At 36.2% G+C, this 144,179-nt stretch overlaps 1 protein-coding gene and 1 pseudogene across 11 annotated transcripts; both read left to right on the plus strand.

The window, feature by feature from the left end:
* The first annotated feature begins 24,120 nt into the window (after window positions 1–24,120).
* GPR174 (G protein-coupled receptor 174) lies at window positions 24,121–120,317 on the plus strand. Of its 11 annotated transcripts, XM_047844241.1 has the most exons (5): window positions 24,121–24,260; window positions 30,817–30,848; window positions 95,706–95,828; window positions 96,632–96,661; window positions 114,907–120,317. In XM_047844241.1, exon 5 carries the CDS (start codon window positions 117,862–117,864, stop codon window positions 118,819–118,821), a length of 960 nt encoding a protein of 319 aa, XP_047700197.1. In that variant the 5' UTR covers window positions 24,121–24,260; window positions 30,817–30,848; window positions 95,706–95,828; window positions 96,632–96,661; window positions 114,907–117,861; the 3' UTR covers window positions 118,822–120,317. The 11 variants fall into 11 exon arrangements, with proteins under 11 accessions (XP_047700197.1, XP_047700205.1, XP_047700206.1 ...); XM_047844249.1 differs by lacking the exons at window positions 95,706–95,828; window positions 96,632–96,661 and adding an exon at window positions 52,231–52,345 and having other exon boundaries at window positions 117,307–120,317; XM_047844243.1 differs by lacking the exons at window positions 24,121–24,260; window positions 30,817–30,848 and having other exon boundaries at window positions 95,603–95,828; window positions 114,907–116,307; window positions 117,307–120,317.
* Window positions 120,318–129,017: 8,700 nt separating this feature from the next.
* LOC125157485 (calmodulin-like) lies at window positions 129,018–129,637 on the plus strand (annotated as a pseudogene).
* The last annotated feature ends 14,542 nt before the right edge of the window (window positions 129,638–144,179 follow it).

A 144,179-nucleotide genomic window follows, 5' to 3' on the forward strand; every position in this document is an offset into this window, starting at 1 on the left:
TTGGAGAAAATGTTGGACCTGAAAAAATAAGTCAGACAATTCTGACCCATATGAATAAATATTAATGGTTTCTAAATTTTCAATCATTTGTTTAGAATAGGCTGAATTCATTAAGATATTGATGGAGGAGGGAACATCCTTAAGCAATAAAAACATGGCAAAGGGTTCAGCCTTTTGTACTGAGGCATGTGGGTATTTTACATATTTAGAAGTAGAGCCATAATATGCAGAATAAACAGATGTGTTGGCATCTGTGAAATAATTAGGTTCATTTACAGGTACCAATTGTACAATTCGAGGCATAATGAAAGAGGTGGTTTTGATAAATTCAATTAATTTGGATTTAGGATAATGGTTGTCTATGTGACCTATATAATCTTCAACTCCAAGTTGCCATGAAATGCATTGCTGATATGCCATGGATATTTGTGCATGAGACAGAGGTACTATAATTGTCTCAGGGTCTTGGGTTGTTATTTTCTTAAGTCTCTCCTGGCCCTTAAAAATTAACATTCCTATTTTGTCTAAGTATGTAGATAACTTTTTAAAGGCTTTGTTGGAAAGAAATATCCATTCTATGATTCCATTAGCCTGCCAGAATACTCCTGTAGGAGAATGAGGTGATGGTAAAATTAACAAGGAAACAGGTAGCAAGGGGTTAATTTGAGTAAGCTGACTGGAAGCAATTTTTTGCTCAATCCATTGTAATTCTTGGGATGCTTCTGGAATTAATTTTCTAGGGCTATTTAAATTGGAATCCCATTTAAGTACATCAAAAAGATGAGTCAGTTGAGAAACAGGTATTCCTAGAGTAAGACGTAGCCAGTTAATGTCTCCTAATAACTTCTGGAAATCATTTAATGTATGCAAGGTATTTCTAAGAATTTGAATATTTTGAAGCTTTATTGAATTTTGTACTAATTTTTGACCTAAATACAATAAAGAATCTTCACATTCAATTTTTTCTTCTTCAATAAGGCCATATTCTGAGAAGGTTGTCTGAGTTGCTAAAAAGGGTGCATGTAAATCATGTCATATGGGTAAAGTTAATAGGATGCCATCCATGTAATGGATGATCTTAGCATGAGGAAAATGAGATTGCAAATATCGGAGAGGTTCTGCAACAAAAAGCTGACAAAGAGTGGGCCTATTTAACATTCCTTAGGGTAAAAGTTTCCATTGAAATCTGCTTATGAGCTTATCATGATTAATTACAGGATCAGAGAACACAAATCTCTCTGAATCTTTACGGTTTAAGGGAATGGAGAAAAAAATCCTTAAGATCAATAATTATAATTTTCCAGTCTCAAGGGATAGCAGCAGGCATTGGAAGGCCAATGTGTAGAGCCCCCATGAGTTGTATGATTTTATTTATGGCTCGGAGATCAGTCAGCATTCTCCATTTTCCAGGTTTCTTTTTTATGACAAAAACCAGAGAATTCCAGGGACTAGTTGAAGGCTCATTATGTCCCTCTTCTAATGTTCAGAAACTACAGATTTTAAAGATGTTTTTCTTGAGAAAGCAGCTACTGCTCTATCTATATGTGCTCATCAATAAGCCATTTTAAAGGCAGCACATATTTTTTTTTTGTTCTCTGGCAGTGACCGCTAGGATAAATTTGGATATCCTAGCCTTGTGGCTTTATGTTTGGGGAAAATATCGAGGGGGTGTTTTATTGTCTTGTTGATTTTTATCTAATCCCTTCAATGGGTCGTATCCCACGGCACATATTATATTTTTATTTTGAGTAGATACAGATGGTATATTATTATATGTACCCCATTGTTGAAGTAAATCTCTATCCCATAGATTAATTGCAATGTTAGCCACATAGGGTTTAAGAGTTGCTATCTGATACTCCTGTCCTTCACATCTCATAATCTGTTGACTTCTTTTTATTCCCCCTAAGGAGACAAGTCCTGTAAAAATTACAGGCCTGTTTTCAACAGGCCAAGATGAAGGCCAAAACTTTTCAGATATGATGGTAATGTCAGCTCCAGTGTCTAGTAATCCTACAAAAGTTTTATTATTAATTTTAAGATGTATTTTGGGGCAAGGATCTTTCAAAAAAGTTTGCCAAAATAATTGTTTTCCAGTACTGCCAAAACCTCGAGGTCTGATAACAGTATTGCTTTGGCCCTCTATATAAGGAAGAATAAATAATTTAGAAATTTTATCTCCTGGTTGAGTAGTATAAGGGTTATCAGCCAATATCATAAGTTGAATTTCATTTTCATAATCACAATCAATAACATCAGGATGCACATGAATACCTTTAAGTGTAAGACTACCCCATCCAAAAATAAGGCCTACTGTGCACTTTTCCAAAAGCTCATAAATTCTTGTTCTAACTTTAATGACACCTAAAGAAGGCTGTAAAACAACTGGGTGTATAGCAGGGAGATCTAAGGCAGCACTCCCAGTTGCTGCATGACAGAGGTCTGTGACCCGTTGATGTTGTGATGTTGAAACCCATGGCTGGCTGGATAAAGGCTTTTGTTTGTTGGGCCCTGAGCTAGGCCCCGTGAGAAATTTCCCTGATTTTGATCAATCTTAGGAGATGGAAGAGGATGCCCATCTTTGTGATATTTGGAATGGCACCAATTGGCCCAATGATATCCTTTTTCACAATGAGGGCATAAAGCAGTTGTAGATATTAATTTAGATAGATTATTAGTACTGGTATTATTATCATTATGCCTGTCTTTTTAAAATTTGTCCTTTATTCTTCGACAGTCTTTTTTCATATGGCTAATTTTTCCACAACCAAAGAATTTGGTGTTAGATTTAATTTTTTTTAATGTTTATTTATTTCTGAGACAGAGAGAGACAGAGACACAGAATCTGAAGCAGGCTCCAGGCTCCAAGCTGTCAGCACAGAGCCCGATGCAGGGCTGGAACTCACAGACTGTGAGATCATGACCTGAGCGGAAGTTAGTTGCTCAACTGACTGAGCCACCCAGGTGCCCCGAATTTGGTGTTAGATTTAAAAGGCCCTATCCCTCTTATAGTGACAGCAAGTAGGTTCATATTGTAAAGTGGGGTACCAATATCAGCACATGCTTTCACATAGTCAGCCATGGACCCAGCAGCTGCTCTTATAGGACAAAAAGCTCACTGGCATTCTGAATTAGCATTATCATAAACCACAGTAGGAAGGAACAAATCCCTTAGGCCCACTTGAGGAATTGTTTTAGCCAAAACATCTCTTAATCTCGCTATAAAGTCAACATAAGGTTCAATATTTCCCTGTTTAACACTTACATATGAGGGGGCAACCTCCCCTGGAGTAGCTATACATTGCCAAGCCATCTTACAATTTCGTACTTGTATTGCTTGATTACTCATACCACGTTGATCTCTTAGTTGAGAATATTCTCCTTGTCCGAAAAGTTGTTCTTTGTCAATAGGAATATTATCATGAATGTTTCTTTCCTCTTGAATCTTAGCCTGATCTTCCCACCAAGTCATAGATTATAAATATTCAGCATGGGATAAAACAGTTCTAGCCAATATTTCCCAATCTTTAGGAATCAAGCATTCAGTGTCAGCAAATGCTGAAAGTAAGCCCTGCATATAAGGAGAGTTAGTGCCATATTGGGCACAAGCCATTTTAAGATCTTTCAAAAATTTTACAGGGATCTGAGGGTATTCAGCATTATAGCCTCCATTAGGATATTGTGCATTTGGTGGAACAGCATTCAGAGTAACTGGAAATATTTCTGATACCAGTTGTATCAATTCCAAATCTCCTTCCTCTTTAGTCTTAACCCTTGTATCAGAGGTGTAATGATAGGGCCTCCATGTTCCTTGGAAAGAACTATTATTTGAGGCTGGTCATTAGAAAAAGGATTGGAAGTGACTGGATAGTCAGTCTTTCATTTAACATGAGTAGTAATTTTTATATTTTCAGGTAAAGGAGAGGGTATACTTTATTATAAGGGGGGGGGCAGTAGTCTCCAAGTTATAATTTGTGGGTGGAGGCAGAGGCAATTCTGGTAAAGTATCTTCCTCAGGCGCTATAGCTTTGATTTCTTCAGAAGAAGATTCATCCTCAAAACTATCAGATGTAAAATCTGACTCATCTCCTTCTTCTCGATGAGTTTTTAATTTAGGTGAACTTATGTTTTGTTCTGAGTCAGTCTGTAAAGGCTAGAAAACCATCTCAATTAAAGAGCATAAATACCAAACTTTTAAAGAAATGATATCTCCATTTTGATGAGCATGTCTAAGTGTTTTCATAATTAATCTCCATTGTTTAAATTCTAAAAGATTTTTTCCAGAAGGGTTAAACTGATAGCAATCTTTTCTAACCAAGTACCAGAGCTCATCAACATTTCCACTTTTCACTTTTACTCTTGAACTTCGAATATAGTACAAAGTAATTTAGAGTAAGCTTCATGATCATGATACTGGGAATTTCCCATACTTCACTAGCCCAAAGCTGGACTGACCTCTCCTACTGCTCCACTTTGGTCCTTTGCCACTGTAAACTGAAGTAGTCTCGAAGACTGTTGGCTGGGCCGTGTGGTATCCTGCTGACTACGCCAAATGTTGCAGGAGTATGGCCGGAGTCGCAAAAGATGAGTCTGGAAACAAAGTGCAGTTAAGTGAAGGTCCTCATACTCGAGTCAAAATGAGGCCCTGACTCCAGAATGAAGTTTCTTTTTATTAGGATAATTGCTAAAGACTATATGCAAAAAATCAGCTAAGCAAGTGTGTTAATCAATCTAATGGTTTAACTTTTCAAGGTTGAATTCCAACTTAATTGGTTTCTATAACACTAGGAAGGGTTGGGTGTGAAGGAGGATCTGGCCCTGGTCAATGTTAATGGCTCTAGGCTTTCCTTAGGAGCCCCAGTTGTGTTCAGCTGTGTAAACATGTCCTAAGGCCTTGCACATTCTCCAGCCCTTCCCTTTTGAAGTCTTTTCCTTTGATGCTTCTCTCTTGCATCTCCCACACTGTATGACACCTATTTTGCCTATTCAGGACTATTTTACTTCCTTCTTGGTTCTGTCAGCTGTGTTTGGACAGTTGAGGTTGCAAGTTATTTGGGTTCCAGATCACTGAGGTGTGACTTGCTGTTTATGGCACCTAAAATTTCTTGGGATATTGGGGCATCTGGGTGGCTCAGTCAGTTAAGGGTTCAACTCTTTATTTCAGCTCAGATCATGATCTCATGGCTTGTGAGATTGAGTCTGCATTGGGTTCTATGCTGACAGTGTGGAGACTGCTTGGTATTCTCTTTCTCCCTCTCTGCCCCTCCCAAACTTGGGCACACATTCATATTCTCTCTCTCTCTCTCTCTCTCTCTCTCTCTCTAAATAAATAAATAAATAAGTAAGTAAACATTTAAAAATTTTTCTTGGAGTATAAATATTGTCAGATATTTTCAAATCATTTCTTTAACATAAATTTTCAAAATCATTACTTGTTATGGGGCACCTGGGTGGTTCAGTCAGTTGAGTGTCTAACTTCAGCTCAGATCATGATCTCATGGTTTGGTTCATAAGTTCAACCACAACATGAGGCTTGCTGTTATTGTGGAACATGCTTTAGATCTTCTGTCCCCTCTCCCTGACCCTTCCCTATTGGTGCTCTCTCTCTCTCTCTCAAAAATAAACATTAAAAAAATTATTACTTGTTTCATTAAGAAATAGTTTATTTAAAACTGTTTTATTGCTGTTGGGAAGCTAGTTTTCATTTCCCAATGCTCTTTGGCCTTTGCTCTTTTCCTCTTTAAGGACACCTGGTAGAAATCCTCCTATGTATTTGGAGTCCTATTTGAGATACATTAATTCTTTCTTCTGAAGTTGGCCTATTGTTTTCATGAGTAATGAACATTATCCAGAAGACTTGGAGAAGCACAGAAAAGACTGGCTTACCAACACCTTTGAAATTATCAAACTTCCCCAGACGGTTCCAATTTACTCTTACTTCTAGAAAAAAGTCTACATGTAATTACCTTATTCCTCTATTTCTAGGGCCAGGCAAATATTCAACCCTGTCCCCCGACTCACTATTTCCCAAAATACTGGCGTGCAGGAACTCTAAGAATGGCAATCTTAAATCTAGAGCTGTAACTGACAATAATTAGATTAAGTTGGGTTCTAGTACTCTCTCTGTTCTTTCTTAACTTTGTGATCTTGAGAGCAAGACACTTTGCACTCTGAAGTTGTTTCCTCATCCAATGCGGTAATAATAACCTATGCTTTTTCTGCTTCCCAATCCTCTTATAAAGATCGAATAAGAAATGTAGATGATAGGGGAGCCTGGGTGGCTCCGTTGGTTAAGCATCCAACATCAGCTCAGGTCATGATCTCCCAGTTTGTGGGTTCGAGTCTGGCATGGGGCTCTGTACTGACAGCTCAGAGCCTGGAGCCTGCTTCAGATTTTGTGCCTCTCTGTCCCTCCTCTGCTCATGCTCGGCCTCTGTCTCTCTCAAGAATAAATTTAAACATTTTTAAATAAAAAAATAGATGAAAATTATTTTTAAATTATAGTGATTAAACATAAAGACACAGGGGGAGGTAGTATTAAGAAAGGAATCAGGGAAAGCAGATAGTGCCCCTCTTAAACTATAAAACACACAGGATATTATTAAATATCCGAAAGGATGTATTAGTACAGAAGAGATGAAGATTTGAAGTAGTGTCCAGGGTCGAGGCAATACTGGCTGAGGCTTCTGAGAGTAACAGAAAGAACCATTTACCTGTCCCCTACCATTAGTTAGTTAGGTCCAGCCATTCAGAGGAGAAAGTTATGATTAGGATTACATATCTCTGAAGAAATCAATATCAGACACTGACCATAGCCATAGGGAAACAATGAGGATACAATAGGACACAGTCAATATCTCCTATGGATGAATTATGTAGATAGAATTCAAAGTCTCCAAAAATTTTTTCAGGAATGGATTTGAAACAAATCCACTACAGTTGTATATAGGAGAGCCTGAGGGGAGAATAGGTTACTTAGAAATATTGTTTGGACAAGGATACTTTTGTTGAGAGGCATATAAATAAGGTTTAAAGAACAATCTTAATTCAGTACAGTTGTACAATATCTGATCTGGTTAAATATATCAGATAATCAAATCTAAATAAAGATTAAATATGCTAAAACAATCTACTAAGAAAACATTGAATATACACATTTTTGTCCTTGCTCACACTGTTTCTATGTCAAGTATGTCCTTATTTCTCCTGTCTATCCAGTCTTAAAAATTATTGAAGATTCAGCTTAAATTTTACTTCACTGTAGACCCACATAATCTTTTCTATACAGTAAAGTCCATGAAGGTACCTATCAAGGACAATACAGTAAGTTTTACTCTATAACATATTGAAATTGAACCCAATTTCTTATAGAGATATTAAGACTTTCATAGTTAATTTATATTGGTAGATTAAGACTTGCATATTTCTTTCTTTATGGGAAACTGAATTCTGGGTATAAACTAGACAGAATATTGGTGTATGTTGATCATATAATTAATCTATATTTCTCAGTATCATGAAAACAGTAGGAGGTCAATAAAGGCCTTTTTAATGATTTAAAGAAAAAAGAACCTATCTATCTATCTATATATCTATCTACATATATATATATATATATATATATATATAGTCACTGCATCTTGGTAGATTGGTTGAACTTGGAGAATACAAATACAAACGGAGCCAAAGTTAGAGATACAACATGGCAGAGGAGTAGTGGGACCCAATGTTCCCTTGTCCCTCAAACACAGCAGTGTTGAGGCCAAAGGACTTTGAATTTCAAGAGTCTAGGCTGCAGAGTAACAAAGATATCTCTAGAGACCCATGGGGGCAACCTGGCAAGCCATAGGTGCATGATTGTGAACTGGGAAAGAGAAAATGAGCTGCATAGGCACTGAGGGGATGGATTCCCTTCTGCAGAGAGACAAAGGGAAGAGAGAGAGGCTGAGGAAGCATAGGACTATATCGGGACCAGAAAAAAAAAAAACATGGACCTGGATGGTGAAAGACCAAATCTATAACTGCGGGGCTTCCTCTGGACTGGAGCCAGCTGTACATTTCACGCACTGAGGAAGCTGCAAGCCAGCCCCAGTCTCAGTAACTAGTTCAGAGGTGCAGTCCTCAGTGGGAGAAAGCAATTCTCTCCCTGGAGTACTGTGGGAAGAAGGTATATAACCTTTCAAAGGACAAAGACTGCCTTCACCTGCCAACCAGAGAACATATATCGGCTGCACAGAATGGCAGTCCCCCAGTACCGAGGCACATGGAGTGGGACATTTTAAGATATCAGGGGTTTAAATCCAAGCCAAGAACCACGGAGGCATGAGAGTCAGCAGAGCAGGACAAACAGCCTCAATAATGCCACTGCACTGGTAGGAGAGCCTGAACACAGTGGTTTGGGACACCCGGTCTGTGGAGGAGAGACAAGGGTGTCACCATTTTTCTCCCCATCACCAACAAGGTGGGGCCTAGGGAATGAAGAGCAGGCCCACATTGGAGGGAGGACCCACGTACCCTTCCATGCCTGGTAACTGTGTATCTACTGGAGCAGGATTGACACTGATGAACCAGACAGCCCCTCCTACAGACCACACTGCCACCCATTCCAAGGCAACCAGTAGTTTTCCATTTTCTGACTTAATTCTTGGATATTTATATATTCTTTCTTGGATATATATATATTCTTTCTTCCTTTTCTCCTTCTTATTTCTTCCCTCCTCTAGTCTGGTTATTATGGTTGTTGGTTTGTTTAAACATACATATTTAATCTATATTCTTTATACTAGTACTGTATCTCCTTCTTTATTTTCCCCTTTCTCTCTCTGGATTAAGCCATAGTGTTTCTCTGCCTAGTAAATTTTCTTTTCTTTTCCTTTTTCCCTGCCCCTGTCATATCTCTCTTTTTATGGGATAAGGCCTCTTCCATCAACAATGCTACCACCTCATTGTTTTTGCAGTAGGGGGTGTTTTTTTCTGTTTTTCTTTTTTTTGTTGTTGTTATCTTTTCCAGGGCCACTTCAACAAATAAATCAAAGCACACTTGGTGGAGGGTACAAAACATCACTAGGAGTAGGAAGATAAAGCAACCAGAGTCACAACAACAGAGGGCAAGTAAAACATCAAAAAACATCTCTTGAAGGGCCAGGCCCTGGACAGTGTATGACTCCTCTTTAATATAAGAGTGCTCTCAAGTGCAGGACACATAACAAATTATTAAAACATATAAGGGACATAAAATTAGCCAAAATGAGAAAACAGAAGAATTCACCACAAAAGAAGTACCAGTAAGAAGTGACAGCTAAATAATTGATCAAAACAGATATGAACAATATATCTGAACAAAAATTTAGAATAATAGTCATAATATTAATCTCTGGGCTACAAAAAAGCATAGAAGACAGGAGTGAATCTATTGCTGCAGAGACCAAGGAACTAAAAAATAGTCATGATGAAATAAAAAATGATGCAAATGAGGTGCAAAATAAACTAGAGGCAGTTACAGAGAGGATTGAAAAGGTAAAAGGAAGAATAGGTGAATTAGAAGATAAAATTATGGAAGAAGATGAAGCTGAGAAAAAGAGAAATAAAAAATTCTGGACCACGAGGGGAGAATTAGAGAACTAAGTGAATCAATGAAATGGAATAATATCCGTATCATAGGAGTTCCAGAAGAAGAAAAGAGAGGGAAATGGGTGGAAGGTGTATTTGAACAAATCATAGTTGAGAACTTGCCCAATCTGGAGAAGGAAACAGACATGAAATCCAGGAGGCACAGAGAACTCCTTTCAGATGTAACCTAAATCAACCTTCTGCATGATATATCATTGTGAAACTGGCAAAAACACAAAGATAAAGAGAGAATTCTGAAAGCAGCTAGGGACAAAAGAGCCTAAACCTACAAGGGTGGACACATAAGGGTAGTAACATACCTATCTGCTGAAAGTTAGGCCAGAAAGGAGTGGCAGGAAATTTTTAATGTGATGAACAGGAAAAATATGCAGGCAAAATCCTTTAGCCAGCAAACCTGTCATTCAGAATAAAAGGAGAGATAAAGGTTTTCCAAGACAAGCAAAAACTGAAGGAATTCATCACCACTAAACCAGCTCTACAAGAGATCCTAAGGGGTACTCGGTGAGTGGAATGAGGCAAAGACCACAAAGGACCAGAGACATCACTACAAGCATGAAACCGACAGATAACACAATGAATCTAAACCCATATCTTTCACTAGTAACACTGAATGTAAATGGACTAAATGCTCCAATCAAAAGACATAGGGTATCAGAATGTATATAAAAAAACAAGACCCATCTATTTGCTGTCTACAAGAGACCCATTTTAGACCTGAGGACACCTTCAGATTGAATGTGAGGTGATGGAGAACCATCTATCATGCTACTGCAAGTCAAAAGAAAGCTGGAGTAGCCATGTTTATATCAGACAAACTCAATTTTAAACTAAAGGCTGTACTAAGAGATGAACAAGGGCATTGTATCATAATTATGGGGTCTATCCATCAAAAAGATATAATGTCTATGTACCGAATTCGGAAGCACCCAAACATATAAAACAATCACAAACATAAGCAATCTTATTGGTAAGAATGTGGTAATGCAGGGGACTTTAATACTCCACCTACAACAATGTACAGATCATCCATATACAAAGTCAATAAAGAATCAATGGCCCTGAATGATACACTGGACAGGATGGACTTGACAGATATATTCAGAACTTTTCATCCAAAAGCAGCAGAATACACATTCTTCTTGAGTAAACACAGAACATTTTCCAACATAGATCACATACTGGATCACAAAACAGCCCTCAATAAATATAAAAGAATTGAGATCACATCATGCATATTTTCACATCACAATGCCATAAACTTGAAATCAACCACAGGAAAAAGTTTGAAAAACCTCCAAATGCATGGAGGTTAAAGAGCATCCTACCAAAGAATGAATGGGTCAGCCAAGAAATTAAAGAGGAAATTTAAAAATATATGGAAACAAATGAAAATGAAAACACAACCGTCCAAACCCTTTGGGATGCAGCAAAGGCAGTCCTAAGAGGAAAATACATTGCAATCTAAGCCTATTACAAGAAACAAGAAAAATCCCAGATACAAAATCTAATAGCACACCTAAAGGAACTAGAAGAAGAAAAATAAAGAAACCCCAAAGCCAGCAGAAGAAGAGAAATAATAATAAATCAGAGCATAAATAAACAATGCAGGATCCAAAAAACCAGTAGAACAGACCAATGAAATCAAGAGTTGGTTTTTTGAAAAAAATAAACAAAATTGAAAAACCTCTAGCCAGGTTTCTCAAAAAGAAAAGAGAGAGGACCCAAATGGATAAAATCATGAATGAAAAAGGATTCATTACAGCCAATTCCTCAGACATACAAGAAATTATCAGGGAATACTATGAAAAATTGTATGCCAACAAACTGGAAAACCTGGAAGAAATGGACACATTCCTAGTCACCCAGACACTACCAAAATTCAAACGGGAAGAAATATAAACTTTGAACAGATCCATAACTAATGATGAAATTGAATCAGTTATCAAAAAACTCCAAAAAATTGAGAGTCCTGGGCCAGATGGCTTCCCAGGGGAATTCTACCAGACATTTAAAGCAGAGTTAACACCTATCCTTCTCAAGCTGTTCCAAAAAATAAAATGGAAGGAACGTTTCTGGACTCATTCTTATAAGGCAGAATTACTCTGATTCCCAAACCAGACAGAGATCCCCCCCCAAAAAATTACAGGACAATATCCTTGATGAATATGGATGCAAAAATTCTGAACAAGATACTAGCAAATTATACTTAACACCATATAAAAAGAATTATTTACCATGATCAAGTGGGATTCATTCCTGGGCTGCAGAGCTGGTTCAATATTCACAAATCAATCAATGTGACACATCACATTAATAAAAGAAAGGATAAGAATCATATGATCCTGTCAATCAATGCAGAGAAAGCATTTGACAAAATATAGTATCCTTTCTCAATAAAACCCTCAGGAAAGTTGGGACAGAAGGAACATACCTAAACATCATAAATTCCATATATGAAAAGCCCACAGCTAATACCCTCAATGTAGAAAAACAGAGCTTTCCACATGAGATCAGGAACACGACAGGGATGTCCACTCTCACCATTGTTGTTTACCATAGTATTGGAAGTCCTAGCCTCAGCAATCAGACAACAAAATGAAATAAAATTCATCAAAATTGGCAAAGAAGAAGTCAAACTTTCAGTTTTCACAGATGACATGGTACTCTACATGGGAAAGCCGAAAGATTCCACCAAAAGGCTCATAGAACTGATACATGAATTCAGCAAAGTGTCAGGGTACAAAATCAATGTACAGAAATTGGTTGCATTTCTACACACCAATAGTGAAACAACAGAAACAAATCAAGAAATTGATCCATTCACAATTGCACCAAGAACCATAAAATCCCTAGGAATAAACCTAACCAAAGATGTAAAATGTCTGTATGCTGAAAACTATAGAAAACTTATGAAGGTAATTGAAGAAGACATAAAGAAATGGAAAAACATTCTGTGCTCATGGATTGGAAGAATAAATATTGTTAAAATGTCAATACTACCCAAAGCTATCTACACATTCAACGCAATACCAATCAAAATTGCACCAGCATTCTTCTCAAAGCTAGAACATCAATCCTAAAATTTGTATGGAACCACAAAAGTCCCCGAATAGCCAAAGCAATTTTGAAAAAGAAAACCCAAGCAGGAGGCATCACAATCCCGGACTTTAGCCTCTACCTCAAATCTGTAATCATCAAGACAGTATGGTATTGGCAGAAAGACAGACACATAGACCAATGAAATAGAATAGAGACCCCAGAATTGGACCCACAAATGTATTGCCAACTAATCTTTGACAAAGCAGGAAAGAGTATCCTATGGACAAAAGACAGTCTCTTTAGCCAATGGTGCTGGGAGAACTTGACAGCAACATGCAGAAGAATGAAACTAGACCACTTTCTTACACCATACACAAAAATAAACTCAAGATACATGAAAGACCTAAGTGTGAGACAGGAAACCATCAAAACCCTAGAGGAGAAAGAAGGCAACAACTTCTTTGACCTCAGCTGCAGCAATTTCTTGGTCAACACATTTCCAAAGGCAAGGAAATTCAAAGCAAACATGAACTATTGGGACCTCATGAAGATAAAAAAAACTTCTGCACTTCAAAGGAATCAGTCAACAAAACTAAAGGCAACTGACGAAATGTGAAAAAAATATTTGCAAATGACATATCAGATAAAGGGTTAGTGTCCAAAATCTGTAAAGAACGTACCAAATTCAACACCTGAGAAACAAACAATCCAGTGAAGAAATGGTCAGAAGACATGAATAGACACTTCTTCAGAGACTTCAAGATGGCCAACAGACACATGAAAAGATGCTTAACATCACTCATCATCAAGGAAATACAAATAAAAAACACACTGAGATACCACCTCACACCAGTCAGAGTGCCTAAAATTAATTCAGGAAACAACAGATATTGGCGGGGATATGGAGAAAAGGGAACCCTCTTGCACTGTTGGTGGGAATGCAAACTAGTGCAGCCACTCTGGAAAACAGTGTGGAGGTTCCTCAAAGAATTAAAAATAGAACTACCCTACAACCCATTAATAGTACTTCTAGGAATTTATCCAAAGGTTACAGGAGGGCTGATTCATAGAGGCACATGTACCTCAATGTTTATAGCAGTGCTTTCAACAATAGCCAAATTATGGAAATTGCCTACATGTCTATCAACTGATGAATGGATAAATATGATGTGGTTTATATATACAATGGAATACTACATGGCAATGAGAAAGAATGAAATCATGCCATTTGCAGCAATGTAGATGGAAGTGGAAGGTATTATGCCGAATGAAATAATTCAGTCAGAGAAAGATAGATATCATGTTTTCACTCATGTGGATCTTGAGAAACTTAACACAAGACCATGGGGGAAGGGAAGGGGAAACAAACAAACATAGTTAAACACAGAGAAGGAGAGAGGCAAAACATAAGATATTCTTAAATATAGAGAACAATCTGAGTGTTGGGGTTTAGGGAAGAGGGGAAAATGGGTGATGGGCATTGAGGAGGGTACTTCTTGCTATGAGTACTGGGTGTTGTAGGTAAGCAATGAACCACGGAAATCTACCCCAGAAACAAAGAACACACTCTACATACTGTATGTTAGCCATTTTGACAATAAATTATATTTAAAAACAAAAACAAAACCAAAAAATAAATGGAGCCAAATTCTACCTTGATCTCCATTAATTGTTTTACCATATTACAGTATACTCTGTCTTTTGTAGTTTTGTAAAATGTGTTTATAAGCTGTTAACTATTAAAACATTAAAAATGTTTCTTGAATGTTGTTTTCTTTTTGCCTTGATGTCATATTTGTTTCTATTAAGAAAAAAAGGATACTTTATGCCTCCTTTCCTCAGTAGGGAAGCAGAGGTGTGAAGGACTGGATGTTGAAGAAAGATAATACTTCACAAGATTAGTTACTCTTTCCTTCCTTCATCTATATTCCCAGTTCGTTATTTTATTTCCAATAAATTAAATAAAGTATTGATAAAATAAATGTGTGATTTCCATCCAAATTATTTAAAGTGCCACTTTCTTGTGCTTTTTACAGTACCCAAGAATCTGCTCCTGCTCTTGTTTCTACTCCACCTCCAGGTCTAGCTTGCCATTTTGTGGTTCCTCTGTCTCCTCTGGGCCATTCTTCTTTTGCAGTGGTGGCTTAATTTTACATTTCAACGTATGTGAGACTGGTAAATGAAAGAGCAACTATGGGAGGAAGAAGACCACAGAAGAACCAAATATAGATTAGGACAAAAACGGGAGAAGGCTTATAAGGAAAACGTAAACTTTGTTATTTGTTATTGGTAGCTTATAGGCTGGTTGCATATGGACCTCAAATTCTGTTTAGTATTACCTCTTAGTACCCTACTTCAGCATATATCCCTTGGTATCCACTGCCAATGGAATAAAACCCCCAATTTATTGGCCTGGCATCTAATGTAGCCTCAGTCTCCTTTATTCAGTCACACCATCATCCATTGCTCCACTCCAGCCAAATTAGTGCTTTCACTCTCTCATGCTTTTTTATCTGTGCCTCCTGACACCTCTTCCTGGAATATACCCTCTACTGTTCAGTCCATTAAAATCCCACAATCCTTAACCCTGATGGTTTACCTTGATCCTTAACCCACCTGATTCAGGAATATTTCTACATTCTTATCACATTCAGTGACGTCTCTTTCTTTTGTGTTCCTATAGTACCAATTAGCTGGACCACACTTATTATACTTAGCATATATTCTTAGCATACCTGGTATAGAATCTAAATCAGATAGGACATTTAAAGATTGCCACTGTGTAACAAGAGTTTAAGAGGGCAATCCAGGTGAAAAGAGTCAGAGAATAGGAGGCAGTTCTTTAGGAGACCTGAATTGATTCTGTAATTGCAGGATTGAGAAAATATTATTTATCAATAATATAGAATGAAGGAGTATGACCTGATGGAAAGTAAGAGAATTAAAAACCCTTTCCTCCCCCAACTCCATATGATTCCTTGATGTAGTCACTGTCAAATGCTCTCATTTCAGGGGAAGAAATAGTGAGAGTCAAAGCATTGCCAGAGTTCTATAGTGAGTAATCCCTTTGTAAGTGGTGTTGGAATAGGGACTCATATCTAGATATCCTTTCCCAATCCTCTTATTTTTTCACTATCTTATGCTATCTTTTGAGTTACTTATTTAACTCATACATGTTATTTTTATTTTATTCTCTAAACTCCCTAAAGGTGGGGACTGAGATGTATTCATCTATATTTCTTACAGTACAGTTTAGCATAGTTCTTGGGCACCAGTTTAAAAATCTATAAATAGTTGCTAATTGACAGATTTGTTTTTTTAGTTTCTTAAATAGTTTATGTTTTCACTTTATAATTTTTCAACTTCTACTAATTTAAATAATAATAAATTCCCAGCAGGTAAGCTGCAGTGTTCTCCAATATATCTATGCCAGCACTGTGAAGCAGAGATTGCTAATTACCATCCTTGTAATCTTGAGTACGTCACTGTCTCTCTCTGGGCTTGATTTCTTCATTTCTGAAGCCATGGGCTTGTAATGCTTTCTAAGTTCCCTTTCAGTTCTCATATTGAAATAATGCTAATTTCTCATTTTTAAATTGTTTTTAAAACTCTCAGTGCAAGAGTTTAATACTTTACATTAGCAAGATATGACATAATAATTATCATCTTGGGGTGCCTGTGTGGCTCAGTTGGTTAAGCATTCAACTCTTGATATTGGCTGAAGTCACGATCTCACAGTTTCATAGGATCAAGCTCTGCTTTGGCTCTGTGCTGACAGAACAGAACCTGCTTGGGATTCTATCTCTCCCTCTCTCTCTGCCCCTCCCCTGCTCTCTCTCTCTTTCTTTCAAAATAAATAAATAAACATTTAAGAAATAACTACTATCTTAACAAGATGCAAAAACCGAAAATTCACCTCATATCAGTTTTTGCTGATTGAACACTAGAATGGTGAGTTCATTCTACCAAACAGATTTATTTCACTTTATCTCTGTTACTTTGGGTTCTAACAGTGAGGAAGTATTCATTTCTACCCTTCCCTTGGACATTAAAGTTGGGCAATCCTGGGCTGAAATGTCAGCTTCACCATTAACTATTTGACTTTGAGTGAGTTACTCAATCTCTCTATGATTGGTTTCCTCACTGGGAATCGAAGCTAAAAATTCTCAACTTTGCAGGAATTTCATGAGGATAAAGAGAAAATATACATGGAAGTTCTTAGTACAATGGTGTCTAGTAGATGTGAAACATCCTAATGATGACGATCTATATCATGTATGATTGGTTTTACTAAGAGGTTGGCTTTTTGTTACATAGTTTTAATGGAATGCTAATACTTGATGAGGATTTAATCACTCTTCAATTAAGCTTGAGGTTTGAGAGATTGGAATGCTGAAAGAACATGGAATAACCTCTCCTGACATCCCTCTCAGCACATAGCTTATCAGTTCAGATTTAGGATTTACATGAGACAAAGGAGAAGGAATTAAAAATAGTAGATGGCTGGAGAGGTGTTTATAAATGGCTTAAATGAAATAGAAGCATGTGAGAAAAGTTCACGCAGTCAAAAGAATTTGTATGAGATGGCTTTCAACACATATAGCCATTCTAGTCCTCTGCATAAAAATAGTATTCTCAATATTTAGTAACAGAGGCTGATTCAAGGATATAGCAAATATTTGTCATATACAAATAAGCTCTGGGTGAGATGACTGTTTTCATGAAAATTAAAACTTACTCTTATTTAAATCTCAGAAATATACTACCAGTAATTAGGTCTTCACATCTTCGTTTGACTCAGTTTACAAATTTGATGTTTAAGTCTCAAAAGTTGACTCAGGAAGGCCACAGATAAGAGAGGTGACATGAATCAGGTTCAAAAATAAGAATAAAAATGAATAAATGAAAGAAAGAAAAGAAAGAAAGAAAGAAAGAAAGAAAGAAAGAAAGAAAAGAAAGAAAAGAAAGTCACTTAAGAATAAGGTAAATAGGGGCACCTGGGTGGCTCCGTCAGTTAAGCGTCTGAATCTTGATCTCGGCTCAGGTTGTGACCTCATGTTTCATAAGATCCAGCCCAGTGTCAGGCTCTGCGCTGAGTAACCTTAAGCCAGAAAAATGACAATAATTGCTTTATGGAAAGTCAAATTGTTAAAAGTCTTTCAGGCCTGGGTTTTGTCATGTTTCTGCTACCTCTTTGGCCCTGACTGTTACTGATGCACATGTGCTGGAACCTAGAATTGCTGATAATTATGAGGAAATGCTGCTGCTGTAGGAAAAGATTGTGGCCTAGGACTTAGGAGACCTAAGGTCTAGGTCATGCTGTGCTGCTCATTTTCTGTGACCTGTCACAAATCACTAGCCCTTTCTGGGTCTCAATTTCCTCTCCTCTCAAAAAAGAGGGTTGGAATTTATGGTATCCGGGGCCCTATCTAGATTCAGCCATTCAGTGGCTTTAACAAGGAATGTCAGACTTTCTCAAAAGAGCACAGGCACATTGATTCAAGTGCATGAGGTATGGTAATTTGTAAGGCACAAAGTCTCTGAGATAGAGGAATAAAGACTACATGAGTTTACAGTTTTAAAGAAAAAAACCTAAATGATAATATATTTTATGGCTGCTGATACTACAGCCAGGTCTTCTTATCAATCTTCTGCTTACCTGGAACCAGGTGGACCATAATGAGTGGTACTATCATCAGGGGACAGCTAGTAGGATGCAAATAGGGACCAGACCCAAGTCCAGTTAAACAGGGAAGTAGGAAATGTCTATCCTTTTCCTTTTCTCCTTCCAGAAAGTTCTATTAAAAATCACATTTGAGGGGCGCCTAGGTGGCTCAGTCGGTTAAGAGTCCGACTCTTGGTTTCGGCTCAGGTCATGATCTCACATTGTGTGAGTTCGAGCCCCGCGTCAGGCTCCGTGCTGACAGCACAAAGCCTGCTTGGGATTCTCTCTCTCTCCCTCTCTCTGCCCCTCCCCCACTCGCTCTCTCTGTCTCTCTCTCAAAAATAAATAAATAAAAATTAAAAAAAATAAATAAAAATCACATTTGTGGCACACTTGAATATCGTAGTCAATTGAGCATTCAACTCTTGATTTCAGCTCAGGTCATGATCCCAGGGTCATAGGATGGAGCCCCATGTTGGACTCTGCACTGAGCGTTGAGCCTGTTTAAGATTCTCTCTCTCCCTCTGCTTCTCTCCCCTGCTTGTGCTCTCTCTCTCTCTTAAAGAAATCTTATTTGTGGGGCATCTGGATGGCTCAGTTGGTTGAGCGTCCGACTTCAGCCCAGGTCATGATCTCACAGTTCCTGGGTTCGATCCCCATGTTGGGCTCTGTGCCAATAGCTCAGAGCCTGGAGCCTGCTTCAGATTCTTTGTCTTCCTCTATCTCTGCCCTTCCCCCACTCGTGCTCTGTCTCTCAAAAATAAATAAGCATTAAGAAAAATTAAGAAATCTTATTTGTGATGTTTACAAAATTTAAAACAATGGCTTCAAAACATTAATGAAAAAGGTAGGTTGTAAAACAATGTACACATTACAATTTCATTTTTGTTTATATAAGTAATAGGAAGGAAAGACACCAAAGTCATAATAATGGTTACCTCAAGGCAAAAATAATATTCTGTGTTTTTATACATTTTCCAAATTGGTTTACTCTTACCTTTTTAATGGACTTCTCACTCTACTTTTGATCCCTAGAATGCATTCTTCATTGAGACCTCAGAAAATATTTTTCTAAAATATGAATCAAGTCATGTAAATCTGTTGCTTAGAAGCCACCAGTTGATACCTATCAAACTTGTATTACAAACCAAGCTCTTTACTACAGTCAAAAGACTCTCCATTATTTGATCCCCGACCTCTCCTAGGAACTAACTTCCTATTACTTTCCCTTCACGGACTACTCTATTTGAGCAGTTCTTTGAACATTTGAAGACCACCCCTACCTCAAAATCTTTGCCTGAAATGTTATTCCTGAAAAATTCATTTTCATTTTCATTCTCAGTTTCAAAGTCACTGAAACAGAGGGCTCCTTTAACTCCCCAGTTTAAATTAATTTCCCATGTTCTACTCCTTCACAGCACTTTTGACTCTTTCTGTATTACATTTGCATAATTTGTAATTACAATCAAATATAAATTTATTTTATTCCTCTATACTTTACTAATCTGTAAGCCTCTTGAGGGTAGGGGCCATCTCTTTTGCTCACCACTGTATCTCCAGGATCTAGCACTATGCATGGAACATATTAGGCAGTCAATAATGTTCTATAAATGAATAACTGAATGAATGACTCAATTAATGCATACTACTTGTGTAAGTAAGAGGGAAAATGGAAGACACAATTGTGGTGGGTATTTTACTTCTTCAGGAAATCTTTGGTGGTTTGTGTCTCCAGTATAAAGGATAATATCAGGGTGCCTGAGTGGCTTAGTTAAGCAAACGACTCTTGATTTTGGCTCAGGTCATGATCTCACGGTTCATGAGATCAAGCCCTGCCTTGGCCTCTAAGCTGACATCTGGGGCTTTCTTGGAATTCTTTCTCTCCTTCTCTCTCTGTCCCTTCCCCACACCCACTCTCTCTTTCTCTCTCAAATAATTTTTTTTTAAATGGATAAGATCATTTCTGATGAGGATCTAGAGATCACATTTCTTTCCTTAACAGTGTGTTTGCCATCTTTGTTCTAAGCTTTAACTTAAGGGAAAAGCCATTCAAAAGTCAATGAATAAACTGCATTTCCCTTTAGTTTCTTACAAAAATGAATAAATTGGATAGGAAGAAATGAGTCTGTGAACACTGTGGCCTAGGCTTATATGTTATCTTCTGTTATAACAAATGGCAGAGAGGTTTAATTCCAGCAAGTTTGTTTAAAAATAACCAAAATGATTCACATATGAGTGAAAACATGTTGTCTGTCTTTCCCTGCCTGCCTTATTTCACTTCACATAATACCTTCCAGTTCCATCCACGTTGCCACAAATGGCCAAGTTTCATTCTTTCTCATTGCTAAGTAGTACCCCATTGTATATATAAACCACATCTTCTTTATCCATTCATCAGTTGATGGACATTTAGGTTATTTCCATAATTTGGCTATTGAAATTGCTGTATAAACATTGGGGTACAAGTGCCCCTGTGCATCATTCACTCATATGTGGATCCTGAGAAACTTAACAGAAGACCATGGAGAGGGGAAAGGGGAAAAAAGTTACAGAGAGGGAGAGAGGCAAACCGTAAGAGACTCTTAGATACTGAAAACAAACTGAGGGTTGATGGGAGTGGGGGAGAGGGGAAAGTGGGTGATGAGCATTGAGGAGGGCACCTGTTGGGATGAGCACTGGGTATTGTATGGAAACCAATTTGACAATAAGTTATATTTAATATAAATAAATAAATAAATAAATAAATAAATAAAATAAAAAGAACCAAAAGATTTTATTATTTCACTGCATTACTCTACACTCAAAGCCATACTGGAAAGAAAAGTGATTGGGTTTGATGGTAAGAAAATATCTCTTAAGAAAGTCTCTCTGATAGACAATGCATCCATTAATATTTACTCACTTGAGGAGAGGGAAATGTATTTTTGAGAGACTGGAGTCAATATGGATAAGGTATACAATCAACTGACACTTGTGGAAAGCACAGATATTTTGATCCATGAGAGGGAGAGCTCTCATTTTGATCCATGAGAGGAGAGTATGACTCCTAGAAAGGGAAATTTGTTTCTATTAAGGACAGAAGTAATTCTTTGGAGGCTTTCCACACAAGATTCACTACCACTGGAAAGAGCAGGCCTAGTATCAGAAATATATACTAATAGGTAATGTGGGTTTTTTGGACAGCATACCCTACTGTCCTTGCAATTCTGCACAGCTAATGCTGTGTCCTCCTCCTGGAGGTAATTCCATTTTAATTTCGTTTTGAGATAGAGAGGGAGAGAGAGAGAGAGAGAGAGAGAGAGAGAGAGAAGGGGCAGATAGATGGAGACACAGAATCCAAAGCAGGCTCCAGGCTCTGAGCTCTCAGCACAGAGCCCGACGCAGCGCTCGAACTCATGAACTGCAAGGTCATGACCTGAGCGGAAGTCAGATGCTTAACCTACTGAGCCACCCAGGTGCCCCGGTAATTCCATTTTAATATAAATCAATGATCTCCAAGTTGTAGGGATAGTCATTTTAGGCATAAATATCAAAGGAAGGTAGATTGGGGGTTATAAACTGTTACTTTTTTTATAGTTAATTTTACTATTTAATGTGGTGGCATGTACTCTGGGAGGTTTTTTTTTTTTTTTTTTAATTTTCCCTCAGTATTCTTTTAACATACAGGTTTTTTAAAATTAGTTCCAGGTGTACAATATAGTGATTCAACACGCCCATGCAACACCTGTTGCTCATCACAATAAGTGCAATAATTAATCCCCATCACCTATTTAACCCATCCCCCTACCCACCTCCTCTCAGGTAACTATCAATTTGTCCTCTATCACAAAATACCTATTTCTTGATTTCTCTATCTCTTTTTTCCTTTGCAATTTGTTTTGTTTCTTAAATTCCACATATGAGTGACATCTATGATATTTGTTTTTCTCTCACTTATTTCCTTTACCATTATACTCTCCATCCATGTTCTTGTACATTACAAGATTTCATTCTTTTTTATGGCCAAATAATACTCCATTGTGTGTGTGTGTGTGTGTGTGTGTGTGTGTGTGTGTATTTTCTTTATCCTCTCAAAAATCAATGAACACTTGGGCTGCTTCCACAAACTGGCTATTGTAAATATTACTTCTATAAACATAAAGGTGCATGTGTCCCTTTGAATTAGTGTTTTTTGTATTCTTTGTGTAAATACTTGTAAGTGCAATTGCTGAATCATAGGGTAGTTTTATTTATAAGTTTTGAGGAAACTCCATACTATTTTCCACAGTGGCTGCATAAGTTTCCATCCCCACCAACAGTGCATGAGGGTTCCTTTTTCTCAACATCCTTGCCAATGCTTATTCCTTCTTGTGTTGTCGGTTTTAGTTATTCTGACAGCTGTGAGGTGATGTCTCATAGTTTTAGTTTGCATTTCCCTGATAGTCATGTGATGAGGAACACCTATCATGTGCCTGTTGGTCATCTGTATGCTTCCCCTGGAGAAATGTCTGTTCACGATTTCTGTTTCTTTTTTAATTTGATTATTTGTATTTTGGGTGCTTTAACAAATTCTTTATATATTTTGGATTCAAACCCTTTCTTGGATATGTCATTTGAAAATATTCTTTCCTATTCTGTATTGCCTTTTAGTTTTGCTGATTGTTTCTTGTGCTATGCAGAAGCTTTTATTTCGATGAAAGTCCAAATAGTTTATTTCTGCTTTTGTTTCTCTTGACTCAGGAGACATATCTAGAAAGAAGTTGCAACTACCAATGTCAAAGAGGTTACTGCCTGTGTTCTCCTCCAGAAGTTTTATGATTTCAAGTCTTATATTTATGTCTTTCATACATTCTGAATTTCCTTTGGTATAAGGTATAAGAAAGTGGTTAAGTTTCATTTTTCTGCATTTATCTGTCCAGTTTTCCAACACCATTTTTTGAAAAGACTATTTCCCATTGGATATTCTTTCCTACTTTGTCAACGATTAATTGACCATAGAATTGTAGGTTCATTTCTGGATTTTTTATTCTATTCTATTGATCTATGTATCTATTATTGTGCCAGTACCGTGCTGTTTTAATAAACACAGCTTTTAATATAACTTCAAGTCTGGAATTGTGATGCCTCCAGCTTTGATTTCTTTTTCAATATTGCTGAGCTATTCAGTGTTTGGAGTCCTTTGTGGTACCATGCTAATTTTAGGACTATTTGTTCTAGCTCTGTGAAAAATGTTGGTGGGTATTTTGATAGGGATTGCATTAAATGCATAGATTGCTTTCAATAGTATATACATTTTAACAATATTTATTCTTCTAATTCATGAAAATGGAATGCCTTTACATTTCTTTTTTCTGGCTATTTTACTATTTATTTATGTTTCTTTGTTTTTTTTTCTTTTCCTTTTTTTCAATTTAAATATCACTTTAATTTTACTTAACATTTCTTTGTCTCATCTTTAATTTCTTTCATCAGTGTTTTATAGTTCTCAGAGCACAAATCTTTTACCTCTTCAGTTAGTTTTATTCCTAGGTATCTTATTATTTTGGTATGATTGTAAATGGAACTGTTTACCTAATTTTTCTTTATGTTGCTTTATTATTGGTGTATAAAATGCAACAGATTACTGTACATTTATATCCTGAAATTTTACTGAATTAATTTATCAGTTCTAGCAGTTTTGGGGTGGAGTCTTTCTGGCTTTCTGTATATAGTATCATGTCATCTGTAAATAGTGAAAGTTTTACTTCCTCCTTAACCAGTTTGGATGCCTTTCATTTCTTTTGGTTGTCACTTGCTGTGGCTAGGACTTCCAGTACTATGTTAGATAGCAGAAGTGAGAGTGGACATTCCTGTCTTGTTCCTGACTGTAAAAGAAAACTCTCAGCTTTTCCACATTGAAGATGATATTAGCTGTGGGATTTTCAAAAATGGCCTTTATGATGTTGAGGTATGTTCCCTCTGAACCTACTTTACTAAGGGTTTTTACCATGAATGGATATTAGACTTTTCCAAGTGCTTTTTCTGTCTCTATTGAAATAATCGTATGGTTCTTATTCTTTCTTTTATTAATGTGGTGTATCCCATTGATTGACTTGCAAATATTGAACCACCCTTGCAACCTAGAAATAAATCCCGTTAGATTGTGGTGACTGATTTTTTAAATGTATTGTTGGCTTTGTATTGGTAGTATTTTATTGAGAAGTTTTGCATATTCATAATGGATATTGGCCTGTAGTTTTCTTTTTTAGTAGTCTTTATCTGGTTTTGGTATCACGCTAACACTGGCCACATAGAATGAATTTGGAAGGCTTCCTTACTCTTCCTTTTCTATTTTTTTTTGGAATAGTTTGAGAGGGATAGGTATTACTCTTCTTTAAATGCTTGTTAGAATTCGCCTGTGAAGCAATCTGATCCTAGAGTTTTGTTCATAGGAAGTTTTTTGATTACTGATTCAGTCTCCTTGCTGGTAATAGATTTATTTAAATGTCTTATTTCTTCCTGCTTCAGTTTATACATTATATCTTATATCCACTTTATATTTATATTTTATATATTCTTGTAGTTTATATGTTTCTAGAAATTTATTTATCTCTTCTAGGTTTTCCACTTTGTTGGCATATAAGATTGTAAAAAAGGAGGAGGGTAGAGAATGGGCTAGATGGTGTGTATTAAAGAGGGCATTTCTCATGATGAGCACTGGGTGTTGTGTGTAAGTAATAAATGACAGAATTCTACTCCACAAACCAACATTGTACTGTATGTTTACTAAAATTTAAATAATAAAATAAAATAAAATAAAATAAAATATTCTTTTATAATTTGTTGTATTTCTGTGGTGTTGGTTGTTATTTATTCTCTCTCATTTGTGATGTTTTTGAATCCTTTCTCTTTTTTTCTTGATTTCATGGCCAGAGGTCTATCAATTTTATTGAGTTTTTCAAAGGACCAGCTCCTGGTTTCATTTATCTGGTCCATTGTTTTGTTTTGTTTTGTTTTGTTTTGTTTTGTTTTGTTTTCTATATAATTTATTTCTGCTCTAAGCCTTCCTTCTGATGGCTTTAGGTATATTTGTTCTTTTTCTAGCTCCTTTGGATATAAATTTAGGTTTTTTATTTAAGATTTTTCTCACTTCTTGTGGTAGCCCTTCATTGCTGTAAACTTTCCTCTTAGAATTGCTTCTGTTTTGTGGTAGTCAAGGCATGAAATAAAGAGCAGATGCAGCAGCAGAAACAACAGCAAAGATATATGAGGCAAGGAAAGGAGCACAGTCAGTAAGACAAAGGGGAGTTTGCATCAGGGAGCTGGCAAACTGTGACCCAAGGACCAGGTGCCTGTTTTTGGGAACTGAAGTTTTCTTTTTAATTGTAGTAAAATATAGGTAACATAAAATTTACCATTTTAACCATTTTGAAGTATATAGCTCAGTGGCATTAAATATACATGTGATGTTCATTGCCACTATCCATTTCCAGAACTTTTCATTGTCCCAAACTGAAACTGTACCCATTAAGCACTAAGTCCCAATTCTTTATTCCTCAGAGCCCCTGGTAACCACTATTCTATCTTCTGTCTCTATGACTTTGCGTATTCTAGATACCTCATACAAGTGGATTCATATAATATTTGTTCTTCTGTGCCTGGCTTACTTACCATGTTGTCGTTTCATCCATGTTGTATCCTGTGTAAATAAAGTTTTATTTGAACTTCTGCTTTGAATTACTTCTGCTTTGTCCTATAGATGTTTTATTTTTTCATTTGTTTCCATATACATTTTTCGTTTCTTCTTTTATTTCTTGATTGACCCAATCATGGTTTAGTAGTGTATTATTTAACCTCCATATATTTGTGGTCTTTCTAGATTTTTTCTTGTGGTTGACTTCTAGTTTCATTGATTTGTGGTCAGAAAAGATGCATGGTATGATTTTGACCTTCTTGAATTTGTTGAAGCCTGTTTTGTTGTCTAATATGCGATGTATTGTGAAGAAATTTCCATGTACACTTGAAAACAATGTGGATACTGCTGTTTGGGGATGGAATGTTCTGAATATATCTGTTAAATCATTCTTTTTCAGTGTTTCATTCAAAGCATTGTTGCTTGTTGATATTCTGTTTAGATGATCTGTCCATTCATGTAAGTAGAGGGTTAAAGTCCCCTACTGTTACTGTATTTTTATTCATTACTTTCTTTATGTTTGGTATTGTTTTATGTGTTTGGGCTCCTATGTTGGGTGCAGAAATACTTATACTTGTTATATCTTCTTGTTTGATTGTCCCCTTTATTATTACATGGTGTCCTTCTTTGTCTCTGGTTACAGTCTTTGTTTTAAAGCCTATTTTGTATGAAACAAGGAGTGCTACTCTGGCTTTCTTTTTACATTCATCTGCATGATAGATGTTTCTCTATCCCCTCACTTTCAATTTGCAGCTGTTGTTATGTCTAAAATAAGTCTTTTGTATGAAGCATATAAATAGGCTTGTGTTTTTCATCCAATTTGTCATCCTATATATTTTGACTGGAGAATTTAATCCATTTACATTCAAAGTAATTATTTATAGGTATGTGTTTATTTTCATTTTATTACTTGGTTTGTGGTTGTTTCTGAAGATTTTCTCTGATACTCTTTAATCTTTCTCTTTTTAATGTTTTGCTGATTATTTTAGTAATATATTTGTATTTCTTTATCTTTATTCTTTGCATAAGTGTTAGTGGTTTTTTTTTGTTTTTTTTTTAATTTTTTTTTCCAACATTTATTTATTTATTTATTTATTTGGGACAGAGAGACAGAGCATGAACGGGGAAGGGGCAGAGAGAGAGGGAGACACAGAATCGGAAACAGGCTCCAGGCTCTGAGCCATCAGCCCAGAGCCCGACGCGGGGCTCAAACTCACGGACCGCGAGATTGTGACCTGGCCGAAGTCGGACGCCTAACCGACTGCGCCACCCAGGCGCCCCTAGTGGTTTTTGATATATGGTTACCATTAGGTTTATTTAGAACCTGTTATGCATAAGAAACTGTTCTATATTAAGTTGATTGTCATTTAAGTTTGAACCCATTCTTTACTCCTCTCCTCCCCATGTTTCAGTATATGTTGTCATATCTTACATTCTTTTATTTTGTGAGTTATTTGACTTATTTTTTACATAAATATTAATTTTAGTTCTTTTGTGTTTTTTACCTTCACAGTGTCACTTTTGGTCTCCCCTTTCCACTCAAACAGCCCCCTTTAATATTTCTTGCAGGGCTGCCTTTGTAGTCATGAACTCTTTTAGTTTTTGTCTGGGGAAATATTTCTCCTTACATTCTGAATGATAGCCTTGCTAGGTAGAGTATCCTTGCCTGCAGATTTTCCCCTTCCAACACTTTGAATATATCATGCCTCTCTCTTCTGGCTTGGAAAGTTTCTGCTGAAACATCCCCTGCTAGCCTTATGGGGTTTCCCAAGTATGTTACTGTCTTCATTTGCCTTGCTGTATTTTTTAATTTATTTTAATTAATTTTTTTAAAATTCATTTTGACAGACAGTGCAAGAGAAAGAGAGAGAACATACACACACAAGTAGGGGAGGGTCGGAGATAGAGGGAGAATGAAAATCCCAAGCAGGTTCTGCACTGTCGGCACAGAGCTCGATGGGGCTCAATCCCATGAATTGTGATATCATGACCTGAGCTGAAACCAAGAATCAGACACTTAACCAACTGAGCCACCCAGATTCCCCTGTATTGCTGTTTTATTTTTTTCTTTATCATAGCATTTGCAAATTTTATTACAATATGTGTTGGTGTGGATCAGCTTCTGTTGATTTTGTTGGGAGTTCTCTGTGACTCCTGGATTGGGTATCTCTGTCCTTTCCCCAGATTAAGGAAGTTGTCAGCTATTATTTCTTCAAATTAATTTTATGTCCCTTTTTTTCTATCTTCTTTTTCTAGGGCCCCTGTAATAGCAATGCTATTATTATTTCATGTAGTCACTGAGTTCCCTAAGTTTATTCTTGTTTTGCATAATTATTTTTCTCTTTTGTTAAGCTTGATTAATTCCCAGCCCTCTATCTCTTAGGTCTTAAATTCATTCCTCTGCTTCTTCCAGTCTGCTGTTCATTCCATCAAGTGTGTTCTTCATTTTGTTAACTGAGCCCTTTATTTCTGTTTTTATTCCTTATTTCTGTGTTCTTACTTGTGGCTTCCAATCTTTTCTCCAGTCATGTGAGTATCCTTATGATTATTGCTTAAATACTCTATCAATCATATTACTCATATTTGTTTGACTTAGATATATGGCTGTGCCCTTGTCCTGGTCTTTCTCTTTGAGACAAATTTCTCTGTCTTCTCATTTTTCTAAATATTGGTACCTGTTTATCTGTGTTTGGAAAGTCTGCTATATCTCCTGTCCTTGAGGGTAATGATGTTTTGAAGAAGAGGTCCTGTAGTGCACCCCCCTGTTTTCCAGGGTCTGGTATATCCAAGAGTGTGTCCAATGTGTCCTTCATGTACTGTGATCTTTTGTTCTGGTTACTTTATCCTTCAGGCCAGTCCTTTGCAGATGTTCTCTTTGCCTATTTTGGGCAGTATTTGCTCCCTTGCCTGAATGTGGTGCATTTTAACTAGGTGTGCTCTCATGTATCTGTGAAATGAAATCTGTCAACACCACCACTGGAACTGAGACACTACCAAACTCCCAAGTTAGGAGATTTGGTATGTGCAGGGCTTTGGACCATTCTTCGTGGGGAGGGGGCCCACCACACTGGGACTGAGACAAGCAAGACTGGGAAGTGTGGTTCCACTGGATCAAAGGAGGGCAGAGCTTGGTGTAAACAAGTTATGTAGCTATTGTTAGGGGCAGACTGGTTTGCAAAGGTGTCTCTGTGTTTACTCTGAGGGATGGGGTAGGGAAATGATGTTGGCCAGTTCCTTTGTCCTTGGAAATGTCTCTCCAAGAATGCTGACTCTGAGACATGCTCTGAAATAAGCAAATAACATCTGCAATGTGTTCCTCATGTGCTCTTCAGATTTATGTTTCCATACTATGTGTCCTCTGGTTGTTTGCCTGCCTTCTTTCCAAAAGCAGCCCCAAAGCCCTACAGCCTCTATCACAGCCAAGCTCACTGACCTTTAAAATTCCAGGATTTAAGCCCCACTGGTTGCCCAGAAGTCACACAATTTGGCCCCTCTGGCTTTCTAAGCCAATCACTGTAGAAATTTGTTTTCCCAATGCTCTCTCCTGTATGTTAGTCTGTCTCTTGCCCTTCTCCATGACCAGAGCTCCCTTCCTACTACAGCAGCCATGATCCATTTCCTTCCCAAACCACATCTCTGCACTTCATACCTTCTTTGATGTGGTTTCTTCATACCTTTAGTTGTGGAGTTTGTTCTTCCAGTCTTCAGGTCATTTGTGGGGGGGGGGGTATTTAGAATGATTTGATAGCTATCTATTTGTATTTGTGGGACAGTACAGGACTAGAGTCCTCTTATTCTGCTGTCATCTTCCAGTTCTGCCAGGTATTTTATTTTATTTTATTTTTTTTAAACTTATTAAAATGTTTATTTATTTTAAGAGAGAGAGAGCATGTGAAAGCAGGGTAGGGGCAGAGAGAGAGGGAGAGAGAGAATCCCAAGCAGGCTGTACACTGTAAATGAGAAACCTGATTCAGGGCTCAATATCACAAACTGTGAGATTATGACCTAACCCAAAATCAAAAGTTAGACACTTAACTGACTGAGCCTCCCAAGTGCCCCCTGCTAGGTATTTTAGAAATTTAATCTTATTTTGTTGATGAGGATGTGGAGAAAGAGGATTTCTTTTGCATTGTTGGTGGCACTGAAAGCTGGTGCATCCACTCTGGAAAATGGTATGGAGGTTCCTCAAAAAGCTAAAAATAGAACTACCCTATGACCCAGCAATTGAACTACTAGGCATTTATCCAAGGGATGCAGGTGTCCTGTTTCAAAGGCACGCATGCACCCCCATGTTTATAGCAGCACTATCAACAATAGCCAAAGTATGGAAAGAGCCCAAATGTCCATTGATGGATGAATGGATAAAAAGAGGTGGTATATATATGTGTATATACACAATAGAGTATCACTCGACAATCAAAAAGAATGAAATCTTGCCATTTGCAACTACGTGGATGGAACTAGAGGGTATTATGCTAAGTGAAATTAGCCAGTCAGAGAAAGGCAAAAATCATATGACTTCACTCATATGAGGACTTTAAGAGAAAAAACAGATGAACATAATGGAAGGGAAACAAAAATAATATAAAAATAGGGATGGGGACAAAACAGAAGAGACTCATAAATATGGAGAAAACCTGGGGGTTACTGGAGGGGTTGTGGGAGGGAGGATGGGCTAAATAGGTAAGAGACACTAAGGAATCTACTACTGAAATCATTGTTGCACTATATACTAACTAATTTGGATGTAAATTTTAAAAAATTAAAATTAAAAACAAATAAAAATAAAAACAAAACAAACAAAAGTAATCTTATTTTATCCTAACAACAGGTTTCAAGATAAGAAACCAGAGATCAGAGACGGTAAGTGACTTGCTTATTGTCACACAGAAAATAGTTGGTAAGCTGGGGTATGAAATTAAGCTTGCAGACTTTATAGCCTGTGGGCTCGGCCATTCAAATTATTCTGCTAAAAGGGCTACCAGGTTGGCCTGAAGTGAGCAATGAGAACCACATATGGGTCTGTCTCTGGTGCATTGTGTTTTTCATGAGTGAAATATAAATTCTTGTTGTAACTAGGAGGGAAAAAAGGTGGATATAAACCCTGCTCTACCTGTCCTTGACAGAAAAATTGAGTTGAAATGACTTTTTAATATTAACATGTCAGACAAATTAGTGCCTTGTAAAGTACTAATTATAGCATTTCTCTTTAATTCTATAACAAGCTATCATGTAAAATGCACACATTAACTCCCTTTGTATTTTCCAGAACAATTTATTTCTTCACTAGTAATGAAGGAGATTTTATGTTCATAGTGTTAAATTCAACAATGCCAAGTAGCACAAGTGTGTCTTTTATTGAGGTGAAATTGGTATAAACACTAGGTTTCAGGTGTACATTATAAATTAACATCTGTATTCATGACAAAGTAGTCACATCCAAATTCTAGTTACCATCCATCACCATCTATTTGACCACCTTCATCCATTTTTTGCACCTCCAAACTCCTTCCCTTCTGTAAACATCAATCTCTTTATGTCTATGAATTTTTTTCCCACTCACTTGTTTGGTTTGTTTCAGTTGTGGTGTTTTGTTTTGTTTTGTTTTGTTTTGTTTTGTTTTTAGATTCCATTTTTGAGTGAAATCATCCTGTTTTTGTCTTTCGCTTTCTGACTTATTTCACCTAACATACCCTGAAGGTCCATCTATGTTGCAAATGGCAAGATTTATTTCTTTATTATGGCTGAGTAGTATTTTATTGTGTGTTTATAACACATCTTCTTTATCTATTTATCTTAGGGACATTTAAGTGGTTTCCTTTTCTTGGCTATTATAAATAATGTTTCTATGAAAATTGGGGTGCATATATATTTTTAAATTAGTGTTTTCATAATTTTTTGGGTAAATACTCAGGAGTAGAATAGCTGCATCATATGGTATTTCTATTCTTAACTTCTTGAAAAATCTTCATACTGTATTCCATAGTAGCAGCACCAATTTGCATTCCCACCAATAGTGTATGAGGATTCTTTTGTGTCCAAATTCTCTCCAACACTTGGTATTTCTTGTATTTTTGATGATAGCCAATCTAACTGGTATGAGGTAATATCACATTGTAATCACAATTTATTTGCATTTTTGTAATAATTAGTGATGTTGAAGATAACTTTCATATGTCTGTTGGCTCTCTGTATGACTTCTTTGGAAAATGCCTATTCAGGTCCTATGTCCACTTTTTAATGAGGTTGTTTGTTTGTTTGTTTGGGGTTTTAAGTTTTATGAGCTCTTTACATATTTTGAATATTAACAACTTGTTGGATATGTGATTTATAAATATCTTCTCCTATCAGTAGGTTGCCATTGTGTTTTGGTGATGGTTTCCTGTGTTGTGCAAAATGAGTTTTAGTTTGTTGTAGACTCATTTGTTAATTTTTGCTTTTGTTTTCCTTGCTTTTGGAGTCAGATACATAAAAACATCACTAAGACTAATGTCAAGGAGGTTACTGCCTATATTTTCTTCTAGGGGTTGTATTGTTTCAGATCTTGTGTTCAAGTCTAATCCATTTTGACTTAATTTTTGTGTATGATGTAAAAGAGTGATCTAGTGTCATTATTTTTTATATGACTGACCAGTTTTCCCGCAACTATATATTGGTTTTCTTCTCCGTTGTATATTCTTAGTCCCTTTGTCATAAACAAATTGTCCACATATGTATGGATTTATTTCTAGGCTTTCAATTTTGTTCCATTGATCTGCATGTCTCCTTTTATGCCAGTACCATACTGCTTTGATTACTGTGGCTTTGTAATATAGTTTGAAGTCAGGGAGAGTGATACCTTCAGCTTTCCTTTTTTCAAGATCACTTTGGCTATTCAGAATTTTTTGTGATCCCATAAGCTGATAGCAAGTTAAATCTGAACACAATCCAAAACTTTACATTTTTACTTCACCCCCTTTTATGTTGTGCCTTCCTTAACTAATTATTGCAGCTTTAGTTAATTTTACTACTTTTGTTTTTTACTTCCTTTGTGTGATTGATACACTTCTTTCTTGTGTGTTTATTGTTTACAGTGAGATTTTTATTTATGGATGGTTTTGTTATTATTTAGGGCTATTTCAAGTCAAAGAAGTTTCTTTAACATTTCTTGTAAGACTGTTTTAATGGTGGTGAACTCCTTCAACCTTTACTTACCAGAGAAACCCTTGATCTCTCCTTCAATTCTGAGTGTTAACTCTGATGGGTAGAGAATTTTGGTTTGGAATTCTTTTCATTTCATCACTTTGAGTATATTGTGTTACTCTCTTCTGGCCTGCATAGTTTTTGTTGAGAAATTTGTTGATTTCCTTATGGAGTTTTATTTATTCATAAGAACTTGTTTTTCTCTTGATGCTTTTAAGATTCTCTTTTTATCTTTAACTTTTGCCATTTTAATTATAATTTGTCTTTGTGTGCATCTGTTTTGGTCATTTTATTTGGGATTCTCTGGGCTTCCTGGACCTGGATGCCTGTTTCTTTCCCCAGATTAAGAAAGTTTCAGCCATTATTTAGTCAATAAGTGTTCTGGCCCTTTTTCTCTCTTCTTCCAAGACCAATATGTTATTTCACTTGAGGTGACTCAGAGATCTCTTAAGGAGTCTTTACCTTTTTATTTATTTTTATTTATTTTTTCTTATTGCTGCACTGTCTGGGTGATTTCCCATTGCTTTCTCTTCCAGCTGACTGATCCGTTCTTCTGCTTCATCCAATCTGCTTTTGAACCCCTCTAGTATATTTTAACATTTGATTATTATATTTTGCAGCTCTCTAGGTTCTACTAGAGCTTTCTTGTATTAGGTATCTCTTTGTTGAAGATCTCACTGTGTTCATCCATTTTCCTCTCGAGTTTGGTGAGCATCTTTATAACATTACTTTGAAATCTTTATTAAGTAGATATCCTATCTCCATTCCATTAAGGACTTTTCCTAGTGTTTTTTTAAGTTTATTTATTTTGAGAGAGATAGAGCATGAGCAGGGGAGGGGCAGAGAGAGAGAGGGAGAGAGATAATCCCAAGCAGACTCCATGCTGTCAGTGAGGAGTCTGAAATGGGGTTTGATCTCACAACCATGAGATCATGACCTGAGCTGAATCAAGAGTTGGATGCTTAATAGACCGAACCACACAGACACCCCTTCTGAAGTTTTATCTTGTTATTTTATTTGAAATACATTACTTTTTCTCCTTTGTCCTGACTTTCTTTGTTTATATCTATGTGTTAGGTGAAGCATCTGTTTCTCCCAGTCTGGATGGAATGGTCAGTGTAAGGTTGAGGAGGTGTGCTTCCATCTGTGCAGTGCTGTGGTAGTGTTAGCCTGCCAAGCTCTGTTTCTCCAATTGTTTCAGTACAATGCAAACATTCTTGGCCAGATCAACCAGGCATTCACAGGAGGTCCTTTGTGTGAGTAGCATGCGCCCTCTGGGGCAGGGGAGAAAAGTGTCACAGTGGAGGAGCACTGGTTCAGGGAAGCCCAACCTTGTGTCTAGTGAGGCAGCATTGGTTATGGAGGAGTGCTGAATTGGAGCAAGCCTGTACACCAGGTTTTGTGGAGTGGGAGCCATGGTAAACAAGTCCAAACTAAGGCAACCCTGTGTGCCAGGTCTAGCAGTGTGGGGCTGCAGAGTATTTCTGGGGCAAGGGAGCAATAGTAGCAAGGAAGATTAAGAATGCAAAAAATGGCACAGACCAGGCTAGCAAGGAATAAGAAGACTTAAAAAATAATGGTGTCTGCCACTGTCTCTGTTCCTAGACAGATGTTCAACAGATCACTGCCCCTTTGGTGAGACTTGTTAACTAATTTCCCTCCCATACTGTCCAGGAATTTCTCAAGCTACTACCTGTGTTTTAGGTTTCCTAGCAAGTAAGACTGTGTGTAAGCCCTTCAAGCTGTACAACCCTCTGGGTTTCCCAGATGTTAGTCCCACTTGATTTCAAAACTAGTCATTTTGGGGGCTAGCCATTCTAGTAAAGGCCTAATCGTCTGGAGTGCCCAATGTGGAGCTTAAGCCCCTTGCTCCTTAGAGAGGAACTGTGCATGTATGATCTCCTTCATGCTTGTGGGTTGCTGCATTGAAAGTAGGGGTCCTGGCAAAACTGCTTCTCTGCCCTTCCTGCCCATCTCAATGTGGCTTATCTTCCCCATTGTTGTGGAACAACTTTTTTAGTCTTCAGGTCTCTTTTGTGGAGAATTGCTCAATGTGTAATTGTAACTTTGGTGTGTCTGTGGTAGGAGGTGAGCCCAAGATCTTCCTACACTATGCTCTTGAAGACTCTTCTAAGGAGAACACGTCTTAAAGTATTATTTTGTTTTTAACTTCCTGTATCACAAGGTTTGTTTTGATGTAATTTCTCCTTATTATGGAAAAAGATCCTGAGGTTGAGATGGTAAGCAATTAGTTACAGGTCAGCTTTACAATCACCTATGGCTGTCACCTAAAGATCCATTTTTTTTTTTTCCTCAGCTTTGTTAGTCAGAGTGGTTATTAACTATGGCTCTGCCTTTAGAATTATTTGGTAAACTATTTAGCTTTATTTTTTTAAAGTAAGATGTGGTCCAGGTGTTCTAACCGAAATAGCCTTTGGTGGAGTTCAATAATTATATTAATTGGTGTAAAAATTATTATATAAAATTAATTATTCTAATATGTATGATTCAACGGTATTTAGTATATTTGTGGCACCTAGGTGGCTCATCAGTCTTCTGACTTAGCTCAGGTCATCATCTCACAGTTTGTGAGTTTGAGCCCCGCGTGGGACTCTGCTGACAACTGTGCGCCTGGAGCCTGCTTCAGATTCTGTGTCTCCCTCTTTCTTTGTCCTTACTGAGCTCATGCTCTCTCTCTCTCTCTCTGTCTCAAAAATAAACTTAAAAAAAAAGTCATTTGGTATATTCAAATTGCTGTGCAACAATTACCTTTATCTAGTTCCAAACTAATTTTATCACCCAAAAGGAAAACTCATACCCATTAAAGCAGTGACTCCATTTCTCCCACTCCCTAGCCCTGGCAATCATTTAATCTACTTTCTGACTGTATGGATTTATCTATTCTGTATATATAATGTAAAGGGAATTATACAATATGTGCCTTTTGTGTCTGGAAGCATTCATTTGCCATAATATTTTCAAAGTTCATCTGTGTTGTAGCACTTCATTCATGGTCATGGCCAAATAATATTGCATTGTATGGGTATACCACATGTGTATCCATTCATCAGTCCATGGCATTCAGGTTGATTTTTAAAAATCTTTTGGCTATTACAAATGTGCTGCTATGGACACTCATATGTGGGTTTTTTCATATGTAATATTTTCCATCATTTTTTGTGTATATAATAAGAGTGGAATATCTGGGTCATATAGAATTCTATGTAAAAAATTTAGAGGAAAAAACTGTTTTCCATGACAGCTATGCCATTTTACATTTCCACCAGTGATCTATGAAGGTTTCATTTTTCCACATTTTCCTATTTTTAAATATAGCCAGCTAATGGATATAAACTAGCTTCTTATTATGTTTCTGATTTGCATTTCCCTGATGGCTAATGATGTTTAACATTACTTCATGTATTTATTGGCCATTTAACTTTTAAATTTAGGTCTTTGATTCATTTTTAATTGACTTTTATATATTATATAAGGTAGAAGTTTAATTTCATTCATTGATATTTTGCTAGTATAATCCCCAGTACAACTTGTTGAACAGACTTTTATCCTTATTGAATGGTCTTGGCACCCTTGTAAAATATAAATTGGTCATAGACGAAGAGTTTTATTTCTGAACTCTCAACTCCATGCCACTGATATATGTATATCTGTATGTCAACACCACACTTGTTTTGATTACTGTAGATTTGCAATAAATTTCCAATTTGGGAAGTATGAGTCCTCCAAATTCGTTCTTTTTCAAGACTTTTTGACTATCCAGTGTCTATTGCAATTCCATATTACTTTAGGCTCAGATTTTCCATTTCTGTAAAAAGGAACATTGAAATTTGGTAAGATTTTGATAAGATTTCATTTAATCTGTAGATGATTTAGGGCATAAGGGCATATTGCCATCTTAAAATCCATGAATATGGTATACCTTTCCATTTATTGGTATTTTAATATTTTAATGCTCTTGTAAATACATTTTTTCTTAATTTTAATTGCTTTTTGCTCATTGATGTATAGAAATGCAACTGATTTTTGCATGCTGGTTTTGTATTCTACAAACTTGGTCAATTACTTTATTAAATCTCGTCAGTTTTCTTGTGGATTCGTTAAGAATATATATATATATATATATGTATATATACATATGTGTATATATATGTACACATACATACATATATATATATATATTCTTAACGAATCCACAAGAAAACTGATTAGATTTAATATATATATTTAACATATAAATATGTTAAATATATAATATAAATATATATATATATATAATGGATTATGTCATGTGAGAATGGAGGTAATTTTATTTCTTTATTTCCAATTTGGATATTTTCTTACATAATTTGTCTGACTAAAACTTCAGTACAATTGTGAACAGAGTTGCTAAAAGCAGATATCCTTTTCCTTGTTTCTATCTTCAAGGGAAAGATTTCAGTTTTTTTCACAATTGAATTATAATATCAGGTGTGAGTTTTTCATAAATGCACATTTACAAGTTTAGGAAGTTTCCTTCTAGTCCTAATCTGCTGAGTGTTTTTATCATAAAAGACATGTTGGATTTTGTCAAATGCTTTTTCTGCATTGATTGTGATCATCACTTTAATTTTCCTTTATTCTATTACTGTGGTTTATTACATTAACTCTTTTTATTATACTAAAAAACCTTATATTCATGGGGTAAATCCTACTAATTATGGTGTATAATTCTCTTTATACACTGGTAGATTTGGTCATTCATAATTTTTGGTAATGATTTTTGCACTCATTTATTCACAACGGGTATTGGTCTATAGTTGGATAGTTGTCTTTTTTTAATGTTTTCTTTATTTGGCTTTTGTATCAGCATAGTGGTGGCCTCAGAAAATGAGTTAGGAAGTGTTCTTTCCACTCATATTTTTTGAAATAGGTTTACAATGATTAGTGTTCTTTTTGAAATGTTTGGTAGAATTCACCAGTGAAGCCATCTGGTCCTGTGTTTTTTGTTTTTTGTTTTGTTTTTTTTTGTTTTTTTTTTCCTTTCTTCCTTTATTTTTCTGGGAAGTTTTGATACTTGATTCTCTTTACTTTCAGTAAAGTTATTCAGTTAATATTTTCTCTTTCTTCTTGAGTAATTTTTGATTATTTGTAACTAAGAATTTGTGTTTTTAGTTTTCATTACTTAAATGATTTGGAATTATTCATAGTATTCTTTTATAACCCTTTTTATTTATGTAAGATCTGGCATAATGCCCCCACTTTTATTTTTGATTTTAGTGATTAGAGTCTTCTTTTTCTTTTTCTTGGTCAATCTAAATTTTTTAAATTTATATTTAAAGTAATTTCTTTGTACTTTTTATTCAATTAATAAATTATCTGTTATATTTAAAGTAATTGTTGATTAGGAAGGACTTACTAATGCTATTTCTCTATTTGTTTTCAATATGTTTTATCTTTTATTTTTTGTTCCACAATTTCTTTATTACTGCTTCCATTTGATTTGCATTCTCATTCACTATTTTGATTGCCTTCAAATTTTTTTTTCTGTATTTTTTTTCTTAGTAGTTACCCTGGGATTTACAATTAACATCTTAACTTTATTAAATTGAAGTTTGAATATCAGCTTAGTTTGAATAGTATACAATAACTCTGCTACTTTATTTCTCCATCTCCTCATTTTCTATGTTTCTTTACAGATTAAATCTTTATGCATTGTGTGTCATTAGTATAGATTTATAATTGTTGTTTTATTCATCTGTGTCTTATATAGAAAAAACTACAAGAGATTTAAACCAATAAGGCAGTAATACTGGCTTTTTTTTTTTTTTCTGAAATTTATTGACAAATTGGTTTCCATACAACACCCAGTGCTCATCCCAAAAGGTGCCCTCCTCAATACCCATCACCCACCCTCTCCTCCCCCCCACCCCCCATCAACCCTCAGTCTGTTCTCAGTTTTCAACAGGCTCTTATGCTTTGGCTCTCTCCCATTCTAACCTCTTTTTTTTTTTTTCCTTCCCCTCCCCCATGGGTTCCTGTTAAGTTTCTCAGGATCCACATAAGAGTGAAACCATATGGTATCTGTCTTTCTCTGTATGGCTTATTTCACTTAGCATCACACTCTCCAGTTCCATCCACGTTGCTACAAAAGGCCATATTTCATTTTTTCTCATTGCCATGTAATATTCCATTGTGTATATAAACCACAATTTCTTTATCCATTCATCAGTTGATGGACATTTAGGCTCTTTCCATAATTTGGCTACTGTTGAGAGTGCTGCTATGAACATTGGGGTACAAGTGGCCCTATGCATCAGTGCTCCTGTATCCCTTGGATAAATTCCTAGCAGTGCTATTGCTGGGTCATAGGGTAGGTCTATTTTTAATTTTCTGAGGAACCTCCACACTGCTTTCCAGAGCGGCTGCACCAATTTGCATTCCCACCAACAGTGCAAGAGGGTTCCCGTTTCTCCACATCCTCTCCAGCATCTATAGTCTCCTGATTTGTTCATTTTGGCCACTCTGACTGGCGTGAGGTGATACCTGAGTGTGGTTTTGATTTGTATTTCCCTGATAAGGAGCGACGCTGAACATCTTTTCATGTGCCTGTTGGCCATCCGGATGTCTTCTTTAGAGAAGTGTCTATTCATGTTTTCTGCCCATTTCTTCACTGGGTTATTTGTTTTTCGGGTGTGGAGTTTGGTGAGCTCTTTATAGATTTTGGAGACTAGCCCTTTGTCCGATATGTCATTTGCGAATATCTTTTCCCATTCCATTGGTTGCCTTTTAGTTTTGTTGGTTGTTTCCTTTGCTGTGCAGAAGCTTTTTATCTTCATAAGGTCCCAGTAATTCACTTTTGCTTTTAATTCCCTTGCCTTTGGGGATGTGTCGAGTAAGAGATTGCTACGGCTGAGGTCAGAGAGGTCTTTTCCTGCTTTCTCCTCTAAGGTTTGACACACATTTTGATTTGCCATTTGATATCTTATTTGGCCCTTTGCTTGTGCTTTGGGGTGTTGTTTAATATTTACATATTAAATATTTACGTTTTTCATTGTAAACTTACCAGCTTCGTTTTATTGTTCATGTTCTGTTTTGTACCATTGTGATTGGAGAATATACTTGATATGATTTCAGTCTTCTTAAACTTGTAATATTTATAATGTTTCTTTATGTGATTTTATCAGAGGATTCTTCTGTATGTACTTGAAGAAAATGTGTATTCTATTTTTCTTGGGTGGAATGTTTTATATATATATTTTAGAACCATGTATTCTGAAGTATGCCTCAAGTAAAAAGTGTTCTTGTTGAAAAAAAAATAACTTTCACTGAGTGCACTTGTTTAAAATAAGGCATAACAGAAGTGAAGTGTTGGGGGTGGATGGATGAAATAGGTGAAGGGGATTAAGAGTATGCTTTTTATGATGATCACTGAGTAATGATGAATTATTCTGAGTAATGATGAATTGTTGAATTGCTATACTTTACATCTGAAACTAATATAACACTATATGTTAACTATACTGGAATTAAAATTAGAAACTTAATGAAATAAAAAATTGAATAAGTTTTTTCAAAGATAAACAAAAGCTGAGAGAATTTGTTACAAGTAATCCTGCCCTATAATAAATTCTAAAGGGAGTCCTTAGAGCTGAAAAGAAAAGGCACTATACAGCAATTAAAAGTTATACCAAGAAAAAAGAACAATGGTAAATGTAACTACATAGGTAAATATAAAAGCCAGTGCCTTTTCTTTTCAGCTCTAAGGACTCCCTTTAGAATTTATTATAGGGCAGGATTACTTGTAACAAATTCTCTCAGCTTTTGTTTATCTTTGAAAAAACTTATTCAATTTTTTATTTCATTAAGTTTCTAATTTTAATTCCAGTATAGTTAACATATAGTGTTATATTAGTTTCAGATGTAAAGTATAGCAATTCAACAATTCATCATTACTCAGAATAATTCATCATTACTCAGTGATCATCATAAAAAGCATACTCTTAATCCCCTTCACCTATTTCATCCATCCACCCCCAACACTTCACTTCTGTATGCCTTATTTTAAACAAGTGCACTCAGTGAAAGTTATTTTTTTTTCAACAAGAACACTTTTTACTTGAGGCATACTTCAGAATACATGGTTCTAAAATATATATATAAAACATTCCACCCAAGAAAAATAGAATACACATTTTCTTCAAGTACATACAGAAGAATCCTCTGATAAAATCACATAAAGAAACATTATAAATATTACAAGTTTAAGAAGACTGAAATCATATCAAGTATATTCTCCAATCACAATGGTACAAAACAGAACATGAACAATAAAACGAAGCTGGTAAGTTTACAATGAAAAACGTAAATATTTAATATGTAAATATTAAACAACACCCCAAAGCACAAGCAAAGGGCCAAATAAGATATCAAATGGCAAATCAAAATGTGTGTCAAAACAACAAAAAAGAACACACAATATTCCAAAACTTATGGGATACAGTAAAGCAGATACTGGAATGAAATGTATGCTATAACTGTGTTTATTAAGAAAAAAAGTTCAGGACAGCTGGATGGCTCAGTAAGCTAGGTGTCCAAATCTTGATCTTGATTCAGGTCATGATCTCATGGTTCGTGAGTTCAAACCCCAGTTTGGGGTCCGTGCTGACAGTGCAGAGGCTGCTTGTGACTATCTCTCTCTCTACCCTTTCCCCACTTATTGCTCTCTCTCTGTCTCTTTCATTTTTTTAAATGTTTTTATTTATTTTTGAGACAGAGAGAGACAGAGCACAAGCAAGGGAGGGGCAGAGAAAGATGGAGACACAGAATCTGAAGGAGGCTCCAGGCTCTGAGCTGTCAGCACAGAGCCCAACGCGGGGCTCAAACTCATGGAGTGTGAGATCATGACCTGAGCCAAAGTCAGATGCTTAACCAACTGAGCCACCCAGGCTCCCCATCTTTCTGTCTCTTTCAAAATAAAGAAATAAACTTTAAAAAAAAGAAAAAAGAAAAAGTTAAAATAAACAACATTACACCACAAGGAAGTAGAAAAAGAAGAATCTTAGCTGAAATTTAGTAAAGAAAGAAAAAACAAAGAAAAATCAGAAACAAATAAACTAGAGTTCAGAGTAAATAATAACATAACATTGAAAGTAATGACCAGTTTTTCCAAAAAAATAAAAAATAAAGTTGTCAATTCTTTAACTATAATAACTAAGAAAGAAAAGGAGAAGATTCAAAAGCCAAAATGAGAAATGGAAGAGAAAACAGTACAACAGATAACCACAGTGATACATATTGTGATAACAGATAACTATAAACAACTATATACTAACAAATCAGATAACTTAGAAAAAAACGTAATTCGTAAAAATGCACAAGTTGCCATGATTGAATCATAAATTTTGAATCCAAGAAATAGAAAATATTCTTAGACTAATAAAAAGAATGAAAGTTGAATTAGGAATCAAAGATATCCCAGCACAGAAAAGCCCAAAAACACATGGCTCAATTGGTGAATTCTACCAAACATTAAAAAAAAATAATAATAATGACAATCTTTCTCAAAATCTTACAAATAATGGAATACAGGGAACACATTGAAAAGTCATTCCATGAGGCCAATACCACACTGACACCAAAGTAGAATAATTTATTCATTTCTTTCTTCATTTTTTTGAGGGATAGTTTTGCCAGATGTAAAATTCTTGATTGACAGCTTTTTCTTTAAGCATTTAAGATATGTCATCCCATTGCCTTCTATTACCTATAATTTCCAAAGAGAAATTATCTTGAGAATAATCTAATTGAAAATCTTATTATTAATCTTATTAAGAATCTTCTTTTGAGTGATACATCATACAACTCTTTCTGCTTTTAAGATTTGCTATTTGTACTTGTCTTTCAATTATTTGACTATAATGTGTCTCAGTGTGGATCCTTTTATGTTTATCTTGGAATTTTTTTTGAGTTTCTAGGGTATCCTTATTCATTTAGTTCATTAAAATTTGGGAAGGCTTTTTTGACCATTATTTGTTCAAATATCCTTTTTTACATATTAAATATAATTTATTGTCAAATTGGTTTCCATACAACACCCAGTTCTCATCCCAACAGATGCCCTCCTCAATGCCCATCACCCACTTTCCCCTCTCCCACATCCCCCATCAACCCTCAGTTGTTCTCAGTATTTACAAGTCTCTTATGGTTTGCCTCCTTCCCTCTCTGTAACTTTTTTTTTCACCCCTTCCCCTCCCTGATGATCTTCTGTTAAGTTTCTCAGGATTGACATATGAGTGAAAACATATGGTATCTGTCTTTCTCTGCCTATTTATTCAAATATTCTTATTGCTTCTTTCTTTCCTCTCCTCCTGGAACTCCCATTATGTATATGTTGGCATATGTGATATACCACATTCTTCAGGTCTCTTAGGCTTATTTAGTATATTTACTTTTCATTATTATTGCTTTCTGTTCCTTCAGACTGGGTAATCTCAACTGACCTATTTTTAAATTCACTGATTCTTTATTCTGTATACTCAAATTTGTTGAAATTTTCCAGTATTATTTTTCATTTTAGCAGTTTTATTTTTCAGCTTGAGAGATTCAATTTGGTTCCTGTTTATAATTTCTATTTCTTTTTCAATATTTTCTATTTGATGAGACATTTCTCTTCCGTGTTTTTTTTTGTTGTTGTTCTTTGTGCATGATTTCCTTTAGCTGTTTGAGTGTGTTTAATGTAGTTGATAATAGTCTGTCTTTTAATCCAATGACTCTTTTTTCAGAAACACTTTCTGTTCATATCCTTTTTAATTTTTTTTTTTTTTAGAACGAGAGTGTATGAGCAGGGGAGAGAGGCAGGGGGAAGGAGGGAGGGAGGGGGAGAAAGAGAGAGAGAGAGAGAGAATGAGAGAGAGAATCTTAAGCAGGCTACACATGGAGCCTGACACAAGGCTTGACCCTAGGACCCTGGGATCATGACCTGAGCTGAAATTAAGAGCCAGACACTCAGCCAAGTGAACCACCCAAGCATCCCCCTATCTTATTATTTTATTTCTTGTGAATGGGTCTGATATTTTATGTTTTGTAATCTTTTGTTTAAACTGGATGCTTTACATAAGAGACTCTTAAAAACTGAGAACAAACTGAGGGTTGATGGGGGGTGGGAGGGAGGGGAGGGTGGGTGATGGGTATTGAGGAGGGCACCTTTTGGGATGAGCACTGGGTGTTGTATGGAAATCAATATGACAATAAACTTCATATATTGAAGAAAAACTGGATGCTTTAAATAATGTAATGTGGCAACTCTGGGAAATCAGCTTCTGAAAATAAGATGTTTATCCCTTCTTAAGAAATTTTTTTGTTGCTTCTTTTAGTTTGTTGTTATTTTTGTTATTTATTGGCTTTCAGAAACAATTTTTGTAATTGTTGTTTTATGGTATGAGCACTAAAGTTTGTGTTTCATTAGCTTGATGGTAAAGTATTATTTTTACGGAGATTTATTAAACATCTACTGAGTAGCTGGGCATGTTTTGAACCTTTATACCAACCTGAAATAAAAGCTTAGAGTCTCAGGTCTTTTCTGAGTGTGAGTCTTGCTGAGACCTACATTTGGCTTTTAAATTTTCATTGTATACATAGCTGCTTTTGAATGATTTAACTTCCCAAACAATCCCATTTCAGCTTCATCTTGGGTCTTAATATAGTCTACTGTATGCTTCCACCAATAATTTATTATTCCAGGTATCTGAAGGTCTGTAGTTCTCCTGCAGCTTTTCTATGCAGTGCCCTCTGCTTTCTAATGCTTCCTTCACATGAGAACTGAGCTATGCTGCTTATCCTTACTTGAGATTTGAGTTAGAAAAAACAGCAGTCTTTCAAGCAGTCCATAGAGTGGTTAAATTCTGCAAATTAACATCTATTCTGCTCCTTTTTGTTCCTGGGAATAAATCAAGACAAGGGTGAGTAAAAATAATTCCCACAGTTTTGAATTAGTCTTTTATTGACTGGGCATTTGTTTGATTGTTATAGGCTTTGATTATTTCTCAAAGCTTCTATAAAGTTATTTTAGTTTGTCTTTGGTTGTTTTTTGAGGATTGCATGCAAATACATGCATATTTATTGTGGAAAAGAAACAAAGTATACTTAGTAGCTTAAAATCTGTTTGCTTCACTTAATATGTGAGGGCTATCGTTCAAAGATATTCACTGAATCTAGGTCTTCTGACAAAATCTCCCTACATTGCAGCTGCTAGGACAAATTAGACTTTAAGGAAGATAATTGCCCCTATAATAAATTTTCTTAAAGTTTCTCTCACAGGCAGCTAGTATTCTGCTGGATATATATCTATATCCATTATATATCTGTATCTATATGATCTATATCTAATGTATCTATATATCTATTTCTATAATTTTAAGTAAGCTTCACACCCAGCTTGAAGCCCAACATGGGGCTTGAACTCATATCTCTAAGATCAAGACCTGAGTGAGATCAAGAGTCCAATGCTTATCTGACTGAACCATCCAAGCGTCTCTGGATATTCTTATTTAACAGGATGTCTTTAGTGACATATATTTAGGAAACACTGAAGGCATTGGATATTCACTATTTTGTCTACATCTCTGCCATTTTCCTTCTTTGTCTTCCTCTGTGTCCCTGAAAGCTAACTATTGAGAATTTCATCATCTGTTGTCTTTTGTTCTCTGGAAAATGAGAGATACCTACAAGATATCAGTGGGTTGGTGAAAATAATTGGAGACTTCACCTAGGGAATGACATTTGAGCTGAGTCTTGAAGAATCTTTAGGAGTTTGCCTCTCAAAAATGAAGAAAACATTATTAACTCCTCTGGCCCCTTTAGCCTTAAGGGTAAAAATGGCTTGTGGCTATTCTTTGAATGACTCATAATCCCTTGTTGTTCAGCTACCTATGAACAGGACTCTGTAAAACATTACTTGATTAAAATATCTTTATCTGAACTACTTGAGGTGAATTTGTTTTCTTCAAAGATACTGATTGAGTTAAAAAAATTAGGTTTCTTTACTGCAGAAATTTGCAGAGATTTTAATATGTTAATTGCATTGTTAATCTCTTAAGGGAAGCTATTAACCAGCAGCATTTCCCAAAAGTATTTGTCTATAGAGCCTTTTTAGAAAGATAATTACTTGTTGATTCACTTATTTATGTAGACTAGCTTTCAGGCTAGTATTCAAAACAACTAACTTTGGAAAAGTTGCTTAATGATAATAAAATTGCTATTTTTAAATATAATTTATTGTCAGATTGGTTTCCATACAGCACCCAGTTCTCATCCCAATAAGTGCCCTCCTCAATGCCCATCACCCACTTTCTCCTCTCCCCCACCCACATCATCTCTCAGTTTGTTCTCAGTATTTAAGAGTCTCTTATGGTTTGCCTCCCTCCCTCTCTGTAAAAATTGTTATTTATCAAGTGTTCTACTTATGACACAGTACTAAAGTGCTTTTCATAACTTATCTCACAAAATCATTATCAAAGGGCCTATTATGTGCATTCTGTTATTATAGTACTATTACTATTTCCCATTTTTTTAAGTTTATTTACTTTGAGAAGGGGAGGAGCAGAGAGAGGGATTCTCAAGCAGGCTCCACAGTGTCAGCGTGGAGCCTGATGCAGGGCTTGAACTCACTAATGGCGAGATCATGACCTGAACCGAAATCATGAGTTGGATGCTTAACTGACTGAGCCACCCAGGTGCCTCTACTATTTCCCATTTTTAAATGAAGAAGCCAAATTTTAAAGAATTAAATACTGCTCAGCCTATAAATGGGGAAAATAGTAAATTCCAAGGCTTTTTGATTCCAAAGTCCCTGTCCTCAAAATTCAGGCCTCACTTGAAGTGTGACATATGAGGGCTTGGAAATGGAGATTTCCAGTTAGCAAAAGTACAGTTTGGTCAATGTTATCTAACTATCTGGCTCAATAGACTGCTATATACGTCTTAGTAAATAACTCCCAGTGAATGTTGATGCACCAAGTGATGATTTTTGTAATCCCAGAGAATTAATGCAATTCTGTAGGTACCAAATTTATTACCTGGGGATGTGGCATTCCATTCAGAAATTTTTTGTCTCATTAAATTGAAGACCAGTTTTTCTTAATGACTGGAATATTGAGATCAGGGACATCTTATTTTTCAACTTGTGTTTCCCATGCCCAGCATACCTGTCACATGGTATACACTCACTAAATGTTGCCTATTGTGATTCCTGTCATACAACAATTTACTACAAATTTCGATGATGGAAAAAATTTCCATGAGCCTCATCTTATTTTTAGAATCCTATCTTCCATACTCATTTTATAATATATATAATCCCCTCTTTATATTTTTCTCTCACTTAACAATCAACTTTAAAACTTTAGAGATAATAAATTCTGGTTGGAAAGACTTAACTGTTTTAGTCATGGTTCAGGTCATGACAAAAAAATAGTGGAATTACTATGCCAACATCTTATAGGTTACAAATTGAGCACACTGATTTCAGATACAAATTAGCAAACTCTAAATGTATGTGTGTGTGTGTGTGTGTGTGTGTGTGTAGCAGGAGTGGGATGTAATGTGTACTTGTGATACGTATATGTGCTTGTGGGTATCATTCATTTCCAGAATGATCAAACATAACTAGCTGAAAATTGGTTCAAGGGAGGTAAAATAATTAATTATATTAAGCAACTTTAATTTTGAATGAAAAGTTTTTCTTTTAACTTTATAAAAATTTGTATTGAGTCATAACTGATATAACATTATATTAGCTTCAAGTGTACAACATAATGATTTGATATTTGTATATAATGTAAAATGATCACCGCAATAAATTCAGTTAAGATCCATAACCATACATAGCCATGACTTTTTTTGTTATGATGAGAACTTTCAAAATCCACTCTCCTTGCCACTTTGAAATATGAAACACAGTATTATTAATTATAGTTGCCATGCTGTACATTACACCACCATGACTTATTCATTTAGTAAGAGATACTTTTAATGCAAGGTAAAAAATGCAAGTCTTTACCATATTATTCTCTGAGTTGGAAAAGATATACAAGCAGAAATAATTAAATGAGTTGAGTCACGTTAGGATGAAGTATAATGAATTAATGTTTTATTTGGACAAAAAATGAATTGATAGGTTCATTCTAGAACTAAAGCTGTAATTTAAATGACTATGATTAAGACTATTTGTATTGTGCAAATTTCTTATTAATGGTTGATTATAACACTTCATAAAAATTTACCTATATAAAGTTTACATGACTAAGAATACTATTATTTTTCTAATATTTCTCTTTCCCCATATCATTATATTCTGCTTGTTTAACAGATCACAATAAAATGGAAAAGGATAATACACAGAATTATTATAAGACTTTTAATTTATTTTTTATTTAAAAATTTTTTAATGTTTTATTTATTTTTGAGCCAGAGAGAGAGGATGAGCAGAGGAGGGGCAGAGAGAGAAGGAGACACAGAAGCCGAAGCAAGCTCCAGGCTCTGAGCTGTCAGCACAGAGCCCGGAACGGGGCTCAAACTCACAAACTGCGAGATCATGACCTGAGCCGAAGTCGGACGCTTAACCCACTGAGCCACCCAGGCGCCCATATAAGACTTTTTAAAGACATACAATTTACATTTCTGAACATCATTTTTAGGAGACCCAAATAGGCTGTGCATGTTCTTATTGGCCTATTTCCTTTTAATTCACCTGAGAGGACTGTACAGATGTTAGTCTTGGAAAACCAAGTTATTCACAAAATAGTGTGGGTATTCATGGCTAATGTGGAATACAACCACAGTGTCTACCTGGAGGAAAATTTAACGTTATGCTAAGGAAACTTAAGTATCAGGGCCTCTCACTTGTAAGGGCCCTTTTTAAAGCCCATTGCCTTAATTGTACTTACACTTTTATATACTTTTCTTAAAGGGTGTCCTCTAATTGTACACAAAATATGCATTCTGTAGGAATGAACAACTTTTTAATGAGCAACTTTATTCTTACCCAGACCATTTGTGTTCAGTTCTTTTGCTGCAGAGGTTCATGCACATAAAAAATGAGTTTGACTACATTAAAAAAGTGATAATTAATTTTAATCATACCACATAGATTTTATTGTTTACATAATTCCATATTCATTGAATATTCACAGAAATTAAAAAATAATAAATTCTTCTGATTCTCTTGAGTTTAAGTTCTTGTTTCTGTGGATGATAGTATTTTTAATTTTTTTTTCATTTCTTGCTATACCTGGTTAGCATGAGTTATAATTTAGTTCATTTTCCTGTATATTGACTTATGTCCTGTTATTTATTCATTAAATTTAAAAATTTAAATGTTATTATTATAAATAGAAAACCAGTATGATTTACACAAATAGAAAGTAATATTAAAAATAAATTCAGTAAAATAAAAATATTAAAATTACTTTTTTTCCAGACACTGGGGCATGCTTAAGGCTCTGAGCCTGATGTTTGTTCTCTCTATGATAAAAGGGATAATTATCAAATTTCACAGAAACACTAATGACTAAAAGCAGAGAATTTATCTTCAGTATAATCAGAAATATTAAAATAAAAATGAAGAGGAAATGCTTTCCTAAGTCTGTGATTCAAGATACTTAATTCTGGGCTTATGTCAAACATAACTATTTCACATTTTACTAAACACTCTTATAATTTACTCTGTACTTGTGTCTAGTTCTAGAGTAGCATCTACACCTTATGGGACAGTGCCAACTCAAAGGATTATTAGAGGATGCTTTTTGTCCCTTGGGACCAAAGCACAGTACAATTGGGGTAAAGAGTATTCTTTTTTACTGTTACCAAGAAAGCATGGGCAGGATTATACAAACCTCATCTTGCCTAAGGTTGTAGTATGAGGCTCAGTATGATGTCTGTTGTAAAGCACTGAGGGTTTAGGACCATAAATACTATTATAAATAACTAATAAAAGGTAATAGAAATAAGCACTATTGATAGCACCAGTTTCTAAGAAGATTTATTCTTGTTACGTCCAAGTCTGACTGGTCGATTTTTCTGTTGGGGATTTCATCTGCAAAAAATAAGAATAATAGTTATCTCCATAAAGACATAACCAATAACTGTCCAAAGATTTGTTCCAGTTCTTTAATCTTCAATATCTAAAAAAGTAGCAACATCAAAATGCCTCAAAATTAATGCATTTTAAATATTCTTCCTGATGCATTACAATAATAAAAATGGCAATAACTTCAATTTATCATTTTCCTAATTTATGCCAGAGACTTTTCATACATAGCTTTATTTGTTTCATGTAACAACTTGGTCTACAAGTTTGAAAAATCATTGAATAGTTAATGATATTCTAACTCTGTAATTTAATGTAATAATAACTATAAAGTGGTTGGTATTCTTTTCATTCCACTTTTACTGATATGAACAGTGAAACTCCATGTCTATGCTCTTCCAACTGTAAAGTATTTGTTTCTTGGGTTTTGGAATCAGTCACAGCTGGATTCAAATTTCATTGCTACCACTTTCTGCAGGTAAATTAAGTTTTGTAAATTTAAATTTTCTTCTTCATAAAATGCTCTTTAACAAAGGCTGTTGTGGGCTTAACTGAAATTGTGTACCTGTAAGAACAAACTGATGGTTGTCAGAGGGAAGAGGAATAGGTGGATCGGCAAAATGGGTGAAGGGAAGTGGGAGGTATAGACTTCCATCTGTGCAATGAATTAGCCACACAAATAAAAGACACAGCATAGGGAGTGTAATCAATATTATTGTAATAGCATTGTATGGTGACAGAAGGTAAATACATTTGGCATAGCATAATATATAGAGAAGTTGAATCACTATGTTGTATACATGAAACTAATGTAACGTGTCAACTATACTCAAGTTAATTTTAAAAATCTTAATACCAATGACATAGCAACTTGTAAGTTTCTTCATGTTAATTGAACTGGAAATGTTTTGCTTTAAATACAGAATGTGATGAAAGGGATTATCATTAATTTTGAATGTCAAATATTATTTTTGTCTTAGGTAGATAGCTTTACAATAATTTTTTCTCCAAAAAATTCAAAACTTTTGAAAAATGTCATGACATTTTCATTTAAAAAAACCTTTATTATGTTTATTGTGTACAGAAAGTATTCAATAAAATTTCTTTTTTAAAAAGTAAAAGAAATTGTGTACCTGTAAAATAGTAAATGGGCAGTAAATGTTTGTGGCTTTCCTCTTTACCTCTGCCATTCCTAGGTGACTCTTCAGTGCAGTAAAACCAACTCAAATTCCATTCAAATGATTTTGAGAAATGCCTTGGACTAAGAATATCTGGATGCTCATAGAATTAAAGCTAGAGCCCTGAAACTGAAAACTTATAGCGTCTCTAAAATGTTTCTGGCTATGAGTCATGTCTTATCAACTAACCTATAAGCTCCTAGAGAGCAGGAATCTTGTCTTTTGCTTCTTTGAATTCTACCTGAAGCTTGATGCAAAACTGGAAATATAACATAATGGCTAAAGGTCTATAAAATGTGCTGCTACTATCTTTATTAACTGCATGATCTTAAGCAATTGACTTAACATTTCTGAGTCTGTCTCCTTTTCTTAATATGGGGATGATGGCATAAAACCTACCTTATAGATTGAATGACAGAATGCATATAAAGTATCAAGCACAATGACTAATATATAGTAAGTGTTCAAAAATGGAGCTAATTACTATTATTAGTATAAAGTTCAGTTATCAATAAAGACATTGATTAATCTAATCCAAACAATTTAAGATATTAGTAATAGCCCTATGAATGCTTCGAGGTAAAGATTCCCTATTCTCTGTATTCTGGCATTATTATTACCGTGATCATTAACAATCATTGTCAGGATGACAGCATATCCCTGAACAGTGGCAAGCATAGAAATATACTTAGCATCATTTGAAAACTCTTAGCTTCAGGATGACTTGCATTCTGCATTTCTTATATTAAGTCAGAGACACTGTATGGAAGAAGTTATGAATTAATTATCTTACTTGTTTCAGTTTACAGACACATTACTTTGCTGAGAAATGAACGTTGGTTGCTATTCATAAACCACTGGCAAAAACAGGATATAACATCACTTCCTTGGGTTTAAAACAAAAATCCCCTACAAAGGTAACTATTACAATCAAAGTACTATGTGATATCAGACATTCAAAACCAGTTAGTGTTTATCTGTTAATGAATAAAAGTATAGATTTGGGAATTTACTGGACAACAAACTTACCAGACAGGCATGGCATCATGAAGAGATCATCCAGATTTCTCAAGTCCGTCCTATTTAGCCTACCTGCCTTGCTCATAGTGAGACTTTAACCCCACTTCTGACAGAGACAGAACAAAGACGGCAAAAAAAAAAAAATCCCTGCTATACATATCAAAGCTTAAGACATGCAAGTTGGCAATGCAGACCACTGTAATAAACACATTCCATGCTATTTGGGGCCTGTAACCTCCCAAAATTAGTTTCCTCCCTTCTTTTTACTCATTTCTAAGACAATAATGATTCGTTAAGCCATTTAGTTAATAAATAGGCTCTAAATGAACTTATTATGGACTATGTTCTCCAAGAATTTACTTACCATTTAATTAAGATGAGGTGTATACCCGGAAAAAATTAGTAAACACCAAAATCATTGTAAATGAGGATAATATAATCCTAAAGTTCAGGAGATTGATAATTGTTGAAAATTTGCAAAGGCCTTGGAATGATAAAAGACATTTCTGACTCAGATGGGTAGAAAGGCATATATTTTTCCATTTCACAGACAATTTTGGTGTTTCTATTAGGATTAGTTGATCAAGGTGGTTAGCATACACTGGCTGGTTCCTTCTATCCACGTCTCTTCACTTGTACCTATTCCATGAATCTGAAGAAATAAGCTTAATAAAGCAAAAACTGTTATTTTCTAAGCCACGAATGTTTGTGACCTAAAGCTATGTTGAAATATAATTCCAAACACACACAAACCTGAGCAAATATTGACCACTTTCACCAAATCAGTTTAACTTTTGTTTTAATTTTTGATATAGAACCCCTTGAATATGTTCTCCATAGTGCTCATCACCACCTGCATCTTATCAGTCTTTTCCACAAGCACAGCCTGGCACTCCACTAATAATCTTCAACCTTGGCAGACAGTTTAAACACAGAACAATGGCCTCTTTACTTTTAATTAGCAATAGATTAAGCACTCAAAGAGACGATTATTGCAATTTGAGAAGCTTCAGGCTTCAAACTTCTGTTTCTCACAGGTGCAACCCTGCAATTAGAGAACTCTGAGAAATCAACCAACTGAGCTAAGAGAATATGATAATTAAAGCCAGAATGTGAAGCCCAGTAAGTGCCTTAAATATCAATTTACAACCTTGAAATTTCAAGGTTTTAAGTTTAGTATCACAAAGGGAAATTTTATATCTGAGTAATAAAGAGAAACCACGTAAATTCCATGATAATAAACTTTCTGTGAATTCCCGAAAATTAAGACATCCAAGGAAACATAACCTAATGGTTATGGATACCCTGACAGGAATTCCATTTCCCTCAATGAGCCATCACAAGACTGGAAGCGAAGTTTAGGGAATAAAAAAAAATTAGAGCCATTTCTTTGAAGTCTTTCTCCTCCCTAAAATTTTTTAAAAAATAAAAATAAAAAAAACAGAGAATAAACATCTTTATTAATTCTACTTTTGTGTGAATGCAAAAAGCTTCACATTTGAGGCATGTTATCTTCTCAGTCACTAAAAGCCTGACTTTAGAAGGCTACACCTATATCTTTGCTCTGGCCAATGCTAGAGAAAACCATGCAAATATATGTTTTTTTTTTACCCAAATTTTAATTTTTTCTCTCCTCTTCCCATTAAGCTACTCTTTCCGTACTGTTCTAACTTCCACTCTTTCCCCTGAGATGGTAAGAACAGCTTTCCCTTGAAAAGTACTGTTATTTCAATACATTCAACAAATCTCTATTTAATATATATTACATGTAAGTTTCCTTGTTTCATTTGAACTTGGATGAAGGTTTTATATAAAGGCACAGGTGTGTGTGTGTGTGTGCGCGCACAAGCACAAGTGTGGGCATGCACACACACAGAGAAAGTTTTACTTGGGGATATTTTAAGTACTTAAGGAAAGTAGAAGAGATTTGTTGTAGGACCTTTTTGGGGAATCTGGCCACATACCTTGGTGGTTTTAAAAGTGATATACATTAGTAAGATTGAAAATTCAAAATTTGTGTTTCTGAAAATCAAAGTTTTCCTCTCGTCATTCACCGTGAGGATGTGTTGAGATCCTAATATAAGCCCTTTGTGCTGATAAGTTATCTGGCTTTTCCAGGTGAAAGAAACATTTTCTCCATCATTCTAATTAGTAATGATTTGAGGTGGCCAGAGTTATGTTATATACACAATAAGTGTCAAAACAATCCATTTACAATATTTTTATAGAACAATAGCAACAATTTATTTATTTACCATTGGAAAGCATGTTGAAAATATTTACTATATCTAGGGTACAGTACTGAATACTTTTAACATTTCTTTCACATCATTAACTAAGATAAGCACCTACAAACTACGGAGTGAGTGGAGCAAGTATTGTTATTTTCACTTGACAGATAAGAAAAACAGTCCAGAGAATCTCAGATTTGTTTTGAATTCTAGAAATTAAGAAATGTTCCTGAGACTATCACACATAGTTAATTAACTTAACCCTTCACATACTATGGTAAGACTTCTATTAGAAATAATTGATTATATCTTCTATAGTTTCTGCAGTTTCTCAATTTGCAAGAGGTCAAAACTACATACTTTGCTTTATAGGAATGCTTGCTGTACAGTGGAAGGAAAAAAGTGTTGATCTTCAGGTATATGTTAGGCTTTCATCCTCCAAAGAGTATAAATTCCCAAGTGGAAAAGAAGGGCCTATGAGGAATTGCAAGAATGGAGACAGACAGAAGCTCACATCAGTGAGAGAAATGCATTCTTATGACTCAAGTTTGAAATTCACAGCTTTGAGGCCAAATTTACAGAGGCTGTGGCCCAAACTGAGAGATATGAGTGGAGCATTGGGAATGTATGCTTAGGTCTCTATGTGTTTCTGGAAAAATCTACCCTTCCAAGTAGGAAACCATTTCAACTCAAAGGACACGACTGGAAAAAAATCTCAAAGATTTAAGAGATGTCAGAAATTTGTGGTCTTGGAAGTGACCTAAGAAATCATCCAACCTAACACCTTCTTTTTATAGTGGAATAAATAGTCCTGCATGAATGGATTTAGGGGCAACTAGGTTACACACTGACTTAGTGAGAGGGCTGGGGCAAAAGCCCAGCTCAACACTCCTTGTCTGTAGTTTTGTTTTTGTTATTTTTTTCCTATTTATTTGTACTTCGGAGACAGCTGTATAGTCTTGTAACAAGAAAACATCAGTCTGAGCAGAGGCACTTTATAGTTAAAGGGAGACTACATTAGAAAAAACTACTAATTTAAGCTTTATACATTACCTAAAATTATACATCCCTAATCTCCAGTTGCCTGGAGAGCCTGAAAAGTGAATTACACAGGTGTTCTGTGTGCAGAAGGAATTTAGTCTTGGGCAGAGTATAAATAAATAAGAGGAAGACAAAAGAACTTTTAAAATATAATTTATTGTAAATTGGCTTCCATACAACACCCAGTGCTCATCCCAACAAGTGCCCTCCTCAAGACAAGAGAACTTTTTATAACAAGGGAATTGTGCACAGCTTTGAGATAATAGAAAAGTTACAAATCATACTTGTCATTTCACAGCTTCAGGTACAAATTTGGAAAAGCTATATCCTATCTTGGGAACAGGGAGTAGAGCATGGGAAACATGCACCCCTATGGTATGACTGAAGCTCCAAGGAAAAGAGGACTAGGATCTTGGGTCGGGGAGTACATTCCAAAAAGCTAATGAATATCTGTTTCTGCAGTGTTTGATATTTTACCAGTCTGATAATTCATAGTGTGCATTTTTTTCTTGTAAAGCAGGAAGCATAATGTTGAATATATAGGTCAATAAGTAAGAGTCATTCAAACTGTATCAAGGGAAACTGGGTGCAGTTACCTCTCAATGTTTTTTTTAGCACTTCTGTGAATCTTTTCTTCCATCACTCCACTCACACTCTGTATCCTAATTTTGTCTCTTCAGTAGTCAAAATTCCCTACCTCACACCTCTATCCAGGCCTACCCTTCTCTAAATCCCCAGAATCTCTAGATACTTCTCAGATCATAGCTACCAGCTCTCAAATTGGAATTTACAATCTCTTGGAGCAATTGATCATATAATTTCTAACATGATTTGGGACACTGATCAATTCAACTATACTGCTACAGTTCTCTGATATCGTTTAGCTCTTAAAAGAGAAGGCTTTAAAAAGAATATCTGGGGCCCCTGGGTGGCGCAGTCGGTTAAGCGTCCGACTTCAGCCAGGTCACGATCTCACAGTCCGTGAGTTCGAGCCCCCACGTCGGGCTCTGGGCTGATGGCTCAGAGCCTGGAGCCTGTTTCCGATTCTGTGTCTCCCTCTCTCTCTGCCCCTCGCCCGTTCATGCTCTGTCTCTCTCTGTCCCAAAAATAAACGTTGAAAAAAATTTAAAAAGAATATCTAAGTAAGAAGTCTGCAAACATTTTCTATAAAGGGCTAGATAGTAGATACTTTAGGCTTTGCAGGCCATATGATCTCTGTTGCAACTACTCATCTCTGCCTTTGAGTTTAAAAACAAGCATAGACATGCATACATTCATGAATGAGTTCCGTGAATAAGCATAACTCTATTACAATAAAACTTCATTTATGAAAACAGGTTGGTAGTGGGCAGAGCTCAGTAGGCTTTCTCTGCAGAGCAACAAACATTTAGGTGGTGAAATTTTATAGAAAATAATGATTTAAATTATCTGAAAATTGATCTAAGTAGCACATAGGAAATGGTGAAACATTTATCGAAGAAAATCTGCTAAATCTAGTAAATCTCAGCAATAAGAGCCAAAATCTGTGGCATCTTAGCTAAGAACCTCTCCCATTCCCTGCCATTCCCAGCACTATGTTAAGGAAGCTTTACTCTGGGCACTGTATAGGTGCATGTTACAGGGGTAGGATATATGCATATTTCATGTCCTCTTCCAGATCTATGTTGCTCAAGCTCTATTCCCAGAAGACATGGATGAAAGGACTGAAAATCCTTCCTGCCACCTAAACCCTAGGGCTAGGAGTTTGACTCAACAGTGACAGAGAATACTGCAGCCTGATTGCCCCCACCACCCCCGCAAGTTTTCTCACAAAGCAGAGGTTCCATTCTGGGAGGGGCAAGCTGAAAAAAAATCAGGGGATACTATACTTCTTTCCACTAGAACCCATTGGTGTTTCTCTCTCCATCAGAACTCACTGGTAGAGCAGGGATGTCACTCCAAGGGAAGCAATAGACTGTCTCCTATGCAATGGCATAGATCTTCCCAAGAAAAGAAACAAACCACAATGACAGTCCTGCCTGAGGGGGTAGACTGACTTTTTGGAATACAGACTGGAGTACTCCATGTGGAAGGGCCTTACCAAAACAATGGAGTAGAGAGCAATTAAGTAGAGAGCAATTAAGAGGCAATCTGTAGCTCAGATATAAACAAAACAGCCAGAAGTTTAGTAGAGATAACTAGAGAAAGACAGGCAAGAAGAACTCTCAGGATCACACTAAACTGTGGAATTTGGGAAGGCTGTGTGCATTACTCTTCATGAATGTCATAGCAGGCTATGGGACAGAAATAAAAACATTCTCCAAGCCACATACAGATCAATCAGCAAAAAGTGGAAGACTCACGGTGCCTTGATGGCTCAGTGGCTTAAACATCTGACTTTGGTTCAGGTCATGATCTTGTGGTTCGTGGGTTGGAGTCCTGCATTGAGCTCTGTGCTGACAGCTCAGAGCCTGAAGCCTGCTTCAGATTCTGTGTCTCCCTCTCTCTCTGCCCCTCCCCCGCTCGTGCTCTGTCTCTCAAAAATAAATAAACATTAAACAAATTTTAATAAAAAATAAAAATAAATTAATTAAAAAATAAAGTGGAAGACTCATGGGCTTGAGGTGCTTAAGTACAACCTCTGACCAAACAATGGCAAAATACTAAACTATTCTGACCCCAGGTAACTCCTAAGAATCTAGACAGAAAAATAAAATCACATTTAGCTCTGGTGGTCTGGAAGACTGCACACACTCAAGGTTGTATAACCAAAGAAATAATTTCTCTCAGGGACATCTATAGAGAGATCTTCTGAGCCATTCATCCCAGGATGAGATTGAAACAAAATCCAAGTTTCTTGAACTGTAAAAGCAGTCTCTAAATGATAATGGGTGGGGTTGTCTGACTGGTTTAGTGACCGTAAGTATGAGCTTTGACCAATAAGTTACTTATAATAAAAAATAGGTGGATAAGAGAAGCCAGACTAAAATATTTATTTTTAAAAGGAAAATTAATCTGAGAATGGGCATCAGAGGCTGTACAATGCAGAAGAAATAAACTTCATGGAAGTATTCTAGCCAAGTCACTAAACAAATGACCAAATAAACATCAAAAACAAAAAGTCTCAGCAAGAAAGGAGACTCAGTATCAAGCTACTACAATATATCATTTGTTCAACTTTCAACAAAATTTAAGATATGTGGAGAAACAGGAAAATGAGACCTATGCACAGGGAAAAGAAGAAAGTAATAGAAAGGACCTTTGAGAGGGTCTAGATGTTGAACTTAGCAAAGATTCCAAACCAGTTATTATAAATATGTACAAAGAGTTGAAGGAAACCCTGTTTAATGACTTAAATAAAGGCGTGAAAATGGCATATTATCAAGTAAATGGAAGTTCTGGAAATAAAAAATACAATAAGCAAAGTGAAAAATTCAATGGAAAGGTTCAAGAGTACATTTAGTTTTCAAAATAAAGAATCAGCAAACTTGAAGATAAATCAATATATCTTATACAATCTGAAGAACATAAATAGAAGTGAAGAAAAATGAACATTCTCAAAGAAAAGTAGGGCAAGATGAAGCAGACTAACACATGCATAATGGTAACAGAAGAAGGAAAGAAATGGAATAAAATGACAAAAAGTTAAAGAAGTGATCACAAATTTACAAATTTGATGAGAAACACTATTCTTCACATTCAAGGAATTTTAAAAACCTTCAAAATTTGTTGACACAAAGAAGTCTACAAACAGACATATAGTCAAAATGTTAAGAGCCAAAGATAAAGAGAAAATCATGAAAGCAGTCAGGAAAGCAATTTATCCATGAGCTTTAATTTTTTAATTTTTTAATTTTTGTTTTCTGCCTTTGCAGATCTCCCAGGGCTTTTTAAAACAATTTTTGTAGCCTGTTTTCTTCCTTTACTTAAATTTCTTCTGCAAAATTTCTGTCTTAAACGGCTCAGTATGTGTGTAGTTGCATCCCAGAAAACTCTAAGCCAAAGGTGGGTGATGATTTGGTGAAGCCAAAGAAAAGACCTGGAGACAGTGATTGAGACATAGGTGTATTGGGGAACTTACATACAGGAAGTTTATGAGCAGCCAACTGGACAAAGCATTTGCTGCTGAGATCTATATAAACAAGCTTTTATAGAGTCACAACTTAGCCTAGCAACTATTTGTAACCCTTCCCTTCCTTGCACAGCCAGTGAAAGGGTTTGTCACACCTGGAACCCCTGACCTTGAAGACTGAACAACATATTCTTTTACACATTCCACTTGATGAAAATATAGAGGGAGGACAAGATCTCTACATTCTCAAGATTAGCAGGGACAGTCAGGGTGTGCTTGCACAAACTAGCTATTCCGTACATACCATACAGTCTGCCATAGCATAATACCATAGACTGGGTAACTTAAACAACACAAATTGATTTTCTCACAGTTCTGAATGCTGGAAAGTCCCAGATTCAGGTTCTGGCAGAATTCATTTTCTGGTGAGAGCTTCCTTCTGGCTTACAGATAGATCCCTTCTTACTGTGTATTCACATGGCAGAGTGAGTGTGTGTGGGGGGGGGGGTGGAGAGAGAGAGAGAGAGAGAGAGAGAGAGAAGTTGAGAGATAAAGGCAGAGAGAGAAAGTGAGTTCTGGTGTTTCTTCCTCTTCTTATAAGGGTATCAGCACTATTGGATTAAGGTCCCATTCTTATTAACTCATTTAACCCTCTCACAAGCCTCTTCTCCAAATATGGTCACATTGGAAATTGAAGCTTCAGCATGAATTTTGGGGAGGACACAATTCACTCCATACCAATCTCCATCATGAGTAGTCCAGTTTTTGCTTTCATATCTCCACAGGGACAGGGAATTCATTTGCTTTCCTATGATGTCTTTTGAAACTTTTGACCTAAATAATAGCTTCGAAATATTTTTTTTCATTCAGCAAGCATAAGTCTCTTGGGAGTTTGCATCTGCTTCTTCAAGTTATCCTTTTAGGATTGTGTTGATCAGTCTACTCATATAAAGGGCTTGGCTCTGTAACTGGTACATAGTAATCATTGAATAAAGTATTGCTATTATTTTTTATAATAGCCACTGAGTTATTTAAAGGTAGATATCATGTGCTTCATTCCAAACTCCCAGATTTTACACACTAAACATCCTTAGCTATTTCAAATAGTTTATGTTATAAATATATTTTTATCATCTTAGATGTTCTCTTGTCATCATACTGTCTCAAGTGTGGCTGTCTGAACTTCATAAATTATTTTAAGAGTGGTCTGACTAGCTTAGAGTAGAATATAACTATCATCACTATCATCACCATCATCACCAACTATTAATGGAAATATTTTATTTCCATTAATTCAGCCTAACATGACATTTATTTTTGTTGTTGCTGGTGATTATTTCTCATTGTTGTTCACTGAATGTGAGATAACAGCTGAAATTCCTCTTTCCTACTTGTGATGCTGCTTGGCTACAATGCCCTTCTCTGGCTAATGGCATTTTTTTGATAAAAGAGTAAAATAAGGCATTTTTTTTTCTATTTAAAATCCATATTGAGAGAGAGTTAAGATGGCAGGGTAGTAGCGGACACTGAGCTTGCCTCATCACTTTAACACAGCTAGATTAACATCAAATCATTTTGAACACCTAGGAAATCCATCTGAGGATTAAGAAAACAATCCGCACAATTAGAGAGAGAGAACATGGCAGGTATGAGGTGGAAACATGTGAATTTTAGGAGAGCAAAACCATGATACCACGATGAGGAGGTAGCCCTTTTCGTGGAGAGAAGAGATGGGGGAAAGAGCAGCATGCTGGGTTCATGCAAGAAAAAACCTTTCCCCCAAAACCATTGACTAGGAAATCAAGAAGAATTGACTATTACAAGTTTTTACAAGCAGTGGAGTTCAAATTCCGAGGTTTTAGAAGTCCATGCCATTCACCAGAGTCTATCTGGACAGGCAGTGGTGCTTCTGGGGAGGAGAAAGGAGGCCTGGGAGCAGAAAACATGGTACAGGGATCCCCTGGATCACACTGGGAGAGAAGGTTCCCTTTCCTGGAGTACATTGTCCTGGAGGACATGTTGTCTCTCCAATGACAAAAGACCTGGCAGGTACCAACAGAGCAGCCATTTAACAGCAAGGGGAAGTAGGGCTCACAGAGGGCAGATAACCTGCTCACTGTTTTTCTCTGTACTTCACCATAAACTCTAAACACCTGCACTTCCATGCAACTGCCTTTCTGGGACAAAACAGAATCAGACCCAGCATAGCAAAGCTCTCCTCTGGAGGAGGGGAGTGGGTATGTGCTGTGTTGGGTCCTTTACGATTTTGAGTTTTGAATCCTAGTCACACACCAGAGATAATACACAGGAGAATTGTGGCAGTGACTATGCCGATGGCCTGGGCACAGTCAGCATGAGGTCAAGGATTTGACTGAAACCATTCTGTGAGGGCTTCCTGAGAGAGAGAGAGTGTGAGCTTCCCTCTGTGGGGCTGAGAGAGCAGGATGACACCATCTCCCCTCGAGGAGAATTGGACGTCAGTGAGCAATACAGCATCCCCAGTGGAGTCTGGAGCCGCTTACACCAAACCCTTTACGCCTGTGCCCTGCTGGTGCATCTTTGCTAGGACAGGTCTGACGGTGAGCCAGCTCAATGGGCCTCTCCCCCAGAACCAGCATGGGTCCCCTGCATGCACCAAATCTACTGAGCATAGAGTCCTCCAAACTATCAGATTCAGTTATGGTGGAAATAAGACCAGGGAGTTTTTTTTTTATTCCCTATTGGAATCAGACTTATAATTTTTTTTTGTCTATTTTTTTCTTGCCGTTGTTGACTTTGTTCATTTTCTTTATTCTTTTTTTGAGGGGGGATCAAGCTTTTTTTTTTCTTAATAAGGCTTACTATAATAAACAAATCAAAGAACACATAGTTAAAAGTCCAAACAGTCCCTACAACAAGCTAGAGGAACTCTGCAGAGGACCAACTTGTGGGAAAGAGCAGCCAAAACCACAATAGCACAGTGCATACAGCATACACCAGAAACACTTCCTGAAGCATCAGGTGCTGGACAGTGTATGACTGCTTCTGAATATAGCATTACTCCAAGGAGCAAGAAACATAACAGGCTTTCATAACATGCAAAAGACAGAAACCTGGACAAAATTATAAGATGGAGGAATTCTCCTCTCAAAAAAGAAATCACAGCCAGGGATTTCCTCAAAATAGATATAAGCAATCTATGTGGAGAAGAATTTAGAGCAAAAATCATAAAAATACTGCGTGGGCTGAAATGAAGCATAGAAGACACCAGAAAAGCCCTTGCAGCAGAGATAAAAGACATAAAAAATAGTGCAGATGAAATACAATATGCTATAACTGAGATGCAAACTTGAAGGGATGTAATCACAACGAGGAGGGAAGAAGCAGTGGAATAAATAGGTGATATAGAAGATAAAATTATGGAGAGGCCCCTGGTGGCTCAGTCGGTTGAGCATCTGACTTGGGCCCAGGTCATGATCTCATGGTTCATGTGTTCTGGCCCTGCATGGGGTTCTGTGCTGACAGCTCAAAGCCTGGATCATGCTTCAGATTCTGTGTCTCCTTCTCTCTCTGCCCCTCCCTTGTTCATGCTCTGTCTCTCTCTGTCAAAAATAAACGTTAAAAATTTTTTTAAAAGGAAGATATAATTATGGAAAATAATAAAACAAAAAAAGAAGAGAGAAAGCAAGCCAGTAGATTCAAAATATAGACTTAGGGAAATCAGCAATTCCATGAAGTGCAATGATATGTGTATCATAAGAATCCCAGTAGAAGAAGAGCAGGAAAAAGGGGCAAAAGGTTTATTTGAACAAATTATAGTTGAGAAATTCCTTAATCTTGGGAAAGAAACAGGCATTCAAATCCAAGAGGCACAGAGAACTCCCCTCACAATCAACAAAAACAGGTCAGCACAAAGATGTATAGTGAAGCTTAAAAAACACAAAGATAAAGAGAGAATTCTGAAAGCAGCTAGGGACAAAAGATCCTTAAACTACAAAGGGAGACACTTAAGGGTAGTAACACACCTGTCTACTAAAACTTGGCAGGCCAGAAGGGAGTGGTAGGAAATATTCAATTGGTTAAGTAGAAAAAAAAATGCAGCCAAGAATCCTTTATCCTTCAAGGCTGTCATACAGAGTAAAAGGAGATATAAATACCTTCCCAGATAAACAAAAACTAAAGGAGTTGGTGACCACTGACCCAGCCCAGCAAAAAAAAATAAAATAAAAGGGTATGTTTGAGTGGGGAAAAAGACCAAAAGTAACAAAGACTAGAAAGGAACAGAGACAGTCACCAGAAACACCAAATTTACAGTCAACACTGAATTCATATCTTTCAGTAATCACTATTAATGTAAAAAGACGAAGTGCTCAAATAAAAAGACATAAGATATCAGAATGGATTAAAACAAAAAACCAAGATCCATCAATATGTTACTTACAAGAGACTCATTTTAGACACAAAGACACATCCAGATTTAAAGTGAGAGGATGGAGAACCATTTATCATGCTAATAGACATCAAAAGAAAGCTGAAGTAGCCATACTTATATCAGAAAAACAAGATTTTAATTTTTTTTTCAACGTTTATTTATTTTGGGGACAGAGAGAGACAGAGCATGAACGGGGAGGGGCAGAGAGAGAGGAAGACACAGAATCGGAAACAGGCTCCAGGCTCTGAGCCATCAGCCCAGAGCCTGACGCGGGGCTCGAACTCACGGACCGCGAGATCGTGACCTGGCTGAAGTCAGACGCTCAACCGACTGCGCCACCCAGGCGCCCCAGGATTTTAAACCAAAGACTGTAATAAGATATGAATAAGGGCACTATATCATAAAAAAGAGGTCTATCTTACAAAAAGTTCTAACAGTTGTAAATATTTATGCCCCAACTTGAAAGTGGCCAAATATGTGAATCAATTAATAGGGGGCATTAACACCCCACTTACCACAATAGACAGATTATCTAACCATAAAATCAACAAATAACAATGGCTTTGAATGACACACTGGACCAGATGGACTTAAATATATGCATAACATTTTATCCTAAAGCAACAGAATACACATTCTTTTCAAGTGCACGTGGAAAATTCTCCAGAATGTATCAAATAATGGATCAAAATCAGGCCTCAACAAATACAAAAAATGGAGCTCATACCACGCATATTTTCAAACCACAATGCCATGAAACTTGAAGTCAGCCACAGGAAAAAAAAATTGGAAACACCAAAAATACCTGGAGATTAAGGAAAAATCCTACCAAGGAGTGAATGGGTTAACCGGGAAATTAAAGAAAAAATTAAAGAAGACATGAAAAGAAATGAAAATGAAAACATGACAGTGAAAATGACATATGACAGTGAATCTGACATATGAAAAACCTATGGGGTGCAGCAAAGGTGATAATCAGAGGGAAGTATATATAAATACAGGCATATCTCAAAAAGCAAGAAATGTCTAAATACCCAACCAAACTTACCTTACATCTAAAGGATCTGGAAAAAGAACAGCAAATAAAGCATAAAACATGCACAAGAATGGAAATAATAAAGGTTAGAGTAGAAAAAAAATTTAAAAAATAGTAGGATAGATCAATGAAACTAGGAGCTTGTTCTTTCAAAGAATTAAGTCAATTGATAACCCTCTAGCCAGACTTATCAAAAAGAGAAGAGAAAGGACCCAAGAGGAGAGATTACAACCAATACCTCAGAAATGCAAACAATTATAAGAGAGTATTTTTTTAAGATGAAATTTATTGTCAAATTGGTTTCCACACAACACCCAGTGCTTATCCCAACAGGTGCCCTCCTCAATGCTCATCACCCCCCCCCCCCCCCCCCATCAACCCACAGTTTATTCTCAGTTTTTAAGAGCCTCTTGTGGTTTGGTTCTCTCCCTCTCTAACTTTTTTTTTCTTCCCCTCCCCCATGGCCATCTGTTAAGATTCTCAGGATTCACATAAAAGTGAAAACATATGGTATCTGTCTTTCTCCGTAGGACTTATGTCACTTAACATAACACTCTTCAGTTCCATTCACGTTGCTACAAAAGGCGATATTTCATTATTTCTCATTGCCAAGTAGTATTCTATTGTGTATATAAACCACAATTTCTTTATCCATTCATCAGTTGATGGACATTTAGGCTCTTTTCATTCTTTGCCTATTGTTGAGAGTGCTGCTATAAACATTGGGGTACAAGTGCCCCTTTGCATCAGCACTCCTGTATTCCTTCGGTAAATTCCTAGCAGTGCTATTGCTGGTCATAGGGTAGATCTATTTTTAATTTTTTGAGGAACCTCCACACTGTTTTCCAGAGTGGCTGCACGAGTTTGCATTCCCATCAACAGTGCAAGAGGGTTCCCGTTTCTCAACATCCTCTCCAGCATCTATAGTCTCCAGATTTGTTCATTTTAGCCACTCTGACTGGCATGAGGTGGTATCTCAGTGTGGTTTTGATTTGTATTTCCCTGAGGAGGAGTGATGTTGAGCATCTTTTCATGTGCTTGTTGGCCATCTGGATGTCTTCTTTAGAGAAGTGTCTATTCATGTCTTCTGCCCATTTCGTCACTGGAGTATTTGTTTTTCGGGTGTGGAGTTTGGTGAGCTCTTTATAGATTTTGGATACTAGCCCTTTAATATGTCATTTGCAAATATCTTTTCCAATTCTGTTGGTTGCCTTTTAGCTTTGTTGGTTGTTTCCTTTGCAGTGCATAAGCTTTTTGTCTTCATGAGGTCCAGTAGTTCATTTTTGCTTTTAAGTCCTTTCCTTTGGAGATGTGTCAAGTAGGAAATTGCTGTCGCTGAGGTCAGAGAGGTTTTTTCCTGCTTTCTCCTCTAGGGTTTTGATCGTTTCCTGTCTCACATTCAGGTCCTTTATCCATTTTGAGTTTATCTTTGTGAGTGGTGTAAGAAAGTGGTCTAGTTTCATTCTTCTGCATGTTGCTGTCCAGTTCTCCCAGCACCATTTGTTAAAGAGACTGTCTTTTTTCAATTGGATATTATTTCTTGTTTTGTCAAAGATTAGTTGGCCTTACTTTTGTGGGTCCAATTCTGGAGCCTCTATTCTATTCCATTGGTCTATGTGTCTGTTTTTGTGCCAATACCATGCTGTCTTGATGATTACAGCTTTGTAGTAGAGGCTAAAGTCTGGGATTGTAATGCTTCCTGCTTTGGTCTTCTTCTTCAATATTACTTTGGCTATTTGGGGTCTTTTGTGGTTCCATACAAATTTTAGGATTGCTTGTTTTAGCTTTGAGAAGAATGCTGGTGCAATTTTGATTGGGATTGCATTGAATGTGTAGATAGCTTTGGGTAGTATTGACATGTTAATAATATTTATTCTTCCAATCAATAAGCATGGAATTTTTTCCATTTCTTTGTATCTTCTTCAATATCCTTCATAAGCTTTCTATAGTTTTCAGCATACAGATCTTTTACATCTTAAGAGAGTATTAAGAACAATTATATGCCAACCAACTGGGAAATCTGGCACAAATGGATAAACTCCCAGAAACATTTAAATTACCAAAACTGAAACAGGAGGAAGTATAAAATTTGATCAGACCTATAACAAGCAAAGAAATTGAACCAGTAATTTAAAATCTCCCAATACAATGTAATCTGGTGCTACCACTCTGGAAAACAGTATGGAGATTCCTCAGAGAGTTAAAGATAGAACTGCCCTACAATCCAGCACTTGTACTACTAGGTATTTAACCAAAAGATACAAAAATACTGATTCAAAGGAGGACATGTACCCCAATGTTTATAGCAACACTATCAACAATAGCCAAATTATGAAAAGTACCCAAATGTTCATCGACTGATGAATGGACAATGAGGGCCAGATGGCTTCTCAGGTGAATTCTAACATTTAAGGAAGAGTTGATAACATATTCTCTTCAAAATTTCAAAAACAGAAATGGAATGAAAACTTCCAGAATCATTGTAGGAGGTCAACATTACCTTGATTCCAAAACCAGTCAAAGACCCTACTAAAAAGGAGAATTATGGACCAATATCTCTGATGAACATGGGTGCAAAAATTCTCAACAAGATACTAGCAAATTGAATCCAACAGTTCATTAAAATAATTATTCACCATGATAAAGTGGGATTTATTCCTGGGCTGCAAGGTGGTTTGGTATCCACAAATCAATAAACATGATACACCACACTAATAAAAGAAAGGAAAAGAACCATATGATCCTCTCAATAGATTCAGGAAAAGTATTTGACAAAATACAGAATCATTTCTTGATAAAAACCCTTCAATAAAGTAGGGTTTGAATGAACAAACCTCAAAATCATAAAGTCCATACAGGAAAGACCCATAGCTAATAACATCCACAGTGGGGAAAAACTGAGTTTTTCCTCTATGATCAAGAACAAGAATGGGATGTCCAGTCTCACTATTTATATTTAACCTAGTACTAGTCGTCCTAGCCTTAGCAAGCAGACAAAAAAAGAAATAAAGGGCATCCAAATCAGCAAGGAGAAATTAATACATTCACTCTTCACAGATGACCTTATCTAAAAAACCTTAAAGTCTCCAACAAAAAAATTGGTAGGACTGATACATTAATTCAGCACAGTTGCAGGATATAAAATAAATGTAAAGAAATCTTTTGCATTTTTATACACCAATAATGAAGCAGCAGAAAGAGAAATCAAGGAATTGATCCCATATGCAATTACACCAGAAACTAAAATACCTAGGAATAAACCTAACCAAAGAGTTAAAATATCTGTACACTGAAAACTATAGGACACTTATGAAAGAAATTGAATAGGACACAAAGAAATGGAAAAGCATTACAGGCTCATGGGTTGGTAGAGCAAATATTTTTAAAATGTGTAAACTACCCAAAGCAATCTACACATTCAATGGAATCCTTATCAAAATAACACCAGCATTTTTCACAGAGCTAGAGAAAACAGTTCTAAAATTTGTATGGAACCAGAAAAGAACCTGAATAGTCAAAGCAATGTTGAAAATGAAAAGCAAAGCAGGAGACATCACAATTCTGGATTTCAAGCTATATTACAAAGCTGTAATCATCAAGACAGTATGGTAAGGGCACAAAAACAGACACATAGATCAAGAGAACAGAATAGAACACCCAGAAATGAACTCACAGCTATGTGGTCAACTAATCTTCAACAAAGCAGGAAAAAATATCCAGTGGAAAAAAGAGTCTCTTCAACAAAAGGTTTTGGATAAACTGGATAGTTACATGCATATGAATGAAACTAGACTACTTTCTTACACTATACACAAAAATAAATTCAAAATGGGCTGAAGAAAGGAACAGGCATTTCTCCAAAAAGGTCTTACAAATGTCTAACACACACAGGAAAAAGTGCTCAACATCACTCATCATCATGGAAATACAAATCAATACCATGATTAGATATCACCTCACACCTGTCAGAATGCCTCAGATTAAATTCTCAGTAAACAACAGATGTTGGTGAAGATGCAGAGAATGGGGAACGCTCTTACACTGTAGATGGGTATGCAAACTGGTGCAACCACTCTGGAAAACAGTACAGAATTTCCTCAAAAAGTTAAAAATAAAACTACCCTACCACCCAGCAATTACACTACTAAGAATATATCCAAATGATACAAAAATACTGATTTGAGGGGGCACATGCACCCCGAATTTTATAGCAGCACTGTCAACAATAGCCAAATTTTGGAAAGAGCCCAATGTCCACTGACTGATGGTTGGATATAGAAGAAGGTGGTAGTGGAATATATATATATATATATATATATATATAGTGGAACGCTATTCAGTGATCAAAAATAATGTAATCTTGACATTTGTAGTGACATGGATGGAACTAGAGTGTATTATCGTGAATAATATAAAAACAGAGAGAGGCAAACCATCAGAGACTCTTAACTATAAAGAACAAACTGAGGGCTGCTGGAGGGGAAGTTGGTGGGGGGATAGGCTAAATTGGTGATGGGCATTAAGGAAAGCACTTGTTGGAATGAGCACTGAGTGTTTTATGTAAGTGATGAATCATTAAATTCTATTCCTGAAAGCAGTACTATACTATGTTATCTAACTTGAATTTAAATAAAAACTTAGAGGAAAAAAAATTAAAAATACAAATTATTAAATAACCCTAGGTAAGATCCCGTTAGATAACAATTATGAACGTTTTAAAAGTGTTGTCACCAATTCAAGTTTTCCAGTAGACATGTCATCTAGCTCAAAGAAATCTTGAGCCAAAAGTGAGAGATGCACAGTATATGTTGTTTTTGAGGCATCATGCTTTCAGGTTTTATCTGTCCACATCTAGTTGCTTCAACAACAGCTGGAGTAAAATGTAGGTCTGAAAGGATATGAGGTGTCTGGTACAATCATCTACTTACCTAGTTATGTGACCTTGAGCAATCTTCTCAAGTATTTAAATCCCATCCCCTGTGTTTCATTTTTCTCACATATAAGAAAAGTATAGTAATACCTGCTCTACCTATCTTTTAGCACTGTTGGGATTACAGATTATCAGCACGTATGGAAAGCCTACCTAAGAATAAAGCAAGCCTTTGGGGCGCCTGGGTGGCTCAGTCGGTTAAGCATCCGACTTCGTGAGTTCGAGCCCCGTATCGGGCTCTGTGCTGACAGCTCAGAGCCTGGAGCCTGCTTTGGATTCTGTGTCTCCCTCTCTCTCTGCCCCTCCCCTGTTCATGCTCTGTCTCTCCCTGTCTCAAAAATAAAATAAACATTAAAAAAATTTAAAAAATAATAAAGCAAGCCTGAGGAAATAACATACATAACATATATCATATTTTGATATGGTGAAAAATGTATTTTTGCTTTCATTTTTTGTGAACCTATATCCATAAATGTTTGGAGTTCTGGAAATTTCAGGTACTTGAGCTAACATATTTTTTTTCTAAATCCAATTTAAATTGAGTTTTAGTCATGTGCTTTTGACACAGTCCTGACTAAAGCTTCTGGAGTAGGGCAGAAGATAGCTTGGTTAATGTGATGATAATCCCTAAGGATTAAAATGTCTACACTTCTTTCCCTTACCCAAAACACACATGGAAGACAGAGTGAAAGAAACAGTAATGAGACATATGGGAAAGCTTCAAAACAGGAGCAGATGGCTTGGAACTTGCCTCAGGTATTTGATTAGTTACTTGAGGTGAGGCAGGCTCTTTTGTGATGGGGAACCAGGGACTCAGGTACTCCTTACATAGTGGCAAGAGGAGCAGTTTGGTCATACTACATCACTTGCATCTTTCTGGGATAACAAAGAATTGAGTTGATGCTATTTCTGTTGACATTTCAGTTGATGCTTATGAGGAGGATATGTGACTTTTGTTTAGTAAGTGATGAGTAGCAAAACTAAAAAAGCAATTTCTGGTAAATAAATGCTTTTAAGTACCTTTAGTATAATATAATGCAGAAAATAGGGCAATATTAACAATTTCATTTGTTGCTGAGTATAATTTTCAAATCAAATCAACTGGAAAAATACGGTGAAAAGAAGTAGGCACATTCTAGATTGGAGACAGACAGTGTGGCTCATGAAATTTGCACATCACAAATAAAAATAAATATAAATAGCCCATTTGGGTGTGGATATTTTTCTCTGATAGATGGTTTCAAATTAACTTCCTGTTCTCCATTCAAAAGAAGCTTCTGCAAAACCCTTGATATTGGAAGAGATTGATGGAACCAGTTTAGTCCAGTTCCTTAAACCAAGGAAAAATTGCTTTTTACAGATCATTTTTGATTTTCTTTTTTTTTTTTATGAAATTTATTGACAACTTGATTTCCATACAACACCCAGTGCTCATCCCAAAAGGTGCCCTCCTCAATACCCATCACCCACCCTCTCCTCCCTCCCACCCCCCATCAACCCTCAGTTTGTTCTCAGTTTTTAACAGTCTCTTATGCTTTGGCTCTCTCCCATTCTAACCTCTTTTTTTTTTCCTTCCCCTCCCCCATGGGTTCCTGTTAAGTTTCTCAGGATCCACATAAGAGTGAAACCATATGGTATCTGTCTTTCTCTGTATGGCTTATTTCACTTAGCATCACACTCTCCAGTTCCATCCACGTTGCTACAAAAGGCCATATTTCATTTTTTCTCATTGCCACGTAATATTCCATTGTGTATATAAACCACAATTTCTTTATCCATTCATCAGTTGATCCACATTTAGGCTCTTTCCATAATTTGGCTATTGTTGAGAGTGCTGCTATGAACATTGGGGTACAAGTGCCCCTATGCATCAGTACTCCTGTATCCCTTGGATAAATTCCTAGCAGTGCTATTTCTGGGTCATAGGGTAGTCTATTTTTAATTTTCTGAGGAACCTCCACACTGCTTTCCAGAGCGGCTGCACCAATTTGCATTCCCACCAACAGTGCAAGAGGGTTCCCGTTTCTCCACATCCTCTCCAGTATCTATAGTCTCCTGATTTGTTCATTTTTGCCACTCTGACTGGCGTGAGGTGATACCTGAGTGTGGTTTTGATTTGTATTTCCCTGATAAGGAGTGACTCTGAACATCTTTTCATGTGCCTGTTGGCCATCCGGATGTCTTCTTTAGAGAAGTGTCTATTCATGTTTTCTGCCCATTTCTTCACTGGGTTATTTGTTTTTCGGGTGTGGAGTTTGGTGAGCGCTTTATAGATTTTGGATACTAGCCCTTTGTCCGATATGTCACTTGCGAATATCTTTTCCAATTCCGTTGGTTGCCTTTTAGTTTTGTTGGTTGTTTCCTTTGCTGTGCAGAAGCTTTTTATCTTCATAAGGTCCCAGTAATTCACTTTTGCTTTTAATTCCCTTGCCTTTGGGGATGTGTGGAGTAAGAGATTGCTACGGCTGAGGTCAGAGAGGTCTTTTCCTGCTTTCTCCTCTAAGGTTTTGATGGTTTCCTGTCTCACATTTAGGTCCTTTATCCATTTTGAGTTTATTTTTGTGAATGGTGTGAGAAAGTGGTCTAGTTTCAACCTTCTGCATGTTGCTGTCCAGTTCTCCCAGCACCATTTGTTAAAGAGGCTGTCTTTTTTCCAGTGGATGTTCTTTCCTGCTTTGTCAAAGATGAGTTGGCCAAACGTTTGTGGGTCTAGTTCTGGGGTTTCTATTCTATTCCATTGGTCTATGTGTCTGTTTTGGTGCCAATACCATGCTGTCTTGATGATGACAGCTTTGGAGTAGAGGCTAAAGTCTGGGATTGTGATGCCTTCTGCTTTGGTCTTCTTCTTCAAAATTCCTTTGGCTATTCGGGGCCTTTTGTGGTTCCATATGAATTTTAGGATTGCTTGTTCTAGTTTCGAGAAGAATGCTGGTGCAATTTTGATTGGGATTGCACTGAATGTGTAGATAGCTTTGGGTAGTATTGACATTTTGACAATATTTATTCTTCCAATCCATGAGCAGGGAATGTCTTTCCATTTCTTTAAATCTTCTTCAATTTCCTTCATAAGCTTTCTATAGTTTTCAGCATACAGATCCTTTACATCTTTGGTTAGATTTATTCCTAGGTATTTTATGCTTCTTGGTGCAATTGTGAATGGGATCAGTTTCTTTATTTGTCTTTCTGTTGCTTCATTGTTAGTGTATAAGAATGCAACTGATTTCTGTACATTGATTTTGTATCCTGCAACTTTGCTGAATTCCTGTATCAGTTCTCTCAGACTTTTGGTGGAGTCTATCGGATTTTCCATGTATAATATCATGTCATCTGCAAAAAGCGAAAGCTTGACTTCATCTTTGACAATTTTGATGCCTTTGATTTCCTTTTGTTGTCTGATTGCTGCTGCTAGAACTTCCAGCACTATGTTAAACAGCAGCGGTGAGAGTGGGCATCCTTGCGTGTTCCTGATCTCAGGGAAAAAGCTCTCAGTTTTTCCCCGTTGAGGATGATGTTAGCTGTGGGCTTTTCATAAATGGCTTTGATGATCTTTAAGTATGTTCCTTCTCTCCCGACTTTCTCAAGGGTTTTTATTAAGAAAGGGTGCTGGATTTTGTCAAAGGCCTTTTCTGCATCGATTGACAGGATCATATGGTTCTTCTCTTTTTTTTTTGTTAATGTGATGTATCACGTTGATTGATTTGCGAATGTTGAACCAGCCTTGCATCCCAGGAATGAATCCCACTTGATCATGGTGAATAATTCTTTTTCTATGCTGTTGAATTCGATTTGCTAGTATCTTATTGAGAATTTTTGCATCCATATTCATCAGGGATATTGGCCTGTAGTTCTCTTTTTTTACTGGGTCTCTGTCTGGTTTAGGAATCAAAGTAATACTGGCTTCATAGAATGAGTCTGGAAGTTTTCCTTCCCTTTCTATTTCTTGGAAAAGCTTGAGAAGGATAGGTATTATCTCTGCTTTAAACGTCTGGTAGAACTCCCCTGGGAAGCCATCTGGTCCTGGACTCTTATTTGTTGGGAGATTTTTGATAACCGATTCAATTTCTTCACTGGTTATGGGTCTGTTCAAGCTTTCTATTTCCTCCTGATTGAGTTTTGGAAGAGTGTGGGTGTTCAGGAATTGTCCATTTCTTCCAGGTTGTCCAATTTGTTGGCATATAATTTTTCATAGTATTCCCTGATAATTGTTTGTATCTCTGAGGGATTGTTTGTAATAATTCCATTTTCATTCATGATTTTATCTATTTGGGTCATCTCCCTTTTCTTTTTGAGAAGCCTGGCTAGAGGTTTGGAATTTTGTTTAGTTTTTCAAAAAACCAACTCTTGGTTTCGTTGATCTGCTCTACAGTTTTTTTAGATTCTATATTGTTTATTTCTGCTCTGATCTTTATTATTTCTCTTCTTCTGCTGGGTTTTGGCTGCCTTTGCTGTTCTGCTTCTAGTTCCTTCAGGTGTGCTGTTAGATTTTGTATTTGGGATTTTTCTTGTTTCTTGAGATAGGCCTGGATTGCAATGTATTTTCCTCTCAGGACTGCCTTTGCTGCGTCCCAAAGCGTTTGGATTGTCGTATTTTCATTTTTGTTTGTTTCCATATATTTTTTAATTTCTTCTCTAATTGCCTGGTTGACCCACTCATTCGTTAGTAGGGTGTTCTTTAACCTCCATGCTTTTGGAGGTTTTCCAGACTTTTTTCTGTGGTTGATTTCAAGCTTCATAGCATTGTGGTCTGTAAGTATTCATGGTATAATTTCAATTCTTGTAAACTTATGAAGGGCTGTTTTGTGACCCAGTATATGATCTATCTTGGAGAATGTTCCATGTGCACTCGAGAAGAAAGTATATCCTGTTGCTTTGGGATGCAGACTTCTAAATATATCTGTCAAGTCCATCTGATCCAATGTCTCATTCAGGGCCCTTGTTTCTTTATTGACCGTGTGTCTAGATGATCTATCCATTTCTGTAAGTGGCGTGTTAAAGTCCCCTGCAATTACCACATTCTTATCAATAAGGTTGCTTATGTTTATGAGTACTTGTTTTATATATGTGGGGGCTCCAGTATTCGGTGCATAGACATTTATAATTGTTAGCTCTTCCTGATGGATAGACCCTGTAACTATTATATAATGTCCTTCTTCATCTCTTGTTACAGCCTTTAATTTAAAGTCTAGTTTGTCTGATATAAGTATGGCTACTTCAGCTTTCTTTTGGCTTCCAGTCACATGATAAATAGTTCTCCATCCCCTCACTCTCAATCTAAAGGTGTCCTCAGGTCTAAAATGAGTCTCTTGTAGACAGAAAATAGATGGGTCTTGTTTGTTTATCCATTCTGATACCCTATGTCTTTTGGTTGGCGCATTTAATCCATTGACATTCAGTGTTATTATAGAAAGATACGGGTTTAGAGTCATTGTGATGTCTGTATGTTTTATGCTTGTAGTGACGTCTCTGGGACTTTGTCTCAGAGGGTCCCCCTTAGGATCTCTTGTAGGGCTGGTTTAGTGGTGACAAATTCCTTCAGTTTTTGTTTGTTTGGAAAGACCTTTATCTCTCCTTCTATTCTAAATGACAGACTTGCTGGATAAAGGATTCTTGGCTGCATATTTTTTCTGTCTAGCACCCTGAAAATCTCGTGCCAGTTCTTTCTGGCCTGCCAAGTTTCAAAAGAGAGATCAGTCAGGAGTCTTATATGTCTCCCTTTATATGTGAGGGCACGTTTACCCCTTGCTGCTTTCAGAATTTTCTCTTTATCCTTGTATTTTGCCAGTTTCACTATGATATGTCATGCAGAAGATCGATTCAAGTTACGTCTGAAGGGAGTTCTCTGTGCCTCTTGGATTTCAATGCCTTTTTCCTTCCCCAGTTCAGGGAAGTTCTCAGCTATTATTTCTTCAAGTACCCCTTCAGCACCTTTCCCTCTCTCTTCCTCCTCTGGGATACCAATTATGTGTATATTATTTCTTTTTAGTGTATCACGTAGTTCTCTAATTTTCCCCTCATACTCCTGGATTTTTTTATCTCTCTTTTTCTCAGCTTCCTCTTTTTCCATAACTTTATCTTCTAGTTCACCTATTGTCTCCTCTGCCTCTTCAAGCTGAGCTGTGGTGGTTTCCATTTTGTTATGCATTTCGTTTAAAGCGTTTTTCAGCTCCTCGTGACTGTTCCTTAGTCCCTTGATCTCTGTAGCAAGAGATTCTCTGCTGTCCTGTATACTGTTTTCAAGCCCAGCGATTAATTTTATGACTATTATTCTAAATTCACTTTCTGTTATATTATTTAAATCCTTTTTGATCAGCTCATTAGCTGTTGTTATTTCCTGGAGATTCTTCTGAGGGGAATTCTTCCGCTTGGTCATTTTGGATAGTCCCTGGCGTGGTGAGGACCTGCAGGGCACTTCCCCTGTGCTGTGGTGTATAACTGGAGTTGGTGGGCGGGGCCGCAGTCAGATCTGATGTCTGCCCCCAGCCCACCGATGGGGCCACAGTCAGACTGGTGTGTGCCTTCTCTTCCCCTCTCCTAGGGGCGGGATTCACTGTGGGGTGGTGTGGCTCATCTGGGCTACTTGCACCCTGCCAGGCTTGTGATGCTGGGGATCTGGTGTATTAGCTGGGGTGGGTAGGCAAGGTGCACGGGGGCAGGAGGGGCAGGCTTAGATTGCTTCTTCTTAGGTGATCCACTTCAGGAGGGGCCCTGTGGCAGCGGGAGTCAGATCCGCTGCCGGAGGTTTGGCTCAGCAGAAGCGCAGAGTTGGGTGTTTGAGCGGAGCGAGCAAGTTCCCTGGCAGGAACTGGTTCTCTTTGGGATTTTGGCTGGGGGATGGGCAGGGGAGATGGCGCTGGCGAGCGACTTTGTTCCCCACCAAACTGAGCCCTGTTGTCAGGGGGCTCAGCAGCTCTCCCTCCCTTTGTCCTCCAGCCTTCCCGCTTTCCGTGCAGAGCTGTTAACTTATGACCTCCCAGCCGCTAAGTCGCGCTTGTTGTGGGAACACAGTCCGTCAGACCCCTCCGCTTTTGCAAGCCAGACTCGGGGGCCCTGCTTGGCCGGCGAGCCGCCCCTCTGCCCCGGCTCCCTCCCGCCAGTCCGTGGAGCGCGCACTGCCTCGCTGCCCTTCCTACCCTCTTCCGTGGGCCTTTCGTCTGCGTTTGGCTCCGGCGACTCCATTGTGCTAATCCTCTGGCGGTTTTCTGGGTTATTTAGGCAGGTGTAGGTGGAATCTAAGTGATCAGCAGGACGTGCGGTGAGCCCAGAGTCCTCCTAAGTTGCCATCTTGCCTGTAATCTCCTCATTTTTGATTTTCTACTGCATATGGATAATCTGTGGAAACTATATTTATACAAAAAATTCTACTCTATATGACCTAGAAAAGAAAAGCATTTTTATAAATTATCAATCTTTGTTCCTTTAACTCAGGCTTGGGATGCAGGACAGGAACATCAGTATCCTGTGGTCTCCAGTTGGCCCCACTTCCTTTGTCCCCCAAGACTACTGTCTCCATCCAGAGTTCAGCACAGACACAGAAAATATTGCCTATGTACTTATATTTTACTCTAGCTGAAATATATCTCTTCAACACCTCCACCTTTAATCCATTTTTTCTTTTTCCTTTCCCCTCAAATACAAGGCTCTTTGCATTCTCTCTGTACCTAGTGCCCAATTATCTATCCCCATTCCATTTACCCTGTTGCTAATTTGTTTTTACTTCATTGTGCTCTTGAACCAAGGTCAGTCATTCCTGAACTGGAAGAGTCCCACCCCTCAGTTCTTTCAAACTTCTGATATGGTCAATTATCTATGGGAACATGCAGAACCACAGACAATTTATAAAATATGATTGTAGACATGAATTTAGGGTATTTTGCCTTTTTGAATATTTATCTCCTTAATCTTATTTGGATTAAACTAAAATTCCAAAGTGTTTTGTATCATACCAAAGCACTATGAAGTTAAATGGTTTAATAGTGTTCCAAGGTTTTAACATGTCAGGTTTGATTTTAAATTCTTCCTTTTGTGACCCACCAACCCTAGTCCCCTTTGCATACTGCAATATAAAACAGTGGACTAATCTTACTTCCCATGGAAGATATTCAATGTTTTCCCAATCAATACCCATTCCAACCTCATTCTAGTTTGGCTTCTTGTACTATTAAGCTTGGAATGCTAAATTCTACATTGCATGTATGCATACATACACAAGCATATATATATATATTTTTTTTAAACTAATTTTTTGGCATCTGATATACAGGCATGTGACCCAATTTTGGTTAAGCAGATAAAATTTATGATACTTATGAATTAAAAGAAAGCAATATGAGTTTGGGGCCATATGGGTGGGCTTGGGTTTTATGGAAATCATCATGGTAGGGGCATCTAATTCTTTTAGACAATCTGGGCAAAGCATCACACACAGTCTCTAATGTCATAGTACTGAGTGGTGGATGATGAATATTGTCCTAGAATATCTTCATGGTGTGACTGGGCATTTCTCTTGGCTGAATCATCCCTAGTTGTGTGGTGTCTAAGCGTGGTTTTTTTTTTTTTTTCCTCTCCTGGAGACTCAGTGATTTATCTAGTAATACTTACAAATTACATTCTATATAAATCAAGTAGATCCAATGTTACCAGTATCTATAACTAAAAACTTAACCTATATAACTTAAACTTCTTATCCTAATCACAGTGGCTAGATCCATTTGAAAATACATTAGTTGAATGATTTCCGGTTCAGGAGACTTCCTTGCACTCATTTAAAATCCCTTTGTGTATTGAGTCTACAGTGTACATGGTCTTGAGTATATCTCATCAGGTCTTTCTCACAGGTATCAAATAAGGGACAAACAGATACATCTTATTTATAAAGATAAGGTGTTAGAGAAAAAGGTTGCTTGGGACACAGTGTAAAAACCATGGAACCAAAGTTGAAAGACTTAACTTTTTACTTCCTTAACTTGTCTTAAGTTTTTACTTCCTAACTATGAGAACATTATCCTCTCTGGGACTTAATTTCCTTAAATGAATAAGTGAGGTAAGTGATTTTTAACTTTTTTGAGGGTCATGGACTCTTAAGAAGCTTATAAAATCTATAGAACATTTTCCAAGTAAAATACGCACACAGAATCACATACTCAAAAATTTTCATACCATTTAGGAAATTCTCTGAGGAAACTGTGCATTAAAATTTTATCAGATATCATGGAAATAACCCTGGAATTCAACATTTCCTTTCCCATCATACCCTTCTCCTCTTCTGTCATTCCTCATATCTAAAAGTCTATATCCAACACAATGAGCAACTTTTCTTCCATTTACAGTGACTTTCAGAAAAGGAATATTAAGTAAAATATAAAGAGGATCAAAGATTATCTCTCATTAGGCTCAAAATATTTTTTCAATGATTATTTATTTTTAGAAAGATAGAGGGGATGGGGAGGGGCAGAGAGAGATGGAGACAGAGTATCTGAAGCAGGCTCCTCACTGTCAACACAGAGCTAGATTTGGGGCTTGAACCCACAGACCATGAGATCGTGACCTGAGCTAAAGTCAGACACTTAAGTGACGGACCCACTCAAGTACCCCTAGACTCAAAATAATTCACACGGTGCTCATCTATATTATTTTCAAGGAAAAGTAGAAATATTTCAATTTACATATCATATTATGAAGGATCAATATGGAATCAAAGTCTGCCATTACACATTCATAAAAATTCCAAACATCATCCTCAGAATAATAAATTTCTCTGTACAAAGATTACAGATGTTCAATGTATGTAGCTTTTCCTCGGTTTGCTACAGAGTTTGAACATTCCCCCAATCAAGTGCAGAATCTGTCTCTTCATCAATTTCTCCAATGACTGCAACATTGTCACTTGTTACAGTGTATAACCCTAGCACCACTTATTCTACTCCCTGTGAAGAGCTGAACACTTGTTCATGGTTTCCATTCAAAATCAAATTAATGGTCTGGTCAAAACCTTTCAGTGTTCCCACAATCATTCTCCCATTAGAAGGAATAATTGCAACAGTTCTGTTGATGTAGTTCTCCAAGGCAGATGTTATGATGCTCCAACTGGCTTCTCTGGGCAACACAGCAGAACAGGCGACAAGTAGAACTAAAAAGAAGTGCCTGAGCTTATGTATATTATTCTATAAAAGTATACTATAATTATACTTATTTTATATTGGATGAGATTTGTAACTCTCTGGGCTTCAATTTCCTCACCTGTAAAATGAGGAAGTTGGAGAGATCAGTAGTTTGTATCCATTTGGGAGATTACTATCTGAAAACCTTCATTTTATGGGCTCTTCCTGCCAGATTGCACTTCTGATAACAGACAGTGGTGGTGACAATCCTCATTATTCTAGTGGTTCTTAACATCTTTTTTGGTCCCAGCCCCTTCAAGGATCTGATTAAAATATACACCTTCTTCCCACACAAAAAAAGTACTTATATGTATGCACACAGAAATTTTTATAAATGCTTTCAGAGATTCCAGGACCTTCTGAAGTCCATGAATTGTTGACCAGTAAAGATTCTGTTACAGGAAGATGTGTAAAACTTCTTTTACTTCCAATACCCTGTGAGGATCTTATGTGGTTAGCCTGTTTGACCCAAGGCAAAAATGTGTGGTGGATACTTCCCCATACCCTTCTCATTACTCTCCAGCATCCTTTCCTATTAATTGTCCCCAGATTGCCAGGATCTCCACTGAGAGTAGATTTACCTAATAAATTTATAGTAAGGAATTTGAGGCTATACATATTATCCTTCTCAAGAGTTCTCTTTTGAAAAAGGATCAATGCAGAAGCACAAAAAAAAACACACCTGGAATACTGACTTTTCAGGTATGTGAGTGGATTTTGGAGATAGTAATATTTGCATTGAATACTGTGTTGTGTAGGATAAACGACTTTCTAGTTTATCTATGGATAAGGGTGTTTCTTTCTGTGAAGGGCTTTGTCCACATGTGTATAACTTAATATAGGCTATATAAAGTGATCTTTTTGGGTTCCTGCTGATTCCCTTTTCACCAAGAATCTAATATAGTAGATATTTTCACTACTTATTGTTATTGTTAATTATAAAGATTTAAAATCAGTAACAATAAAACCACTCTTGCTTTGAATTCTGGTCTAAGCATGCAGATTCAAATAGCACTCCTTTACTTGATTCCCTTGAGTGCTGTTTTTTCTTGGGAAATCTAATGTTTATTTACACTTACACTGTGACTCTTAGTATAATGTTCTCTGGGCATTTTCAGAATAACAAATTAGGCTCCCTCCAGGCCCCAAACATGCCCTGATACATAATGGCACCATTATTTCTTATTTTGGACACTGTTCAAGATTTATTTTCTAGGTAAAGAATGAAAATTGAAAGAACAAATAAAATTTCACTAAATTAATTTTCCAAGTGGGCATGGTCTTGAGTAAACTGTTTCTGTGGCCACTGGGCTATTTGAGATAGAAACAACTTTCCACCAATTCCTCTTCACTTTCTTCCTGGATTCAGTAAATTTCTGTAAAGTGAATTGAAGTTTCCCACTTTCTTTCATGATCAAGTCAGATACTGTCCCCTGAGAAAAAACAAAACACACAAGTATAGGATATACCACTGAAAACTTTGACAAAGGAGGGAGTTGAGCAGTTGACCTGCCCTTGTACTGCTTATAATTTTGGTACCAAAATGTAATTTGCAGTCCATTTAGGACTATGTGGGAGTTCCACAGATATGAAATCTACCTTATGATATAATCCCATAATCCCAAAGCTGTGAGAATTTTCCTCTTGGCAATGTGTATCTCCTGAATCAACATTTGTAAGTTATTTTATTGCCTTCATATTAATGATTAATATAACTTAGTCACAATATCATACTTTACCAAAAGTACCACTATAGTCTGAGAATCAGCAATGATATTGTCTATCTTGAAATCTTAATTTCAAAAATTCAAATCAATTTTCAGTATTTCTTGACTATCAAAGCTGTATAACTTGGAGAAAGCTACTTAACACCTCTCAGCTTATTTTTTCAACTATGAAGTGGAGACAAATACTATCTAAAACAGGGTTGTTTGAATGAATAAACAACATAACAAATTTAAACTGGTAGCACAGTACATAGTAGTTTGCCAACTCTCAGCCATCAAACACTTGCCAAAAAAGTATTTTACTTAAAGAAGGAATGAGTATAATTAGTATTTTAACTGGTAACTTTTCAAAGAAAATCATTTAGGTAAACTATTTTAAAATGTATTTTAATCTGTTAATTACAGCATTCTAATGCTTTGCTGCTGCTGATGTGTTAATTCTGTGCAATTACATAGCAAGACATAAAGCCCTTTGCAGATTATAGAGAGCTGAAGAAATGATATTTGTGATTAAACTACAATCAATAAAAGCTTAAACTATAGGATATTCTTGGAAAGGGAGAAACACTGGGATTTAAAATTGAAGGTCTGATGATATGAATACGTTTAGAAAAGCAATTTTAATGATAATGTATACTGTATTATGCAATATTTTATATGCAACACTAAACAAGTATAGTTGAAAAAGGAATTTTAGAATCATGGGTAAATATTAAATGGTAATGAAAAATTTATTAAAAAGAAAATTATCTTCTCAAACCAATAATAAAAGCTGAAACTTTTATTTATACCTTATTAAGGAACATATTATTTATTATTTATTTAAAATATAATTATTATTATACCTAAAATTAAATGTATTACTTAAAATATATTTTCTTCTTCTTCTTCTTCTTCTTCTTCTTCTTCTTTTGCATCACAAGATCATTTTTATATGTATAAACAGGAGATTATGGAGAATAATTTACAAACCAATGACTCCCAGAACAAGGGAAAGCAGACTCATTTTTATTAATCTTATTTTATAACTCCAGTATAGTTAACATACAGTGTTACATCCGTTTCAGGTGTATAATATATAGTAATTATACATATATATACCTATAATAATACCTATATGTAATTACTATATGTATAACATATATATAATTACTATATGTGTGTGTGTGTGTGTGTGTGTATATATATATATATATATATATATATATATATGTATATAGTAGCATTTCCTCATCACCTATTTAACCTATTACCCCACCAACCTTCCTTCTGAAAAAAAAAACAGCTTGTTCTCAATAGTTAAGATTCTGTTTCTTGGCTTGTTTCCCTCTCTTTTCTTTGTTCATTTGTTTTGTTTCTTAAATTCCACATATGAATGAAGCCATATGATATCTTTCTCTGACTGACATTTCATTTAGCATTATACTCTCTAGCTCTATCCTTGTCCTTCCAAATGCATAATTTCATTCTATTTTTATGGCTGAATAATATTCCATTCCATTCCATTGTCCATATCTATAAACCACCTCTTCTTTACCCTTTCATCTAGTGATGGACATTTCAGCTGCTTCCTTACTTTGGTTATAGTAAATAATGCTGCAAAAAACATAGGGGTCCATGTATCCCTTTTTATTAGTGTTTTTGTATTTTGGGGGGAGTACTCTGTAGCACAATTATTGGATCATAGGGTAGTTAAAGTTTAACTTTTTGAGGATCCTCCATACTGTTTCCCACAGAGGCAATACAAGTTTGAATTCCTACCAACAGTGCAAGAGATTTTTTTCTCCACATCCTTACCAACACTGGTTGTTTCTTGTGTTTTGTTTTGTTTTCTATTTTAACAATTCTGACTGGTGTAAGGTGACATCTCATTGTGGTTTTGATTTGCGTTTCCTTGATAATGAGTGATGTTAAGCATCTTTTTATGTGTCTGTTGACCATCAGTAGGTCTTCTTTGAAGATATATCTATTCATTTCTTCTGCCCATGTTTTAATTGGATTATTTGGCTTTTGGGTGTTAATTTGTATAAGCTCCTTACATGTTTTGGATACTAACACTTTATCAGATATATCACTGAAAAATTTTGTCTCCCATTCAGTAGGTTGCCTTTTGTTTTATTTATGATTTACTTTCTTGTACAGAAGCTTTTTATTTTGATGTATTCCCAAGAGCTTAATTTTGCTTCTATTTACCTTGCTTTAGGAGACATATCTAGAAAAATGTTCCTATACCTATATGTTCCTATATGAGAAAAATTACTGCCTAGCCTAACTTCTGGGATTTTTATAGTGTCTTGTCTCACATTTAGGCTTTTAATCCATTTTGGATTTATTTTTGTGCATGGTGTAAGAAGAAGGTGGTCCAGGTTCATTCTTTTGCATGTGGTTGACCTGGTTTCCCAACACCATTTGATGAAGAGACTCTCATTTTCCCACTGGGTATTCCCACTGGGTATTCTTTACTCATTTGTTCAAAATTAATTGACCATATAGTTGTGGTGTTCTTTCTGAGTATTCAATTCTATTCCATTGATCTATGTGTCTATTTTTTTGTGCCAGGACCATACTGTTTTCATTTCTATAGCTGTGTAATATAACTTGAAGTCTGGAATTATGATATCTCCAGCTTTGCTTTTATTTCTTACAATTGCTTTGACAATTTAGGGTCCTTCGTTTTCCATATAAATTGTAGAATTTCTGTTCCAGTTCTGTAGAAAATGCTGTTGGTATTTTGATAGAGGTTTCAGTAAGTGCGTAGAGTGCTTTGTGTAGTATAGACATTTTAAAAATATTTGTTCTTCCAATCCATTATCATGGAATGTCTTTCTATTTCTTTCTGTCAATCTTCAATTCTTTTCATCAGTGTTTTATAGTTTTCAGAGTATAGTTCTTTTACTACTTTGGTTAGGTTTATTCCTAGGTATCTTATTGGTTTTGGTGCAATTGTAAATTGGACTGATTCCTGAATTTTTCTTTCTTTTGTTTTATTATTGGTGTATAGAAATGCAACAGATTTCTGCACATTACTTTTGTATCCTGCAACTTTACTGAATTTGTTTATCAGTTCTATTAGATTTTTGGTGGAATCTTTCAGGTTTTCTATATATAGTATCATATCATCTGCAAATAGTGAAAGTTTTACTTCTTCCTTGCCAGTTTTGATATCTTTTATTCCTTTTTGTTGTTTGATTGCTATATACAGGATTTCCAGTACTATGTTGAATAAAAATGGAGAGTGTGGACATCCTTGTCTTGTTCCTAACTTTAGTATTTCCCCATTGAGTATGATGTTTTCTATAGATTTTTCATATATTGCCTTTATTATGTTGAGGTATGTTTCCTCTAAACCAATTTTGTTGAGGACTTTTATCATGAATGGGTATTGGAATTTGTCAAAAGCTCTTTCTACATCTATTGAAATAATCATATAGTTTTTATCCTTTCTCTTATTGATGTGATGAATCACATTATATATTTGCAAATATTGAAGCACCTTTGCATACCAGGAAAAAATTCCACCTTATTGTGATGAATGATTTTTTAAAGTATTTTTGGATTTGGTTGGCTAGTATTTTGCTGAGGATTTTTGCACTCTACTCATCAAACATATTGGCCTGTATTTTTCTTTTTTGGTGGTGTCTTAATCTGGTTCTGGTATCAAGGTAATGGTAATCTCATAGAATGAATTTGGAAAATTTCCATTCTTTTCTATATTTTTGGAATAGAGAAGAGTAAGCATTAACTCTTCTTTAAATGTTTGGTAGAATTAACCTGTGAAGACATTTGGTCCTGGACTTTTGTTTGTTTGGAGTTTTATTTGATTAGCAATTCAAACTCCTTGCTGATAATTGATCTATTCAAATTTTCTATTTCTTTCCATTTAAATTTTGGTTAGTTATATGTTTTTAGGAATTAATTCGTTTTTTCTAGGTTGTCCAATTTGTTGCCATATAGTTTTTCATCATATTTTCTTTAAATTGTTTTTATTTATTATGTGGTGCTTGTTATTTATCCTTTCTCATTTGTAATTTTATTTATTTGAGTCCTTTCTCTTGTTTTTTTTTGATGAGTCTATCTAGAGGTTTATGAATTTTGTTTATTTTTTCGAAGAACCAGCTGATTTCATTGATATGATCTACTATTTATCTTGGATTCTGTATCATTTATTTCTGCTGTAATCTTAAGTATTTTCTTCCATCTGGTGGTTTGGGGTTTTTATTATTTTTCTAGCTCCATTAGGTGTAAGTTTAGGTTGCTCTTTGTTCTGTTTTTCATTTGTTTGTTTCTTTGTTTCTTTCACGTTTTTATTTGAATTCTAGTTAGTTAACATACAATGTAATATTAGTTTCAGAAGTAGAATTTAGTGATTCATCACTTACATATAACATTCAGTGCTCACCACAACAAGTGCCCTGGTAAATACCCATCAACAATTTAGCCTATCCCACCCTCCACCAACTCTCAATTTGTTCCCTATAGTTATGAGTCTCTTTTATGGTTTGTCCCTCTCCTTTTTCTGTACCAATGTTCATCTATTTTATTTCTTAAATTATACATATGAGTGAAATCATATGGTACATGTCTTTCTCCAACTGACTTATTTTGCTTAGTGTAATATACTCTAGCTCCATCCACATCATTGCAAATAGCAAGATTTCATGCCTTTTTATGGCTAGGTAATATTCCATTGTATATGTATATACCACAACCTTTTATCTTTACACCATTCAATGGACTTTAGGGCTCATTCCATTATTTGGCTATTGTTGATAATGCTGCTATAAACAGTGGGGTGAATGTGCCCCTTTGAAGCAGGATTTTTGTCCTTTGGTTAAATACCTAGTAGTGCAATTGCTGGAGTGTAGGGTAGTTCTATTTATAACTTTTTTGAGGAACCTCCATACTATTTTCCACTATGGATGCACCAGTTTTCATTCCCACTGACAGTATAAGAGAGTTCCCATTTCTCTACATTCTCAACAACATCCATTGTTTCCTGTGTTGTTAATTTTTGCCATTCTGACAGGTATAAGTTAATACCTCATTGCAGTTTTGATTTGTATCTCCCTGATGATAAGTGATGTTGTGTATCTTTTAATGTGTCTGCTAGCCATATGTATATCTTCTTTGGAAAAAAATGTCTATTCATGTCTTCTGCCCAATTTTTAACTGGATTATTTGGTTTTTGGTTGTTGAGTTTAAGTTCTTTATATATTTTGAATACTCACCCTTTACCAGATATGTAATTTACAAATATCTTCTCCCATTCTTAAGGTTGCCTTTTAGTTTCTTTTATTGTTTCCTTTGCTGTGCAAGAGCTTTTTATGTTGATGAAGTCCAAATAGTTCATTTTTGCTTTTCTTTCCCTTGCCTCCAGAAAGGTACCTAGTAAGAGGTTGCTACAGCTGATGTGAAAGTGGTTTCTGCCTATGTGTTCCTCTAGGATTTTGATGGTTTCCTGTCTCACATTTAGGCATTTCTTCAATTTTGAATTTATTTGTTGTATGGTTTAAGATAATGGTCCAGTTTCATTTTTTGCATGTTACTGTCCAGTTTTCCCAATACCATTTGTTGAACAGATTGTCTTTTTCCCATTGGATATTCCTTCCTGCTTTGTTGGAGATTAGTTGAGCATATAGTTATGGTCCATTTATGGGTTTTCCATTTTGAGCTATTGATCTCTGTGTCTGTTTTTGCGCCAGCACCATACTGTCTTGAACACTACAGCTTTGTAATATAGCTCGAACACCAGAATTGTGATGTCTCTGACTTTGATTTTAGTTTTCGAGATTGCTTTGGCTATTCGTGGTCTTTTGTGCTCCCATACCATTTGTAGGATTGCTTGTTCAAACTTTGTGAAAAATGTTGTTGGTATTTCCATAGGGATTTCATTAAATGTGCAGATTGCATTGGGTAGTAGAGACATTTTAACAAATTTTTTCTTCCAATCCATGAACACAGAATGTCTTTCCATTTCTTTGTATAATATTTAATTTCTTTCATCAGTGTTTTATGGTGTTCAGGATACAGGTCTTGTGCTTTATCAAAATAAAAAAGCTTCTGCATAGCAAGGGAAGCAATCAAGAATACTAAAAGGCAATCTACAAATGTGAGAAGATATTTGCAAATGAATTAACTGATAAAGAGTTAATATCCATAATATATTTAAAAAAACTTATAAAACTCAGCACCTGAAGTGCAAATAATCCAATAAAAAATGGACAAAAGACATGAATAGACATTTTCCAATAGAAGACATATGGATGACCAACAAACATATGAAAAGGTGCTCAATATCACTGATCATCAGGGAAAGGCAAGTCAAAACTCTAATGAGATATCACCTCACACCTGTCAGAATGACTGACATTAAAAACACAAGAAAGATGAGGTGTTGGAGAGAATATAGAGAAATGGAACACTCTTGCACTCTTGGTGGGAATGCAAGTAGTGAAACCAGTCTGGAAAAAAATATGCAGGTTCTTCAAAAAGTTAAAAATAGGGGTGCCTGTATGTCTCAGTAAGTTAAGTGTCTGGCTCTTGATTTGGCTCAGTTCATGATCTCATCATTCATGAAATTGACACCCGCCTCAAGCTCTACACTGACAGCTTGAAGCCTGCTTGGGATTCTCTCTCCCTCTTTCTCTGCCCCTCCCCTGCTCACACTCTCTCTCAAAAAAAAAAAAGCTTAAAAAAAAGTTAAAAATAGAACTTTACCCAAAGGATACAAAAATACTGCTTCAAAGGGACACATGCACCCTATTGTTTACAATAACATTTTGTACAGTAGCCAAATTATGGGCAAAGCTGATGTGTCCATTGAGTGATGAATGGAAAAAGAAGATGTGGTATGTGTGTGTGTGTGTGTGTATATATATATATATATATATACACATATATATATATGTATATATATATGTACGTGTGTATATATGTATATGGGTGTGTATATATATATATGTATGTGTGTATATATGTATATGTGTGTGTGTGTGTATATATATATATATAATTCAATATGACTCAGCCACAAAAAAGAATGAAATCTTGTCATTTGCAATGACATGGATGAAACTAGTATTATGCTAAGCAAAATTTCAGTCAGAGAAAGACAAATACCATATCACTTCACTCATATGTGAAATTTAAGAAATAAAACAAATGAGCAAAGGTAAACAGGAGAGAGAGGGGAGAGAGAGAGAGAGAGAGAGAGAGAGAGAGAGGAAAACCAAGAAACAGACTGATCTACAGAGGACAAACTGGTAATTACCAGAAATGAGGTGGGTGGGTTAATGGTTTAAGTAGGTGATGGGGGTTAAGGAGTTAACTTCACCTGTGATGAGCACACATTGCTGTATAGAAGTGTTGAATTAGTATATTTTTCACCTGAAACTAATATTACACTACATGTTAACTAACTGGAATTTAAATAAAAACTTTTTTAAAAATTGTTTAATGTTTATTTATTATTGAGAGACAGAGAGAGACAGAGCATGAGCATGGGAGGGGCAGAGAGAAGGGGAGACACAGAATCTAGAGCAGGCTCCAGGCTCTGAGCTGTCAGCACAGAGCCTGACACAGGGCTCGAACTCACAAACCACAGGATCGTGACCTGAACTGAAGTCAGATGCCTAACTGAGCCACCCGGTCTCCTGTAAATAAAAACTTTTAAAAAAATGCCCCTTACTATTATTGTATTACTATCAGTTCAATTTAGTGTTAACTGTTTTATGTATTTGTGTGTTCTCATGTTGGGTACATAAATATTTCCAATTTTTATATATTCTTTTGGATTGTCCCTTTATTATTATACGGGGTCCTTCTTTGTCTCTTGTTAGTCTTGCTTCTAATTTTTTTTTTCTGATATAAGTATTGCTACTCCAGCTTTCTTTTGACAGCCATTTGCATGATAAAGTTTTCTCCATCCCTCAGTTTCAGACTGTAGGTGTCTTAGGTCTAAAATGAGTTTCCTATAACCAACATATAGATTGGTCTGATTTTTTTTAATTCATTCTGTCACCCTATGTCTTTTGATTAGAGCGTTTAGTCAATTTACCTTAAAAGTAATTGATGAATATGTATTTATTTTAATTTTATCATTCATTTTTGGTTGTCTCTGAAGATTTTTTCTGACCCTTTCTTGTTTTTCTCTCTCATGATTTTTTGGTGTTCTTTAGTGATACATTTTTTAAATTTTTTGTTTTTTTCTTTTCATATATATTAGTAGTTTTTGATATATGATTACCATTAGGTTTTTATATAGCCTCTTCTGTATATAGAAGTTTATAGTAGGTAAAGGGTTGTTTAATTTTGAACCCATTTTTTACCCCTCTCCTTCTGAAGTGTTAAGTATATATTGTCATATTTTTCAGCCTTTTATTTTGTGAGTTACTTAAATAATTTTTACAGAAATATTTATATTTATTGCTTTTGTAATTCTTACCCTCTTACTGTCTCTCCTTTCAACTCAGAGTCCCCTTTAATATTTGTCGCAGGGTTGATTTAGTGGTCACAAACTCCTTTAGTTTTTGTTTGTCTAGGTAATTGTTTATCTTTCCTTCTATTCTGAGTGATATCATTTATGGATAGAGTATTCTTGGCTGCAGAGTTTCCCATTCAGCACTTTGAATATGTCATGCCACTCCCCTTTTGCTTGCAAAGTTTCTGCTAAAAAATCTGCTAATAGAATTATGGGATTTCCTTTGTTCTACTTGGTAGAACTGTCTTCTTTTGTCTTGTGTTTTTTTTTTAATTCTTCCTTTATAACCACATTTTCCCATTTAATTACAATATGTCTTGGTGTCGATCTGCTTTGGATGATTTTGTTGTGGGTTCTCTGTGCTTCATGGATCTGGGTATCTGTTCTTTTCCCCAGTTTCAGGATGTTTTCAGCTATTATTTCTTCAAATAGAGTTTCTGCCTCCTTTTCTCTATCTTCCTCTTGGACCCTATAACACAAATGTTATTATGGTTGATGGAGTCTCTGAGATCTGTAAGTCTATTCTCATTCTGCATAATACCTTTTTTCTCTCTTGTTCAGCCTGATTACTTTTTATTACTGTCTTTTCAGTCATTAACTCATTCATTTGCTTCTTTCAGCCTGCTGTTCATTCTAGTGAGTATGTTTCTCATTTTTTTATTGAACCCTTTATCACAACTATATTATTCCTTATCTTTGTGTTAAGGGTCTCACTATTACCTTCTACTCTTTTCTGTAGTCCAGTGAGTGTTTTTATGATCATTGCTTTAAATTCTGCATTAGTCATGTACTTATATCTGTTTTGGTAGATCTGTGGCTCTATTATCCTCTCTCTTTTCATTTTGTCTAAGTCTTTGTGCCTGTTTTTGTAAGTTACGTAAGTCAGTTACGTTTCCTGTTCTTGAGAGTAATGGCCTTATAAAGAAGAGGTCCTGTAGTGCTCTGCAGTATAGTGTCCTTTGTTCCCCAGAGCCTGGTATTTCCGGTAGTATCTCTAATGTATGTTGTGTTTGCTCTACTATTTTATCTTGGCTGCTTTATCCTTTGGTCCAGTCATCTTTAGAGGCTCTCTTTTTCAGGGGCGCCTGGGTGGCTCAGTCGGTTAAGCGTCCGACTTCAGCCCAGGTCACGATCTCACGGTCTGTGAGTTCGAGCCCCGCGTCAGGCTCTGGGCTGATGGCTCAGAGCCTGGAGCCTGTTTCCGATTCTGTGTCTCCCTCTCTTTCTGCCCCTCCCCCGTTCATGTTCTGTCTCTCTCTGTCCCAAAAATAAACGTTGAAAAAAAAAATTTAGAGGCTCTCTTTTCCTGTTGTATGCAATGTTTGGTCCCTGACCTGAATGTGGTGAGTTTTAAGCAGGTGTTCTGTGGTCTGCTTGTGAAATGAGACCTGTTGCCACAGTCTCTGTAATTGTGTCCTTGCAATACTCCCAGCACTTCTGGGGTAGGGGTCCCACCACCCTGGACTGAGGGAAGCATGACTTGGAAGGGAAGGTTGGTTCTACTAGAGTGTGGGAGTGGGGGGTGGGTATTGGTGTTAGCAAGTTAGTGAATTTCAGGCCTATGCCAGTTTCTGCAGGTGACCCTGTGCTTATGATGAGGGAAGGGAAGGGAAGGGAAATGGTGCCTGCTAGGTCTTTTGTTCTTGTAGGGATTTCTCCGTGAACACTGACTCTCTGGTACATACTCTGAGATGAGCAAATAACCCCATTATGTGCCCCAAGTGCTCTTTATATCATTTTTTCTATACTGTAAGTTCACAGACTGTTTGTCCTGCTTTCTCTCCAAGAGCAGCCCAGTGCTCTCTATGCTATTTTGGACCCAATCCCCCCAAAGACCTTTAAAAATCCAGGCATTAAGCCCAGCTGGTTGTCAGCTATTATGAAATTCATTCCCTCTTGCTTTCCAAACCAAATGGTGTTGGTATTCCTTTCCCCATGCACTCCCCTTGTGTTAGTCTGTCTCTCGCCCTCCTCCACCACCATAGCTCTGTCCCCACTGCAGAGGCCACAATCCATTTCTCTATGAAACCATGTCTCTGTACTTCCTACCTTCTTTGATGTGGCCTCTTCTCTACCTTTAGTTGTGGAGTTTGTTCCTGAAGTTTTCAGGTCAATTTCTGGTGTATTTAGGATTATTTGATAGTCATTTAGCTGTGTTTGTGAGAGGAGGTAAGGCTAGGGTCCTCTTACTTTGCTACTATTTTCCATTTTTTAAAATATATTTTTAATATATTTTATATTTCATAATTACATGATTGAGGAAGTATTTATAAATTGTCTTGACCTCTGTCTCTAATTTGACTGGGCTTAAACTTTTTCTTTTTAAGTAGATCTGAGTGAGTCAAGATGTCCACCCTTTTGACATATAAAGACAGAGCCATAGAATTTAGCCTTTGAGTTTATTTGATATTTGGCCTTTCCTCTGTAACTAAATAAGACAAACCTTGCCACAGATTATATAATAGTGAATAAATTACCCATATCATTGATGCCATTAGACCCTGGGAAGATGGAAATGATGTTGGTGAGGACATTGTCTTAAAAGTCAAGAAACCTGGGTCTAAGTGGCAGCTTTATCATTAATTCACTGTGAAACATGAATCAGGTCCTTCTCTCTTAACTTATTAATCTTTAAAATGAGGACTTAGACTACATCATGACTCCTACTGCATTCAGCTCTGAAAGTATTATTTGAGCAATTTGGAGTGGAATTTAACAATGTTCTTATAGGAGCATAAGTTGGATTCTCATCGAGGTAAATTTCCTTCACCTAAATAAGAAAGATAAGTATAGACTAGGTCAGGAAACTTCACCACCAGGTAGTTTTTCAAAATATATAAAGATTGGCTCCTATGTGTTCTGAGACAGCCAGCTGAAACCTCAAGACTGATCTGTCTGTACCCAAACTTTATTTGGTGGAAGAAGACAGGAGAAAAATGAGAATAAAATGTGATCCTGTACAAAGAAGCAAAATTTATGAGTTTTTAGAAATTTGAAAAATACTGTCACTTCTGTAATTATTGAAATCCTTCCATTCTTAAGAGATACAGCCCAAACTCTCATTCTCCTGAAGACTTGCTTGACTTGCATCCTGAAATTCCATTTCTTATCCCAGCCCTCCTGGGATCCCTGACTTCCTCTGTAAAATATTACAGAAGTAGAAATAACATTTTTAGGCCCTTATGACATGTATGCTGCCTTATAATTTAGGCAATTAGATAATGTCTTATGTGCTTAACTAGATTCTAAAAAGTTTCTGGGAAGCAGTAACCTTTCCTTTACCATCAGATTTCTTGTACTCTTTTCCCTTCATTCTCTCCTTTTCAGCTATATTTGATCTACTGGTCTGCATTTGGCAGTTATTCAGTAAGTGTTTGCTGAATGGAGCTAAGGTTGTGTGAATGGAGAGAGCATCACAATAAACTGGACACAACAAACGCAAGTAGGACAATTTTCTTTAAATAAACACAGAATTAATGCCACATTCTTCCAGACTGTGGGGTACAGAATAAAAGGATACAGAAGGGGCAATGAATTGTGATCTCTTGTCAATATAGCTGACCTAATGAAAATTTAGATTAATTTACCCCTTCCCCTATATTTTCTCCACTTACTCAGAACTACACTCAACATAGCTTAGTGCAAAATCATTAAAGATTGGCAACTCAGTTTTCATTCCCTGGAATCTATTCAGTTTTCTCTTATATCCTGCTCTCATTATCTATTTTTATCTTTCCAATCCTAATAAATTTATTCACACCAAGGTTTTCAACTAAGTATATTTCTAAGAGTGTCAAGATTTGAAAATCAACACTTCAGGAAGAAAGGAATGCTTACCCCCAAAGGATTTGTTTTTCAGGCATTAGTGAAAAAAATATTTTGAGGTAAAGAGTCCTACAGATGCTTCCTAATGCTTCCTATAATATGCCATACAGATATGTCCTGGAATAAAACTGGATTTGCATTAATATACTTCTTTCTCCCATGGTACATGTGAAAATTTCCTTTGCTCTGATCTAAAATACTATGAAAGTCTTGGAGATTGCCTTCAGCTGCCCCTTGTCCATTTCACAGGTGTACTGCTGCAGGTAGAATATGTTAGGCATCTAATACAGTGTAGTCCTAGGCTCTGGGGTTCTGAAGGTGCTTGGAACACCATCTTCAACGGGTTGTGGCTACAGGTCAGGGCTACAGAAAACCAGCCTCTTTTCACCCAATTATTCCTAACCACTGAGAGGAAATGAAGGTTTACTTATACTTCCTGGCAGAGGACTCTGAGGGGAATGGGGAGTGGGTGGACAGGAAGTGTGAGGTGAGTTATGTATCTTTAAGTTTTTCTTAAGGAGTAGAGTATTTATTTTAATATCAGGGGTTTAAATGTCTGTATATCTAAGAATACTCTAGGCAGAGGTCATTCCCACTTTGAACTCTCCTATTGGGAGCTACCTAAGGGTCAGTCTTAGGTAAGGAGTGTCCACTTTGGTACCTGAACACAACAATTGAGGGGCTTAGAGAAAGGATCACGATGAAGATTGTAGTGGTCCACTATGAAAGGGGCCAGAGGGCACATAGTTTCTACAAAAGACTCCATAAACAAATAAACCACGCATTGTCACAAACTCAAAGCTAAGTGCAACCACAGGATTGGAAGACAATGCACTGTCGCCCTATAAATAGAAACAAAAGTTTATTTGCTTAATGTGAAGCTTTGCAGCCTGTATTTACAGCCCATAAAATAGTTCTTCATAATTAATCAGAGATAAAGAGGGAGAGAGAGAGACAGAGAGAGAAAAGAGAGAGAGAGAGAGAAGAGAGAGAGAGAACAAGCACAGGCAAGCTTGCTAGCTCAAGCTACCTCCTGGAAAACGGAAATGTTCAGTGTGCATAGAGGCTTGCACATTTCACGCTGACATCTCACTACCATGTTTTCCAACGTGGTAGTGGTTAGGTAATGCTGAGAATTTTCTTTCTTTCTTTTTTTTTTACCTTTGCTATCTTCATTTTTGTTTTGGCTTTATTATATTTTGTTTTATTTTTACTCTTTCTTCCCTCCTTGTCTCCCTCCTCCCTCCCTTTCTTTTCTTTCTTTTTCTTCTTTATCTTTCACTCTTTCTCTATCTCCTTTCCTTTTGTCTTTCTTTATCTCATTTTGAAGAGGTTGTGTTTTTTTTTTGTTTTTTTGGTGATGGAAAAGGATGTTGGTTTTTCTCAGAACAAGGAGCTGGAATTGAGGTACAGATCAATAGCATCCTTGTTGAAGTGGCTGTCACTTGAATTATTTGGAAATCATTGGAGAAAACAGAAAGAAACTGAAACGGTAGGCTCCAGTTTTTAATGAATTAGATCTTATCTGTATCTTTTACCATTAATATCTAGAACTGTTCTCTTCACACCAAGTTCTGGGTAATCTGTCAGATCTAAGGGTGGTATGGATATCATGAACCTGGACCATCCTTGTATGTCATTTCCTTAGTATTTGCACAAACAAAAATAATTATACACTTGATTGCTTAATATGGGAAGGGGGAGGTAACTTTTAACGGGGAGAAATTTAAGTTTGACATGGAGAGGTTTTTTTCTAATGTGTTTCACTCAATTGATATTGAATAAAATAGCCCTGTGAACATTTGTAATTTAAGCAACTCTATATTAAGTAGAGTTACTTGCGGAATATGCAGGATGTTTTTTATCTACTCTTAGTTATAACTTTTTGGAGGTGATAGTTTCTTTGATAAATGATTTAAATGGTTAGATTTCTGTTATTTTCAAAATGAGCTATGATTAAAAAATAAGAACTATAATGTCTCAGGACATTTACCAACATGAATATATATTCTTATCAGCTTGTAAAAGTTATATATTTTTACTGTAAAAGTGAATTGTAATTAATGTTAAGTGTAAAGATTCTGCTTTCAAATAAAACACTCCAGAACAACAACAACAACAACAACAACAATAACAAACAACAACAACAAAAACATGTTTATAATGGGAGAGGAGAAATAAGAAGACAAGAGACTTATTTACTGTTTCTCATACATAAGCTTTATCTATCAGAATAATCAGTACATTACAATCAATAATGGGTTAAATGATTTTATATTAAATTTACATTTTTAGATACTCATCATCAACATATTTTGACAAAATGTAAGTAAAATTGTTTTCTTGTTTGCGTGTTGCTTTTCTTTTATGCTCAAGTAGAAAATATTGAAGAAGGCACCTTCTAACTTTAAACCCAATGATAAGGCCATCAGTAGCATGTAACTTCTAGAAGCTGCATTTAGAGATTTTAAAAACAGGAAAGGATGTATGTCCATGGTGCAACATGACCCAAGATAAAAATCTCAAATGATTTTCTGTTCCTTCCTTTCTCTACTGTCAACAGTGGTGTCCTTGGACTTCGTTTTGTTTTTTAATTTCTTTTTCATGGACTTTATTTTATACTGCTCTAATCTTTCCAGGGAAGTAAAAAAGTTATAATTTTATTCAACTAGAGCTAAATTTGTTAGAGAGCTTTGGGTCATTCAGCAAGGAGTATTTCTTTCAGGCAGCTGCTGTAAATATCAGGTATTGTGGCAAAGGCATTAATCTTATAGATGGGATTCAAGTTTTTCATCCCAAGGAAAGATTCCACCAGCCACATTAGTAAATATTTGGATCGCATGAAAGTCATCCTCCAGGAACTTTGTATCAGAGGGGGTAGGTATTTTTTTTTTATTATAGAAAATATTCTTTGTACTTGTAAACACATGTACTGCTCTCTCTTACTGTATGTTTGCAATACTTACATTTCTGTGAGACAGGAATCATTTAATATACCAATTCTGTGTGGGCTGGTACAGTATGGTACAGAATATTGTAAAGGTGAATAAATACAAAGTGGGACATTGATTCCTCCAAAAATCTCACTGAATTTTCACCTAGAGACAATTAGGAATGAATGAACTCAATTTTCCCCCTGTGTACTAGGTAAGTGAAATGAAAAGTAGAAAGAAGCATGCTTTATACCTTCCTTTTATAGACACTATTAGCACCAATCAGATGTTCAGAACCGAAAAGGAAATTAAACTCTTTCTTCTGACCCTTGCCTAATCCTGAAAGAAAGAACTACAGATAGTGCTGTTTCCCTTGCCCATTAAAGTTACATCCCAAAAGCCTTTGTCTTGTGACATAGGTCTAGAGAATCAGTCTGCAGACCATGAGTTAAAGGAAATTATTAGAAACGGATTCAAAACCTGTCACTTACAGGAGCAATGGAAAAACATCCAAGACTCTTTTATGCTTTGAAAAGTGACATAGATTGACAGTTTGCATTTTAAAGGTGGAAAAGCTGAGATTCAGAGAATTGAAGTGACCAAACCAAGTACCTCTGTGAGTCTATGACAGAGAAAAGACTGCAACTTAGGTCTCTGATACGTCATCAGTGCTCATTTTACTTTTTTATTACTGCTGAATAAGGCTTAAGGATTAAGAGACATATGTATCAATCATTGGGAAATGTTAAAGATGTCCTTTTGAAATCACTCAAGAATGAAGGGGCACACTTCAGGCTTCTCCCAAGGGCCCTGATAATTTAGCAAATTTTGCTTTGCTGGGCTTTACTATGGTTTTCTTGCAAGAATAGGAGAAAATTATTCTACTGTTCCCACAGAAAAAAACCCAAAATTAAAATGAATATTAACAAAATGATATAATAAACATTAACACAGACCTGTCCATGTACTGGATGCTTTTGTGCATTATTATGTGCCAGTGCAACAGTTTGGGCAAGCTATAAAACATCAGAAAGTACTCAGGAAGTTCTGAGGTCTAGGATATTCCAAATTTGAGAAAGGAGTAAAGATTACAGGGTAAAAATAAAGGTAAAACAGCCTTAGAATAAAGTGTGAGGAAGTTAATATTATAATAACTGGTAGTATGTGAATACAGAAAAGGGTATAGTCATTAGTGCCTTGATTATTACTGCTTATCATATAACAGCATAATATCTGGGACTTGAAAATTAAAGTGGGTTTTCTTGGTATAGTCATTGAAAGATAATCCATAGAGGAGAGTGTGCTTCAGAGGAATAACTTTTACTTGTAGCAATGACTGCCTTAGTATCAGCCAGAAATCAAGATGCAGACAGAGTTCCTGAGAAATCATCAGAAGTACTGGAATTTAACCAAAATCAAGTCTGGGGATGGGTACGGGCCAAGAAATTCACTAAATCTAACTAGCTAGTGAGGAAACAGAAGTTTAAACTATTGGCCATGATCGGCAGGTGGATCATGAAAAGCATGATTTGAGCCCAGAACATGAGCCAATGCTGTCCATTTAGGCTCAAATGTATCTTGGACAGCATAATTAATATCTCACTAGGTACCTAAATTATATGCAATGTAAGTCATGAACTCAAAAAGCCCTTCAATTCCTTCCTTACTTTTTGAAAATATATTCGTTTCTTCCAAAAGCTTTTGCTCAATGCCACACTATTTACGAAAGGGAATGGCAAGGCTTCTTCCACATTCTCAGAAGCAGAAGAGAGCATGCAATTTAGTTATAATTATAGTTACTCAGTTAAAACTCTTTTCAGCTTTACTTGGTAGATCATATTCAGATATTTCTCATAAGCTAATAACATATTACCAGATATTTCTTTTTTAAATGTTTTTTTTTAAATTTTTTTTTCAATGTTTATTTATTTTGGGACAAAGAGAGACAGAGCATGAACGGGGGAGGGGCAGAGAGAGAGGGAGACACAGAATCGGAAGCAGGCTCCAGGCTCTGAGCCATCAGCCCAGAGCCCGACGCGGGGCTGGAACTCACGGACCGCGAGATCGTGACCTGGCTGAAGTCGGACGCTTAACCGACTGCGCCACCCAGGCACCCCTAAATGTTTTTTTTTAATTCCAGTTACCTAAGATATAGTATAGTATTAGTTGCAGGTATAAAGTTTAGTGATACAACACCTCCATACAACACTCCATGCTCATCACAAGTGCACTCCTTTATTACCATCAGCTATTTAACTCATTCCTCCACCCACCTCCCCTTGTGTAACCATCACTTTGTTCTCTATAGTCAAGAGTCTAATCCTTAGTTTGTCTCCCTCTATTTTTCCCTATGCTCCTTTGTTTTGTTTCTTAAATTCCACTTATGAGTGAAAACATACAGTATCTGTCTTTTGCTGATTGACTTATTTCACTTAGCATAATAATCCCAAATTCCTTTCATTTCATTGTGAATGACAAGATTTCATTATTTTTGATGGCTGAGTAATATTCCATTATATGTATGAAAATATAATGGTGTGATATATATGCACCACATCTTCTTTATCCATTCATCAGTCAATGGACACTTGACTGAATATACGTATATGTATATGTATATGTATATGTATATGTATATGTATGTAGATTGATTTGGGTAGTATAGACATATTAACAATGCTTGTTATTCCAATCTATGAGCATGGAATGTCTTTCCATGTTTTTGCATTGTCTTCAATTTCTTTCATAGTTTTTTTTCATAGTTTTCTTTTTATAGTTTTTAGAGTACACGTTTTCCCTCCTCTTTTACCAGATATTTCTTATAGGTTAATGACTTATTTTTATATGCTAAAATAAGTCTTACACTTTATTTATAGGATAACATTAATGATACTTATTTACTGTTTGGAATATCTACTCATTTTTAGGTGATACAAGGTGACCTGTGAGTTGGTTCTTTATTTTTTCAAGTTTATTTATTAATTTTGAGAGAGAGTGAGCACATATGCAAGTGAGTGGGGGAAGAAAAGAGAGATAGAGGGAGAGAGAGAGAGAGAGAGAGAGAGAGAGAATCCCAAGCATGCTCCACACTTCCAGTGTAGAGCATGACGCAGGGCTCAAACTTACAAACTGTGAGATCATGACCTGAGCCAAAATCAAGAGTCTGATATTTAACTGACTGAGACACCCAGGCACCCCAAGTTCTTTAAAACTGAAAATCAGGGGCGCCTGGGTGGCGCAGTCCGTTAAGCGTCCGACTTCAGCCAGGTCACGATCTCGCGGTCCGTGAGTTCCAGCCCCGCATCGGGCTCTGGGCTGATGGCTCAGAGCCTGGAGCCTGTTTCTGATTCTGTGTCTCCCTCTCTCTCTGCCCCTCCCCCGTTCATGCTCTGTCTCTCTCTGTCCCAAAATTAAATAAACGTTGAAAAAAAAAACTGAAAATCTGTTACACTGAGCGGTTCCTCTATTTTGAGTGTGTCAGACCAAATGGTGTGCCAGAAAATAAATGACATCTAAAAGATCGATTGATTTATTATTTATCAAATGTGTTTTTTCAACAGCCATTTAATTCCAAACCTCCAGAAGGAAATGTTTTCTTGATATTTGTGATTGATGTCACATCAATATGTATAAATAGAGACACCCTGATTACAAAGGTGAATAAAGTAGCAAGACAGTGACTACAAACTATAGAAAAAAATTTTGTTTTAAATTAAGCTTCACAGTTTATGACTTCAAGTTATATTACAAACCTTAATGATCATACAGTATTCTGCTGCCACAAAAATAGACACATCAATCAATGGAAAAGGATAGAAAACCCAGAAATGAACCCACAACTATATGGTCAATTAAATTTCAACAAAGCTGGAAAAAATATCCAATGGGAAAAAGAGAGTTTCTTCAAAAAACGGTGTTGGGAAAAATGAACGTGAAAAATGCACGTGCAACGTGCAAAAAAAAAAAAAAAGAAGAGAAAAGAAACTGGGCCACTTTTTTACACCATACACAAAACTAATTCAAAATGGATTAAATACCTGAATGTGGTGACTTGAAATCATGAAAGTTTTAGGAGATCACACAGGCAGTAACCGCTTTGATATTGGCCATAGCAACTTCTTTCTAGATATATCTCCCGAGGCAAAGGAGACAAAAGCAAAAATAAACTTCTGGGGTTTCATAAAAATAAAAAGCTGCTGCACAGCAAAGGAAACAATCATGAAAACCTAGAGGGAACCTAAAGAATGAGAAAAGATATTTGCAAATGACATATCTGATAAAGGTTTACTATCCAAAATATATAAAGAAATTATAAAACTAAACCCTACAAAATAGAATAATCCAATTAAAAATGAGAAGACATGAATAGACATTTTTCCAAAGAAGACATACAGGTGGCCAACAGTCACATGAAAAAAATGCTCAACATCATTGATCATCAGGGAAATAGAAATCAAAACTACAATGAGATATCATGTCACACCTGTCAGAATGGCTAAATTCAACAACACAAGAAACAACAGGCATTGGGAAGGATGTGGAGAAAGGGGATCTCTTTTAGTAAGAAGGCAAACTGGTGCAGCCACTCTGGAAAATAGCATGGAAGTTCCTCAAAAAGTTAAAAATATTTCCCTGATAAGGAGCGACGTTGAACATCTTTTCATGTGCCTGTTGGCCATCCAGATGTCTTCTTTAGAGAAGTGTCTTTTCATGTTTTCTGTCCATTTCTTCACTGGGTTATTTGTTTTTCGGGTGTGGAGTTTGGTGAGCTCTTTATAGATTTTGGATACTAGCCCTTTGTCCGATATGTCATTTGCAAATATCTTTTCCCATTCCGTTGGTTGCCTTTTAGTTTTGTTGGTTGTTTCCTTTGCTGTGCAGAAGCTTTTTATCTTCATAAGGTCCCAGTAATTCACCTTTGCTTTTAATTCCCTTGCCTTTGGGGATGTGTCGAGTAAGAGATTGCTACGGCCGGTGGGAATGCAAATTGGTGCAGCCACTCTGGAAAGCAGTGTGGAGGTTCCTCAGAAAATTAAAAATAGACCTACCCTATGACCCAGCAATAGCACTGCTAGGAATTTACCCAAGGGATACAGGAGTGCTGATGCATAGGGGCACTTGTACCCCAATGTTTATAGCAGCACTCTCAACAATAGCAAAATTATGGAAGGAGCCTAAATGTCCATCAACTGATGAATGGATAAAGAAATTGTGGTTTATATACACAATGGAATATTACGTGGCAATGAGAAAGAATGAAATATGGCCTTTTGTAGCAACGTGGATGGAACTGGAGAGTGTGATGCTAAGTGAAATAAGCCATACAGAGAAAGACAGATACCATATGGTTTCACTCTTATGTGGATCCTAAGAAACTTAACAGAAACCCATGGGGGAAGGGAAGGAAAAAAAAAGAAGTTAGAGTGGGAGAGAGCCAAAACTGAGAACAAACTGAGGGTTGATGGGGGGTGGGAGGGAGGGGAGGGTGGGTGATGGGTATTGAGGAGGGCACCTTTTGAGATGAGCACTGGGTGTTGTATGGAAACCAATTTGACAATAAATTTCATATATTGAAAAAAAAAAAGAACAAGCTCTTGAATCTGGCCTACATAGTGCCATATGGTCTGTATGGCTTAGCTGTCCATTAACTCTATTGATTCCCATTCCTTTCTTGCATTCTTTGTTTTTTTGTTACAATCTTTGTTTTAAAGTGTCCTTTGTTTTTTGTTACAATCTTTGTTTTAAAGTCTATTTTCTTTGATATAAGTACTTGATATAACTTGTTTTACAGTTGTATTTTTTCCTCTGTTCCTTTTTTTTTTCTTGCTCTCTTCCCTTGTAGTTTGATGGCTTTCTTTAGCGATATGCTTGGGTTCCTCTCAGTATACTTTTTGCAATTCCATTATAGGTTTTTTTATTTGTGGTTACCATTAGGTTTATATACAACACCCTATGTATATAGGAATCTATATTATGTTGATGGTTGCTTAGGTTTAAAACCATTTTAAGTAAGCACTAAATTTTTACTCCACCCTCCATGTTATATATATAGATGTCATACTGTGTATCTTTTTATTATGTGAATTGACTGATTTTTGTTGATATAATTGATTTACTGCTTTTGTGCTTTAACCTCCACACTGGTTTTATAAGTGATCAATCTATTACTTTTATTATGTTTCTATGTACTTGTAAAAATTTTTCCTCTTCTAATTTTCTCCTGATTATGGCATTTTCTCTCCACTCAAAGAATTTCCTTTAATGTTTCTTGTAAGGTAAGTTTAGTGGTGATGAACTCCTTTAAATTGTTTTTGTCTTGGAAACTCTTTATTAAATTCTCCTTCTATCTTGAATAGTAGCCTTGCTTGATAGAATTTTTTTCTGCAGTTTTTTTCTTTTTTTACAGTTTATTTTTTTTTACAGTTTTTTTACACTTTTAAAATGTCATCCCACTCCCTGAAAACATTTCTGCTGAAATATCAGCTGACAGCCTTATGGGGTGTCCCTTTTATGTAACTGTTTTTTTTTCTTGCTCCTTTTAAAGCTCTCTATCACTACTTTTTACCATTTTAATTATTATGTGTCTTGGTGCAAACCTCCTTGGCTTCATTTTGTTGGTAGCTCTCTGTGATTCCTGAATCTGGATATCTGTTTCCTTCCCCACATTAGGGAATTTTTCAGCTTTTTTTTTGTCAAATTAATTTTCTGTCCTTTTATTCTCTTTCTTTTCCTTCTGGAATCCTTATAATTCCAATATTATTACAACTTATGAAGTCATTGAGTTCCCTTAACCTATTCCCATTTTTTATTAATTTTTCTTTGCCATTTAGCTTGGTTTCTATTAACTTGTCTCCCAGGTCTCTGATCTGTTTTCCTATTTCCTCTACTATATATTCTCTCTAGTGTATTTTTAAGTTCAGTTATTGAGTTCCTCATCTCTGGTTCTCTCTCTCTCTCTCTCTCTCTCTCTCTCTCTTACATTTTCTGTCTCTTTGCCTAAGGTCTCAGGCATATTGCCAATCTCCATTCCATTTAACTCCTTTGCTGTGATTTTTCCCTGCTCTTCTGCTTGGAACATATTCCCCTGTCTCCTCATGTTGTTTAAATTTCTGTGTTTGTTTCTGTGTGTTAGGAAGTTCAGTTATGGTCTGATCTTGACAGTAATGGCCTTATGAAGATGAGGTCCTGCAGTGCACTGTAGGGCAATGTCTCTTGGTCACTGGAACCAGGTACTTCAGGGGTGTCTTCTATGTGTGTTGCATGCACCTTACTATGGTGGTTGAACTGTGTTTGCCTTAAGTCCAGTAGGCTGTAAGGGCCTACTTTGCCTGTTGTAGGCAGGTTTTTGTCCTTGTACCTTGCCAGTCTAGGGTTGCCTTATTATTATACTTGGGTCAGACCAGATGCCTGCTTTTTTCTGGGGCTGCTTTTGCACTGAACTTCAGAGTGTTCTCCTTACATTGTCCCCTGAGAAGATTTACTTGATGGGTGGAACCTGCAGTCAGACCTAGATGTTTGCCTTCAGTCTGTCTCTTGGGGTTGCAGTGACCCCAAATTGAAAGGGCTTTCTCTTTGTGAAGTTTTGTTGGCAGGTGGAGCTGGCAGTCAGACAAGATATCTGTCCCCATCCCACTGCTGGGGCCATGGTTGGGTTGTGTGTGTAGTTATCTTTCCTTCTCTCCAGGGCAGGATTCATTTTGGAAGGACTACTGTTGAGTGGGTTGGACTGGATAGGCAACTATGCAGAACATGGGGATGGGGCCTGCAGTGTTTGCAAACTAGGTGAAGAGTGTTCAAGTTGGTTTCAGCAGGTATCTGGCTATTTAGGTTGGCAATGGGGAGAGAAGTCATGCCCACCAGTTATTTTGTCTTTGAAGTATTTTAAATATCTTGTTACTCCAGCACATGTTCTAAAATTAGTAAATAAATCTCCTTCCCATATACTTCAGGCACTTTTTAAACTGCTGCTTCTAAGTTGTATCTTTCAGGGTGGGTTGTTTATTATACTGTCTCTTTAATAGCTGGGATTCAATTTTCCCTCTGGCTCTTCCACAGTTAAAAATGCTGATTTTTAAAGCACCCAGAGTTAAGCTGTTCTTAGTGTAAAAGTGCAAATTTAAGCCCCACTGTTTTTCAAAGCCAAATGTTATGAGGATTCATCTGCCCAGTGCAGGTCCCTTGTATCTAGGGTGCCTGCTGTGGGGCCTATTCCTCTTCTTTTCCATGCTTGTGGTGTCCCTCCCATGTGTGGTTACTCTAACCAGGAGTTTGGTTCATAACCACATTTCTTTCCCTACTACCATTTTTATGTGATCTCTTCTCTAGGATTAACTATGGAAAGTCTGTTTTGCCAAGCTTTGGGTTGTTGCCTGGGTTAGATGCACTGGTGTGGCTATTTGGCGTATTCCTGGGTGGAGGTAAACTTAGGATCCACTTATTCACCTTCTTCCCAGGCTAATCAAATCAAGCTTTGTACTAGTTTTAAACTGTGAGAACTCAAAGGAAATTCAGGGATAATACAGTCTAACTATTAAATTTTACAGATGAAATATTGAGGCCCAGAGATAAAAGTAATTTTTCCAAAGTCATTTCACCAATTAGTGGTAAAGTGAAGACTAGAAGCAGGTATCCTATGTCTATGACTTGTATTTTCCCCCCTATACCCTGCTTTCTCTCAGCTTATGTGTCCTGTCTTGGGAGTTGAAAAAAACCAGAAAGTAACACAGAATACTTTTAGGGCATATGATTTTTCTAGAAGAAATTGATGAAGTGACCTCCACCATCTTTTTGATATCTTACATGATTCCCATCCATGAAATATAATAAGTAAAAAGATTTTTTAAAAGTGCCTGAGAATATTCACCACTTTAATTAAATCTGTTTCTGTCCAGCTGGATTTGTCTGGTGATGTTTATGATTAGCCTGTAACTCTGCTCAGTCACTGAATTCTGTCCCTATGAAATATTGTTCTAGTTTGTCTTCACATATCTGTCCCACTCCAGTAGTATTTGGATAGTCCTGGCTATGCCTTCACATACAACAAAGGACCAGTAGATTTCTTTCCTAGCCCCCATGACAGACTACTATGGATTCTGGGCTCCTGGGAATGCCTTTGGCTTACACTAGTCTATTTTATCCTCACTGCTATTTTTTCTTCATCAAGTCTTTTTAAAGCATTTATTGAGAAGTCCCTGTATACCAAACATCTTATTTAGCATATGTTGGAGGCCAGAAGAAAAGGACAAATGATATGTATTGGCATCTATTATGTGCTAAGCACTGTCTTACTGGATTTTACTTGGGATATTTCAGGTAATTTTAACAATACACCCCAGGAGTATACATTATTGTACTCATTGTACAAGAGGAAGAAACTGAGGTTAGGGTAGGGTGAAGAACAGAAAGCAAGTGGTTCAAGATTTCCCAACTGAAGCTGGCATTTTAACTCTAGTCACTTTTAAAGGAGACCCCTCCCCAAGAAGCTTGGAGTCTAGATGAGAAAAGGTTCTTAAAAGGATTAAATCAATACAAATTTGTTTAGGTGGAAGCTATTATGTTGGTTGCCTGCCTTCTATGTTTCCTGCCCACTCCTCTCTTTTGTAGAATTCTCTGCCAACACTTATGATATAATCTGGATTTTCTATTCTGTTCTATTGATGTATGCATCTATTTTTGTGCTAGTACCATACTATTTCAATTATTACAGCTTTGTAATATAACTTTTTTTATGAAATTTATTGACAAATTGGTTTCCATACAACACCCAGTGCTCATCCCAAAAGGTGCCCTCTTCAATACCCATCACCCACCCTCTCCTCCCTCCCTCCCCCCATCAACCCTCAGTTTGTTCTCAGTTTTTAACAGTCTCTTATGCTTTGGCTCTCTCCCATTCTAACCTCTTTTTTTTTCCTTCCCCTCCCCCATGGGTTCCTGTTAAGTTTCTCAGGATCCACATAAGAGTGAAACCATATGGTATCTGTCTTCTTTGTATGGCTTATTTCACTTAGCATCACACTCTCCAGTTCCATCCACGTTGCTACAAAAGGCCATATTTCATTTTTTTCTCATTGCTGCGTAATATTCCATTGTGTATATAAACCACAATTTCTTTATCCATTCATCAGTTGATGGACATTTAGGCTCTTTCCATAATTTGGCTATTGTTGAGAGTGCTGCTATAAACATTGGGGTACAAGTGGCCCTATGCATCAGTACTCCTGTATCCCTTGGATAAATTCCTAGCAGTGCTATTGCTGGGTCATAGGGTAAGTCTATTTTTAATTTTCTGAGGAACCTCCACACTGCTTTCCAGAGCGGCCGCACCAATTTGCATTCCCACCAACAGTGCAGGAGGGTTCCCGTTTCTCCACATCCTCTCCAGCATCTATAGTCTCCTGATTTGTTCATTTTGGCCACTCTGACTGGCGTGAGGTGATACCTGAGTGTGGTTTTGATTTGTATTTCCCTGATAAGGAGCGACGCTGAACATCTTTTCATGTGCCTGTTGGCCATCCGGATGTCTTCTTTAGAGAAGTGTCTATTCATGTTTTCTGCCCATTTCTTCACTGGGTTATTTGTTTTTCGGGTGTGGAGTTTGGTGAGCTCTTTATAGATTTTGGAGACTAGCCCTTTGTCCGATATGTCACTTGCGAATATCTTTTCCCATTCCGTTGGTTGCCTTTTAGTTTTGTTGGTTGTTTCCTTTGCTGTGCAGAAGCTTTTTATCTTCATGAGGTCCCAGTAATTCACTTTTGCTTTTAATTCCCTTGCCTTTGGGGATGTGTCGAGTAAGAGATTGCTACGACTGAGGTCAGAGAGGTCTTTTCCTGCTTTCTCCTCTAAGGTTTTGATGGTTTCCTGTCTCACATTTAGGTCCTTTATCCATTTTGAGTTTATTTTTGTGAATGGTGTGAGAAAGTGGTCTAGTTTCAACCTTCTGCATGTTGCTGTCCAGTTCTCCCAGCACCATTTGTTAAAGAGGCTGTCTTTTTTCCATTGGATGTTCTTTCCTGCTTTGTCAAAGATGAGTTGGCCATACGTTTGTGGGTCTAGTTCTGGGGTTTCTATTCTATTCCATTGGTCTATGTGTCTGTTTTTGTGCCAACTTTGTAATATAACTTGAAGTCCAGAATTGTGATGTCTCCAGCTTTATTATTCTTTTTCAAGATTGCTTTGCCTATTCTCGGTCTTTTATGGTTCCATATAAAAGTATTATCTAAGGACAGGATCTAGCATTTGTCATTAAAATCCAAAAATGAGATCCCATATTTTAGATTAATTGCCCTTTCACTGGGATATCAAATGTCTCATAGACAGTTTTTTTAGAGTAATTATTGAGAGCTACATGGGTATATTTTAGGGTAATCACTGAAAGCTAGACAATCTCTTCTGTTTGTCACTTGCATTTTAATATTTAAAATCTTAAAATTTAAATTATTTTTAACAGGATTTTTATGCAGTTTCTAAAGACCTCAAATATCTGCTGAGAAGCTTCCATAATATCCGTTTCTTCTTTAACACAAAATGTATAGATTTTGAATAATGTAGTGCAGAGAAAATGGCCTTAAGATATAAGTAAGATACAACTAACTATGGAGGAAAAAGTACTAAGCATCAAGAACAAAAAAGCTGATACACTAACTGAGCTGAAAAGCACAATGCAAAACAACAACAACAAAAAACAAACAAACAACAACAACAACAACAAGAACTCTATTGTCCATTACACATGATATGGAAAGACTGAGTTTGTTTAGGGTACTGATATTCCCCAGGAAAAGCTGCCAGTTTTAAGTTCCTGGACTCCATCTTTAAAGGTGGAAGTCTGGTATTCCAAGTCTATGTGTCCTCAATAAGGAATATGTCTTATTGTTAAGAAGGAGGTTTGGCCCCAGCCAACAAATAGGAAAGAATTTGTAGTTTCTTTTTTCTTAAAGAAGCACTTTTTGGCAGCTCTGGAAATCACACCATATTAGGTAGCCACCTACACCCAAAATGAAAGCCAACTCTGGAGTGAGGCCCTGGAGACTGGTTTAATTTTCCACTCCACTCTTGCTCTTTTTACCAGACCTCATAAAGTTGCTTTATTCCTCCACTTTTGCAGCCTATTAATCTTGTAAAGTAGTGGATACGAAACACTCTCAAAGAGAAAATTGCAAGAAAAGGACTGCAAATGAAAACAGCCAGAAAGACTTGGTTATCTTGGATCTTAGTTTATTTTATATAAACTTGGAAGCTTTTAACTTTCCTTAATAAAAATTCTCTTTTTGTCCAAATTCTGATGTCTGGTCTGAAACTCCAGATGAGCATTTAGAAGAGTGGAGGAAAATCCCCAAAGCAATGTCAGCACTGAGAACAGGAAATACATACAGTTTTCCCACTGTAACATAACTTGCGACTTTCTCATCACATTTACAAAGTGAATAATTTCAAATATAATATTTAAAATAAAACTCAGTGAAATGGTGAGCAATTCAAACCAAAATTTAGGATACATACACCCTAGTGGTAAAAATAGGAGACACTGATAGCTAGATAGTTGGCTACATGTAAATTCTAAACTGCTCAGTGTTTTATAATATCTATCAAAAGTAATGTACTGCTTTCTCTTATATTTTAATAATGTATAAATAAAGACTTGAGATCCACTATGAACCACAAGTTAAACAGTAGTCAACAATATGAGGCTATAAGCAAATTGTTTGTAAAATAGCATACCATATATGAGACATAAAGGGATTCTCTCCCATTGTATTAAGCTCTGGTCAAGATGTTCAATAAACATGGTTGAATCAAATTGAGTTCCTACTACACGAAAAGTAGCCAGGCACTTTAGGGGTAAAGGGTCATATACATCAATAAAAAAATAGTGTTTGTTGGTAATGAGCTAACAATTTTGTGGAATGAATAAGAAAGCATATTTCTAATACAAAGTGCTATAGGAGTTCACAGGTGAATATAATCATAATCAGGCAGAAGATAATGAAAGCTTTCATGAGGAAGTTGACATTTTTTTTGAAGAGTGGCCTTGGAAGATAGGCAGGATTTCAATAGGTAAAGATGAGAAAATATCACTTTAAGCAGATGGAGAACTCAAGAACCCAGGCAATGGAGATAGGAAAGCACAGAGAATCCCTACAAGGACCTAGTTTTGGTATGGAACTTAAGAAAAAGACTGTATTGATATTGAAATTGCCCTTTATAACTCAAGGAAGACTCTCATATTTGAAAGCTCTTGGATTTGTTTCTCTTGCGATCTTGTTAAAATATAGCTACCTTGTCTCTGTCCTTTGGAAGTTAAGAATTGTTCCATCTGGGGGCCGCCTGGGTGGCTCAGTCAGTTAAGTGTCCAACTTCAGCTCAGATCATAATCTCAGGGTTCTTGAGTTTTATCCCCACGTCAGGCCCTCGTCTGTGCTCAGCTGTCAGCACAGAGTCTGGAGTCTGCTTCAGATTCTGTGTCCCCCTCTCTGTCTGTCCCTCATCCACTTGCTCTCAAAAATAAATAAACATTAAAAATAGAATTAAAAAAATAATGTTCCATCTGGAAATATTCATTTTTAACATGCACTCCAGTTTTCCCAGAGACCACATTTTGAGAAACACTGCTTAAGAAAAAGGGAAAGAATAAAAATAAATACCTTTATTTTCTTTTTAATTTTTTCATGTTTATTTATTTTTTGAGAAAGAGTGTGTGAGCAGGCAAGGAGCAGAGAGAGAGGGAGATGCAGCATCCAAAACAGGCTCCAGGCTCTGAGCTGTCAGAACAGAGCCTGATGCAGGGTCAAACCCACAAACCACGAGATTATGACCTGAGCTGAAGTCAGATGCTTAACTGACTGAACCTCCCAGGGGCCCCTAAAATAAATACTTTTAAATCACATGTATAAGACCAAGTCCCTGAGAGGAACTGTATAAGAACAAACTTACATGGTTTAATGGATAGTAGACGCAAGGGAGTGGATAGTGGCTATATTACTTGTTAATTATCAGTGCAGATTTCATAGCCTCTGGGGTCGCCAATACCATTTGGTGTGACTTTGTCTCCAGGATATGAAATTATTACAAATTAGGATATCTGAGGAAAGGCCATGTGACTGGGCATGACTTACTGGTAATGTCAAATTAGGTAATGTACTCCTTGCTGTCTCTGGGTAATTAAGAGTACTACTCAGACCAGAGTAACAAGATACACTATCTGTTGAAGAGGAAAGGGGCTTTAGATCTCAGCAAATACATTTATACCCAGCTAAATGAAAGAATTTCCTGGAAAATGGCAACGCTCATAATAACTGCACTGTCTGTCCACACACAGTTATTTCCCCCCTTTATGAAGTTGGCTTATGAAAGAATCATAGGAGGTACCAAATATGAGAAGTTGGAAACCTAATTGGATGTGGTATCCAAGCAGAAAACCCCTCTTTAAAATAAAAATTCTATTTTAATTTCCAGTGAGGCAGAACTGGTGAATTCCCTAGGAGAATTATCCAGGCAAAGACTTTCTAAAGTATTTGCTTACTGTGCTGTAGTCAGCTCTTTACCTAGATGCAGTTGTCAGACACATTTTATGGAAAGATTATAAGCTTTTTGACTTCAAAGATTTTCAAAAGTTAGAAAGAATCCCTGATATTTGCTCTGTGTGCTAATAAGAATCAGGAAGAAGTTGTTTCACTCTCTTCCATCTAATATTTGTGATTACTTATGTATCATAGTGGCACAGTTGCCTCCCACACACATGTACACACCTTATTCAGCCCCACATTATTTGCAGTCACTTAAAGCACTAGGTCTGCCTTTTCTTGGCTTAGTACAGTATATATCTAACCAGAATTCTAAAATAAAGTTGGCTTTTGAGTAAGTAGTTGCCTATGACCTATGATTGGACGGTTGCTGGGCAGAACTCCACATCCCAAAATATAGTCTTCCCTTGTCACTAATAGGTCTCAAAGACCACCATTAAAAATTAGGTCATTTGGTGGTTTAATATTTTTAATAATTCAATTTCTTTTATTAAAATACAGAAATACATTTTGATGGATAAAAGTCTAGCATCTTCATAGATAATAGTAACTTATTCAAGGACGTCTCAGTAAAATAACACAAAAAGCTATCCCTGATATTCATTTGAGTTATGTTTTTTCTGGATAAGCAAAGACATAGTATTACTGGAAAATACACTTGAACCATATCGTAAGTGAAATTTAATGAATCTTCAGGTTTGGATAAACATAAATATTCATAAATGAAAATAATATCTTCCCATGAGAACTCCATATGAAATAGTTTCTGACCTGCAGATTGCTGCGAAAGAGGACAGATTTAGTCCATTAGTTCATTTTTTATTTCTTTTTTTCATTTTTTTTTATTTTTTTCTTTTTTACTTATATCAGGAAGTAAGTAAAATTAAGGAAGAATAAGCTCGTGAAAGCAAAAAAATAATAATAATAATTTGATCAAGGAGTCTGGCAAGTTTCTTCAAATAAATACCTTATTCAAAACTGGAGTCTGTTTCAGTGCCTGTTAAATATGAATTTTTTCCTGAGAAAGGAAAATCTCAAAAAAATAGTGGCATGCTCTGAAAAAAAATGCCTCCTTCATTTTTTTTTTGTATTCAACACTCTTAGATAATGGACAATTTATATTCATTATGGAACAGCTAACTAGGGCTTTTTCCATGATGGAAAACTTTTTCAGTCATCCCAGGTAACTTTCCCTATTAGAAAATAATGGTATTTAAACAAAGGGTAAGCATCATCAGCTCTCCCAGAGGAAGCCAGAGGAATTTTAAGGGAGGCATTCTATTCAGGAGCATTTCAAGGTTACAGGCTAGAATATACATATGAAAATGCACTAAAATGTGGGCAGTGAGGGAATGACCAAAAGGAAAAGTATAGACTTCAGAAGGGTAGTCATGACTTTAAGTTCGCTTTACTTAAGGAAAATGTTCTGAATATTTTAGTTGTTTCCCCTCTTTTGTGCTTATAGACTACATTGTACATTGCCTATGAACACATATTTTTTTAATATTGTGTGGCAATTATCATTCTTCCTCACTAGAAAAATAAGGTCCAAGAAGACAGAGATCATGTACCTTGTTCCGCTGTCAATACCCCCAGTACCAAGAATAGTGCCTGGCAAATGGTAGATGCTGAGTAAATATTTGCTGAATAAATATTTGCTGAATCCACCACATTCTAAACATGGCTCTAGGTATTCCAGGGGATATAAAGGTGTTTAAGACCCAGCCCTTCACTTCAAGGGATTTCTGGCCTTATTGTGGTAAGGTGGGATTGGCAGGGGAACAGAGGCATAAATAAGACACAGACACAAATTACTAACTAAAAGTAGATAATGTTAGGTACTTTGAGAGAGATATAAATGAGTATTTAAAAAGGGGGTTAGCATAACAGTGTTGAGTTCATCACAAAAGTGTCCACGAAGAACAGGAAATTTGAAAAAGGCTTTTACAAATAGGTAGGACTAATATTCAAAAAGAATATATTCCAGGATGAGTAGCATAATGTGCAAATGCTTGTGGGAAAAAAAAAAAAAGGTCAGTTTGAACAGTAAGGAGTTCCTTTCGGCTGGAGTGTGGATCATGCCAACAGAGTAATCAGAGACAAAACTCTAAAGGTAGGAGGCACTGTATTTTAAGGAGGCCATTGACTACAAGGCTATGCACGTTGTGATTTGATGAGCAACAGGGAGTCATTAATGCTCTTTAAAAAGTTCATTTCAGAAAAACATCTGATGGCATTATACATAATAGATTAGGAAAAGATATGGGATAGGGAGACAAATTCAGTTAATGAAGGCCTGAACTAGAGTAAAAACAATGTGAATTTTAAAAATGAGATGGTTGGGGTGCCTGGGTGGCGCAGTCGGTTAAGCATCCGACTTCAGCCAGGTCACGATCTCGCGGTCCGTGAGTTCGAGCCCCGCGTCAGGCTCTGGGCTGATGGCTCGGAGCCTGTTTCCGATTCTGTGTCTCCCTCTCTCTCTGCCCCTCCCCCGTTCATGCTCTGTCTCTCTCTGTCCCAAAAATAAATAAACGTTGAAAAAAAATTAAAAAAAAAAGAGATGGTTGTGTTAAATAATGCAATTGCAGAAAATAGTAATAATATCAGTTATAACTCATGTGTTTATTGGGCACTTATTATGTACCAGACACTATGCAAAATCGATTCCATACAATAGCACAATTAATTCTTACACTGACTCTATAGGTTAGGTACTATGATTATTCTGATTTTACCAATGAGAAAATTAAGGATCAGGGAGGTTTAGTCATATACCCAATTAATAGCTATTAATTGAAAGATCAGAAATTTAAACCTAGGTCAGTCTAACTTCTAAACATACATTAATTACCCCCATAGTATGCTATTTCCCCCTTAGAAACTTGTTTGGAAGTGGAGAATAAGTGACAAAGAGTCAATGCCTACAAGACTTTGAGACAACCTGGGAAAATATTGATGAACTTAATAGCAATAAGGAAACCTAGAGAAGAATCAGGTTTGAAGTTTTGAGAGATGATAATTTTTGTTTGGGAATGTTGATTTTTATATTCAACTAATTTTTATTACTGTGATGATTTCATTCAACTAATACTGAGAACTTACTTTGTGTTTTGCACAGTCTTTGGTTCTAGCATACAGCAAAGTAGACAAAACATAAGAATCCCTGTCTTCATGGACTTTACATTCTAGTAGGGAAAATATATAAAAACAAAATAAGTAAAAAAAAACATAAAGTATGTTAATTATGAATGAAAATGAATAAAATAAATACTGAAAGGAGATGCGGAATGTTGGAAGAGAACTGCTGTTTTAAGTGGAAACATCAGGGGAAGCCTCACCAAAAGGTAACATTTAGGTAAATATCTGCAGGAGATGAATGAATGCAACAAGTAAATAACTGGTCTAAAGCATTTCAGGCACAGGGAACTGCCAATTCAAAGGCTTTGAAGTAGGAGTTTACTGGTCTGTTCACCTAACAGCAAGAATGGCAAAGTGGCTGGAGCAGAGGGCAAGAGGTGAGCTTGATATGTAATGGGGACCAGATCATGTAAGAAGATGTAGGCCATTGAAAAGAACTTTGTTTTTTCCTCTGAGAGAAAATGTCATTAGATTTTTTTCCAAAGAGGTGACATAATCTGACAAGACATATTCTGAATAAATAGTAAAGATCACTTGCATGTGTTGAATTTTGAAGTGATAATGAAATATTCAAGAGAAGAGTTCTTATGTATAGTTGGAAAGAACTACAGCTCAAATGAAATCCAGAAGAGTCATTGGTCATGATAGGGAAGACGGATGTTCAATAAAGGTTCACTGGATGTATATTTGTATAAATTTCTAATGTTTATTCAGTGACATTAGAAGATAACGACTTCTATATAGTTAAAAGGAGGTTGGAACCCCAGGCTTTTGATCGGTCTGCCACCTGATTTGGCCTGTCACCTATCCAAAATCACTACCTGCGAAAATAGTACAAAGACGTATTTCAATTTCAGAGCTAAACAACCTCTAATTTTAATTACTCTTTCAACAATAATGCTTTACAATTGTGTTTCCTTGTATTTTATAACACCATGTTTCTACTTTGCCCTTAACTGAGAAATCTCAAGTATTTAACCTCTTCAGTATGATGCATAGTTCATATTTTACATCAGGTCTTTTAGTTAAAGTGAACACTATGTTTTTGAACAAAATGTGCTATTTTTCTTATGAAGCAATTGAGGCAAAATAAGAACAAAAACAATTCCTTCAGGGGCTGAATAAAGCACACTTTAAGCCACATGGATTTGATAATATAAAGCAGAATGTTTCATAATTCTTATTTCACTTTTGTTCTTCCCACATATCTTTAAGCCAGTTAAATCCTCCTGGATTTCAGCAGCCTTGGGGCAACTATCCAAGTTCCTAAGCTAAAATTTATTTACCTCAGACAAAGGTCATGAGTCCAGTCGATTCAACCACCTTGGAACTTGGACTCTCTCTACTGGTGCTATGTTTTGTTATCTTGGATAGTTAAGAGGTGACTAAATGATCCATGTCAATGAACTATTTATAGAGAGGCTGATTTGCAAAGATGTGAATGGAGCCAGAGTGTTTTATGCTAAGCGAAATAAGTCAGTCAGAGAAAGACAAATACCATATGATTCCACTCATAAGAGGAATTTAAGAAACAAAACAGATGGACATATGGGAAGAGGGAAAAAGAGAGAGGGAAACAAACAAACTCTATCCCTTAAAGATAGAGAACAGAGGGTTAATGGAGGGAGGTGGGTGGAGGATGGGCTAAATGAGTGATGGGGTATTGAGGGCAGTTGTGTTGAGCACTGGTTGTTATATGTAAGTGATGAATCACTAAATCACTGAGATTAATATTACACTATATGTTAACTAGAATTTAAATTACAATTTGAAGATAAATAAAATAAAGAGAGGCTGGTTTCCCACTTATTTTCAGACATATGAGAAGGATTCCTGCCAAATCAGTGGCCCCTAAAGTGGTTGTTCAATGAGAAATGCTCGGTCAACTATATCTTAATCATATGGGAAACTTTTAAAAAATACAAATTTGGGGCCTTCTATAATGAATCAGAATCTCTGGAGGAGACACCAGGAAAGCTGTGGAAAACTGTATTTTTTTAACACCATCAGATGAGTCTGACAATGTGATTTGTGACTCAATGGTCTAAATCAGAGCCCCTCAAATTTTAATATGCATAATAATCACCTGTGGTTCTCATTAAACTGCAAACTGATTCCAAAGGTCCCAGGTGGGGTCTGAGAGTCTTCCCCATTTCTAACAAGCTCTCAGGTAATGTTGGTTCAGTCACAGACTACATTACCTCTCAAGTTACTTCTAGCTGTGCTTTCCAGTGATTCTAAAGTACCTTATAGAAACTGGCTTATCACCCTAACTTCAGAATTTTCCATTCAAATGAATAGATTTTTGTATACATAGCCTTTTTCTTTTTTTGCAAAAAATGCAGACAATAATTGGCTTATTTGGTTTTTTCATTTGCAGTGCTGCCTTTGTTTCCCAATTTTTAGCTTTCAACACATAACTGAAAAACTCTCAGAAAGCTGATCTATCCAAGCTAATCATCTCTGAAGAATTGCAGACTCATTCAGTACTAAAACAAATCTTTCTTCTATGTGAGCCAAAAATAAGGAAAAACAGCCTGTCAAACACCTGTAAAGAGATGGCTATCATCATATGGAAATTTGAAGAGCTTCTATGTGGCACATTCATGATCCAAATGGGAATCAACTGTCATGATATCCCAGAAGGCCTTATAACAGAGTAAACAAGAGGGAAAATTATAACAGCTTGTCACCTGTGTTTGCACACTAGACTTCAGTGTAGTTACTATAAAAGAAAATCCAAGGAAAATATGCAGATAGTTCTTTGAAAACCCCAAAATTATGTGCAGGGGCTCAGACCAAAGCAGGAGAAAGGAAGCTATTTTACACTCACTCTGTACAACCCATTGATAAGTCTTTTAGAAAGAGTAGCAGTTGATTGTGAATTTATGTTTTGAACCACCATTTAGCAAAGGTAGTTGCTCTGGAAAGGAACATGCCTGCAAATGACACTTGTGCTGTGCCAAATGGAGACAATGGAGATTTTCGATATTTTATCTATGCAGTGACATACACTGTAATTCTTGTGCCAGGTCTCATAGGGAACATATTAGCCTTGTGGGTATTTTATGGCTATATGAAAGAAACCAAAAGGGCTGTGATATTCATGATAAACTTAGCCATTGCTGACTTACTACAAGTTCTCTCCCTGCCACTAAGGATCTTTTACTACTTGAATCATGACTGGCCATTTGGGACTGGTCTTTGCATGTTCTGTTTCTACCTGAAGTATGTCAACATGTATGCAAGCATCTACTTCTTGGTCTGCATAAGTGTGCGACGATTTTGGTTTCTCATGTACCCCTTTCGCTTCCATGACTGCAAACAGAAATATGACCTATACGTCAGCATCGCTGGATGGTTGATCATCTGCCTTGCCTGTCTGCTCTTTCCTCTCTTCAGAACCAGTGATGACACTTCAGGCAACAGAACCAAATGCTTTGTGGGTCTTCCTACCAGGAATGTCAATCTGGTCCAATCTATTGCCATGATGACCATTGGTGAGCTGATTGGGTTTGTCACTCCTCTTCTGATTATCCTTTACTGTACCTGGAAGACAGTTTTATCACTGCATGATAAATATCCTGTGGTCCAAGACCTTGGGGAGAAAAAGAAAGCCTTGAAGATGATTCTAACCTGTGCAGGAGTATTCTTAATTTGCTTTGCACCTTATCACTTCAGTTTTCCTTTAGATTTCCTGGTCAAGTCCAACAAAATTCAAAGCTGCCTAGCCAGAAGGGTGATTCTAATATTTCATTCTGCTGCCCTCTGTCTTGCTAGTCTGAATTCCTGTCTTGACCCAGTCATATACTACTTCACCACTAATGAGTTCAGAAGACGACTTTCAAGACAAGAGAGCATCCAACTCCATGGAAAATCCTTTGTGAATATATGAAGTGAATTAGCGCCAGCAATTTTATCTGTGAACCTAAGACACAGAGAGTATTTGCTTGGGCTCATCATAAGCACTTAGTTTTGCTGCAATGGACACTGAGTCTTGGTACTTAGAGGCAATGTAGTTGTCTATTTATTATAGTAATAACAATTTATATTCAAATATAATATTTTTATTGTATTTTAAGTAGGATGAACAACATGTTATTCTGTGAAAACAAAGTGGTATAAACATGGAATCATTTTTATCTCTCATGTGTGATTATACAGTAAGGTTTGAAGACTTATATAACTATTTCCTACATTTAAGTGTCATTATTAAACATCATCTGACATACCTATTCATAAAATGAATATTCAAACTCAAGCTTCTGGTATGTTTAAAGTAAGAACAGGAAACAAATACACATACAGTAATTTCTATGATTGTATAAGATGCCATATTGAGTCTACCAGGTCAGATACCTTGCCAAAATACATATGATGTGACCCAAATTGCCTCTATAGGGCCAGAACAGATCCTATAAGTGACAATCACAGTTCTGGTTCTCTTAAACTATTTCTAAAGAACACCTATGGAAATGTATTGGCCTGCCTAGAAGAGAGAGTTTCCACCATGCTTCTAGACTAACATTGAATATCTCTGACAGTTTTCTGGTCCAGTTTTACCCCAGTCATACCATTGTGAGGCCTGCACAGCCTACCTCCCAGCAGCTGGGGAAGGAGATTCATCTTTTGGGAAAAACTGCAGAAGACTAAGAGTAGTAATTAAATCTGAGGTTTTAAATATTATAGTACTTTGAAACATGTTTTAACAAAAATCTCTAACTTTAAAAAGTGATTTACTTAAAATCTGTGCACTATATAATAAAGACACATGCTACTACTCATCTGGAAGGAATGTGGGAATCAACCAAGGGCTCCATCATATTTTTATAAAAAGGAGTTGTTTTATGCACATAATTATGATACTAATATGATTGGAGGAGAAACTGGTAAAATCAAAATTATTTCTAATATCTGAGAGGAATGGAAGATTTTCTAATGTTTTCTCTGGACAAGTATTGATTTTGCATGTACTTTATTATTAAAATAATAACCTAGTAGAAAACACACTTTGTGCTGCTAAATAGTGTATTTATATCCTAATTATTCATTGCAAGGTACATATTTTGATGTGTTAAATGAGTTATGAATGAGTGTTAAGTTGTGTTTCAGAGACTGTAACTATCTCTGTCTGGTCTGTTTTCTTTAAAGTGATTTATTTTTGAATATAATTTAGTGTTATAATGGTATCAAAAGTAATAATTTTATGAGTACTTATAATGGAAGAGTCTTACCTATACTATATTTCATTACTACTTTTTATATTAGAATGGATTACACTTCTTAGGGTCATTTTGGGATACCAGAGACTTCATTTTTTTTAATATAATTTATTGTCAAATTGGCTTACATACAATACCCGGTGCTCATCCCAACATATTAATTTCACTTGAAACATATTTATTTTTTTCTAAAAGGGACGGAAAATCTTTCTAAAACATTACTACATTTCTTAGAGGAATGGTTGAAGGGGTTAGAGCCATTTATTAGGTGGTCCAGAAGCCGTTGCAGGTAATTTACATCATGCAAAGAGAGGACAAATGTCCTGTATTCTTATGCTGCTTAGCTAGGACCACCCAATAAATCTGATCAATTTATGCATACTGAGATGCTAGTGAATAATGTTGGCATAGTATGAACTTGCCCAGGGATATCTGAATCCAAGGTTTAGGGATAAACTTTAATTCAAAGTGTTAATCATTTATTTTTAATGGAAGGATGAAAGACACTGAAGAAAACTGGAGGGGAAGATATTTTTAAGAAAATGGATTTTACATCAGTGTCTTTCAAATTATACACAGTAAATGATCACCTACTTTGCTTACCATAATGGGGATGCTAAATTCTAAGAAATATATCCACAAGAATGGTTATCAGGTTCAGATCTCTGCTTATTTCCTTTTCCTTTGGAATTCATGCCTTCCAACTCAGTACCTGATTTCCAGGAGAAAAACATTGCTTTTAGGAGTAGGAGAAATGGAATAGAATAGAGACCCCAGAATTGGACCCACAAATGTATGGCCAACTAAACTTTGACAAAGCAGGAAATAGTGTCCAATGGAAAAAAGTATAGTATTTTTAACAAATGGTGCTGGGAGAACTGGACAGCAACATGCAGAAGAATAAAACTAGATCACTTGCTTACACTGTACAAAAAAATAAACCCAAAATGGATAAAGGTCCTGAATGTGAGGAAACCATAAAAACCCTAGAGGAGAAAGCAGGAAAAAAACCTCTCTGACCTCAGTCACAGCAATTTCTTGCTTGACACATCTCCAAAGGCAAGGGAATTAAAAGCAGAGATGAACTATTGGGACCTCATGAAGATAAAAACTTCTGCACTACAAAGAAAACAATCAACAAAATTAAAAGGCAACCAATGGAATGGGAAAAAATGTTTGCAAATGACACATCAGACAAAGGGCTAGTATCCAAAATCTATAAAGAACTCACCAAACTCCACACTCCCAAAACCAATAATCCAATGAAGAAATGGGCAGAAGACATGAATAGACACTCCTCTAAAGAAGACATCCAGATGGCCAACAGGCACATGGAACGATGCTCAATGTCACTCATCATCAGGGAAATACAAGTCAAATACCACACTGAGATACCACCTCACCCTGGTCAGAGTGGCTAAAATGAACACATCAGGAGACTAGATACTGGCGAGGATGTGGAGAAACGGGAACCCTCTTGCACTGTTGGTGGGAATGCAAACTGGTGCAGTCACTCTGGAAAACAGTGTGGAGGTTCCTCAAAAAATTAAAAATAGATCTGCCCTATGACCCAGTAGTAGCACTGCTAGGAATTTACCCAAGGGTTACAGGAGTGCTGATGCATAGGGGCACTTGTTCCCCCAATGTTTATAGCAGCACTTTCAACAATAGCTAAACTATGGAAAGAGCATAAATGTCCATAAACTGATGAATGGAAAGAGAAATTGTGGTTTCTATACACAATGGAATACTGCTTGGCAATGAGAAAGAATGCAATCTGGCCATTTGCAGCAATGTGGATGGAACTGGAGGGTATTATGCTAAGTGAAATAATCCAGACAGAGAAAGACAGATACCATATGTTTTCACTCAAATATGGATCTTGAGAAACTTAACAGAAGACCATGGGGGAGGGGAAGGGGAAAAAAGTTACAGAGAGGGAGGGAGGCAAACCATAAGAGACTCTTAAGGACTGAGAACAAACCCAGGGATTGATGGGTGGTGGGGGAAAGGGGAAAGTGGGTTATGGGCATGGGGGAAGGCACTTGTTGGGATGAACACTGGGTATTGTATGGAAACCAATTTGACAATAAATTCTGTTTAAAAAAAAAAAAGGAGTAGGAAAGATGTGCTACTGCACCTGACATTCAAATGGCAGCTTCTTTGTGCTTTTTTTCCTTGAAGAATCCTCTTTTTGAATCTCCTATTTACTAATTTCTTGGTTCAATGAAATCTGGGTGCAAAAAGTAAGCACCCTCAACCTCAGTAATATACCATTCAAGATAAATAAGCTCACATTTCCCATATAAATGTTTTGAGTTCTGATTCCAAAATATACACAGAATTATTCCAAAAACAGATATTTTGAATATGGAGTGACTTCCGTAGTATTATTGCTGTCATTATTGTTTTTTTTATTATATTCAAATGGTTTATGTGTTTTCATTATCAGTTAATTACTCATCTAATTCTATTAACCTGTAATTCCATACAAAAAGAGCTCCTACCCTAGGAACAACAGATCGAGCTACCTTGATCTGAAAAAGTACCTAAGTGGAACTTTGTGCAACTTCATTATTATATCATCTTTTTGTTTTTACTCTGAAGACACTGTGAAATTTTTGCACTTATAATTTATTTACATTTGTAAGTTATAAGTTGAATTTTAATAATAAAGATAGTCTCTGTAGTTACATAGCAATTTTATGCCTCCAGAGGTCAATGTATATTTAGTGACTTTTTCAGAAAATGTGAAACTTAAGGATATTTTTCTGTATTCTCATACACATAGATAAGTCCCATGAGACTTCACCCTTCCTTTCTCTCACTGGAGAGGTGCATTATATTCTCAGAAAGATAAGGAACTTCCCCCATCTTATTCTACCCCTATTTTCCACTTCTCCCATAGATTGATTCTTTATCCACACCTTATTGAGATTATTCCTATCCCTCACTTGTTGACCAAGTTTATTTGAATAACTTACCCCATATTTTCTAGAATGCAGTTTATGGGCATAAGGTGAGATGAGGTGACAGAGGAAGTGTTTTTTCCTTAAGTCTTATGTGTTGTTAAGATGACAGTCTGATTTTTTGTGGATTGGCAGGAGGAAAAAAACACCATATTCCACTGTCTTCGTTTACTTTTCCAAAAACAGATATAAAAACAAACAGTGATGACAGTATAGTTGCTGTTGGCCCTCGTCTCATCTTAGTTCTTTTTCTTCCTCTTTAGCAACTCCCTTTTTATTTTACCTATATCCCTAGTGCTTTGGGGAGACCCAGGTATCTTCTGTAATAACCAAGTTGTTAAGAATTACATTTTGGCTGTTGATAAGAAATAATTTCCTAGGAAGTGTTAAAGGCTTTTCTAAGGAGAAATTTCTGATGTTTTGGTAGACATGAAGAAAATAATGGGATAAAAATATGAGATCTGGCCCATGCTTCCAATGTCCTAAAATCACATATACATCTTCTCTGTGCCTTCCTACAGCCAGGCCAGAAGTAACTTCACTGCCTTCACTGCCATATTTTGGGGAGAAGGAGTGAGAGATAAAACTCCCAAGTAAATGTGGTTCTTTTAACTTATTCCTCAGTTATATAAGATGTGATATATGTTTGGGGAACAAGGCAATGTATTGTAACTTTCTTGAACTTTATTGACTATTTTCTCAGCAGAACCATTTCGTGAACCTTAAACACTTATTTGGTTTTGCAAAGACCATATTTTTATTCTATTGTTTGTTGACTTTTATTTACCTAACTCTTTACTACACATCTGCTATGTCATCTATAGACATAGCTTTTATTTGATGGCTTACATTTGTCTTCTTGGATCTCTTCAAAGAATAATAGAACTCCCCTTGGCAGTGGGGGCTGTTATTAAGCATCTCACCCTGACCCAATTTTCTTCTTTTTGCAAGAGCTTCATAAGCAGAGTCGAGAGACAGACAGGATTTTTGCTCTTCAAAGTTAGATTTTGGGCATAATGGAAAGACTTTTTTCAGCCCTTTCCAAGCAATATTGAATATTCACAACCTATTCACTGACAAGTATCATTCATACTTTTTAAAATGCTAATCTAATAATAAGAAAAAATAAATTTTAAAAAAGCAGCTTGAAACACTAATGGTCCAAGTATTGGGCTCATTCAAGTATTTCATTGAAGGAACACATGAAAGAAGTAGCCTTATAACCCTTCACCATGCTTGCATAAATTCAAATATGTAACACTAGGTTAAAAATGGTGTGAAATCACAGTGGTGTCTTATGTCACTAAGTTTAACCTTTTCACTTAGATGCATGTGTGTGTGTGTGTGTGTGTGTGTGCATGTGTGTGCGCATATGTCTGTTTAACTATGGAAAAGTTCAAGTATTTTCAAAATAAGAGCAATTAGTATAATGATCCCCCATGTACCTGTTATTCAGTTTCTAACAACATCAACACATGGCCAATCTTCTTTTTCTCTGACTATACCTATTTTCCCTACCCCATATTACATTAAAGTACACTTCACACATTATGTAATTCCATCGTTAAATATTTTAATAAGTTATAGGACTATTTATTTTTTAAAGGATTTATTTATTTACTTTTGAGAGAGAGACAGTTTGAGTTGAGGATGGACATAGGAAGAGGAGGAGAAAGAGAATCCCATGCAGCCTCCATACTATCAGTGTGGAGACTGATGTGGGGCTTGAACCCACAAACCATGAGATCATGACCTGAGCCAAAGTCAGCTGCTTAACCAACTAAGCCACCTAGGTGCCCCCAATAAGTTATAGCACTGAACAAGTCAGTATATGATCAAAAAAGGTTAAATAATAAGACTGATTTAAGATGTTTTCAGTAATGACATCAAACACTAAATTCAAACAAATATAAGAATTTCCTTTTGATCAATATGAGCAGTTGCCAACTAAAATAAAAATGTTTATTAACCTGGTTCTCTTTTCCTTAGATGAGCCTTCTACTGCAGAAGTGTTATGGAGACTTTATCTTGCAATGGTATCCTTCTTATATGAAGGAGAAATAAAAGTTTCCCCAGACAAATGCTGAGGGAGATCACCACCACTAGAACTGCCTTGACAGAAATGTTAAAAGTTATTCATGCTGTAATGAAGACGTTAATCAGTGACAGGAAAACATGTGAAAGTACATGAGACGCTGGTAAAGGTGAAAAATAGACAGTCAGACTTAGAAAACTGCAACTCTCTATTAGGATGAGGTGTTAACCCCTCAACTATAGTAATGAAGTTGAGGGGAAATAAAGTAATAAAAATACCTATAGCCACAATATATTTACAAATACATGTAATAAAAGAAGTAAATTATAAAATCAATAATATAATAAAACTGAGACTTTATAGCCATTCAAAGATAAGTTCATGTCAGCCTAAAGTGGGCTGTTTTATCTATTAGACATTTTAAATAATGTAAAAGGTAACCACAAAGTAGAAACCTAGAGTAGATCCACAAAGACAAAGAAAGGGGAAACAGAGGATATCACTATGGAACTTAAGGAAATTACAAAAATATGAAAAGACAATAGGAAAAAGAAACAATAAAAATACAAAACAATGAAAAATTAGTAAGATGGTATTAATAAGTCCTTATATATCAATAATTATTCTAAATATAAAGGGATTGAACTTACCAATAAAAGGAACAAAATTGCTGGATAGAATTTTTAGAAATCCAAGTATATGCTGCCTAAAATGGGCCAATTTCAGATTTAAGAGCACATATAAACTCAAAGTGAATGTATGGAAATAGATATGCCATAAAAGTTTAAACCAAAGAAAGTAGGGGTAGCTATATCAGACAAAACAGACTTTAAGCCAAAAACAGTAACAAAAAACAAAGAAGGTCATTATATAATAATAGAAAGATCAATGCATGAATAAGATACGACCATTTTATATATATATATATATATATATATATATATATATACACCCAACATTGGAGTACCTAAAAATATTAAACAAATAATAACAGATCCAAAAGAAGAAACAGACAAAACAATAACAGTAGAGAACTTCAATACTTCGCTTTCAAAAATGGATAAAATAATACAGAGAGGAAATCAGCAAGGAAATAATGGACTTGAATCATACATTGCATCAAATGGACCTAACAGACATGTATAGAACATTACACCTAAACAAAGCAGAATACACATTCTCAAGGGCACACAGAACACTGTCAAGGATAGATCATATAATAAGTCTTAGCAAATATATAAAAGACTGAAATCATACCAACTATCTTTTTTGACCACAATGATTCAAAACTAGAAATCAACATGAGGAAAGCTGGAAAATCTACAAATATGTGAACACTAATCAGCACCCTCCTGAACAACCAGCAGATCAAAAAAGTAATCAAAATGGAAATCAAATATATTTAGAAACAAATGAAAAGAAAAACACAACTTACCAAAACCGATGGGATGGCATAAAAGTGGTTCCAAAAGGGAAGTTAATAGTGGTAAAATGTATATATTAGGAAATTAGAAAGATTAAAAATAAACAACCTGACTTTACATCTAGAGGAATTAGGAAAAAAAAATCAAATTAAGCCCAAAGTTAAGGGAAAGAAAAAATAAAGATCAGAATGGAAGTAAATGAAATAGAGAGTAGAAAAAAAAAGATCAATTAAAATAAGAGTAATTTTTTAAAAGGATAAACAAAATTGAGAGAACTTTACAATGCTAAGAAAAAAGAAAGATGACTCAAATAAATAAAATTAGAGATGAGAGGAGTAATCATAAGTGACACTACAGAAATACATATTATAAGAGACTACTATGAATGACTATAGCTAACACATTAGATAACCTAGATGAAATGGATAATTTCCTAGAATCATTCAACCAGGAAAAAAAAATAGCAAGTATAAACAGACCAACAATGAGTAAGGAGTTGAATCAGTATTCTGTGCACTGTTAGTGGGAATGGAAATTGGTGCAAACACTGTGGAAAATGGTACAGACATTCCTCAAAAAATTAAGAAGAGAAATACCAAATGACCCAGTAATTACACTACTGGCTATTTACGCAGTAAAGTTATGCAAAGATAACAAAAAGGCTAATTTGAACTTTAGTGTTTATGGCAATATTACTTACAATAAACAAAATCTGGGAGCAACCTAAGTGTCTACTAATAGCAGAATGGATGTTAGAAGGTGGAGTAGAGACAGTAAAATAACCTCTAGACTGAGAAGTCATTTTGAGACCAAAAGAAAACCCAAAAAGCAAACAAAACAAACAAACAAACAAAAAACAATGCAAGTCAGTCCATACTGTTTACAGAATTTTATTCAAGGTGACTTACTAAAGGGTAGATGGGGCAGACAGATGATCCAGCTACACTACACAGCTACTCTCTGCCAGAGTCTGGACCTTAATCCACAGCTTTCATAGGGCAAGGGGCATTGTGGTAAGGTCAAAGGGTAATCTAAAATAGCACCTTTTTTAAAATGGGTTTAATTTTTTTAAGTTTATTTATTTTTTTTTTTTTGAGACTGAGACAACGCAAGTGGAGGAGAGGCAGAGAGAGAGAGAGAGTCCCATGAAGGCTCCACACTGCCAGTGCAGGGCCTGATGTGGGGCTTGAATCCACAAAGCTGTGAGATCATGACCTGAGCTGAAACCAAGAGTCAGATGCTTAACTGACTTAGCCACCCAGGCACCCCTAAAGTGGTACCTTCTATGCACCAGTCATTTCTACTAGTTATCTAAAGTGATGCCTTCTGTGTGTCACTTTAGAGAATATCAGAACAAGCCTTCTCACATTGCATTCGGAATGTACATTAACCTCCAAGGGCCCTAAACACACAACCTTGAAGGAGGTCATTGCATGGGCATAAACAAAATGAAGGTCCAAAGATGATGGAGTCAGTGTTTTCAGCAATCTTGAAAAAGATATATACACACATACACACAAATGTGGGATAGATAGATGATAGATAGATAGATGATAGATATGTAGATAAAGAATCGAACATTACTCAGACATAAAATAATGAGATATTGCCTTTTGTGACAACATGGATTAACCCAGAGAATATTATGCTGAGAAAAATAATTCAAAGAAAGAAAAATATCATATGATTTCACTTATATGTGGAATATTAAAACAAATCAAATGAACAAACAAAAACATCAAAACAGAAACAGACCCATAAGTACAAAAAACAAACTGGTGGTTGCCAGAAGGGAGGGAGGTGGAGGATGGGTGAAATAGGTAAAGGGGATTAAGAGGTACAAACTTCCAATTATAAAATAAATAAGTCATGGGTATGAGAAGGATAGCATAGGGAGTATAACCAGTAATATTGTAATAACATTATATGGTGGCAGATAGTAACAACATTTAATCATGGTGAAATTGTGTAATTTATAGAATTGTCATATCACTCTATTATACACACAAAACTAATTGAATGTCAACCATACTTCAATAATAATAATTAATAATAATAATAATAAAATCCCAAACATAGACAGCCCCAGGACAAGATGGCTTACAGATAAATTTTACCAATCACTTAGGGAAGAATTAATACTAATCCTTCTGAAACTCTCCCAAAAATTTAAGAGGAGGAGAAAAATTTAAGAGCAGGATGCCAAACTCATTCTATAGAGGCAGAATTACCCTGATATGGAAGCCAGATGAAGACACTACAAGAAAAAAAAATCTAGAGACCAATATCCATGATATTGGTTGCAAAAATACTGAAAATAATATTAACAAACTCAATTTAAGAACTGATCAAAAGGATTATACACCATGACTATGTGAAATTTACCCCAGGGAAGGATGTTTTAAATACTCAAATATGAAATATGAGTCCAAGTGGGGCCAGTGAGCTGAGTGGTTTTGCGGTCACTTCTCAGAGACCAGTGCTACTTACAGCATAACTGACCAACTAACTGAACATCAGATTTCAGAATTCAAAGAAGCTGTTTCACTATTTGACAAGGATGGTGATGGAACTATAACAACAAAAAGAATTGGGAACTCTAATGAGGTCTCTTGGGCAGAATCCCACAGAAACAGAGTTACAGGACATGACTAATGAAGTAGATGCTAATGGTAATGGCACAATTAACTTCCCAGAACTTCTCATAATGATGGCAATAAAAATCATAGACACAGACAATGAAAAATAAATTAGAGAATCATACCACGTGTTTGATAAGGATGGCAAAGGCTATATTAGTGTAGCAGAGCTTAGCCATGTGATGATAAACCTGGGAGAGAAGTTAACACATGATGAGGTTGATGAATTCTCAGGGAAGCAGATATTGATGAAGCTGGTCGGGTAAACTATGAAGAGTTTGTACAAATGATGACATCAAAGTGAAGACATTGTACAGAATGTGTTAAATTTCTTGTACAAAATTGTTTATGCACCTTTTCTTTTTAACTTATCTGTAAAAGGTTTCCCCCTGATGTAAAAAAATATATATATGCACGTACAGGAGCGCCTGGTGGCTCAGTTGGTTAAGCATAAGACTCTTGATATTGGCTCAGGTCATGATATTAAGGTCATGAGATCGAGCCCCATGTGGAGTCCAGTGTTGGGCTCCATGCTGTGCGTGGAGCCTGCTTGGGATTCTCTCTTTTCTCTTCTCTCTGTCCCTCCACCACTCACACACTCTCTCTCAAAATAAATATACAAACATTTAAAAAGATGTCTGTATAGTAATTAAGATTCCATTCCTCCATTTTTTTTTCTTTTCTCAGCTTTCTGTCATTGTCCTGAAACCTTATTTTAGAAAATTGATCAAGTAACATGTTACATGTGACTTACTCTGGATATATCTAAGCTCTTCTGCACATCTAAACAGATGTAATTGGTCAAATGAGGGAACATCTGTGTTTTGCCTTTTTAAAAAAATAGTTTTCTTTAGGAACTGTCAGCATGTTGTTGAAATGTGGAGATGTAACTGTGGACTATGGACTCTGTGTGGACAATATTTACTTAAAAGCTACACTATCGCAAAACAGGTGTATTATCCAGGTGCTTGTACACTATTTTTTGGTACTGATGGTCCTGCACCTGAAACATTTTTTTATTACTACTTGATTTTAAAAAAAAGTTTATTTATTTATTTTGAGAGAGAGAGAGAGCAGGGGAGATGCAGAGAGAAAGAGAATGGGAAGCAGGCTCTACTCTGTCAGTGCAGAGCCTGATATGGGGTTTGATCCCATGAACCATAAGATTATGACCTGAGCCAAAATCAAGAGTTGATGCTTAACCAACCGAGCCACTCAGACACCCCTATTACTTGCTTTTTAAACTTTGCTTAGCCACTTAAAGAAAATCTGCTTATGGCATGATTTGCCACAAATCCATTCCAAGTTTTGTATTTGTTTTCCAATAAAAAATATTTTACCCCAAAAAATAAAGTACTCAAATAAATAAATGTGATACACTTCATAGGATGAAAGATAAAATTTGTACGATCATCTCCAAAAATGCAGAAAAAGCATTTGACAAAATACATTTCTAATGGTAAAATCTGTCAACAGATAGGTAGAGAAAGAACATACCTCAGTATAATAAAGGCCATACATGACAAACCCATAGCTAACATTCTATTAATGGAAAATACTAATCTTTTCTTTGAGGATTAAGAACATGACAAAGGTGCCTATTCCATTCTTACTCAACATAGTATTGGAAGTACTATCTAGAGCAATCAGCAAGGCAAAGAAATAAAAGGCATTCATATCTGAAATGAAGAAGTACAATTATCACTATTTGCTGATGATACGATCTTATGTAATAAAAATCCCATATACCAAACTAAAAAACTATTGGATTTAAATAATGGATTCCATAAAGTTGTAGGATATAAAATCAATACATAGAAATCAGGTGTTTTTCTATATACTAATAATGAGGCATCTGAAAAGAGAAATAAAGAAAATATCCCATTCACAATAGTATCAAAAACAATAAAATACCTAGGAATAAATTTATCCAAAGAAGTAATGGATTTGTTATAATGAAAAGAATAAGACTTCACTGAAATAAATCTAAGACACAAATGGAAGGACATCCTGTTTTCATGGATTGGAATACTTAATATTGTCAAAATGTTCATACTACCCAAAGCCACCTGTAGATTGAATGCAATCCTTATCAAAATACCAATAGCATTTTTCGTGGAACTAGAAAAAGCAATCCTAAAATGTGTATGGAATCATAAAAGATCTTGAATAGATAAAGCAATCATGAGAAAGAATGAAAAAAACTGGAGGCATCACATTTCCTGATTTCAAACTATATTTAAAAACTATAAGAATTATAATCATGCAGTACTGCAAATAATAATAATTAATAATAATAATAAATAGGCACATAGACCAATGGAACAGAAGAGCCCAGAATTAAACCTCTGCATATACAGTCAAATAATATTTGATTAGGGGGTCAGGAACCTCCAGTGGGGAAAGGATAGTCTTCCAAAAATGGTATTGGAAAAACTGTATAACCTGCAGAAAAATGAAATTGGTCACATATCTCATACCATTCACAAAAATTAATTCTAAAAGGATCAAAGTCTACACATAAAGGCCTTAAACTATAAAACTCCTGAAAGAAAGCATAGTGAAAAATACTCCTTGACATTGGTCTTAACAGTGCTTTTTTTTGGATATGACACCAAAAGCACAAACAAAAAAAGAAAATATCAACAAGTGTGACTAAATTAAACACAAAACTCCTGCAAAGCAAAAAAAAAAATAAACAAAATAAAAAGACTACCTATAGAATAGGTCAAACTTTTGGCAAACCGTGTCATATATCAGATAATGGGCTAATATTCAAAGTCAAACCATAAAAGACTCTTAAAAACTGAGAACAATATGAGGGTTGATGGGGGGTGGGAGGGAGGGGAGGGTGGGTGATGGGTATTGAGGAGGCCACCTGTTGGGATGAGCACTGGGTGTTGTACGGAAACTAATTTGACAATAAATTTCATATTAAAATTTAAAAAAATACAACTGAACAACAACAACAACAACAACAACAACAACAAAACCAAACAATCTGATTTTTAAAACTGGGCAGAGGACCTAAATAGACATTTTTCAAAGGAAGATATCCAAATTTCTAACAGGTACATGAAAAGGTGCTCAACACTGCTAACCATCAAGGAAATGCAAATTATAAATAGGATGAGCTATCACCTCACACCTGTAAATGGAAATCATCAAGAAGACAAGAAATGAAAACAATGTTGGTGAGGAAGTAATGAAAAAGGAACATTTGTGCACTGGTTGTAAACTGGTTCAGCCACTGTGGAGAACAGTATGGAGCTTCATCAAAAAAATTAAATACAAAACTATCATATGATATTGTAATTCCACTACTGAATTTATACCCAAAGAAAATGAAAAGAGGTTATTGAGGAGTTATATGCACTCCCATGTTTATTGCACGAATAGCTGAGATATGGAAACAACATGTGTCTATCAATTGTTGAACATACAAAGAAAAGGCAGTATATATATCCAATGTAATACTATTCAGCCATGAAGAAATGGAAATTCTGCCATTTGCAACAAGTATGGACCTTGAGAACATGATAATAAGTGACATAAGTCAGGCAGAGAAATACAAATACTGTATTGTGTCTTTTATACATAGATTAAAAAAACCTGAAATCACAAAGTCAAAGAGTAAAATGGTGGAACCAGAGACCCGTGGTTGGGGGAATGGAAGAGATGATGTTTAAGGGTACGTACTTGCACCTAGTTGATAAATTAGTCCTGGAGACCTAATACACAGTATAGGGCTTGTAGACAACAAAAAATGTACTTACAAACATTAAACTTGCTAAGAGACCAAATCTTAATTGCTCTTAACCACAAGAGGAAATGATAATTGTGTGATGCAATAAAAGTATTACCTAATGCTATAATGGTGATTATATTGCAATATAAAAGTATCAAATCAGGGTGCCTGGGTGGCTCAGTCAGTTAAGGGTCCAACTTGAGCTCAGGCCATGCTCTAATGGTTCGTGTGTTCTAGTGGTTCGTGTGTTCAAGCTCTGTGTCAGAATATCTTCTGTCAGCACAGAGCCTACTTCAGATCCTCTATCCCTCCCTCTCTCTGACCCTCTCATGCTCTGTCTCTCAAGTATAAAAAAAAATAAACAGGGGCGCCTGGGTGGCGCAGTCGGTTAAGCATCCGACTTCAGCCAGGTCACGATCTCGTGGTCCGTGAGTTCGAGCCCCGCGTCAGGCTCTGGGCTGATGGCTCGGAGCCTGGAGCCTGTTTCCGATTCTGTGTCTCCCTCTCTCTCTGCCCCTCCCCCGTTCATGCTCTGTCTCTCTCTGTCCCAAAAATAAATAAATGTTGAAAAAAAATTAAAAAAAAATAAACATGTAAAAAAAATACCAAATCATGTTGTACACCTTAAACTTACATAATGTTGTATGTCAAATAAATCTCAATTATCTATATACTGATAAATAAATAAAAAATGGATAAATAAAAAAGGAAGGTAAATAAGTTGAACTCATACAGCATTCAACTATTCTATATCAACTTACAACTTTGCGTTCTATAAAGAGGTAGAGGAAGAAAGGCATGTTTGGGAAACTAGAGGAGAAGGATCATTACAACAACCAGAGAAGCTTAAGTATTTAGAAAAGGCATTTCTTCTTTTTTGTTAAGTTTATTTATTTATTTGTTGAGAGTGAAGAGAGAGAGAGAGAGAGAGAGAGAGAGAGAGAGAGAATGCATGAGTAGGGGAGGGGCAGAGAAAGAGAGGCAGAGAGAGACTCCCAAGTAGCCTCCGCATTGTCAGCACAGAGCGACGCGGGGATGGATCTCACCAACCGTGAGATCATGATCTGAGCCAAAATCAAGAGTCGGACTCTTAACTGACTGAACAACCCAGGCGTCCCCTAGAAAAGGCATTTCTAATAATATAATATGCTTAATATAAATCACTTTCAAAACTCTTTTGTTTTGTCTCTGGCTATGAAAATGAAACAAAGCAATAGACTTGTTATTTAAGGTGACCTATAATGTGATGTATCTTCAACTTTAGCTAGAATAGGAAAGTTGTGGAAATTTTCTTGTCTTAAAGCTCATGGTAATTAAATAGTTAAACACCGACTGATTACTATGAAGCATGCTTTGTGTTAGGCACTGGGGATATGAAGAAAATAATCACAGAATTAGCTTAATGATGTTGTCTCTACCTCTTGACCTCCCACTTACTCCTCAGTCCATCTTAATCTGGTTTCTTCTGTCATTATTTTATTATCCATCCATCTGTGAACAAATATTTTTTGAGTACCTACTACTGCCATGTAGTAGCTGGGTCCTGGATTTTTATAATAAAAAAACGTATGGTTGAAATTAACTGTTTACAGATACAATTATATGTTCAGTTTTAGAGATAAAATACATTTTGTTCTAAAATCACCATTGCTTATATTTATGGTCATAATATTTAATATATTTTTAAAATTTAGGTATCATTAAACAAGGACATGAGACTGCCTTGTCTTTTTATTAAAGAGAAGCATGGGTTTAAATAAGGTTAGGAAAGATGTCATTTAAGTAGTTTATTGAGGGATAACCTCGTTCTGTATATCTTCTAGGATCATGTCTAGTAAAAATGGAGATTTGACTTAGTTATCTAAATTGCTGTAGTAAGAAACAGGCTTATCTGGACAAGTAAGGACAAGGTCTTTTTTTTTTTAAACAGCTCCTTCCTTCACAACAAAGATTACCAAAATTTAGAAAAGCCTTTAAACCATCATCTACACTGTAATTACCTTTGATAAAATACTTTTGCCCTGTGCAGATAAATTAATCTTTCTGAACTTCTATTATAACAACCAACAGCTTTACTATTTATCCTTATAAAACAGCTTACTATTTATCCAGCTGTCTATCTTTAGGGCCTCAGTGTCTTCTTGTGTAAAATCAAGTTATTCAGCTATAATTTGTAAAAATTATAGTCTATAATATAGTCTAAATTATTCGACTATAATTTGTAATAATTATATAATTAACATTTTACGGTTTGATGAAATTATTTGTATCACCAGTATAATCAGAAATTTCCACTAAAGGTCTTCTCTATCCCATGATATATGAGGGTAAAGATATCCCTCTCTTCTAAGTCCTCCCTGGTGAAGGAAACCACAAAGTTGTTCTAGATTGTAAAACATTGCAAAATTAGGCAGTGTGAAGCTTACAAGACATGCATTTCAGAATTTAGTGTTCTATGTCATAATTAGTGCCTTATACTGCAAAAAGTAACCACCTCTTAACAGTTTAGGGAGAAGAAATGCAAAGTGCTGCATGGTTTACCTCTGACTTACTTCTTAATTAAGGGTCCCCAAATCCCTATAATACATTCAAGTAAACTTAAATAGCTTATCACAAGAGTTGTTATCACAATAGATGTGGATTTCACAGTCCAGAAAATAATTCTATAGAAAAAAATAGGAGGGACTGGCAGAGATTGTATTTTGCCAAATATATTAAAGCAAATCACCAATTACATCTACTATTACCATTAATATATTTTTAAAGGACATTTTAATCTACCACCCTTATTTAAAGAAAGAACCCAAGCTTGGAATAAAAACATGTTTAACTGGAATGCATTTAGCCTTGTGAAAATGTATTATTTATATTTTTCCCATGTCTGTGAAAATGGTATTATTAATTGGTATTTGAGAACCACCATTGGTATTTGAGTTGCATAAGTTTAAATGAAGTGATTTCATTTTCAGGCTTCAAGTAAAGTAGTGATGGGACTTACGGCTTACTATTAGCTCTTGCAAATTATATGTGCCCAAGAGCCTAGGCTCAGTGCTCAAAAGAAATTTCCTAAGCACAAGTTAAATATAACACACACAAATTAAGCAAAAATTAAAAATAACATTGAAAAGAAAAAAGGCCATGCCCTTCTTCATCTCTGGTTACAGTATTTCTTTTAAAATCCAGTTAATCTGATATAAGTATGGCTACTCTGGCTTTCGTTGGATGTCCATTAGCATGATAGATGGATCTCCATCCTCTCACTTTCACACTGAAGTTGACTTTAGGTCTTAAAAGAGTCTCTTATAGGCAGTATATAGATGGAATTTGTTTTGTTTTTTTTTTTTTAATCCATTATGATACTCTATGTCTTTTGATTGGAGAATTTAGTCGTTACATTCAGAGTGATTATTGAAAGATATGAATTTAGTGTCAATGTGTTGCCTGTAGAGTTGGTGTTTCTAGTGATGTTCTCTGGTCCTTTCTAGTCTTTGTTGCTACACATTCAAAGCAATCCCTATCAAAATAACACCAGCATTCTTCACAGAAACAGAACAAACAATACTAAAATTTGTATGGAACCAGAAAATACCTTGAATAGCTAAAGTAATGTTGAAAAAGAAAACCAAAGGTGGAAACATCACAATTCTGGACTTCAAGCTGTATTACAAAGCTGTAATCATCAAGACTGTATGGTATTGGCACAAAAAATAGACACATAGATCAATGAAACAGAACACAAAACCCATAAATGGACTCACAAATGTGTGGCCCACTAATCATTGACAAAATAGGAAAGAATATACAATGGAAAAAAGGCAGCCTCTTCAGCAAATGGTGTTGGGAAAAGTAAACAGCAACATGCAGAAGAATGAAACTGGAGAACTTTCTTACACCATTCATAAAAATAGTAAATTCAAAATGGATAAAACACCTAAATGCAAGAAAGGAAACCATCAAAATCCTAGAGGAGAAACAGGCAGCAATGTCTTTGACCTCAGCAGCAGCAGCTACCTACTAGACTTACCTCTGGAAGCAAGGAAAACAAAAGCAAAATGAACTACTGAGGCCTCATCAATATTAAAAAAAAAAAAACCTTATATACAGCAAAGGAAACAATCAACAAAACTAAAATGCAACTGACAGAGTGGAAGAAGATATTTTCAAATGACATATAAGATAAAGGGTTGGGATCCAAACTCAACACCCCTCCCCCACAAAAAAAATTATCCAGTGAATAAATGAACACACACTTTTCCAAAGAACATATCCAGGTGGCTAACAGACACATGAAAAGATGGTCAACATCACTCACCATCAAGGAAATAGATATCAAAACCACAATGAGATACCACCTCATACTTGTCAGAATGGCTAAAATTAACAACTCAGGAAACAACAGAAGTTGGTGATGATGCAGAGAAAAGGGAGCACTTCTCCACTGCTGATAGGAATGAAAACTGGTGCATCCACTCTGAAAACAGTGTGGAGTTTCCTCAAAAAACTAAAAATAGAACTACCCTATGACCTAGAAATTGCACCACCAAGTATTTATCCAAAAGAAACAAAAATACTGAATCAAAGGGGCCCATGCATCTCCCATATTTATAGCAGTGTTATCAATAATAACCAGTTTATGGAAAGAGCCCAAATGTTCAACTAATGAATGAATACAGAAGATGTGGTATATATATATACACAAAATGGAATATATATATACATATATATATATAAAGGAATATATATATATATATAATGGAATGTTACTGAGTTTTCAAAAAGAATGAAATCCTGCCATTTGCAACAATGTGGATGGAACTAGAGTGTATTATGCTAACCAAAATAAGTCAATCAGAGAAAGACAAATATCATATGACTTCACACATATGTTGAATTTAAGATACAAAACAGATGAAAATAAGGGAAGGGAAGCAAAAAAATATATAAAAACATGGAGGTGGGCAAAACATAAGACACTCTTAAATATAGAGAATGAACTGAGTGTTGCTGGAGGCGAAGTGGGTGGGGAATGGGCTAAATGGGTGATGGGCATTAAAGAGGCCTAAGCACTGGGTGTTATGTATGTAAATGATGAATCACTAAATTCTACTCCTGAAACCAATACTACACTATAGGTTAACTAACTGGAGTCTAAATAATAAATAAAAACCCGTTTGTTGAGTTAAAATATAAATACCAACAAATACACATTAAAAATAAAGAAAAGACAAAACACCAGTGACTTTGGAATAAAGCTGAGTAGGTTTGAATCTTATCATTGACATTTATTAGCACTGTCTTAGTAGCCTTCATTCACCAAATGAAAATAGTAACAACTCTTTAGGTTAAGGTAAAATCACTGCCTCTATTCACAAATGTATAGAAGTATTGAGTTTAATTCTTTCCCCTTCATATTACACTTCTGGGTGCATTCTGCATCACTTCTTTCCACAATTCTCAAATTCAAACTCAAGCCCTTCACCCTTCCATTTACAGTGCATCACTTTCTCTTAGGGCCATTGTGCAGTAGACGAGGCAATTTCTGTAAGATGCCTAACACGGAAATGTATGTTTCTTTCCAGTTGAGAAATAGAAAAAGTAAATAATAAATAAAAGCAATTTGTTCAATCCTTTTGCCAATTAAAAATCTTTTCTTTCTTTCTTTTTTTTCAAAATTGTGTTTATTTTTAGAGATAAAAATCTGGGGAGAGACAGAGAGACAGGGAGAAACAAAATCCCAAGCAGGTTCTGCACTGATAGAGTAGAGCCTGACACAGGGCTCAAACTCGCTAACTGGAGACCATGCCTTGAGCTTAAATCAAGTCGGATGCCCAGCCAACTGAGCCACACAGGTGCCCCCTTTCTTTCTTTTTCCTTCCTTCCTTCCTTCCTTCCTCCCTCTTTCTTTCTTTCTTTCTTTCTTTCTTTTTCTCTTTCTTTCCTTATCCTTCCTTCCTTCCTCCCTTCTTTCATTCCCTACTATCTTTTTCTTTCTTTCTGTCTCTTGCCCCCATACACCCCAATCCAGACAGTGATCTGAGAAAGAACTATTTTCAGTTAGATGACTTCATCTAAATAAGTTCAGAAAGGCTCTGCCATATAGACAGAATCATTTAAGACCTGTCAAAACTGCAGGAGAAGTCAACATGGCAGAAAAGCAGGGGGACCTGAAGTTCCCTCCTCCCTCAAACACAGCAGTGTTGAGGACAGAAGACTTGGAATTCCAGAAATTTGGGCTACAAAATGATGGAAACATCTCCAAGAGCCCACAGGGACAACATGGCAGGCCATAGTTGCATGATTATGAACTAGGAGAGATAAAATCAGAGACAAAGGAATGGAGAGGAGGGATCCCATTCTATGGAGAGACAAAAGGAAGAGAAAGAGAGTCTGTGGAAGTGTAATATTGTATTTGGATAAGAGAAAAACCTTGGAACAGGGAACCAAAAAAACAGAAAGAACCAATCTCTAATGGTGGGGCTTTCTCTGGCCTGTTCATGTGTCTGGCGGGGAGGGGAGCCAGCCCCAGACTCAGTAGCTAGCTTCCAGGTGCAGTCAGAGAGAGCATTCCCCTCCCTTTAGTGCCATGGGAAGAAGGAAAGTAGCCACTCCAACTACAAAAGACCCTGCAGGCCCCCACCACCCAGAGGCCCTTTGCGACAGTACCCCAGAGTAAAAGCATCCTGGAACTGGGGCACATGGACTAGGATCCTTTAAGACATCAGGGTTTGAATCCCAGCCAAGTGCCAGGGAGGTGCGGGAAATGGTGAAGCAGGACATAGTGGCCTGCTCACTCCGCACTGTGAGGACCCAGGGGCCCTTAGTCTGTGGGGTGGAGTTGCGCTTCCCCAGAACGAGGGCACATGGAGCAGAATCCTTTAAGACACTGGGGTTTTAACCCCATCCAAGCAGCTGGGAGGCATGGGAGACTGTGGAGTGGAGTAGAACTGGCCATCTCGCACATAGTGGCATTGTGAGGACAGACTGAACAGAGTGGTTTGGGACACCCGGTCTGGGGAAGAGAGACTGGAGCATTGCCATTTTTCTCCCCAGCACCAACAAGGTGGGGTTTCAGGGAATGGACAATGGGCACACAGTGGAGGCAAGCCCAGCTACACAAAACCACACCCCTCCATGTCTGGTAACTGAATATCTAACACAGCAAGATTGACACTGATGGAACCAGAAAGGCCCTCTTCAAGAGGAGTGCAGTCACCAGTTTCAAGGCACTGTCAGATGTCAGTCCAGTGGTTTTGCATTTTCTGATTTGATTCTTGGTCAGTTGTTATTTTATGTATGTAGATGCATACATATATATTTGTATATATATAAAAAGTATGTGTATATTTTCTTCCTTTTCTTCCTCTTTTTTCTTCCCTTCTCTAGTCTGGTTATTCTGGTTTTTGGTTTGTTTAAACAGAAATTAATAATCTATTCTTTTTATATCTCTTCTGCATCTCCTTCTTTATTTTCCTCTCTCTCTCTCTCTCTCTCTCTCTGGACTAATCCGTGTAGTTTCTGATTCTCTGGCATGTCAATTTTTATTCTTTTCCTTGTCCTCACCTCTGATATTCCTTTCTTTGTATGGAATAAGTCTTCTTCCACCACCACCCCCCTTTTTCCCCTAAATTTCTTTCCAGACATACTTGAATGAACATATTAAGGCACACCTGATGGAAGGTCCAAACCACTAATACAAGTAGAGAGATAAAGAAACCAGAGTCTCAACAACAGAAATCATGAAACACAATCCAAAAACACCTCCTGAAGGGCCAGGCCCTGGACAGCACAGGACCTGTGCTTTTAACATAGTAGTGCTCAAAGGTTCAGTACTCATAGCAAGCTATTAAAACACATAAGGAACAGAAAACTAGCCAATATGATGAAACAGAAGAATTCTCCTCGAAAGAAATTCTGGGAAGAAATGAAAGCTAAAGAATTGCTCAAAACAGATATAAACTATATATATGAGCAAGAATTTTAAATAATAGCCATAAGATTAATAGCTGACTTGAAAAAAGCATAGAAGACAGCAGAGAATCTATTGCTGCAGAGATCAAGGAACTAATAGACAAGATGAATTAAGAAGTGCTATAAATGAGGTGAAAAATAAACTAGATGTGGTGACAGCAAGGATGGAGGAGGCAGAGGGGAGATTCAGTGAAATACAGGAAAAATTATGGAAAACGATGAAACTGAGAAAAAGATGAGGAACTACTAGACCACGAGGGGAGAATTAGACAACTAAGTGATTCAGTGAAATGTAATAATATCTGTACCATAGGAGTTTCATAAGAAGAAGAGACAGAAAGGAGCAGAAGGTTTACTTGAACAAATTAAAGCTGAGAACTTCCCTAATATGGGGAAAGAAACAGACATCCAAATCCAGGAGGCACAGAGAACTGCCTTCAGATTTAACAAGAGTAGGTCTTCTCCACAGCATATCATAGTCAAACTGGCAAAATACAAAGATAAAAAGAGATTTCTGAAAGCAGCTAAGGACAAATGGGCCTTAACCTACAAGTGTAGACACATAAGGGTAGTAGCAGACCTAGGTACTGAAACATGGTAGTCCAGAAGGTAGTGCCAGGAAATATTCAACATGCTGAATAGGAAAAATATGCAGCCAAGAATCCTTTACCCAGCAAGGTTGTCATTCAGAATAGAAGGAAAGATAAAGGCTCTCTCAGACAAACAAAAAATTAAGAAGCTCATGACCACTAAACCAGCCCTGCAAGAGATCCTAAGGTGACTCTGTGAGGGGAAAGTTGCAAAGACTACAAAGTACCAGAGACATCACCATAAGAATAAAACCTGCAGATAATACAATGACACTAAATCCATGTCTTTCAATAATAATTCTGAATGTGAATGGATGAAATGCTCCAATCAAAAGACATAGGGTATCAGAATGTATAAAAAACAAGACAAAACAAAACAAAACAAAACAAGATGTGTCTATATGCTGTCTACAAGAAACCCATTTTAGACCTGAGGAAACCTTCAGATTGAAAGTTAAGGAATGGAAAAACATTTATTATGCTACTGGAAGTCAAAAGAAAGCTGGAGTAGCTATGCTTATATCAGACAAACTAGATTTTAAACTAAAGGCTGTAACAAGAGGTGAAGAAGGGCATTATATCATAATTACAGGGTCTATCCATCAAGAAGAGCTAACAATTGTAAATGTTTATGCTCTAAACTTGAAAGCACCCAAATATATAAATCAAATAATCCCAAACATAAGCAATCTTATTTATAGGAATACTGTTACTGCAGGGGACTTTAATACTCCACTGACAACAATGGACAGATCATCTAGGCAAAATATCAAGAAACAATGACCTTGAATGATACACTGGGCCAGATGAACTTGACAGATATATTCAGAACTTTAAATACGAAAGTATCAGAATACAAATTCTTTTAGAGTACACATGAAATATTCTCCAAGATAAATCACATACTGCGTTACAAAATAGCTGTCAATAAATATAAAAGAATTAAGATCATACTATGCATATTTTCTGATCACAACGTTATGAAACTTGAAATCAACCACAAGAAAATATTTGGAATGCCTCCAAATGCATCGAGGTTAGAGAACATCCTACTAAAGAATAAATGGTTCAAACAGGCAATTAAAGAACTTTTTAAAAATATACAAAAGTGAATGTAAATGAAAACACCACAGTCCAGACCATTTTGGATGCAGCAAAGGCGGTCCTGAGAGGAAAATACATTGAAATCCAGGCCTATCTCAAGAAACAAAAAAAATCCCAAATACAAAATCTAACAGCACACTTAAAGAAACTGGAAGCAGACAGAAAGAAACCACAAAGCCAGCAGAAGAAGAGAAATACTAAAGATTAGGGCAGAAATAAAAAAAATAGAATCCAAAATTCAATCAATCAATCAATCAATCAAACAAAAAAAAGTAGAACAGATCAATTAAACTAACAGCTGTTGTTTTGAAAATATAAACAAAATTCATACCCCCTGGCCAGAATTCTAGAAGAGAGACGACCCAAATGAATAAAATCACAAATGAAAAAGGACATATCACAACCAACACCACAGAAATAAAAACAATTATTAGAGAATACTATGAAAAACTATATGCCAAGAAACTGGACAACCTGGAGGAAAAGGAATAATTCCTAGACACCCACACACTACCAAAACTCAAACAGGAAGAAATAAAAAAAAATGAAAGGACACATAACCAGTGAAGAAATTGAATCAGTAATCAAAAATCTCCCCACTAATAAGAGTCCTGGGCCAGATGGCTTCCTAGGGGAATTCTCCCAGACGTTGAAAGCAGAGTTAATACCTATCCTTCTCAAGCTGTTCCAAAAAATAGAAATGGAAGTAAAGCTCCCAGACTCATTCTATGAATCCAGCATTACCTTTATTCCTAAACCTGACAGAGACTCCACTAAAAAGGAGAATTATAGGCCACTATCCCTGATGAACATGGATGCAAAGATTCTCAACATGGTACTAGCAAATTGAATTCAACTTTATATCAAAAGAATTGTTCACCACGATCAAGTGGGAATCATTTCTGTGCTGCAGGGTTGGTTCAATATTCACAAATCAATTAATGTGATATATCACATTAATAGAAGAAAGGAAAACAACCCTATGGTCCTGTCAATATGTACAAAAAAAGTATTTTATTTGACAAAATACAGCATCTTTTCTTAATAAAAACCCTCAAGTAAGTTGGGATAGGAGGAACATACCTCAACATCATAAGAGCCATATATGAGTAGCCCACAGCTAATACTATCTCCAATGAAGAAAATCTGAGAGCTTTCCCCCTGAGATCAGGAACATGGCAGGGATGTCCATTCTTACCACTGTTGTTTAACATAGTGTTGGAAGTCCTAGCCTGAGTAATAAGACAACCAAATTAAATAAAAGGCATCCAAATTGACAAAGAATAAGTGAAACTTTCACTTTTCACAGACGACATGATACTCTACATGGAAAACCTGAAAGTCCCCACCAAAAAGCTGCTAGAACTGATACATGAATTCAGCAATGCTTCAGGATACAAAATCAATGTACAAAAATCAGTTGCATTTCTATACACCAATAATGAAGCAACAGAAAGAGATATCAGGAAATTGATCCCATTTGCAATTGCACCAAGAACCATAAAATACCTAGGAATAAACCTAACCAAATATTGGAAAGATCTGTGTGCTGAG

This window comes from Prionailurus viverrinus, chromosome X (genome assembly GCF_022837055.1).
Source record: "Prionailurus viverrinus isolate Anna chromosome X, UM_Priviv_1.0, whole genome shotgun sequence".
In the NCBI taxonomy this organism is placed as follows: Eukaryota; Metazoa; Chordata; class Mammalia; order Carnivora; family Felidae; genus Prionailurus; species Prionailurus viverrinus.

Coding starts and splice junctions, on each gene's coding strand:
- GPR174 (XM_047844249.1), top strand. CDS start 117,862: ATGCCTGCAAATGACACTTGTGCTGTGCCAAATGGAGACAATGGAGAT.